This window comes from Gopherus flavomarginatus, chromosome 2 (assembly GCF_025201925.1).
Source record: "Gopherus flavomarginatus isolate rGopFla2 chromosome 2, rGopFla2.mat.asm, whole genome shotgun sequence".
NCBI classification, from domain to species: domain Eukaryota; kingdom Metazoa; phylum Chordata; order Testudines; family Testudinidae; genus Gopherus; species Gopherus flavomarginatus.
Genome location: NC_066618.1, coordinates 221,251,116 through 221,395,294, shown reverse-complemented (window position 1 = coordinate 221,395,294; position 144,179 = coordinate 221,251,116).

Sequence of the window (144,179 nt, the reverse complement as noted above, 5' to 3'; positions counted from 1 at the left end):
TGGTAATTGCTCCCCAAGATCCCATATACCTGCAGGCAGGGACACTCATTAGGTAGGTCCCCCTCACTACTCACCCATCAACCATTAAAGTTCCAAAGGGCTCCGTCCTTAGCTTCCTACCGTGCACTCTCTGTCTGAATGATCTCATCGGCTTATGTGGCACCAACTGGCATCAGTACACCAAAGACTCACAAAGCTATCTTTGCACTCCTTCCTGTTAATCAGAGACATAACCTGGGAGTCATCTTCAGCTTCTCTGTCTGTCAACCTACTCACCTAGTCTGTCTCAATATCTTGCAGATTTTTCCTCCATAACATGTCTTAGATATAGCTTCTTTTTTCCATCCAGACATCTTAAACTCCTGTCCAGGCTCTCATCATATACTGTTTTTATTACTGGAACCTCCTACTCTTTGGTCTATCTCTCACACACATTGTCCCCCTCCAATCAGAACAAAATACAGGCATGTCTCTCGCTCTGACCATATCATCTGCCTCTTTGAATCCATCCATTGCTTTCTCCTTTTACCACCAAATCACATACAACCTTCTATTCCTAATCTCCATGACCCTTCACAATGTCCGTTACAGCTATTCCCCTATTCCATTTTGTTTCCCCAGACTCCATTTTGTTTTCTGTTCTACTGTGGCCGCCCTTCCCTGGCTGTTAAGTTGTTTACCAGGGCCACTGCCCTTCTCAAAGGGAGGGCCCCTTAAGTTGTTTAACAAGAGCCATTGCCCTTCTCAAAGGGATGGCCACTTGTGCTGCATGCTAAGTGGGACACTGCCCTTTTCAGAGGGTTAGTCCTGTTATCACCTCGTTGAACCTGGGCTTGGTGTAGGGTAGGCAATGTCCAGAGCTGCAAGGCCTATTGTGGTTTTAAGATCCTGGGCATGAGTCATAGTCTCATGTGCTCTTGAGTCACCTATTGCACAGGACTATGTCCAGGCATGTCTCTGGGCTTACCTTCAGTTTTTTCCCTGTGCCCCCTCCCCTGTGACAGAGGGAGCCTATCAGGATTACTGGTGGGAAACTGCCCAAGTTTGCCTTTAAAACCAGACATTTTTGAAACACACCTCAGAAAGGTTCCTGCATTGCTGCCTGGTCTGATCAGCCAGGGGTTCTGGGGGGTCCTTTCTCCGCTCTCATTTTATTTTTGAGCGTACCCCCGTTTTTGAAACCCCCCCCACGAAGAATGAATTGCTACCTGAGAGATCTCCTGATTATTGAGACTGTACCGAACCCTCCTTGCCTCTTCTGATGTTGCTGCTGCTTCTGCCTTTGCTGCTGCCTTGGGGACTGGTAAGAATCCCTCTGTAAAACTTTCTATACTTTTATTTTATTTTTTTAGCTGCTGGCTCTGTTTCCCCAGCACACAGACTCAAGCTAAACCTTGGTCTGTGTCTTAAAACCTCTCTTAAACTACTGGGCTCTTTGCCACTGCTAAGCTCTGCTCCTGTGGGCTTTGCCTTGGGGCTCTCTGCTTTCAGCTGTATCCACCGCTGTAGCCACCATCCCTTGGCTTCCTTGGGAGCTGGGTCCTGGATACATACCACTCTGCCCTCTGTAACCTCCCCATAGCATAAGGTGCACCATAGGTCTTGTTTTTTTTTAATTTAATAAGTCATAGTTTGTTAAGATTGTAGAGCTTGTAAGTTTCTGTGATATTTGTTGTGTTGCCTAATTGTTGGTTAAGATAAGTTTAGAAAATCATTGCCTGGTTGTATTCTGTAGCTGCTTGTCATTTTATATAAGTTTGATTAAGTTAGGGGATAGATAAGGTTTTTACTATTTGAATTTGTCTTCCCACTGCCCCAATCCTCCCCCCCCCCGAGCTCCCCAGTCACTCATTGCAGTCTCTCTGCTGTTTAAACTTGCAGCCTGTCTGCTCTCTGTGTCTCCCTGAGTTTAAATCTCCCTCTGTAGCGCCTCTATCTTTGGTTTCTGCTCCACCACGTGCTCCTCTTCCCCCATCCCCTAACCTCATTCCTCTACCACTGCCTTTCTCTCTCTCTCTCTCTCTTTTAATCCCTTCCCCCACGTGTTCACCCCGCTCCTACTGCTGCCAAACCTCAATTGTATTACTGAAGTCTAGCATAAAACCCCATTGGTTACCCTTTTTCTCTCTCACACACCTCACATTTTATATTTACACCACTGTGACACATTTTTACCTAGAGTTGTTGGTTATTTAACACATTTTACCCATAACTGTTAGTTGGTTATATGCTGCTGTGACACACCCTTTACCTAGAAATTGTTAGCTACCTGTTACATTTATACTTCAGTGTTAGTTGGTTACCAACTGTATTGTACCCCACTGTATTGTACCCCACTATTGAAACCCCCTATACTATACTAAAAGAACTCCCTCCCCAATTGCCTACCTTAACAAACCCCATACCCCTCACTATTAAATTTTCCCTGTTTTTGCATTTTCTTAATAAAGTTTATTTTGCACCCCACCTGTGTGGTAATTGCTCCCCAAGATCGCATATACCTGCAGGCAGGGACACACAACACTTCTGTACCTGTCAACATGGACAACTATGATTTTATTTAAAGTAATCAACACACATGAAATTCCCTGTGGATTCAGTCCTGAAGGCCTCTGTGATGCTTTCCCAGGGTGTCCAAGGCCATAAGAACATAAGAATGGCCATACTGGGTTAGATCAATGGTCCATCTAGCCTAATATCCTGTCTTCTGGCAGTGGCCAATGCCAGGTGCTTCAGAGGGAATGAACACAACTAATCATCAAGTGATCCATCCCCTGTTTTTCTTCTGGCACTCAGAGGCTAGGGATACTGAGAGCATGGGGTTGCATCCCTGACCATCTTGGTTAATAGCCATTGATGGAGCTATCCTCCATGAACTCATTTAGTTCATTTTTGAACTCCATTATAGTTTTGGTCTTCACAACATCCCCTGCCAATAAGTTCCATAGAATGACTGTGTTGTGTGAAGTACTCTCCTTTTGTTTGTTTTAAATTTGATGCCAATTAATTTCATTGAGTGACCCCTGGTTTTTGTGTTATGTGAAGAAGTAAATAACACTTCCTTATTCACTTTCTCCACATTAATCATGATTTTACAGACCTCTATCATATTTGCCCTTGGTTGTCTCTTTTACAAGCTGAAAAGTTGCAATCTTTTTAATCTGTACTTATACGGCAGCTGTTCAATTCCCTAAATCATTTTTGTTGCCCTTTTCAGTACCTTTTCCAATTCTAATATATCTTTTTTGAGATGAGATGACCAGAACTGCATTCAGTGTATTCAAGAGGAGGAGGGATAACTCTGTTGTTTGAGGATTGGCCTTCTTAACCCAGGGTTGTGAGTTCAATCCTTGAGGGAACTGGGATAAAAATCTGTCTGGGGATCAGTCCTGCTTTGAGCAGGGGGCTGGACTAGATAACCTCCTGAGGTCCCTTCCAATTCTAATATTCATGGAAGTAGGTTTCTCTTGTGTTGCCTTACAATGCTTATTTTACATGTGAACCAAGGCAGACAGGGGAATATATATGCTTTGGTTGGGCAAAACTGGCTTGTCAACTCAGCTTTGGTTCTGATGTAAAACATATGTTCCAGTATATCAACCATATACAACTTACAGCTATTATGATCAGTATGAAATAAGCTTCTGTTAGATACCTTACTTGACCCTCTTTGTAGAAGAACTATGAAAACAATGTGTTGGGTGTAGTGTGTTTGTCAGGCCTGTTAGGAGTTACAGTTGCAGAACAGTGAACCCTTTGCCAGCTAGCACTAATGGGTCTCTGTGTCACATCCTCCTTCCTAGTCATCTTAATATCACAGTGAAACTAATTATATTAAAATTACTACTATCTATATTATTATTTATTCACCAACTACCCAAAGGTGTCCCAGATGTCATCAAGACATGTAAAACAGAGAAGCTTCAAAGAACTGGAGTTAATTCAAGACACAATGAGCGGGAACAAACAAACCAAGGGAAGAGAACAGGAGGAAGGATGGGAGTGTTACAAAAATTTCAGTCAGTCCTACACACATCTTGATCGCTTTGGGGGATATTTATATCAACGCAGAGCTAGATTCTCCATCCCACCTGAGCTCTACTTGAACCAATTTGGGAGGAGCAGGGTGGCAAGAAGGAAGTTGCAGCTCCCTAATCCTGTCCCATGCAGTCATGGTTCAAGTTAGAGCTGCCAAGGAACAACTCTAATTTATGCCACCAGTATAAGATTCCTCAGTGACTTTGCACCAGCGGAGGATGAGACTAGAGAAGTTCTGCCTAGCTATGCTGCTCCCTGCTCCCAATCAGTCCCCTACTGAAGGGCTGGAAGGCGCTTGGTACAGGAGGCAGAGTAGCCACCTCCACCAGCTTTCCACTAACAGAGAGGAAGTGGTACTTCTCTGCTGGCTATTTCTGGTCAGTTTACAAGCAATACAAAGTGGAATTACTAGACTTGAGAATCCTGCTCAATTATTTTTAAAATTAACTCATGGTTGCATTTAAAAAAATAGATCACTATATGGGAGTTTTGCCTGAGCAAGGACTTCAGGATTTATCCCCTTAAAGGCTCAATGCAGCTCCCATTAACATCATTGGAAAGACTCCCCTTAATCTCAGTGGATTTTGGAGTAGGGCCCTCGTGCACATTCCTTTTCTCCTCCCTTGCTCTTGGATTTGAGTGGCTGAACATTAGCATAAGTGAAACAATGTTCTTTGGTTTTTCGTTATTCCGTAAACTGTGCACCCTGAAATTAAATGATAAAGTTGAATGAATTTCAGTTTGTTACCAGAGCTTCATTTGATAATTTGGGACACATATTTTTAAATGATCCCCAAAGGATAGTAAGACAACCATTTATTAACCTGCAAGCTAGCAATACTGTGACAATTCATAATGTTATTTTTTTTCACAGCTGATGCCACCTACATGTCACCATTTATATTATTTATTGGTTTTGGTGGCTGGCTTACCATGAACAATTATTTCTAATCTCATGGATCATGAATTTCAATTGTTATTATGCACAGTTTTCATTTCAGGGCATTTGGGGATGTTTGACAAACTTCTTTTCATAATGAGTGAAATTCGCTCCATGCTGGGAACTCACACAAAGCTGCATGCAAGCTTTAACCACACGTTAAGGACATAACTGGAGACTGAGTAAGCAGGGCAGTGTGGTACAGTAGATAATGCATTGGACTGGGAGTCAGGAGATCTGAATGATAGTCTCATCTCTGCCAGCTAGCTGGTGTGGACCTCAACAAGTCACTTGACCTTTTTATGCCTCAGAATGCTCATTGATAAAATGGGGGTAATGATTCTTCCCTTCCTTTGTACAGCACTTTGAGATCCACGGAGGAGCAGAACTATATGAGAGTTTGCTAGTAATAAATGGGGCATCAGAGCTTTGTCCAGACCTTCTGTACTTGATTGTCTCAAAACAAGAAGAAGAGAGAGTTGTTTTGGATGTTACGGATAGCAACACCATAGAAAACCTATCAATATATAAAAGGGCACGTATCTGTATCTATAAACATTCGCCTTCTCACACACATATATAGAATGGTGTATTTCATGCACTGTGCATAAGTTGAGAGTTTTGACTTGAAACTTCCACTGAAATCAAGGTGACCAAATGAAGTCTGTAGTTGGTGCCTGCTTCCCAAATACTTCCCACAGGGCAACAACTAACCTTTTGAAGTGAAAAGAAAATTACCTGGTTTTGGAAAGAATTCTTTGTTCTGTCTACCAACTCAATTCAGAGTCCTTTTACAGAGGCCCTCAGTGCTCCTGGATTGCTTTCTCAAACACTTTCAAACACAGAAACCAGAAAACAAACAGTACATTGCCTTGGTTTGTAGTATTGACTCAGTCACCAATCAAGCCCTCAGGAAACAAAAAACAATTTCCTCTCAGAAGGGACACTTGCCACTCATATTTTTCTTTTCTGGAAATCTGGTCCAGCTCACTCCATTTCTTGCCTCCAATAAATGAAGTTTGGACCCACTGGCTCATGCATGGGTTTTCAGTTTCCTTTTGTAATGTAAATTGGAATATGGAGGCATTTGGGGTCCCAAGGCTGTGTACCATCCATCACGAAATCCCACAGAAAAAGGACTGCAGGATTGGGCCACAGTGTCTGTCAGTGATTATTAGGAAATATGTTATTTCCTGCAGAGGCTTTGAGAGAGAGCATATTTTGGAAATGTCTGAAGCCAGTAGGTTATAGCATTTCAGTACTGACCCTTCTTTACTCATAGCATAGATTCATTAGTGGGGAAGTACCCCATAAACTCTTTAGTTTGTCTGACATTTTCATGCACTGGCTTTACCCAAGTGTTAGTCAAAGCAGAGGGCTTGAACAGATAAGTATGATGGAAATGGGGTTGCTCTGTAATAATTTCTGAATACTGTATTGTTGAACTGGTTATTGGGATGTTTTCTTCAAGAATATATTGGGATGTTTATTGTTTGAATATGTTGGGTTAGTTTAATATCAGGCTTTTTGGAAAAACAAATGGGACAATGGCTTGAGACAGCTACCCCTCTGCTAAACATTTACAGGACGATTCAGGAGACATTTGTTTTGATACCCTAGAGATCACCAAACTGGTTTTGAGCAGCAGAGTCCACTCCTGGAGCAAATGAGGAGAACAAAGACCCTGACTAGTTTTAAAAGGACTTTTTGAAGTGTGGGGGAGAGGGATGCAGTGACTGGGAAGCTGTTTGGAGGGAATAGGCTGGCTCCCACAAACTAAAGTGTTTGAAGAAGGTAGACCTTCCTAGGTGTTTCATTCACTAAGAGTGAATCTACTAAGTGTGATCAGTTCATCCACAGGGTTCTGTAGCTCAGGACCCAGTTTAAAATTGGGAAAAATCACTTGATTCCACTCCAAGACAGGTAAAGGCACAATTCCAGATGTCTGATGCGGGTGCACTCAGAGAGACCAGAGAGGAGTCAGAAGTGCAGCTAGACCTTACCCAACAATAAGAGGTCTGATTATAAAGATCATGAGCTATAGCCTCCATTATTCTGTAAGTTACATAAACAAAAATGGATGCAACATTTTTTGACTAAAATAATTTTGGGCAAAAAATGCAGATTCGGGTCAACTGAAAGATTTCACAAATTCATGTGGATTTTGGCAAATTGTTTCAGTTGAACAAAACCCTACCTGCCCATCTCCCCGCTCCCCGCCCCTGCACCATGTCAAAATGTTTCACTTGGATACTTTCTAAACAAAACATTTCAACTTTTTGATTCAAAAATGACCTCTCATTTTGAAATTTAAAAAGAAACAAAGCTCAAAATATTTTGTTTAGCCTGAAATTATGTTTTTAACTTTTTGATTCACCAAATATTTTGAAAAAATTTCACTTTCATATCACTTAAAAATCTTTTTTTTGGAATTGCCTGTGAATAGAAAAATCAGTGAATTGCACAGCTCTTATGACTACATGAATAGCACAGTTTGTGGAAAAGTCTAATCTACAATATGGCTAGTAGTTGCAAGGAAAAAATATTGGGACTCTTTAAAAAAATGTGCCAGAAATACTGCACAACCAAAATTCACAACTGAAAATGAAAAACATATAATGCCTGATGGTTTTGGTCACTTTCATGCTGTTGCACCAAAACAGACTTACATGAAAGCATAGATGCTTTCTTCAAAGGTGTGGCATGCCTGCCTTTTTTCACCCTCCACTAACCTTGACAAACTCACTTATGGAAAACGCAAACAGAGTCCTACTCTCATTTAAGTCTTTGTTTTTCCAAATTACATTTATAGAGACCCGAAAGGTACTTCACAGGGTTAAAAGCTTCTACACAGGGCAGAGAAAAGTCCACAGTAAGTTACTATTGTTTTTACCAAAACAGAAAAAGCACAGAGAACTCCTGGCATGCCCCAAAGTAGGATGGCCCATCAGTAATATATTCTTCAGTAGGGTAGCAGCCTGACATTTCTGTAGAAGACAGTATGGTAATGGGGGTATGCACAGATAGTCATGATGGAAAGTCAGAAGGAGTATGAGAACCTGCTCTGTAACGAACATTCAGTTATTTGATTCCAAATGGATTTTCAGCACAGGTGAATGTTGGCCAAATTAGCAATACCGGTGTTAGCAACATTTAGCCAGTAACTTATAAGGACTGATCAACCACAGTTTGTGCCCCAGTAAATGCAGTCTATAGATTGGTTCACCAAAGCCAATAAGGGAGACCTCTGGCTGGTTCTGTCACCTTGAGGCAAGGATCACATGCTACTGTTCTTTGCACAACCAGATCTTCTGAGACAGCAAGGGCCTGATAATACAAGAATCACATGTAGATATACTCACTCAATCCCTTTGCTCTATACCCAAGGTTAGAAGGGACCTCAGGAGGTCATCTAGTCCACCCCCTTGCTCAAAGCAGGACCAATCCCCAGACAGATTTTTACCCCAGATCTTTACAGGGCCCCCTCAAGGACTGAACTCACAACACTGAGTTTAAGCAGGCAAATGCTCAAACCACTGAGCTAACCCTCTCCCTTCCATGGTTAGATGCCCGACTTCCTCTGACAACTTTTGATGTGTTATTGTTGAAGGCTATAATGGCACAATTTCAACATTTCTTTTCTTTCCCAGCATGTTGTGGGAATACAAAGTGTATTTAGGACTCAGTAACACAAGAAATAAAAAATATTTAAATTGATTCTTTATTTTGTTAACTTCACATTACACCATAAGGAGTAGCTATAATATCTCTTTCTTTAATTCCCTTATTTATTCCCTGTCGGGTCCTAAATCACACTGACATATACTGATTGAACTACTTGATATCCATTTAGAATTAGATTTGACATAGTTCCACTCTTAAAAAGGATACATACTGCAAGCAGTGATCTAGCTAGGAAGGGCAATACACAGAGTTCACATTTGTATATAAAACTGATGTTAGACTGATCAGGGAAATTAACATTTGAAAGTAACCACTTATATATCCATTTATTATATCACAGAGTTCTGACTGCAGCAAATTCTCTGAGTCATATAATCTTTCAGCCTCACAATCTGTCATATTTATGCCTGTTGGGGTTTTTTACGTCCTACTGAGAACTTCAGTTTTCTCTCTGTCCTGCAATATTTTTTTCAAGATTACCAGAGTACTTTATCACTAACTAAATCAAATTCAAAGCTGCGTTATCACTTCCGTAAGTTAGTAAGTTGGTTTTCAGCTGTTTAGAGACATTTCATTTACTTCTGTCTTGAAGGGGTGCATGATCCTCAGTTAGTTTCTGGCTGATGATCGATTTGGATTAGCGAAAGTGTCCTTTCTGTGCACGAAATAGAAATTTTAATCAGATACTTTTTTTCTTTAAAGAACTGAGCTCTAGTGCTATGTTTCTTTTCAATATATTGCTTGGATCTTCTGAGCTTTAATTTGATTCTGCGAGAAATCTGTTCATCGTTTATGCAATTATTTGCTATGAACAGCTGAGATCTTGAACATATTTCTCCATTTTAAAGGGATACTGACAAGGAGTCATACACTACAAGACTTAATATTAATAGAAATATTTTTATGGATTAAACTTTAATGGAAACAGAGAGTTGGGGATTTAAACAATCCTCTGAATCATTTATAACCCAAAATACAGCAGAATTATGCAAAAGCATGAGAAGCAAGATATGAAAATGGCTATCTATAGAGAAGTCTAGTTTCACTGTCCAAGCTCAGTGATGTGCAAAGAGTAAACAAAACAGTTTAAATTGATTTTAAAAGTTTTCAGTTTTATAATCTGTAGAACAAAAGAAAAGATTTATGTAAAAAAGTATGATTTAAAGTTTGACAGTATTTCTACAAAAAAAATCCACTAATAAACCTTGTTTGGGGAAATTTTGAAGTTATAGCTATGAACCACACAAATCATTTAGGGCTCAGTTGTGAGCTCTGCTGCGCACCCTTGCAGCTGAGTAAGGGGCCATAAGGAGCATCGTCTGATTTTGAATCCACATGGACACAATTCTGTAAAATGCAAATCTGATGCCCATCTCCCTGAAATTGATGTTCGAGAAGGTCAGCTGTCAGATTCCAGTTTAGGCCTGTCTGTAGAATGATTAGGTCTCTGGACAACATTTTTCATCTACCCTAGGTGAATAGGGATTACTGCTGTATCACATGGAAGATACATCCTGAATTCACCCATATTTCATTTCAGTGGCACTTTGTCACTAGCTGCAGTATATTGAGCTTTGGTCCTTGGATGTACTTCAGTGGAACTCTGCATGAGCTGCAGAGAATCATAGGAACATGAGACATATGACTGGAAGAGACCTGCTGAGTCATCAAGTCCCATCAGAGAATCCCATTTATAGATTTATCAAAGATAATCTTAAAATTAGTAGGTTGTTTTCCCCCACTACTCCTATTGGAACTGTCTCAGAACTTCACTGCTTTGATGGTCACGCTAGTGGATCTGACTGCAGGATTTAAGATGGCCATTCCCATTTGGATGACATCATTGCTGCTTTAATAACTGTTCTCAGAATTTGGGATTAGTTATATTTTTCCATTATTTACTCTTAGCTCACTTTTTCTATTAGGCTAAAAAAAAATCCAACCACTCTACAGTTAGAAAACATTCATGTAACACAGTCACATACTTGATAGAAGTCAAGGTTCTGACCTTTCTGGTGGAAATAATGTTTTTTGCAACAATAATTATAATTGGATAAAAGTGTCCCTCAAAACTTGCTTTGTCAGACTGTAAACAATGACGAGCTGACCACCAGCTCCAAAACAAAATGCAACACAAAAAAATGGAGGGGAAGGTTGTTACCACAGGTCATTGCAAAGTACCCTTTGTCTCCATGCACTAAATAATGAAGAATTTGTCATTTGAGCTCTAGAAGACTTAACACTATTGATGACACTGTTGATGATGATTGAACAGCTTCCATATGAGGAGAGATTAATAAAACTGGGACTTTTCAGCTTGGAAAAGAGATTAAGGGGGGATATGACAGAGGTCTATAAAATCATGTCTGGTGTGGAGAAACTAAATAAGGAAGTGTTATTGACTCCGCATAACATAATAGCATAATAAAATTAATAGGCAGCAGGTTTAAAACAAACAAAAAGAAGTATTTCTTCACATAATGCACAGTCAACCTGTGGAACTTTTTGCCAGAAGACTACAACAGCGTTCAAAAATGAACTAGATAAATTCCGTCAATGGCTATTAGCCAGGATGGGCAGGGATGGTGTCTCTAGCTCCTATTTGCCAGAAGCTGGGAATGGGCGACAGGGGATGGGTTACTTGATGATAACTTGTCTGTTCATTCCCTCAGGGGCATGTGGCATTGGCCACTGTCAAAGGATAGGATACTGGGCTAGATGGACTTTTTGTCTGACCCAGTATGGCCATTTTTATGTTCTCATGACATTTATTTAATAATTTCCACTAGTGTGAAAGTAGAGAAGGTTTTATCCATATATGCTGTAAAGAATGGATATGGCAACACCCGAGTCATAACTGATTTCTAATTTGGGCAAAGAAAGGAAGAAATGATCTTCATTGGCTTGAGGACAGAGCTTTGGGCTGGGGTGCAGAAGACCTAGGTTCTATTACTGGCTTTGCCACTGGCGTGCTGGGTGACCCTGTGGCCAGGGCTGCCCAGAGGGGGAGCAAGTGGGGCAAATTTCCCCAGGCCCCGGGACCCGCAGGGGCACCATGAGCCGCTCTGGGTTTTCTGCAGCACTTCAGCTGCGGGCCTTTCACTTGCTCTGGGCCTTCAGCGCTGGGTCCTTCAGTGCAGCGGAAGACTCAGAGCAAGTGAAGGACCCACTGTGGAAGTGCTGCAGAAGCCTTGGGGCACCGCCTGGTGAGTACAAGCACCACAAGCGGCAGGGGGAAAAAAAAAAGCCGTGATCAGTGGCACTTAGGCTGCTCTACCGCCGCCGCTTCATTCTTCGGCGGCAATTCGGTGGCAGGTCCTTTCCTCTGAGAGGGACTCACTGCCGATTTGCTGCATAAGACCCAGCCCTGCCCCAGGCCCCCTGAATCCTCTGGGAGGCCCTGCCTGTAGCTCAGTTTCCTAATCTCTAAAATGGGGCTACTGTCATTTATTCCTCCTTTGTCAAGTGCTTTGAGATCTACAGATGAAAAGATATAAGAGGTATTATTATGTATTATAATATTGGGCTAGATCCTGGTGAAAATTCTTGACCTCAACGGAAACAATGAAACTATTCCAATTTATATCAGCTGAGGATTTGGCCCACTATGGGCCAGATTTTGAAAAAAGTTCAGCACCCACAATGAGGCCCAGATTTTGAAGAAAGCTTAACTCCCATTTAGCTACCAAAGTAAATGGCCCAATTTTCAAAAGAGTTCTATTCACTGGGCCTGGGCTTCTTTAAAAAGCTGGCCATAAAAGTATCACAATGGGAGCTTCTGGGTATTCTGCCTCTTTGAAAGGCTGGATCTTACTTAGTCTGAACAGGAGCTAAGCTCTCTTCAAAACCTAGCTCCGTGTTCAAGCTCAGTAAAGTGAAAGTTAAGATGTACCAAAAGTAGAATTCATTCAGTTCACTTGGGTCTTGATCCTGTAACACTAATACATAATTAAAAGACATGACTCTAAGATTTAAAAGATGCTGTTTCAATCCATTTTAACCTTTGATTTATTAAGCCCAAACATAATCCATTAAGCAGCAAGATTCTCTTTTTTCCTTTGCAGTGAAATGTAGTTGTTTAGTGCTTGCAAAATTAGGGCTTTATTTTGTAAGCAGCAGCCATATAGTTTATTTCTTTCACTATCTTTCTGACACAAGATTTCTCCCTAGTGACCTAAATTGCATATCAACCTATCTTGGCCATACTCTTAGATTCATTAAGGATTCAGTACAATGCTATCCAATAATGTGCCCTTTACCCACCACAAAAGCAAATGTATTGTATGCTGAGGCAACCACAATCATTGAGTAGCAAAATGGTATTATTAGCAAGAGTATCATCTAAAGTAACGTCTGCTAAGACAGGGCTCTTGCATAATGCTGGTCAAACTTTGCCCAGATGCAAAATACTGCTGGGGAAACCTATTTTTTATGGAGATAATTATGATATAAAGCACATTTTGCATTTGAGGATTTTTACTATTAATATGTAGAGTGTAAAGCTAGTCCCCTCAAGTATGCATTCTATCACCCAATAACCAAACAGCCACAGATGTCAATTAATGTTTGTATATCTTGTCTATTAATTAGTGACAGACAGTACCCCTCATCAAGCCATGGTAAGTTTGTTCCAATGTGAAGATTCACACATAAACATAAAATAATTCTGGTTAGGTCCATGCTGAGGAGAAGATTGACGTGTGGCTGTTTGTATGCATAGATGTATCAGTCATAATAAAAGGAAATTTACTACAGATAACTAGTGTCTGCATCTTAACTGGAAATTGAGTTACTGAGTCTGAAAAACAAAATTCATTAATTATTGACATATGAATATTCCAGACTTTAGGGTTTTCTTAACAGAATTATTTCCTACTCATTAACATTATACAAAAGTCATTAATTTTAATGTGCATTTGGGTGACAGTATTTGAATTGTAAATAATTCTCCAGTCTCCACATTTTGCATATTCATGACACAATTTAGTCACAAGATGCAGCAGGTTATCTTCACATAGTGTAACTCTATGGTACAATGTTGCTTTAGGCTTCATCTCTTGCACTGAGCACCCAATAATGCAAGAGAGCCTATGCATCAATGTCTCCTGTAATGGAGCTGAACAGGCACCAATCAAAACTGTACAAGAACATATTCAAATAAATGTAGCTCACATATGCTAATATAAATTTTAAGCAAAAAAAAAATCATTCACTTATAAACATGAGTGAAAACATGACCAGTATTAATGTACATAAATAAGGGACATTTTAAATGTATGTCTTTGTATTTGTTTTTTAAATGTTCCTCTAGAGTAATAATTACTTCATGCTGGCCCTCCATGATGGATCAGATGGTACCTTTCTCATCATGGTATATACAGTAATTACCTGTGAAGGTGAAGGGACATTGCTATCCTTGTGGGCCTTTCTTAAATCAACCATCATCAGAGGGCTAGATCACCACTGCCTAAATATGCCCATGAAAGGGACTAAAGGACACACCCACCTATTCTCTTACAGAGTAGACTGATACCACGGGTTGCAATATGGGATGGGGTACGTGCACTGACCCCGTATACTTCCTCTCTGTAGCACTGGAGTGACCAGAAGGGTGATTGTGACCCTGAATTGCAATATGCTCCCTGACTCCTCTTCAGGCAACACAGCTACACACTGCCCTTGCTGAGGACAGATTGCAAAATTATGATTTTGCCCCAAAAGAGTAAGTCTTTGTTTTTATGATCAGACATTTGTTAAACTGGTGCCTTTATCATCAAGGTAGTACAATAGAGGTCTGTGTCTTGATATCTCAAACACATCACAAAATGTAGAAGAAAGAGTACACAGCCTCCCAAATAAAAAAGATGTTACAAGCAATGTATCATGCTGCCTGTGTGTATGCAGGAGTGGATAGACCTCTCAAGGGAAACAATAATCACAGAGCAGGAAAGCAATCATCCTTGAAAGGAGAAGTTACCAAGGCTAGAAAGTGACAGATTGGCAGGACAAAGAAAACTGAAATCCACAAGCATATGTGCAGAATAGATAGCAGGAGCCAGCTCAAAAGATGGACAAAATAACCTCTTAGGAAGTGGCAGTGCCCTGAAAAAGAATATACCTCCAGACTTGATCCAGAAGGCCCTGAAACAACACAGTGGACATGATGGTGCATCAGAAACTGTTGTTTGGTAATGTATAGTGCAAAAGTTGGGAACCCAGAGTCAGATCCTTCCATCCAATGTAAGCTAAGAGTCTTTGAATAATGGGTAGTAGTACTCCAGTTCTTTCTAATAGGACTGTGGACCCAAAATATCTGATAGAGGGAGAGCAACGTAAGAGTGACCTCAGTCTAGCATCCCTTCTTGCATTGGCAGTGCTAGCCAGAGGAGTCGTTGCCAGTGTGCCCACTGTTACCTGCATTTTCTAAAGAAGCGAGAGGTAGTTTTAAATTAAGCTGTTCTTGCACTCTCTGAAAATATGACTTATGATTAGGGCAGACAGTACAGTGATAATTCCTGCTGGCCGTGCCTTCTTTTCTGTTTCTTGGAGTTACACTTGTTTTGAGTGCAGGTGGTGTGCTGTGGTGCCTGGACTATGTTCTACCACAAGGGAAGGATGATGGTGGTGTTGAGAAGACAGAATGTAATGATGCTTACTTTGGTCTAAGTTACTCACCATTCTGAAAATTGGTTCTTTTCCATTTCCTTATTTGGTGCTCAAAGGATATAATGATCAGGCCCAGGAATATTTTTCTCAAAGCTGACCGAATCATTCCTTATTAGTTTAACCACTTTTTGGTTAGCAAATGGTTCATAAACCAATCCTGATTTTCTTCAAATGTACATATTCATTGAATATTTTGGAGCAATACTTCTCAGACTATGGGTTGTTCACAAATTGCTCACTTCGGTTTAGAGCTGGTTGGGAATTTTCCACTGGACTGTTTTTCCAATGGAAAATTCAGTGTCTGAAAAATCAAAAGCTTCATCAGGAAATATCAGTTTTGACAATTTTTAATTGAAATGAAATATTTTGTTTTGAGTTGGTTTATCCTAAATCAGAATATTTTGTTTTATTGAACTGACCCAAAATGTTTATGTTCGAATCAACTAAAAACAAATTAAATTGCATTTCCCTAACATATTGACTTATTGTAGTTGTAGTTTGGACCCACAATGACTTCTATGAGGTGGGTTCCCCGAAGGACTACATTTCCAACAATGCAGTGCAGATTCAGCTGAAGTAGGGCAAGGCAGTTGATGTTGATATGACTTGAAAAGAAGCCTTTGGGGTAAATTAAACAAAACATTTTTATTTCAAGAATGTCATAATGCATTTCAATCAAAACTATCCAACACGTGGACATTTCTGAATTTCCTGAAATGGGATGAAAACAAAAGTTGAAATGTTAGAATATCCCATGGAACAGAAACTGTGAATTTCACTCTGCTGTTATTTAGCCATTCATTGTTAGTGGTCTGCTATTGGACATCTATGTTAAATAGTTTCTGATCACATCTGAACATTTGTAAACCAGGGAACAGTGAATATTGAATAGTGAATCTCAGACAGAAATTTTAACACAAATAATGATTCAGGCTAAAATTTGCAAAACTCTTAAGATTTACAGTTATTTCCATGAATAGCCATCTGTTCCCTGAATAATTGTGAACAAATAATATGGGCACACAAGTCGCAGTGAAGAGTGTTCTTATTCACAAATCCACTTTTGCATTTAGCTTGACTTTCCTCTTAATTTTTAGTGTATAAAAAGAGCACTTCACCTAGGAAGAGAGGCTCAAATATTCTAAAGAGGATATAACAGAGAGAATGCTAAATTGTTTTTAAAAGGATTAGTTCACAGGACCTTCTTTACTCTGAAAATGAAGCTATCTTGCTTTTTGTAATGTAATTAATGATAATGTTTTTGCATACAAATCGGAAAGCAATTAAAATTCTGCTATTTTAACAATGGATGTTTGGAAATAACCAATAAAATAGCAAGCTGCTTCAAAAGTAAGAGGCTAATTTAGTGAGGGAACAGATTTGAGTTTACAGTTTCTAAGGAGTAATTAAAAAGAATAGAGTTGGGCAAATTCTATAAAAATGTCCTTGTGACTATTCACATTTTTGGATGTATTTGCATCCCTTTTGTGTTCACTTTCCCCACATGTTCATGAGATTGAGGTTTACTAGCATGCATGCAAATAGAAAGCAAATTTTTAGTTCACCCACTCAAATACTTGCAGAAAACAAGTTTTAAATTCATACTCTGTGAGTATGTATGCCAAAAAGCTGAGTATAATTACTTTAATTGCACCAAGAGACAGAAACAATGCCATGTGTTTCTGTGATCAATCACAACCAAACCATTTAATTTTGTTATTACATTACAGACCAGAGAATAAGCAACATGTATGGGGAAAAAATCCATTGAATAATTTGAAATTTTACCAACAGGGAAAAAACGTGAAATATGCCAAATACCATAGATTCATTCAGCTCCATTAACTAGTATTCAGTTAAAAGAGAATGAAATACTACTGTTTGTGTATCTATTACCTGATACCCAAAAGTTACTCTACTGACTTGTACTACTGTAATAGCATCTTCTCTCGGAGGCTAAACGCAAATAATTATGGCATCACATTGTATAAGCAAAGGGGTGAGAATATCTCTGCAATTTTTCATCACCGAGTGCGCTATGTTCAACAGGTACAGCTACAGAATGGTGAGTAAAGAATGAGAGTGATGAAGTACCAGTAACATCTTCAGCTTCACTCTAGTGACGTTTTAACATTTAATTAAGCTGCTCCTTTGAGTCTGGTTGGAAGGGGTTTGCCTCAGAAGTAAACTTTTAAAGTGTATCTTGAAATCAGCAAAAATGGTCTATTTTTACTCTAGTCTGAGCTGTTAGTCTGAACTAACTTTCTGTGCTACATAGATGCCATCATCATATTTTATTCATGTTGAATTAATTAGCAAATCGTTTAATGAATTATAGGATTTTCTTTTAGGCAGACACTTCTTATCTCGAGCCCTTGAGTTTGTTTTCATTCATTTTCTCAGAAATGCAGAGCTTCACACAAAGATCACATCAGACACATAAATGTATAATGGCACAGAAATCGTCCTATTCTGTATGTGCACCTGCAGTTCTGCAGTGTAAGGAGTTTTCCTCCTCCAACCCCCATTCAACCCTCAAAAGTTATTGTGAAGTAAGCAGTTCCTGGTTCTGAAGAAATTCTTCACCTCTAAACTTGACATTCAATGCATTCAGAATGGTGCAGACCTTTCAGTGTAATAAAAGCAAAATCTGGATTTAAAAAGAAAAGGCTGGAGAACTATATATTAATCTAAAAATGCTGTTATGTACTGTAGAAATTTCCAATCAAAATGTTTTCAGAGCTTCTTTTAATAATGGGCCTTAGAATAAACAGTAGCATCCCTCAGACCTTGACGTATATGGAATAATAAAATGTCCTTTCAATACAAAGATCCACTTATATAAAGCATTAATATTACATGTACAGCTCACAGATACAATTTACATCAAAGTACTTCACATCCTGCTAAGAAGTCTTAGGGGGAAGGTCTGACTTAAAAATGTAGAAAATTTATCTTAAATCAGAATCATTTCAAAGTAATAACTTGCTGAAGAATGACGGCTTTGTGTTGCTACATTTGGTATGCAGCAAGCAGTCATCCTGTGACAGTTGCCAATACTGACTGATAAATGTTCAAAAGAGTTTAGGAGAATATTGACAAACCCTCAACTTGTGTGTGTAATATGGAGATAAGGACATCAAAATTATATTTACTTATACTTCTAGCGCAGCATGAAGCTTCACAAAATGGTAAAGCTAGTTTTTCTACCTCTGTGTACATTTTGTTTATATACTACCATGCACTGGCAGTTTCAACTCTTGCTGAATGATCAGGGAAGTGATGAATGAAACGAATAATCTCTTCTGAAAAAAACAAAACAAAGTAAAAGCCATATCCCATACTATCATCCTCTGGAAAAAAATAAAGGATTAGGTGGAAAATGGTATGAGTTTGTAGCTGTTCTACTGGAATCCCAACAAGAATAAATTGACCAATTATGTATGCTGCAGCTATAGTATTTATCTAGAACATCAGTATAGATTAGCAGGCTTCTTTTCTCTTGATATATATGGAGAAAATCTAACTAATGATTCCTAATAATAAATTATAGCAGTTTTCATATTAAAGACCACATCCAGCTTTGTAATGAATCGCCCAGAAATTTGATGGACTTTCCATCCTAACATTGCAAATTAGGGGCTTTAGTCTCACCAGGTATATATTCCACAGAAATCTGAATGTTGTGTAATTTGAATGGAAATTACACTGGAGTACTGAACACAGCTCTTTCATCTAATGTATTTTAAACCTGATATTTTGCCTCCTATATACAGAGACAGGTAGGGTGACCAGGTGTCCCAATTAAATAGGAACAGTCCTGATATCTGGGGCTTTTTCTTACATGAGTGCCTATTACCCCCCACCCTCTGTCCCGATTTTTCACACTTGCTATCTGGTCACCCCAGAGACAGGGAAAGAACAGTTGCGTTAATTTACAGAGGCCAAAGTAACAACAATTTTCACATAGTAGAAAATTCCCAATTCTTTCTAATGACTGGTAGATCAATTGCAGAATAAGACTTGATCCAAAGTCCATGGAAGTACTTCCATTGATTTTCGTGGTGTTGGATTGAGTCATTAAGGCCAGCTCCAAAGCCTTTTGAAGTCAATGGAAGTCTTTAATCTGCTTTAGATCTTGCCCTTTGTGATTTAATCAAGCAAACAATAAAAGAAGCAAGGGAACTGCATCACAGCAATATACTTTAGTCACTTGGCAAGTGTGTGTTGGTTTTAATTAGCACAGAAAATACTTCATAGTATACATAGCATCCTGCTTAATAAAGTCTTAGTAATTCAAAAATTCGGTACCACTCTCTCCAGTTAAATTGTTGCTGAGAAGTGGAGAAAGAGGCCATTTGTGTGTGCAAAACATGAAGTGTGTGATTTAGCAAAGTGGGAATTATTGCGGGTCTGTTATACCAACCTTGTGGGGGAGGGGAGGAGAAGCTCTATGTCAGAAATCAGTGATGGAAAATCTTCAGAGTGACCACAAGTCCTGTTTTGGCCAGGACATTCCCTTTTTAAGCCTGATGCTGGCTATCCTGACTTTTGTTTCCAAAGGGAGGCATTTGTCCTATTTGCTCTTGATGATTTAATGAGATGGCTTCTGTGATCTTTTCTCTGATGAGGGATGAACCATTCCTGGGTGTGATTTACAGTAGTGTAACATCTACTATACAGCCACGTCTAGACTACAAACTTTGGTTGACACAAGTTACATTAGTGTAAAGCTGCCACAGTTAATATATCGCTTGTGTGTGCATACTTGACTGCTTGAGTTGGCACAGTGCATACTCACCAGTAGTTCTTGTGTTGATGCAAAGTGCAGTGCACCATGCATATGTGTGCCAGATGCTACCAACAGGCAAAATGTCTTTTGTGGGATTTTCACAATGCACTATGGGGAACATGAATCACGTGGGATTTGGAGGGGGTGTGTGGGAGCAAGTGGTGAAGTAATGTATCTTCTTCCATCCGGGATGCCACTCTTATCTCATAATTTTTGCGTCTGTTTTTAAAATCCCATAAAACTGTGCAACACTTGTAGCTATCTGCCATCTCTGACAGAAGTATGGCATCTGCACAGCTCTGCACTATTATTGTGAACATTGCAAACGTAGGAGAAACTATCCTTTGTTATTTGCAGAGTCACGAGAATACTACAATAATGGTAGACATGGTGATTTCTTTGAGGGCTGATCGCTAAGGGACATGGCAAAAAAGAATGCAGGGTTGTTGGTGGCAAGGAACAGTTGCAGATGGTGGAACATGACTTCTGGGACTGAGAAATGAGCACTGTCTGGTGGGATCACATTGTAATACATATTTGGGACAACCAATAATGGCTGCAGAATATTTGGAGGTGAAGGACCACAATCCTAGATCTATGTGCCAAGCTTGCTCAGCCCTTCAGCACATGGACACCAGAATGAGAGCTGCACTCAGGGCTGATGCAAGGATGTTTTGCTCACTAGGTGAAACTTCCACTTTGCCTCCCCCACTCCTCCTGCACAAAGTGGATCCAGACTGCTGACACTTTTAAACTAAGAAATGGGGGAAAGCCTATTGCTGCAGAGGAGCACATGGATCGGACAAAGACTTCTCTTAGAGGACAGTCTATTGATAGAGATTCTCTAGGTTTTAGTCAAGGGGAGAGGCTGGAAGAGGATAAAGTATGAACCAGATCAGATGAGAAACATTCACGTAAAAAAGAATCTGACACATCAGAAAAGGGCAGACAAATAAATAGTGACAAGCTTTTAATGTGCTTGTACACATATGCTAGAAGTCTAAATAATAAGATGGGTGAACTAGAGTTCCTCGTGTTAAAGGAGGATATTGATATAGTAGACATCACAGAAACCTGGTGGAGTGAGGACAGTCAATGAGATATAATCATTCCGGGGTACAAAATATATCGGAAGGACAGAACAAGTCGTGCGGGGTGGGAGTGGCACTATATATAAAAGAAAATGTAGAATCAAATGAAGTAAAAATCTTAAATGAATCCACATGTTCCATAGAATCTCTATGGATAGTAATTCCATGCTCTAATAAGAATATAACAGTAGGGATCTATTATCAACCACCTGATCAGAACAGTGATAGTGACTATGAAATGCTAAGGGAGATTAGAGAGGATATCAAAATAAAGACCTCAATAATAGTGGGGGATTTCAATTATCTCCATATTGACTGGGAACATGTCACCTCAGGACAAAATGCAGAGACAAAATTTCTCAATACTTTAAATGACAGCTTCTTGGAGCAGCTGGTACAGGAATCCACAAGAGGAAAGTCAATTCTCGATTTAGTCCTGAGTGGAGTGCATTATAACAGAACCACTTGGAAATAGTGACCATGATATAATAACATTTAACATTCCTGTGGCGGGAAGAACACCTCAGCAGCCCAACACTGTGGCATTTAATTTCAGAAAGAGGAACTATGCAAAAATGAGGAGTTTAGTTAAACAGAAATTAAAAGATACAATGACTAGAGTGAAATCCCTGCAAGCTGCATGGTCACTTTTCAAAGACACCATAATAGAGGCCCAACTTAAATGTATACCCAAAATTAAAAAACACAGTAAAAGAACTAAAAAAGAGCCACTGTGGTTTAACAACCATGGAAAAGAAGCAGTGAGATATAAAAAGACATCTTTTAAAAAGTGGAAGTCAAATCCTAGTGAGATAAAAAGAAAGGAGCATAAACACTGCCAAATTAAGTGTAAAAATGTAATAAGAAAAGCCAAAAAGGAGTTTGAAGAACAGCTGTCCAAAAATTCAAAAGGTAATAACGAAATGCTTTCTAAGTACATCAGAACCAGGAAGCTTGCTAAACAACCAGTGATAAAAAAGAAGCACTTAAAAATGATAGTCATTGCGGAGAAACTAAATGAATTCTTTGCTTCAGTCTTCACGGCTGAGAATGTTAGGGAGATTCCCAAAACTGAGCTGTCCTTTGTAGGTGACAAATCTGAGGAATTGTCACAGCTTGAAGTGTCATTAGAGGAGGTTTTGGAATTAATTGATAAACTTAACAGTAACAAGTCACCGGGACCAGACGGCATTCACCCAAGAGTTCTGAAAGAACTCAAATGTGAAATTACAGAACTATTAACTATGGTTTGTAACCTGTCCTTTAAATCAGCTTCTGTACCCAATGACTGGAAGATAGCTAATGTAACGCCAATATTTAAAAAGGGCTCTAGAGGTGATCCCAGCAATTACAGACCGGGAAGTCTAACGTCACTACCAGGCAAATTAGTGGAAACAATAGTAAAGAATAAAATTGTCAGACACATTGAAGAATATAAATTCTTGGGCAAAAGTCAACATGGTTTCTGTAAAGGGAAATCATGTCTTACTAATCTATTAGAGTTCTTTGAAGGGGTCAACAAACATGTGGACAAGGGGGAATCCAGTGGACATAGTGTACTTAGATTTCCAGAAAGCCTTTGACAAGGTCCCTCACCAAAGGCTCTTACATAAATTAAGATGTCATGGGATAAGAGGGAAGATACTTTCATGGATTGAGAACTGGTTAAAAGACAGGGAACAAAGGGTAGGAATAAATGGTAAATTTTCAGAATGGAGAGAGGTAACTAGTGGTGTTCCCCAAGGGTCACTCCTAGGACCAATCCTATCCATTATTCATAAATGATGTGGAGAAAAGGGTAAACAGTGAGGTGGCAAAGTTCACAGATGATACTAAACCGCTCAAGATTGTTAAGACCAAAGCAGACTGTGAAGAACTTCAAAAAGATCTCACAAAACTAAGTGATTGGGCAACAAAAAGGCAAATGAAATTTAATGTGGATAAATGTAAAGTAATGCACATTGGAAAAAATAACCCCAATTATACATGCTATATGATGGGGACTAATTTAGCTACAACTAATCAAGAAAGAGATCTTGGAGTCATCTTGGATAGTTCTCTGTGCAGTGGCAGTCAAACAAGCAAACAGGATGTTATGAATCATTAAAAAGGGATAGAAAATAAGATGGATAATATCTTATTGCCCTTATATAAATCCATAGTATGCTCACATCTTAAATACTGCATACAGATGTGTTATCCTCATCTTAAAAAAGATATACTGGCATTAGAAAAGGTTCAGAGAAGGGCAACTAAAATGATTAGGGGTTTGGAATGGGTCCCATATAAAGAGAGATTTAAAGAGGCTAGGAATTTTCAGCTTGGAAAAGAGGAGACTAAAGGGGGCTATGATAGAAGTATATAAAATCATGAGTGATATGGAGAAAGTGAATAAGGAGAAGTTATTTACTTGTTCCCATAATATAAGAACTAGGTGCTACCAAATGAAATTAATGGTCAGCAGGTTTAAAACAAATGAAAGGAAGTTCTTCTTCACACAATGCACATTCAACCTATGGAACTCCTTGCCTGAGGAGGTTGTGAAGGCTAGGACTATAACAGGGTTTAAAAGAGAACTATATAAATTCATGGAGGTTAAGTTCATTAATGGCTATTAGCCAAGATGGGTAAGGAATGGTGTCCCTAGTCTCTGTTTGTCAGAGGGTGGAGATGGATAGCAGGAGAGAGATCACTTGATCATTACCTGTTAGGTTCACTCCCTCTGGGGCACCTGGCATTGGCCGCTGTTGGCAGACAGGATACTGGGCTGGATGGACCTTTGATCTGACCCAGTATAGCCATTCTTATGTTCTTATGTTGATTACAGACAGTTGCACTGTAAAAATGATAAACAAAAGAAACAGTAGTTTTCAATTCACCTCATGCAAGTACTGCAGTGCTATCTCTTTTTTGTGAATGTGCAACTTACAAATGTAGATTTTTTTTGTTACATAACTGCAGTCAAAAACAAAACAATGTAAAACTTCAGAGCCCACAAGTCCACTCAGTCCTACTTCTTGTTCAGCCAATCGCTAAGACAAGCAAGTTTGTTTACATTTACAGGAGATAATGCTGCCCGCTTCTTATTTACAATTTGATCAGAAAGTGAGGACAGGTATTTGCATGGCACTTTTGTAGCTGGCATTGCAAGGTATTTATGTGCCAGGTATACTAAACATTTGTATACCCCTTCATGCTTTGGCCACCATTCCAGAGGACATGCTTTCATGCTGATGAGGTTCGTTCAAAAAATAATGTGTTAATTAAATTTGTGACTGAACTGCTTGGTGAATAACTGTATATATCCTGCTCTGTTTTACCTGCATTCTGCCATATATTTCTTGTTATAGCAGTCTCAGATGATGACCCACCACATGTTGTTCATTTTAAGAACACTTTCACTGCAGATTTCACAAAAGGCAAAGAAGATACCAATGTTAGATAGAAGATAACTACAGTACTTGACCTAAGCTTTGAGAATCTGAAGGGCCTTCCAAAATCTGAGAGGGATGAGGTATGGAGCATGCTTTCAAAGTCTTAAAAGAGCAATATTCCAATGCAGAAACAACAGAAACCAAACCACCAAAAAAGAAAATCAGCATTTTGCTTGTGGATCTGACTCAGATCCGCACTGCTTTGATTGTTATCGAGTAGAATCCGTCATCAGCGTGAATGCTTGTCCCCTAGTATGGTGGTTGAAGCATGAAGGGACATATGAATCTTTAGCGCATCTGGCATGTAAATATTTTGTGACCCCGGCTACAACAGTGCCATGAGAACACCAGTTCTCACTTTCAGGTGATATTGTAAACAAGAAGCAGGCAGCATTATCTCCTGCAAATGTAAGCAAACTTGTTTGACTGAGTGATTGGCTGAACACAAAGTAGGACTGAGTGGACTTGTAGGCTCTAAAGTTTTAAGTTGTTTTATTTTTGAATGCAGTTTTTTGTACATTATTCTACATTTGTAAGTTCAACTTTCATGATAAAGAGATTGCACTGTAATACTTGTATTAGGTGAATTAAAAATGCTATTTCTTTTGTTTTTTACAGTGCAAATACTTGTAATCAAAAATAAATATAAAGTTAGCAGTGTACACTTTGTATTCTGTGTTGTAACTGAAATAAATGTATTTGAAGATGTAGATAATATCCAAAAATATTTAAATAAATGGTATTCTATTATTAACAATGTGATTAATCATGATTAATTTTTTTAATCGCTTGACAGCCCTATCATTGACACTTTAGCTTTAGAGCTCCCCTATAAAGCATTGTTCTCCAGCTGCATCCAGGGGTGAGGGTGGGGCATGGGAGCAAATGAGGATGGACTTATTTGGTTGGGTAAAACAATACAGTTTTGGCCCTTATGTCCATGAGTATGTGTACAGTGTGGAGACACCGACTACTGGCACTATTTTCCACAGGTGGTAGTGATTTTAGCTGATATCTCACTCCTGATGGTAACAAAGACACAGAGAGTACAGCAGCTGCTGGCATCCCAAAGTCACCTGGGCCTGTATCCTGCTAGCCTGTTCACTGCAATGGTGCCTGCTGAAGTCATCACTGACTGGCATGGGAAAGTGTCCTATTGTGGAGGAAGAAATAAGGCTGCCATCCCTAGAAATTTCTGGAAAAGATTCAAGAGCACTTCCAGGAAAGTTTCATCAAGATCTCTCAGGAATATACAAGGGACATCCCTATGTACATAAACAAATTGCTCCATATAGCCCCACACTTTCCTTGTGTAACCCTGTATGGTAATCAAAAGCAGATGACAACTCTACCTCTAACTTTTCTTGTACCTCTATCTCTTCTTGTATGAGTGAAACAATGAAAAGCAGAAGCCTGTGTCCTACTAACCTGGAGCTGGGCTGAACACTGTTTTCATAACTAAACATTGTAAGGAAGAATGCATGCACACACTTACCCAAGGTTCCTTCCCCTGCATTGGGCTCATCTGTGCTCAGTTGGCAGGATGGGTTAGACAGGAGCAGAGTTTTGAAAAGATCCTGGCTTGTGGCACAGTAGGATTCTCCCCCCCCACCCCCCCACCATCTGTTGTGTGTCCCTCCTTCTCTCCATTGTTCACAGCAAGGGTCTCTATCTCTAGATCCACCGAGGTATCATGGAGGACTTCAGGGTGGTGATTGTGTCTCCTCCAAGTATGACATGCCGCTTTCTGTAAAAGTACCAGGTCTTAGACTTGGCCCCAGATCGACTGTTGGCCTCCCAAGCTTTATGGTATGCCTGCCGCAGTTCTTTCACTTTCATGTAGCACTGCTGCTGATCCCTGTCATGCCATTTTGCCTGTATCTCCTGTGTAATCATTTCTATGCCTGGTCCATAACTATGCTTGTATAATCTCTTCTTGCCACAGGCCAAGGAGATCCAATACTTCCTGTTTACTCCACACAGGAGCATTTCTAGAGCGTGTAGCTAGCATGGTCAGATAGGCAGTTGCATATAACATGGGAGAGCTGCTAGGTGTACTCACCAAACTGGGCAATCAAGAAAGTGCGTTTCAAAAATAAGCAGGGCTTTTAAAGGGAGTAGGAGTGTGGCTTCTGGTCTCTATGACCTTTAGGCAGGGGAGTTCACAATTGCTACCAGAGAGGTCATTGTCAGGCATTGTGGGACAGTTGCTGGAGCACTGTTAGGGTCAGCATAAGTCACTCAGGGGCTGTACTCATACTGAGTCGACCTCAGTATGTTGACCATGACTCAATGCCATTCCGGAGGTGGTGTTACTGTATCACCATAACAGGACTCTTACCTCAGTAGGAGACAAATTTAAGCATAGACATATGTACAAATAGGTCAACATGAGGCAACTTACACAGATCTAATTTTGTAGTATAGACCAGGCCTAAATTATGCTGGTTATAGTGATATGCTAGGGCACTCTCTGCTGATCAGGGATTGTCAAAATGCATCACCTTTTCCCAGCTGTTTTCATTCCCAATAGTCCCTGCCTGCTCAGGAATCCTACCTATATAGAAAGGGGTGAGGGGAGAGGGATTGAATAGCACAGAGCAAATTGTGCTGGCAGAACTCTATTTGAAGCTTCCTCCTCCAACAGGAGAATATCTGGTTGTACTGTTAGGGCAAGTCTCCACTTTCTTTGTACTGAACTGGTTATATTAATAAATATAGTTGGCCAGTACTTTGGTGTTAGCAATGTAAAGCTACATTTAGGTTCCTAGATAAAGGACTGTAAATTCATAGAAATCAGGCCCCTTCCTGGTGTCTTCAGAAAAGGAAGCATCAAAAATCACTAGTCATTTTTGATAATCTTCTCCATGCTCTCTCTATTTCCAGTGTTGTGCAGCACTAATAATCACTACATCTCTCTTCCATTATATAAGAGGCTATAACAGGTCAGAGAGTTATCTAAATGTAACAAAACCATAACTCCTCTCACACTGTGATAAGCTTACCTAACTAGGGGCTTGTCTGCATGATGTCATAGTGCAAATCAGAGGGATGTGAACTGTGGACCGCTTTAATGGGTTGTGCTTCAACTGCCCTAGGTAGACTTGCTGGCATAAACTAAACAGTATCTTGTTCAAGTTATCATAGTCCTTTTTGTTTCTTACAAAGAATCTTCTTCCTTACCCTTCTGTCTGAGGCTACATCTACCCCAGGGGTCGGCAACCTTTCAGAAGAGGTGTGCCGAATCTTCATTTATTCACTCTAATTTAAAGTGTCGCATGCCAGTAATACATTTAACGTTTTAGAAGGTCTCTTTCTATAAGTCTATAATATATAGCTAAACTATTGTTGTATATAAAGTAAATAAGGCTTTTAAAATGTTTAAGAAGCTTCGTTTAAAATTAAATTAAAATGCAGAGCTCCCCGGACTGGTGGCCAGAACCTAGGCAGTGTCAGTGCCACTGAAAATCAGCTTGCGTGCCGCCTTCGGCACCTGTGCCATGGGTTGCCTACCCTTGGTCTACCCTTAAAATGCTACAGCAGCACAGTTGCAGGCTGCAGTTGTATGGGTTTTAATGCTTCAGTGTAGACACTTACTACAGCAATGGAAGAGGTTCCCTTGTTGCTGTAGGTAATTCACTTCTCTGAAATCAATAGCTAGGTCAAAAGAAAAATTCTTCCATTGACCTAGTTCTGTCTACAGCAGGGGTTAGGTTGACTTAACTTCCTCTCTCAGAGGTGTGGATTTGTCACACTGTTGAGAGAAGTAGCTATGCCAATGTTGCTTTTCAGTGTAGACCAGCCCTGAGTAAACATCCTTTTTTTTTAAAGTATTTCTTGGGCTGTTAATTTCCTTCTTCCCCTTGAGATCTTAGTCAGATCTCCTTCTGAGAGCAAGGTATATTAAGATGTTAATGGTTCCCATGATCCTAGGAACTCTAACTGCTTTTTCATTCTAAATTGTCAGTTAGCATATCTTTTTTAGACAATCTTAAATTGCTATAATTTTAAAAACAAATACAGTTCACATCAAACTGTCAAGGCTTAGACAGTCTCAATGCTCTGTAATAGCTTTATAATTTTACAAAGTTGCATCCTTCTAATAGGTTAATAATCTGGGTAGATCTGAGTGCGTTGTATCTTTCCAAAAGTGTGAAGGAGACTTGATTACAAATGACAAGTTTTCCTTTGAAAAATGGTCTTTGAGGAGCTCCCTGACCAACAATCTCTTCTCAGATATGTACTACATAACAGTACTTGGAAAAGTCAGCAACCTTTGGTTAAGGAACTAGACTGTGACTCACAAGACCTGAATTCAGTTTCCAGTTTGCTACAGATTTCCTGTTGTGACCTTGGGCAAAACTCTTAATTTTTCTGTGGCCTGGTCTACACTAAGGGAGGGAGGGATCGTTCTAAGATATGCAAGTTCAGCTGTGAGAATAGTGTAGCTGAAGTTGATGTATCTTAGATCGACTTAGAATCACATACTTCGTGTCCTCGTGGAGCGGGATCGAAGGCCGTCGCTCCCCCATTGACTTTGCTTCTGCATCTCACCGAACTGGAGTTCAGCAGTTGATGGGAGAGCGATCCAGGATCAGTTTATCACATCTACACTACACGCGATAAATCGATCCCGACAGATTGATCGCTACCCGTCGATCCGGCTGGTAGTGTAAACGTACCCTGTGCCCCACTACCCCACCTATAAAATAGAATAATAGTTGTTTATTCTTTCACAGGGGTGTTGAGAGAACAAATCCATAAATACTATGATGCATTCATCTATTATCTTGATGGGGTCCTCCTAATACTTCTTAATGGCTTCAGCAAGCAAAAGAAAGGACATGCTCATAATATCTGTAAGGCAGCATTCATGGTATCCTAGATTACTTGTCACGTTATATTTTCAATAAATAATGGGAACAGGAAAATTATAAACATATCAGATTTGCTTTTGACCTTATCAGAACTCAAGGAGTAAACAGGTTTAAGCCTGTACAGTATTTTAACGAGAGAGCTTCAAGGAATTATCAGATAATGCAAAAAGCCATTTTGGTACTTTGATGAGTCAGTATTGCAACAGTGCCCCTGCAAGTGACAGCAGGTGCTGTCTATAGCTGGGCAAATAACACATTTTTCTGTTTGCTTGCAATTCTGAAAAAAACATTGAAAAAAAAATTGAGTTGAGCCACAAACAATATTTTTGAAAATGTTTGTGAATCAAAATACATACATAAAAATTGTTCAGATTGAATGAAACATTTTGTTTTGATGAAATAGAAATATATTATTTTAATTACTATCTTTTGAAATTATTTTGATTAAAAAAGAAAAGAACATTTGGAAGCAAAATGTTGTTTTGAAACCAAAACCAAAACCAAAAATGTTTCGTTCTGAAAATGTCAAAATGAAACCATAGCAGGATAGACCACTGCTCTGGCCCTGAAAGGGTTAAAACAGCCCTGGATAAGGGCTGGGGCTGGAGAAAACAGCCGTTTAGGCTGGGCTGATTGGGGGAAGTGGCGGCAGCTGGGGCCATGCCCCAAACTGAGCAACAGCCCCTTATATAAGGCAGAGAAGCCAGGAGCACAGATAGTCTCCCTCTGCCTGTAGAGGGAGAAGGGCCTGGTTGCAGGGAGCTAGTACTGGGGGTTGCAAGGTGCAGCCCAGGGGTAGGCCAAGGCAGCAGGTCCAAACTCTCCTTATCAGTGATGAGTTGGCTGATACTGCAGTCTGCCCCAGGGTGTGGGGCTAGACAATGACTGGCAGTAGCCATACACTGAGGCAAGGAGGGAATAGGGGGCGGGGGTTCCCTAGGGAGGGGAGACCCTGAGAACAAGGGGTCACTGCCAGGGGGCAGCACTCTATGTAAATGGGCACTGGGTCCAGGGAGGGACATGGGACCAGTAGCTGGAAGGCGGATCACCGACCTGCAGAGAGCGCTCTGGACACTGGACTGAGCTAATTCCCTAGGACGATCAGTAGGAGGCACCGCAGGGGTGAGTCCGACCGGGTTACAGAAACATTTAGATTTTTTTCCAGATTTTTTTTAACCTTAACAATTTGATGAAATCTATATGAATTCGGGAAATGTTTCAGTGTAATTGAATCTGCATTTTTGGCCAAAAAAAGTTTTGGTCAAAATTTTTCACCCATCGTTAGTACTATGTCGTTAAAAGGGTCATCATTAGGATGGGAGGTGCAACTATAACTGATTTTTTTTTCAGAGTGATAACGTTAAACATGGTATCTTCACCAAATTTTGGTTTTGGTTATATTATCAACATATTTATTATTAATTATTATTATTTATTTACTCATGACTCCCTATGTATTTTCCAATAGATGAGTTACAGTTAAAGCTGTGCAGTGGACAGGAATTTTGTTTTAGCAAGGGATTTTGAAATTTCAATGTTTGTGTTAAAAATAAATACATTCTTTTTCACTTTTATTTTATATTATAGTATAATATATGAATATAATGATAACTATAATAAAAATAATTTCTGAAACAAAAAGTCATTTTACAATGACAGATCAAAACATTTCATTCTAAAAATGTCAAAATGGGATGGAAAATGTTTCCATTAAAGTTTTCCTGACTAGCACGACTTACAAGAGTCTCCTTCATTTCCTATTGATCCCTGTTGCTGATGCTGTTTTAACAGCTGCTATCTCCCATCTCAGAAGTTGCTGCATTTCTTTGGTGGATAAATCAACCCATATGAATGTTGAAAAATGCTTGAAATCCTTCTAGATCAAAGACACCACTTCACAGCATTTAAGTGTAAGATATTAATATTACAACAAAGAGATCTGTCCACATCATCTGTCTCTGTTTGTAGGCATATTGTTTAATCACTGTGATGAGAATATCTGTTTAGCCAATACACTTCCAGTGATGTAACAGGTAAAAGAGATACTTCAATATTATTTCTCAGCCTAGAGTAATGCATTATAAATATAGAAAGTGTCTCAATTACTATGAAGAAAAAGTATCCAAAACCCAGCAATTGTAATCAAGCATAAATCTTACCTTATTGTGTGATCAATTTTTGTGTCTCCAGCCTTCACTGCTCATTAGTCCATCTCTCCCACAAGCACTTCCATACTTTCTTGTATGCCACCTTCTATATGTGGCACAACAACCTCTCAAAAAACTTGTAAATCCACTACCTTACCCTCTTTCAAATTCAAACCTCTCCTTAAAACTTACTCCTGTCATGATGCCTGCAGAACGCTGTCAGTTGATAACACAGCTAGGAAGGTGAGTCCAGCACCAGTCCAAACAACATAAGATAATAATGGCTGAAGGATAATTTGAAGTTCTGTGATATTCTTCTCAACCTTAATTATTCTTTACTCATCAGGCAGGCTATCTGCAGGAAGCTTTATCCAGTTCATTCATCATGCTAGTCTTATATATAGAGAGAGAGATACAATACAGTCAGGTTGCTCTGTCATTTACTACCATTTTGCAGGTGGTGAAAATGTCTTAAGCAAACAGACACAGTTAAGGAGGAACCAGCTAACTTTGCCACCTAGCACTATATCGAGATTCTCATTATGCGCTGCATGTTCCATAGCACTCCTGTCCAGAAAATATTTTCTCTGGTGACACGCTCTGAATAGACCGGGGAGACAGAACTTCTGCCACCAATTTCTTCACAAACTTAAATGATATGGGAAAGCAGGAAAAGTAGAGCCTAATTCTTCCCTGGTTTGCACCTGTGCAAGGTGGATGTAAGAGGCTATCTTTCTGATATAGATTCACTTTATATTAATTTTGCACAGCTGAAAATGACTACAAAATGTGCAAGTCTGTAAAGAACAGGCCCAGCCTCATGAAGAACTGTTTCTATATGCATCTGCTTTTTAAACACTTGCATTATTTTCTCCTATTTACTTGCCAGAATATTTTCAGCAGCTTGACTATATAATTGAAAACAGCATAGTCTCAAAATGCATTAACACATATTTACACCTTCAGGCAGGAGAGTCACAAATCAACGACTGCCATTTTTATGGTTGTTTTGTGCTTTAATTCCAGTGGAGGTGGTAAAGCTGACTGTGCTAGCTGTTCAGCTGACAGCCATTCTTCAGAGCATACTACAGTGGATTCAAAATTGTCTAAATTGTTTTCAGGATAATGCAGAAAAGGACAAGATTTCTTTTCTTTCCACTGAAGTTGTTATAGCAGAAGTTGCCTTTGCAACAGAAGAACAGAATTATTAAGGAAGAATTGCTTTTTATTGTTCCTCACACCTGGCACTTAAGTACATTTTTTCCAAGCAGTCTTCGAGATTATAAAGCCATGTCAGACCATTAGCCAGAGTGATAAATCCAAAATCACTGTCTCCATCTGTTACCCAAAAAGATCTAATACTAAAGACAGAGTGAGCATACTGACTCACCAAAGCACACATGACTCAGAATAGTAAATTCTACTCTTCTTTGAGCAGTCCGAAGGATCATATCTCTGTTGTTCATGAGTGACCTAGGTGGTTGGTGCAGGCATGAGTAAGGGTACGTCTACACTACGGGATTATTCCGATTTTATATAAACCAGTTTTGTAAAACAGGTTGTATAAAGTCGAGTGCACGCGGCCACACTAAGCACATTAATTCGGCGATGTGCATCCATGTACCAAGGCTAGTGTCGATTTCTGGAGCGTTGCACTGTGGGTAGCTATCCCTTAGCTATCCCATAGTTCCTGCAGTCTCCCCCGCCTCTTGGAATTCTGGGTTGAGATCCCAGTGCCTGATGGGGCAAAAAACATTGTCGCGGGTGATTCTGGGTACAGCCTCACCCCTCCCTCCGTGAAAGCAGCAGACAACCGTTTCGCTCCTTTTTTCCTGGGTGAACTGTGCAGACGCCATAGCACAGAAAGCATGGACCCTACTCAAATCAATACCGCAATCATGGACATTGTAAACACCTCACGCATTCTCGTGCAGTCTATGCTGAACCAGGACCTACAAAGCCAGGCGAGGAGGAGGCAGCTACGGCAGCGTGGCAATGAGAGAGATGAGGACATGGACACAGAATTATCTCAAACCACGGGCCCCTGCACTTTGGAGATCCTGCTGGTAATGGGGAAGGTTCTAGCCATTGAACACTGATTTTGGGCCCGGGAAACAAGCACACACTGGTGGGACTGCATAGTTTTGCAGGTTTGGGACTATTCGCAGTGGCTGTGAAACTTTCGCATGCATAAGGGCACTTTCATGGAACTTTGTGATTTGCTTTCCCCTGCCCTGAAACACCAGAATACCAAGATGGGAGCAGCCCTCACAGTGGAGAAGTGAGTGGCAATAGCCCTCTGGAAGCTTGCAACACCAGACAGCTACTGGTCAGTTGGGAATCAATTTGAAATGGGAAAATCTACTGTGGGGGCTACTGTGATGCAAGTAGCCAAAACAATCATTAAGCTGCTGCTACGAAAGGTTGTGACTCTGGGAAACGTGCAGGTCAAAGTGGATGGTTTTGCTGCAATAGGATTCCCTAACTGTGGGGGGGCGACAGATGGAACCCATATCCCTATCTTGGCACCGGAGCACCAGGGCACCTAGTACGTAAACCGCAAGGGGTACTTTTCAATGGTGCTGCAAGCACTGGTGGATCACAAGGGACGTTTCACCAACATCCACGTGGGATGGCCAGGAAGGTTTCATGATGCTCGCGTCTTCAGGAACACTACTCTGTTTAAACGGCTACAGCAAGGGAATTACTTCCCAGATCAGAAAATAACAGTTGGGGATGTTGAAATACCTATAGTTATCCTGGGTAACCCAGCCCTTGATGCCATGGCTCATGAAACCATACACAGGCAGCCTGGACAGTAGTCAGGAGCTGTTCAACTACAGGCTGAGTAAGTGCAGAATGGTGGTAGAATGTGCATTTGGCCATTTAAATGTGTGCTGTCGCACATTACTGACTCGCTCAGACCTCAGGCAAACCAATGTCCCCTTTGTTATTGCTACTTGCTGTGTGCTCCACAATCTCTGTGAGAGTAAGGGGGAGACCTTTATGGTGGGGTGGGAGGCTGAGGCTAATCACCTGGCCGCTGATTACACGCAGCCAGACACTAGGGCGATTAGAAGAGCACACCAGGAAGTGGTGCACATTACAGAAGCTTTGAAAACGAGTTTCATCATGGGCCAGGGTACGGTGTAACTGTTGTGTTTGTTTCCCCTTGATAAACCCTCCCCCCCAGCTTGATTGACTCATTCCCTATAAGCAACTCACCCTCCCCCTTCGATTACAGCTTGCTTAAGGAAATGATGTCACTATCGTTTAAAAATCATGTATTCTTTGTTAAAAAGTCATTATAAAAAGAGGGAGAGAACTGACAAGGTATCCCGAGTGTGGTTTGGGAGGAGGATAGGAGGGAAGAAAAAGGCCACTAAAAACATTTCAGTATAATGACAGCCTTTTGGTTGGGCTATCCACGGGGGTGGAGTGGGCGGGTGCAGGAAGCCTTCCCCCACGCGTTCTTACACGTCTGGGTGAGGAAGACATGGAACATGGTGAGTGGTGAGGGTGGTTACACAGGGGCTGCAGCGGCACTCTGTGACCCTGCTGCTCTTCCTGAAGCTCCACCAGACGTCAGAGGATATCAGTTTGATCACGCAGCAGCCCCAGCGTTGCATCCCGCCACCGCTGATCTTCCTGCCTACACCTCTGATCTTCCTGCCACCACCTCTCATCTCGAGTGTCTCTCCTATCCTAACATTCATCCCTCCTGTCCTCACGTTCATTGGCATCTTTCCTGTAATTTGATACCACGTCCTTCCACTCATTCAGATGAGGTCTTTCATTGCAGGTCACTTCCATGATTTCCGAGAACATTTCGTCTCGTGTCTTCTTTTTCCTCCGCCTTATCTGAGCTAGCCTTCGGGATGGAGTAGGGAGGCTTGAAAAATGTGCAGCTGCATGAGGGAGGGAAAAAAGGGAGAGAAGTATTTAAAAAGATACATTTTACAGATCAATGGTTATACTCTTTCACAGTGAACAACACTATTCAACTTACATAGCACATGTGATTTCACTACAAGGTTGCATTTTGCATCTTAATATTGAGTGCCTGCGGCTCTGGTGTTACAGATCTCACAGATGCAGGCCCGGGCATCAGAATTCAGCTTGCATGCGGCCATGGTAAGCCATTGTCTTTCGGCTTCTGCAGACTTCATATACACAGTTCCCTCCTTTCCCAAATACCAAGCAAATCCCGTTCAGTGATGTTTCTTTCCTGTTAACATGCAACAGCAGAAGTCACTCCCTCCCTCCAATTCTGTGGGATGATTGCTTTACCCCTCCCCCCACTGCATGGCTGGTATCATGGAAGATCACTGCTAATCACCCCCCTTCCTCTCCCCACCGCATGGCTGGTAGCAGGGAAGATCCCTGATAGCCAAATGTGAAAAAGCTCAGCGCTGTTTCCCTCCTCTCCTCCCCCCGCTTGGCTACGTGCAAGGAAGGATTTCTTTTAAGCAACAGGAAAACAGCCCAGTAGGAATGGCCATCTCTGTCCCCTTACTTAAATTCCTGAATTTCAGCCAGGTTACCATGAACAATATCACTCTCCTAAGGATAACAGAGCGAAATAAAGAACGGATGTTTCTTGAATGCCAGCAATCACCGGGACCATACGCAGCTATGCTTTGTCATGCAATGATACCCGATTACTTGCTACATGCATGGTGTGGTAAAGTGTTCTACCATGGTGGACGGAATAAGGCTGCCTTGCCCAGAAACCTTCTGCAAAGGCTTTTGGAGTACCTCCAGGAGTGCTTCATGGAGATGTCCCTGGAGGATTTCCTCTCCATCCCCAGACATGTTAACAAACTTTTCCAATAACTGTACTGGCCGCGAATGCATCCCAAATCCTCAGGGCAAATTAATCATTAAAAAATGCTTGCTTTTAAACCATGTTTTATATTTACAAAGGTACACTCACCAGAGGTTGCTTCCATGGCTTCACTGTCTGGGCTAGTGGCTTGGGAGGGCTGGGAGGGTAATTCCGTCTGGGTGAGAAAAAGCTCCTGGCTGTTGGGGCTAAATGAGTGCTGTGTGCTCTCTGCAAGCTCGTCCTCCTCTTCCTCCTCGTCATCTTCCCCGTCCACAGAATCCTCAGCCATGGCTGAGATTACCACCCCCACCTGGGAATCCAGGGACAGGGGAGGGGTAGTGGTGGCAGACCCCCCTAGAATTGCATGCAGCTCAGCGTAGAAGCGGCATGTTTTTGTCTCTGCCCCAGACCTTCCATTTGCTTCTTTGGTTTTCTGGTAGGCTTGTCTGAGGTTCTTAACTTTCACTCTGCACTGCACTGAGTCCCTGGTGTGGCCTTTCTCCATCATAGCCTTGGAAATTTTTTCAAGTATTTTTTCATTTCGTCTTTTGGAACGGAGTTCTGTTAGCACAGAATCCTCTCCCTATATAGCAGTCAGATCCAGTACCTCCCATGTGGTCCATGCTGGAGCTCTTTTTCGATTCTCAGGAGACTGCATTGTTACCTGTGCTGATAAGCTCTGCGTGGTCACCTGTGATGATCAGAGCTCCAAGCTGGCCAAACAGGAAATGAAATTCAAAAGTTCGCCGGGCTTTTCCTGTATACATGGCCAGTGCATCCTAGTTCAGATTGCTGTCCAGAGAGGTCGCAATGGTGCACTGTGGGATACCGCCCGGAGACCAATACCGTCGATTTGTGGCCACACTAACCCTAATCCGATATGGTAATACTGATTTCAGTGCTACTCCTCTCATTGGGGAGGAGTACAGAAGCTGATTTAAAGAGCCCTTTATATCGATATAAAGGGCCTCGTTGTGTGGACGGGTACAGCATTAAATCGGTTTAACACTGCTAAAATCGGTTTAAATGCATAGCGTAGACCAGGCCTAAGAATAATTTAGTTAGAGCATCTGCGTTTTTTTTTTATATACTCATGTTGAGACATTGTTTCTTGACTCAGATAAATATGGACCTGATCAATCAATGTAAAGACTCCTACTGACTTCAGTGGGCTTTGTATCAAGCCCTCTAAACATCATGAAAAATTAGGACCAATTCAGGTAAGCTTAATTTTAAATGTGTGCTTATGTCCTATTGACTTCAATAGAATTTATGAATGTGCTTTATGAATGCTCTTCCTGTATATGGACATGTTCCTGAACCAGAGCTGTAGTTGGGAGAGTAATGATTCTCATTATCCTGAAGACATTAACTAAAGCCCTGATCCTGCAAATATGTACATTTGTACTTAAGTTTATGCATGAGGAGTCTCTTTGACTACTAATGTGTAAAGCTAAGCATGTGCATAAGTGTCTGCAAGAACATATATTGTGGTGGAATAACAATGACCTGTAAAACTGATCAGTGACTTATGTTCATTTTATACACACAAGATTTAAAATTCTTTTAACAAGATGACTTGGACTAGTACGATATTTAAGGAAAAATCAGCGACTAGATTCTGTGCTTCACCATCTTTGTGCTTGTGAATTCTGGGAAGCTCCAAGGGCCACGCTGGCCCCCAGAGTTAGTCTAATTTATAATAACCTCCCAATGTCTACGTATTGGCTGCTCTGCAGCTCAAAATTGCAGGATTGCAGAGTACTCTGCCACTCCCCCTCTCACCCTTAGCCTGCTTCTATACAAGGAGAATTTCTCCATGGGTCATTGACGCTCCTTTATAGTAACTCCATATAATTTTCCAGGCTGCTCAAATGTATATAGTTCTCCTAATATTTAATTAGCTCTTATTCATGATACTGTGTAAAAATTTCTTACAAGGCACAATAATATAAGAACTGTAGGTCTGCAATAACACAAGGATCCACTTTTTTGTAATTATCCCATCACAGCTTCAGGTAACTGCACCTGCATTCCTTCTCCATAGTTCTTTGAGGGCACCACTTAAGAGTTCCAGCTTTGGAAAGAGATCTGTATCTCTCTCCCTCCTGACCCACGTTTTAAGGCTGCATAGCTCCCTGCCTTACACTATGATATCCCCAGTAAGCCAGTCTGCCTAGAGGCTTTCATTCCATGGCTATGAAAAGTGTATTGCCAGCAGTTACGGTATGTCTACGCTATGAAATTACTCCGCTTTTACAAAAGTCGATTTTTGGGAACAGATTGTATAAAGTCAAGTGCATGCATCCACACTAAGCACATTAATTTGGCGGTGTGCATCCATAGTACCGTGGCAGGCATCAACTTTTGGAGCGGTGCACTGTGGTAGCTATCCCACAGTCCCTGCTGCTCATTAGAATTCTGGGTTGAGCTCCCAATGCCTGATGGGACCAAAAATTTGTCGCAAGTGGTTATGGGTAAATGTCATCAGTCAACCCTCCCTCCATGAAAGCAACAACAGACAATCATTTCGTGCCCTTTTCCCTGGATTGCCTGAGCAGATGCCGTAGCATGGCAAGCATGGAGCCTGTTCAGCCTTTTTTCACTGTCACCATATGTCTACTGCATGCTGCTAACAGGTGTAGTACTCCAGTGCTACACAGTAGCAGCTCCTTGCCTTTGCAAGTTAGCAAAGACGGTTACCAGTCATACTGTACCATCTGCTGCTTTGCAAGTTGGCAAAGACAGTTACCAGTCATACTGTATCATCCGCTGCTGTCATGTGTGCTCCTGGCTGGCCTTGGTGAGGTCAGTTGGGGGCGCTTAGGCAGACATGGGTGCTCCTGGCCGGCCTCCATGAGGTCAGTCAGGGTGCCTGGACAAAAATGGGAATGACTCCCCAGGTCATTCTCTTCTTTTAAGTTTTGTCTAATGGAGATTCAGTGCTGCCTAGAATATCAGGCAAGCCTACCAAAGAACTAGAGATGCAAATGGCTGCTTTGTGTCAGAGCCCCAGACATCCCGCAGAAGTGATGAGCTGCATGCCATTCTAGGGGGTGCCCATACAACAACCCCACCCATTGCTTCCTTCCCCCCCCACCCCTGCCAGGCTAGGTTGGTAGTTATCCCCCCATTTGTGTGATAAAATAATAAAGAATGCATGAATTTGAAACAACACTGACTTTATTGCCTCTGCAAGCAGAGATCAAAGGTGGGGTGGGGAGGGCGGTTGGTTTACAGGGAAGCAGAGTGAACCACCATTTTTCACTTGCTCAGCCTATAGTTGAACTGCTCCTTACTACTGTCCAGGCTTCATGAGCCATGGAAGCAAGCAGGAGGCTAGGGTAGGTGCAACCACGTGGTGCTGCCAACTGGGAGAGCAGCCTGAGGCAGAAGCCTCCAGGTGGCATGATATTCCAGGCAGGACTGAATCTCCATTACACAAAGCTTAGATAGAATGACCTGAAGTCATTCTCTTTTTTTTCCAGGCACCCCCGACCGACCTCACTGAGGTCAGCCAGGGGCACCCACAGGATGACAATGACGGATACCAGTCATACTGCACCATCTGCCATCCGCAAGGCAAGGCAAGGGGATGCTGCTATGTAGTGCTGCAGTACCATGTTTGCCAGCAGCATCCAGGAGACATACGGTGACAGTGAAAAAAGGCGAGAAAAGATTTTTTCCTGTTGCTTATGCAGAACCAGAAGCTGAAAAACCAGGCGAGGAGGCGACAGCAGTGCAGTAAACGAGACCGATGAGGACATGGACACAGATTTCTGTCAAACCCTGGGCCCTGGCAATGAGGACATCATGGTGTTAATGGGCAGGTTCATGCCATGGAACACCGATTCTGGGCCCGGGAAACAAGCACAGACTGGTGGGACCGCATAATGTTACATGTCTGGGATGATTCCCAGTGACTCTGAAACTTTCGCATGTGTAAGGGCACTTTCATGGAACTTTGTGACTTGCTTTCCCCTGCCCTGAACCACAAAAATACTAAGATGAGAGCAGCCCTCACAGTTGAGAAGCGAGTGGCGATAGCCCTCTGGAAGCTTGCAACACCAGACAGCTACTGGTCAGTTGGGAATCAGTTTGGAGTGGGCAAATCTATTGTAGGGGTTGCTGTCATGCAAGTAGCCAACGCAATAACTGAGCTGCTGCTATCAAAGGTAGTGACTCTGGGAAATGTGCAGGCCATAATAGATGGTTTTGCTGCAATGGAATTCCCTAACTGTGGTGGGGAGATAGACGGAACGCATATCTCTGTCTTGGCACCGGACCACCAAGGCAGCCAGTACATAAACCGCAAGGGGTACTTTTCAATGGTGCTGCAAGCATTGGTGGATCACAAGGGACGTTTCACCAACATCAATGTGGGATGGCCGGGAAGGGTGCATGACGCTCGCATCTTCAGGAACTCTGGTCAGTTTAAATGGCTGCAGGAAGGGATTTACTTCCCAAACCATAAAATAACCATTGGGGATGTTGAAATGCCTATAGTTATCCTAGGGGACCCAGCCTACCCCTTAATGCCATGTCTCATGAAGCCATACACAGGCACCCTGGACAGTAGACAGGAGCTGTACAAGTGTAGGCTGAGCAAGTGCACAATGGTGATAGAATGTGCACTTGGACGTTTGAAGGGTCACTGGCACAGTTTACTGACTCGCTCAGACCTCAGTGAAACCGATATCCTCATTGTTATTGCTGTTTGCTGTGTGCTCCATAATCTCTATGAGGGTAAGGGGAAGAGAGTTATGGTGCGGTGCAAGGTTGAGGCAAATCGCCTGGCGACCGATTACGCCCAGCCAGACACAGGGGCAATTAGAAGAGCACATCAGGAAGCGCTGCACATCAGAGAAGCTTTGAAAATCAGTTTCATGACTGCCAGGGTACCATGTGACAGTTCCATTTGTTTCTCCTTGATGAAAACCCGCCCCCTTGGTTGACTCTAATTCCCTGTAAGCCAGTCGCCCTCCCTCCTTTGATCACGGCTTGGAAATAAAGTCACTATGTATTCTTTATTAATTGATTATAAAAATAGGTGGCCTGGGTGGGGTGTGGGAGGAGGGAAGGAAAAGGTCACTTCAATACTTGTTGAATGACAGCCTTTTGTTCACTGAGGTGGAGTGGTTGGGTGCCTGGAGCCCAACCCTGCGCGTTCTTGGGCATCTGGGTGAGGAGGTGGCTATGGAACATGGGGAGGAGGGAGGGCGGTTAAACAGGGGCTGCAGCGGCAGTCTCTGCAGCTGACATTCCTCAACTTCCCCCAGACTCTGGATCATGTCCGTTTGTTCCCGCAATAGCCCCAGCATTGCTTTGTGCATCCTCTGATCTTCCTGCCACCACCTCTCCTCATGTTCACTGGCCGCTTTCCTGTCCTGTGCTATTATGTCAGTCTACTCTTTCTGCTGAGCTCTTTCAGTGCGGGACGCCTGCATGAGCTCAGAGAACATTTAATCGCGCATCCATTTTTTTCGCTGCCTTATCTGAGATAGCTTTTGGATCAGAGGAGGAAGGCTTGAAACATTTGCAGTTGCAGGAGGAAAAAGAGGGAGAGAAGTATTTTAAAACATACTTTTTACAGAACAGTGGGTATACTCTTTCATGGTGAACAACACTATTCACATTACATAGCACATCTGATTTCTGTACAAGGTCATTTTTTGCATCTTATATTGAGTGCCTGCGGCTTTGGTGTTAGAGATCAAACACGCCAGGCAACAGAATTTGGCTTGCAGGTGGCCATGGTAAGCCATAGTCTTTCGGTTTCTGCAACCTTCATAACAGCAGCGCCCTCCTTTCCCATACCAAGCAAAACCCATTGAGTTGTCCATTTAGGACTGCAGTTTTCATGTTAACCTGCAGCAGCAGACACCAAACTAACCCCCCTCCCATCCTTTTCTCTGGGATGGCTGCTTTAACCCTCCCCCCACCACACCGCGTGGCTGGTATCAGGGAAGATCCCTGCTAGCCAAAAGCGAACAGCTCAATGCCAATGCCCCCCCTCCAACTCTTGGCTAACTGTGGGGAGTATTTCTTTTCAGCCACAGGCAAACAGCCCAGTAGGAACGGCCACCTATGAATGTACTCTTAATTAAATTCCCATATTTCATCCAAATTACCACGAACGATATCACTCTCCTGAGGATAACACAGCGAGATAAAGAACGGATGTTGCTTGAATTCGAGCAAACACTGGGACCCTACGCTGCCAGGCTTTTGTCATGCAATGATACTAGATTACTTGCTACTAGCATGGCGTGGTAAAGTGTCCTACCATGGAGGACGGAATAAGGCTGCCCTGCCCAGAAACCTTCTGCAAAGGCTTTTGGAGTACCTCCAGGAGAGCTTCATGGAGCTGTCCCTGGAGGATTTCCGCTCCATCCCCAGACACTTTAACAGACTTTTCCAGTAGCTGTACTGGCATGAATGCATCCGAAGTCCTCAGGGCAAATTAATCATTAAAAAATTATTGCTTTTAAACCATGTTTTATATTTACAAAGGTATACTCACCAGAGGTCCCTTCTACGGTTTTGTGGTCCGGGATACCACCTTAGGAGGGTATTTCAGTCAGGGTGAGAAAAGATCCTGGCTGTCAGGGAGAACAGTGCGCTGTGTGCTCTCCTCAACCTCATTGTTGTCGTCATCCTCCTCCTCTTTATCATCATCATCATAATCTTCCCCATCTGCAAAATCCTCAGGCATAGTGACTGAGAGTACCCCATCATGAGACAGGGATGGGGTAGTGGTGGCAGCCCCCCCTAGAATTGCCTGCAGCTCAGCGTAGAAGCGGCATGTCTGCGATTCTGTCCCGGAGTGTCCGTTTGATTCTTTGGCTTTCTGCTATGCTTGTCTCAGCGCCTCGGAGATTTTTTCAAATGTTTTGGCATTCCGTGTTTTGGAACGGAGTTCTGATAGCACGGATTCATCTCCCCATACAGCGATCAAATCCAGTACCTCCTGTACAGTCCATGCTGGAGCTCTTTTTCGATTCTGGGACTGCATGGTCACCTGTGCTGATGAGCTCTGCATGATCACCTGTGCTGATCAGCTCTCCTTGCTGGGCAAACAGGAAATGAAATTCAAAAGTTCATGGGGCTTTTCCTGTTTCCCTGGCCAGTGCATCTGAGTTCCGATTGCTGTCCAGAGCGGTCACAATGGTGTACTGTGGGATAGCTCCCGGAGGCCAATATCATCAAATTGCATCCACACTAGCCCTAATTCAAACCAGCAATGTCGATTTCAGCGCTACTCCCCTCGTCGGGGAGGAGTACAGAAATCGATTTTAGGAGCCCTTTATGTCAACAAAAATGGTTTTGTTGTGTGAACGGGTGCAAGGTTAATTTGATTTAATGCTGCTAAATTCGACCTAAACTCGTAATGTAGACCAGGCCTTAGTTACAAGTTGCCACACAGCTCTTTGTAAGCAATCACATTTATTCTTAAGGTAAAAGCATTACAGAGAACAGAGAAAACATGTAAAAAATATTAAAATTTCCTATACAAGTGCTAAAAGATTTCCAGGGGTTACCCATCAATCTCATGGGGCCCTACTGGGACAGTTTTTCCAACCCTTCTGCAAAGATGAAAATAAAAGATCCTGTCCATTTGCTGGATCAGAAAAAAGGTCCTGAGTCAGTTTAAACCAAGCCTTCTTCAGCCAAAATCCATTTCTTTGCCCATTGTTCTCTGGAAAATCCTGTTTGAATCAGTATATGCAATCTCTTGAGGTGGTGGTACCTCTCTGGAGATGTTTAAAACCCAAGTGATTCACCTTACTCTCTCCTTTCCCTACCATTTTAGTTTCTGAAGGAGCTGTGGTAACCCTCCCCCATGGAGTAGAACACAATCATACATGCAGTCTCTGACCCACAGTGATACATAAATATAATACAACATCTTCCCCCAAAGATACTGCACATGGTTGCAAGATCTATCACAATCCACAGCTGTGCTATACAGTCTATGGCTGCCTTTTACAGAGCCCACACGAAAAAGCAATATTTTAATATTTGATTTTATCAGTCACCAATATATTTCAACTTTAGTAAAGAGCCAAGCCATGCTGTAAATACGCAAAGTGGATGGCAGTAGGAGGGAAATCTAATTTAGAAGCCAACAAATCATTCCATTTGCACAAGGTAAGTACATTTTGCCAAGAAAAATACTTATTTACAAGGACAACCCCACAGAGGGCTTAGGACTACATTAGAAACCCCATAATTTTGTTATAAATCTATCAAGCTACAGTAGTTTTATAATAATTAATTTAACCACTTAAAAATCAAAGCAGAAAAATGACTATAACTAATGCTCACTAAACTCCAAAGGGACACAGGCTGGTTATGGTTCAGTTTTGCATCCAAAAGTATTAGTGATTATTATGAAATTATCTGAATTGTCAAAATGTTTTGAGGGTTCATGCACCTCTTCCTCATTCTTCTCAGTAAGTCTTGAATAGCTGGTTCCTCAACACAAATTCCTTCTCTGAGAAAGGCACCATGAATCTCTCCTGCCCTGCACACATAACTGCAGCTCTTTTCCCTACCTACTGAGACACTTTCTCAAGGTGTCCAGGACTTTGAATTACCTTGTTTCTCCCCCCACCCCCACCTCCCTTCTTTCTCTAATACAGTGTTTCCCAAACTTGGGACGCCTCTTGTGTCGGGAAATCCCCTGGCGGGCCAGGCCAGTTTGTTCATCTGCCCTGTCCTCAGGTCCGGCCGATCGCAGCTCCCACTGGCTGCGGTTCACTGCTCCAGGCTAATGGGAGCTGCTGGAAGTGGAGCAGGCCGAGGGACATACTGGCCGCTGCTTTCAGAATTTCTTAAATTTTAATCTTTGATAGTAAATGTATGATTATTTTCACTTTAAAATATCCCAGATCTCTGCTGTTATATAGGAACTGATCCTCAGTTGAATCAAAGAATCTAGTGTGAACACTGTCCCCTTGGGGATAGCAAATCTAGTATTTCTGTGAGTAGCCTGTGACAGGGGCTGGATATCACAAAAGAATGCTTTAAAAAGGTTTGGGGAATGGGGTGCTCTTATTATTAACCTGCAAAGCAGAATACGGTCTAGCATTGCCCTGAGGAGATTGATTGGGTGGCTATCAGGTAGTTGGTGTCAGGGAGCTGATACTTAGTAAAGCACAAGCAATTCTTCCTCTAGCTGGAGGCAGGGGGGTAATAAAGTGATTCACTTTCCTGGGCACCTCAAGAAAGTGTCACAGAAACTCATAGTCAACCCAAAACATTCAGAAGGAGGCTTACACCTGCATCTAACTACGGCAAAATCAGCTGGGGGTTGGCTTCTCCAAGACTAGTCTGGAGGCATTCTTGAGGACCTACTTTCTGAATCATAGAATATTAGGGTTGGAAGAGACCTCAGGAGGTCATCTAGTCCAATCCCCTGCTCAAAGCAGGACCAACACCAACCAAATCATCCAAGCCAGGGCTTTGTCAAGCCAGGCCTTAAAAACGTCTAAGGATGGGGATTCCACCACCTCCCTAAGTAACCCATTCTAGTGCTTCACCACCCTCCTAGTGAAATAGCTTCTTGTTTTTTCATTTGCCACCACTGAGAACAGCCTAGCTCCATCCTCTATGAAACCTCACTTTAGGTAGTTGAAGGTTGTGATCAAATGCCCCCTCACTCTTCTCTTCTGCAGACTAAATAACTCCAGTTCCCTCAGCCTCTCCTCGTAAGTCATGTGCCCCAGCCCCCTAATCATTTCCTTTGCCCTCCACTGGACTTTCTCCAATTTGTCCACATCCCTTCTGTAGTGGGGGACTAAAACTGGACACAATACTCCAGGTGTGGCCTCAGCAGTGTTGAATATAGGGAAATAATCACTTCCCTCGATCTGCTGGCAACGGTCCTACTAATGCAATGCCAATATGCCATTGGCCTTCCTGGCAACGAAGGCACACTGCTGACTCATATCCAGCTTCTCATCCACTGTAATCCCCAGGTCCTTTTCTGCAGAACTGCTGCTTAGCCAGTCGGTCCCCAGCCTGAAGCACGGATTCTTCCTTCCTAAGTGTAGGACTCTGCACTTGTCCTTGTTGAACCTCATCAGATTTCTTTTGGCCCAATCCTCCAATTTGTCTACATCACTCTGGACCCTTTCCTGACCCTCCAGCATATCTACCTCTCCTTCCCAGCTTAGTGTCATCTGTGAACTTGCTGAGGGTGCAATTAATGCCATCATCCAGATAATTAATTAAGATATTGAACAAAAACGGCCCCAGGACCAACCCCTGAGGCACTCGCCTTGATACCAGCTGACAACTAGACATTGAGCTGTTGATCACTGCCCACTGAGCCCGACAATCTAGCAAGCTTTCTATCCACTTATAGTTCATTCATCCAATCCATACTTTTTTAACTTGCTGGCAAGAATGCTGTGGGAGACGATATCAAAAGCTCTGCCAGTTATCTCATCATAGAAGGCAATCAGATTGGTCAAGCATGACTTGCCCTTGGTGAATCCATGTCGACTGTTCCTGATCACCTTCCTCTCCTCCAAGTGCTTCAAAGTGGATTCCTCCAGGACCTGCTCCATGATTTTGCTAAGGACTGAAGTGAGGCTGACAGGTTTGTAGTTCCCCGAGTTCTCTATCTTCCCTTTTTAAAATATGGGCACTATATTTGCTTTTTCCAATCATCTGGGATCTCCCGCCACGAGTTTTCAAAGATAATGGCCAATGGCTCTGCAATCACATCAGCCAGCTCCTTCAGCACCCTCAGATGCATTAGATCTGGACCCATGGACTTGTACATGTACAGCTTTTCTAAATAGTCTTTCACTGTGGAGGGCTGCTCACCTCCTCCCCATATTGTGTTGCCCAGTGCAGCAATCTGGGAGCTGACCTGTGAAGACCAGTGCAAAAAAAGCATTGAGTACTTCACAGCTTTTTCCACATCATCTGTCACTATGTTGCCTCCCCCATTCAGTAAGGGTCCCACACTTTCCTTGACCTTCTTGTTGTTGTTTGTTGTTGTTGAAGCTATTTCTCTTTGAGTGACCTTCAGCATCCCTCACTCATACAAGAGATGGCCATCATGAGCCCTGTAGCTCTATGCCTTATGAAAAGTGTCTGGCTCACCCTTGCCCTCCCAGTTTTTGCTTATTTATGGACAAAATGAGGGTCAGCTTCTCACTTCTCAGCCCCCTGTCCTCCACTCAACACAAGCCAATTTGGAGTAGAGAGAAAATATTGCAAACAATACTTTTTAGTGTGATGTTGACTTCTAGAAAAAGTGCAAACACATATATTTGTATTTATGAGAGTGAGGGTTTCTACCTTCCACAAAACCCTGGATGCTTTGTGGGACTAAGTCAGCTGTTTATAGTGTAATGAGCTTTCCCTCCTCTATTAGCTGTTTTGTAAGTGTGTGTGCTTTGACGCAGAGGGGAATGGGAATTGAAAATGTGAATTTTTGGATTGATCTGCAATGTGATCTTGCTTCATTCCTTTAGGTACCTCAATATTACAATATAGGAGGTCTCCATAATCCGACAAAGTAGGAAATTCCAAATCAACAAGAGACTTTTAAAGCAACATCAATAATATGCAAACATTATCCATGTGTGGTGATGAGAGCTGGGTGGATACAGAGAGAGAGAAACATATACGTTTCTGAATAAAACCCAACGGTTTGCTTTCTTTGCATTTCTACCTCTGTTTACACTATTAGGGTGACATCGCCAACCTGCGCAGAGGGATAGCACAAGCAGTCTTATGCCTCACTTAAACTCTCAGAATAGGTCTTAAGGGATACTTCAGTAGTGCCTATATGGTAATGTGACCGTATTTTCAAAATTTACAAATAGCTTTGTAATAACTTTTTTAGACTGGAGAAGGTTTGAGTGTTCCAAAATAGTAAGCATCAGGCAGACTGCCAAGAGCTACAAAAGAATCTCTCAAAACTAAGTGACTGGGCAAAAAAATGGCAGATGAAATTCAGTGTTGATAAATGCAAAGTAATGCACATTGGAAAACATAATCTCAATTATACAAATAAAACGATGGGGTCTAAATTAGCTGTTACCACTCAAGAAAGAGACCTTGGAGTCATTGTGGATAGTTCTTTGAAAACATTCACTCAATGTGCCACAACAGTCAAAAAAGCAAACAGAATGTTGGGAATCCTTAAGAAAGAGATAGATAGTAAGACAGAAAATATATGTTGCCTTTATATAAATCGATGGTATGCCCACATCTTGAATACAGTGTGCATCTCAAGAAAACATATATATATGAATTAGAAAAAGGCAATAAAAATGATTAGGGATATGGAATGGCTTTCATATGAGGAGAGATTAATAAGACTGGGACTCTTTCAGCTTGGAAAAGAGGCGACTAAGGAGAGATATGATTGAACTCTATAAAATCATGACTAGTGTGGAGAATGTAAATAAGGAAGTGTTATTTACTCCTTCTCATGTAACACAAGAACTAGGGGTCATCAAATGAAATTAATAGGCAGCCGGTTTAAAGCATACAAAAGTAAGCATTTTTTTACACAATGCATAGTCTGTGGAACTCTTTACTAGAGGATGTTGTGAAGGCCAAGGCTATAACAGGATTCAAAAAAGTACTAGATCAGTTCATGGAGGGTAGGTCCATCAATGGCTATTAGCCAGGATGGGCAGGGATGTTGTCCCTAGCCTCTGTTTCCCAGAAGATGGGAATGGGCAACAGGGGATGGATCACTTGATAATTACCTGTTCTGTTCATTCCCTCTGGGGCACCTGGCATTGGCCACTGTTGGAAGACAGGGTACTAAGCTAGATGGACCTTTGGTTTGACCCAGTATGGCTGCTCTTATGTTCCACATCCTGTCTGCTTGATCTGCTTGGCCTGCATCAGAAAGTTCCACCTAGAGCTGGCGAACAGACCAAAGGAAGGTTGAGGTTGTTGCCTTCCTGTGTTTTTAAATATTTGGTCTTCTTGGAGTCACAGGTTCAGGTTTACATATGGTTGCTTCAGCCCTCCTTCCTCAAGGTAGATAGACTGAGTTCCATACAGGGATTACATTGTAGATGATTCAGGCAAGCTCTTCTGTTCTTGTCTTCCTTCCTTTCTTTGGTTCTGATGACCATAGAGAGGAGGGAAGTGAGGAACAGAGGGATTGCCAAGAACAAAAACCCTACTTTCCCCCAAAAGGCCACAAGCTGGGGCTTTCCACTGACTAAACTTTGCCCTCAACTCATTGGACTCCTATTAATATGTTGTGGCCTGACAAGTTATAACAAGCTTGGACCCTGAATAATGGTTAGTGTGAAAAACAATCGTGTGATGAGAATGAAACTGGCATACAAAAACATTCTGTATTTGGTGTAGCAATACTTCAGCAACAAGCATTTCGTAGTTTTGAAAAGCCTGAATGATATGATAAAAGAAATGGTTTATCCAAGCAAACCAACAAAAGAAATGCACAAAGAACAAAGTTCTTAGAACACAGAGGCATCAGCCAAAGTCCCAGGACTGTCCTAGTGAAACCTTTATGTATGATTTGCTTATACCCAGGATTTTTGCGGACTATAGAGGGCTGAATATCACCCTATTCCCCTTACATTTGGGTGAGTAAGGTTTTATTCATAAGACTGTCAGACTCTAAAGGATGTAAAACACACTGAATTATAATATTCCTTTAATTTAACGGGGGAGGACAGATATTGTGAGGATTAATTAGTTCATATTTAGACCCTGCTTTGAATACATAAGGTGTTGCCTCTTTATCATCAAGAGGTGCTATAACTGCTCAGAACTTTTTCTTTTAAAATATTGTTTGAGGAAAAATTGAATGCATTATTCAACAAAACTGATCTGATGTGGTTATTTTTCTGTTTTCTGACCAGCTATAAAATTTTGTGGGAAAACTTTTAAATTAAAACTAGAAAAAAATCTTTCCATTATTAGAAGTTGTGGATTTTTTTAACCTGCTCTATTATGAGTAGATTGGAGCACAAAAATCCATCCCTGTATCCCAGTAGTAGTACCATTTACAGACCCCAGAGTTGGGTGGGATATGCTGTATCTATATTCTTTAAGAAAAAGTATTAAGAGATTATAGGAAAGGTATTTTCTAGAAAGAGAACAAACAGGAATAAAATGAGAGATAAGGCACAATATACAAGAGCACTGATGCCTTTAGACTCTAGTGGAAGGGTTAGCTTAGTGAACTAAGCATCAGGGTTTTTAAATATTTAGTCTCCTTAGAGTCACAAGTTCAGGTTTACACTTGGCTGCTTCAACTCTCCTTCCTCAAGGTAGATTCTCATAGACTCATAGACTCATAGGTCAGAAGGGACCAATCTGATCATCTAGTCTGACCTCCTGCACAAGGCAGGCCACAGAACCCCACCCATCCAATTTTATAACAACCCCTATCCCAGGACCGAGTTATTGAAATCCTCAAAAATGGTTTGAAGACCTCAAGCTGCAGAGACACCACCAGCAAGCGACCCGTGCCCCACGCTGCAGGGGAAGGCGAAAAACCTCCAGGGCACCTGCCAATCCGCCCTGGAGGAAAATTCCTTCCCGACCCCAAATATGGCGATCAGCTAAACCCTGAGCATGTGGGCAAGAGTCACCAGCTAGCACCCAAGAAGGAATTCTCCGCAGCAACTCAGCACCCATCGCATGCAACATCTCCCCGCAGACCATTGAGCAGACCTGTCTGGTGGTAATTCAAGATCAATTGCCCAAATTAACGATCCTATCATAACATCCCCTCCATATACTTATCAAGCTTTGTCTTAAAGCCAGGAAAGTCTTTTGCCTCTACTACTTCCCTCGGAAGGCTATTCCAGAACTTCACTCCCCTAATGGTCAGAAACCTTCGTCTAATTTCAAGTCTAAACTTCCTAATATCCAGTTTATACCCATTCGTCCTCGTGGCTACATTAGTACTAAACTTAAATAATTCCTCTCCCTCCCTAACGTTAACCCCCTTGATATATTTATATAGGGCGAGCATATCCCCATATAGATTGAGTTCCATGCAGGAGTTATGTTGTAGATTATTCAGACAAGATCTTAAACACTGAAAGTCCTTTCGCTCATGTGGAAAGCCCAGGATATATTTAATACGAGTAGTGGTTTGCCCTACAAAATTTTCTTTCCTCTCACTATCATGCAAAGATATGCATTGGCTATATGCTGCCATGCACCCTAGGGACTACTACATGTATGTAATTATCCGGCAATACCAAAAGAAAGACAGAAGACCCCTGATACGGTTTTAATCAGGCTAAAATTTTATTATTAGATGTCTGGGACTACCCAGCAGATAAAGCGGACAGTGCAGGTAACTCCATGTTCATTCAATAACTACCTGGGTGACTTCTGCCAGTCCCCCCTCTTTTTTCATCCAGGTCCCCAAGGCAACCCATTGCTGGGATCTTACCAAGATAGGAGGGTTAAGGTAGGCTATAAGAAAGGGGGGTTATCTGCCTGCCATATCATTCATAGGAGCCCTAAATCCTCCTCCCATTCCATTCCTTTATCTCCTCCTCCTCTTTAAGTCCTTTACCAGCCCATTTATGTGGTAACTCTATAGCTTCTCTATGGAGTACCTGCACTAGACATCCGCCCCACACTTACATAATGAGTTGCACATATAGCCTACCTCCCTTCACGCCTCACATCTACAAAGCCTCCCTGAACTTACTGTGGGGAAGGGGAAAAGCCACTCCTCCACCTAGGCCAATCTGGTGGTGAGGGAATAATTCCTTCCCAGCCCCTTTTAAAGTGGCCCCCTAGCACAATGCCCACAGCAGGTCCTGACCAAACCTGATATTTTGCCACCTAAAGGGGAGAGAGGATGGGAGCTGCCTTGCTAGCTCCATTGAAAGGGGTTTCTCCCACCCAGGGTTGTTCCTTCTCAACCCTTCTGTTCCCAGGGGATGAGTCAGCATCACTATATTGACCCATTCTCCACTTTTGCAGCAGCTTCTAACCTCTCTGCCCCGCTTTCCCCATGTAGAGCACTCTTCTCTTTCCCTTGGCCAACCAGTCAACATACCCCGTTTAAAGATGTGGTTCAGTCATTTGTATCATCATTAAAGGTTTTATGTAAAAATATTATTAAAGTATACACTATTTAATTGGGGCATGCTGTGTCAGTACAGCTGCTTTATTCAGCTGTCTCCTGGGAAACTGATTTAGCCTACTGATAGTGAATGGTAATATAGAAATAACCACTGCTTAATCAAGACAGTAATTAGCATAATTTCTGTTTAACTGAACTAAATTTGACTAGTGTCAAGTAGTAAAATACTGATTAACCTTTAAATTCTATTGACCACTGGTTCTCCAAAGACACAGAATAATTATATCAAGAAATGACAAATGTTTAGTTCTAAATTTTGTTTGATTGAGCAATTAAAGTACAACATAAATATGGCATATATCTCCTATTTTCCTATGCAATGTTAAATTGCATATAATATATATGTAACAATGTTTGCTTTTAAATTGCTTGACACAAGTTGACATGGGTGAAGATGTGATTTTAGCAATAGTTTTTACTAAATGTGGTGTTGTTGCACTATAGTGAAAGGGTATTGAAAGTTAGGATTGTGTCATTCTGGTATTCTCCACTCTTGAATTAATTCAACACTAGGATTAGAAACTTTAGGTTGTGACTATGGCTCACACAATGGTTCCTCTTGCTCCTTTTTATAACATTTATTATTAGCTAGTAAGTAGAAATAGCCCTATTAATAAGTGCTTTGATAAATCATGGAATCCCTATCCATGCAGAAACCTAATTGTATTAGAAATGATGGTAATGCTAAATATCTTAAACTGTTATTCATTTATTAAAAACCTGGAAGACATGAGATATTTATACACTAAATCCTCTTAATTTGTCATCTGATTAATGTAATTGCCTACCTCTGTCTCTGCATCAGCTTGGACCCCTCAGCAGTCGTTCAGGCACCCTCTCCACTCCCTGGAAATGAGTTTACACTGGAATCATGGTACCAGGTCTGCTTCTTGATTCCAACTGCTCACTGTTAGGTCACTCTGCCACTACAATAATATAGCCTCAGGCTGCCTGGTTTATTTTGGCAAATTCTCATTATGCCAGAAGGGAGATGATGCATACTCTCCCTTATCCTGTCCACTTCTCCTTCTGACTCACTGAGTGCAGACACAGGTTAGGTTAGGCCCATTTGTAAGTCTGTGTAATGCTGCTGACCTTGCAACTGCATGTATTGTACCTCTTTTGTGAATTAAAAAGAGCTTTGCAATCTCTAGAGCGGCCAATCCAGCATCTTTTACAAATGTTACATTTACTCAATCAATATCAGAAACACTTGCTGTGATAGATGTAAGAACTGGAGATATCACTCTGTCTACAAGTGATTGCTGTAAACTCCATACAACTGGAAATGGAACATAGAGAAAAATGTGGATGCACTTTGTATTTGTGTGTGCACTCAAAAGCACCATACTGGAATCACATACATAAAATTAAAAGGTAAAAATATGATACTTCAGTCTCTAAACTTTTATTCCCTGCAGGCTTTGAATGAAACACTCCTACAAATAGAAATTTACCCTCTTTTGATTAGGTTTACCCATTTTCATGTGCATTTGAAGAAAAGTTCTGTTGAATACTATAGGTGTGCAAATTTCTCCATGACCTTTTCAATCTACTTTTGTAAAACCTATTTCCTGTATATACTGAAGCCTTAGTCCTGTAAATGGATCATCACAAGTGGACACTTGAAGTAGAAGGGGCATAGATATAAAATCTAGAGAAACAGATTTTACTCCTCTGCATAGATTCATAGATTCTAGGACTGGAAAGGACCTCAAGAGGTCATTGAGTCCAGTCCCCAGCCCTCATGGCAGGATTAAATAGTGTCTAGACCATCCCAGATATACATTTATCTAACCTACTCTTAAATATCTCCAGAGATGGAGATTTCACAACCTCCCTAGGCAATTTATTCCAGTGTATATATGTATACACACAAACACTTTTTAACAGCTCTTGATAAAGTTCCTCCCAAAGAGTTATAGTAGTTATGGGAAGAAAGACAAAGTTTTGTCAAGAATTAGAAGCTGGCTGAGGGAGAAGACAAAAGGGAGGAAGAAATTGACTATTTTCAGCCCACAAAGTGGCTAACAGATTACTCCAGTGATACCTGCTAGGGATGGTATTATTTAGTATATTTATTAATGATCCGGAAGAGGAAAGTGAACAGTGAGGTAGAAGAATTTCTGGGTGATCTAACATAATTAAGGCTAGTCAAATCTGAAAAGGATTATAAGGATCCATCTGCTAGCAGAAATAACTACCCTATTGAGTAACTACAGTACCTCAGTTACTCAATGTAACTGAGGTGAAAATTAGGAACTTCACACATGAATGTATGCCTGTAGATTAAGAGTTTTCATCAAATTTTGTGAACATTTGAAATTTGTCTAAATTGTGTTGCAGAATAAAGTGTTTGCCTATGAAAATGAATGACAATATTTCAACTGAAATTGGAGAGAGAGGTACTTATGAGAAAAGAAAAGAATTTGTGAAGATACCATATCTTCTGGTTTTGATGAACTGTGCAGGGGAAAAAAGTCAACTTTGCACTGGTTCTGGTTGTGTAGTCACTTACAGCAATGTAAAATTTGCATCTGGTAGTGTTTTACATCCATTTTGCACTGGAATAAATGACTCTGTAAGGTGCTAGGCACTGGAGAATGAGACCCAGTATTTGTAACTGAAAAATAATATTCTGTACTGAATAATGAAAGGTGTCAATAATTCCAAGATGAAATGTTACTTGATTCTCATGCTCATCTAAAGGAATCCTCCAAAGCTAGAGCTCAGTGTCTTTTAATGGATTACTGAGTAGAAGTTACATTTCCCCCCATGATATTCTGAATTGCCTTTCATGTATGACTAATATATGAATCAACATCCAGGTTTCATCTATTCTCTCTCCTTTTGTGTGCACACTTTAGAGAGTGACCTTTGCAAACAGTGGTTCAGAATATATATGGGTACTGACTTTCAAAGCTTTCCACAAAGTTAGCACAGTCAGAGAATATGCTACTATGAAATTAACAGTTCTGCCAGATAGTTTGTCCCTGCAAGCTCTGCAATAATTACAATAACCTCATCCTATTTCTGGGCTTTCATCACCTTGAATATTTTTATTACAGTTGTGAAGACATCTTTAAACATTTCACCTCAAAGAATGAAACTTCCATTGGGGTGAGAAATTCTAAATTAAAAAACTGCAAATTGAAGAAATGAATCATATCAAATTAATTATATGTTTTAGTTTCCTTGCCACCAGTTAATCCATGCTGGTGGGACTGAAAATATATTGAATGGCTCAGGAGAAATTTTGACATCCCCAAATTTGGGACTTGCACTAGGTATACAGTACATTACAACCTTTTTAGTCTATTTGTGCTGTCATTACAGTCAGTGACAAAAGTCCCACTGACTACAATGGGAAAAGAATCAGAATTCCTGTTTTGTCAATCATCCGTCATACAAGCACTATCTCATAAGTAGGTTGCTGTCAGTCTAACAATGCAATATTTCATTATAATTATCACAGATGTGCCCTAAATAGGTAATACAAGTCATTGTTCATTCACCTTTTCAGTGTCACAAAACAAATATGTGAAGCAGGGATGATGATCATAATGTATCCATGTGATGAAGCACACACAGTATTGTACAAAGGAAGGAAGCCCCAGTGGTGATAACTGTAGCCTCTGATTCTGGAGGCCCAGGTTCTGTCACTGCTGTGTCACAGACCTCCTGTGTAACCCTGGACAAGTCACTTAGTCTCTCCGTGTCACACTTCCCCATCTGTAAAATATGGATGATAGCACTTCACTACCTCATAGGCTGTTGTGAATATAAATACTTTAAAGACTAGTCACATACTACAGTAAGGGGGACACATAAGTACCTTAGATAGATGATACAAAAAAGAGAATTAAAGAGATACTACAGTCTTGAAATCCTGTGGAACCTTATAGACTAACAGACGTTTTGGAGCATGAGCTTTCGTGGGTGAACACCCACTTCGTCAGATGCATGTAGTGAAAATTTCCAGGGGCAGGTATATATATGCAAGCAAGCTAGAGATAATGAGGTTAGTTCAATCAGGGAGGATGAGGCCCTGTTCTAGCAGTTGAGGTGTGAAAACCAAGGGAGGAGAAACCTATTCCTAGATCTGCTTGCTGGGTTTTTAAGTATTCAGAATTACATTTCCTATTTTTTAATTTTTTGTCTCCCCTGTTGCTTGTGTGAAAGACCGACACAACTATGTTGTGAAGCTAGAAAAGGGAATTTTCAACTCTTATTGAAATCAATGAGACTTTTTCCATTGACTTCTATGGCAGCTGGCTCAGGCCTTAACTGATTTTACAGGGAAAAAGGCAGAAATCAAACTGCTGTTAAAGAGCAAAGACAAAAAAAGCACCAAAATTGCAGACAAATGTTTTTTTCTAATCTCTTTTAGCTGTAGCAATTTAAAGCATTAATTCTAGCAAAAGCTAGTAAAAAAAAGTCAGAAAAAAGTAAAATTTTAAGTGAATGATGACTCTTTAAATATCACTATATTGCATGCACTCTTCCAAACACTACAGTTTGCCATTTAGCTGCAAAGTAGTTTAAAGCCATACGAACAGCTCATACAACCATCTCATAGATTCAGTTTTATACATCAGGCTGAATGTAACCATATGAAGAAAATTCAGGTTCATCCATCAGAAACCGTCAGATAATGTTTTAGGGACTTTTTGGCTTACTAAGCAACATAAACCTACATCAGTATTCTATGAAACAATGTTGCAATGGAATTCTCATCTCCCACTAGCTAGTTTGCAGGATAAACTAGACAAAGAACATCATGGTTAGCTGGTGACCTGGTGTGACGATGCTGCCAGTGGGAGCCAGCTGAGGTCACTCAATTAGGGTGAACTGCAAACAGAACGGAGCAGACAAACCCCAAAAGCTGGTGGATATTCCAATACTTAGATTTACCAAGCCAGCACAAAACAGCTTCTATAGTCCCTCACTGGTTACTCAGAAGTTCAAACAATGCAGTTCCCTTAAAGTGCCCAGCCTCAGACTTCCATCCAGACACACATGTCAGATATGATGATTACTGAAAAGCTTATCTCATCATATAAAAGAAAAGTTCTTCCAACTCCAAAGGATCAGCCACATACCCAGGTCCAATTATAACTTAGATCTTACCCAAAATACACTCTTAAAGCAAATTCTTATTAACTAAGCTAACATTTATTTAAAAAGAAAAGAGAGAGTGTTAGTTAAAAGATCAATATACATACAGACTTGAATTCAATTCTTGAAGTTCAGATACACAGCAGAGATATGTTTGTAGTTGCCAAAAGTCCTTTTAGACATAGTCCATAGGTTATAGTCCAATGCCCATATCAGGGTGAGTCCAGTCAGTGACTAGGGATCTCAATCCTTGTGGCTTAAGGTTTCCCCATCTTGAAACCCAAAGCAGATCTGAGATGAAGAAGGATCGTGTCCCAGGGTTCTTATACATTTCCAGCAGCCTTTTGGCTTGAGAAAACAATAGGCTAAACTCTCCTTCTCTCAAACATCCTGCCAATTAGCACAAGGCAATTTATCCATTAAAAAGTTCAGATACCGGTTACCACACCCTTCAAAGAGACACATAGACAATAATACTATTTCACTCAAGTATCTTCCTAAATCTTAATATTCCCTTTTTGATCTTTGAATCAAAGCTATAGCAATAGACAAGACTTGTTTGCTTACATCACAAGAGGTGAGCAAATATCACCCTTCTGTCTCTAACAATGCAGACTTGCATTTCAAAGCTCTACTCATTTACATATCTTCCTAACAAGTCTCTAAAGTTCTACCATGGGTTAGGTCAGTCTGTGATTTAATTAACTCTTTCTGGCCCTATGACACCTTTCAGTGAGATATTATATTACACTCTTAACATCACATCGGGCCATTCGGGGAAGCAAGCCCTCAGCTCCTCCCCTTATATCCAAGGCCCCACCCCTCCCCTTCTGCCCCCTTTCCCTGCAGGAGCCCAGAGCACCCCTACCATGGCTCCTGGCCCCAGCTCTGGGTGGCCGGGGAGAAAGATCCCAGCTCCAGTTCCCTAGAGGTGCAGCTGCAGCACCACCAGCCCCAGTGCATTGGGCAGCACAGCACCAGCTGCCCTGAGTCCCTGCAGGAGGCAGGCCAGCCAGCCTGAGCCAGCCAGAGCAGAACACTGGAAACTGCAGGACCGGGCCTAGCCTGGGGGCGGACCATGGGCAGGGCCACGCTAAGCTGTTTGGGGAGGCACAGCCTCCCCTGGCCTATGATACCCACTGCCCATGGAGGACATGAGAGAACACAAACTGGATGTGTCTGAATAGTCAGTTCTAGTGTAGGCAGGCACTTCTAGGAAGGCTTTGGTTGCATTTCAAAATTTCTTGAATTGCATAGAATCATAGAACTGGAAGGGACTTGACAGGTCATCTAGTCCAGTCCCCTGCACCCATGGCAGGACTAATTATTATCTAGACCATCCTTAACAGGTCTTTGTGTAACCTTATCTTAAAAATCTCCAAAGAAGGAGATTCCACAACTTCCCTAGGCAATTTTATTCCAGTGCTTAACCACCTTGACAGGAAGTCTTCCCTAATGTCCAACCTAAACTGCCCTTTCTCCAATTTAGGTCCATTGCTTCTTGTCCTAGACTCAGAGGCTAAGGAGAACAATTTTTTCCTCTCCTGCTTGTAACAACCTTTTATGAATTCAAAAACTATCATGTTCCCCTGCAACACCTTCCGCTCCGCAGGCATCTCTTCTCCAGACTAAACAAGCCCGGTTTTTTTCAATATTCCATTAGAGGTCATGTTTTCTAGATCTTTAATAATTTTTGTTGCTTTTCTCTGGACTTTCTCCAATTTGTCCACAATTTAAAGGGATACATTCAGTCAGATATCCTGATGCTTCCATGATGTTTTTGTTGCAGGATGGTGCTGAACTAAACTTTTTCCTGTGAAGATGAGCAGTATATATTGAGCAGTTGCCAAATCTATGAACAAAAACATCTGAGAGAGCGAAGGCTGCATCACAAGCAGGCTGTGAACTGAAAAGGTGTATGAAGAAAATGCTGGAGAACCCCCAACAACTGAGAGGGCTAAAGAATTAATTGGGAATTGGGATCAGGAAGATTTCACACTGAAGTACTAGGAGAAAGAGCCACTGATATCTAGAAACAAATAGGAAGCCACCAAAACCTGCCAAGTGCTGCTCTATAATGCTGTTTTTGAATATTGTCTATCAGTCCATTTGTCAACCACATACTACACTAGCTGAAGTTCCAAGTGACCTTTTAACCCCACACAGAGCTCATTTCACATATCCAGGGGTCACAAAGGTATTGAGAACTGTTTTGAAGTCTGAATTTGAAAATGGTATAGACATGTCGTTAGAGTTAGAAGGGAAATTGCACTTTTGATCACTGACATATCCAGAGAAACCATGAGGAGGGATCCAAAAGCATTCCAAAATGGAACCTCTCTGATTCTGTCTTAATTTTAGATGTAGTATCGTTGGGGTCCATTGTTTAAAAGGAATGGTTTATGTCTGACTGAGTTCTGCTACCACAGAGCTAGTACAGATCTTCTAAGAACTAAAAACAGTGGGTGATGATTAATGCAAATCAGCTAGGCTTTCTGAGGAGGCTTAGATATACTAGTTCAGATTAGATTCTCCAGGGATCAACAGACTTAGAAAGGACCTTTGGATAAATAGGCTGAGTTTAAACTGATTCAAGGCCTTCTTTCTGATCCAGCCAACAGACAGGACCTTCTGTCCAAAAGGGTCCCCAATCCTTGCATGAGGGCCCATAAGGCTGATAGGTATCTTCTGGCAAGCTGTTAGCATGTATGTAGGATTTCTTATTGTTTTAATATGTTTTCGCTGTAATTCTTTCATCTTAAGATTAAATGTTCTTGCTTACAAAGACAATTACATTGTTCACAGCATTCAAAGAGAACAGACATTGGCCTATTTTGGCAGTCTGATTTGCTGGGGATAGCATAGTGTAGGCAGGGAACCATACAGCCTAGAAAAAAAACAGTCAGGAGGGAGTGAGGAGAGGGTTCTCCCCCATGCTGGTGAGAGAAGATGGCTGAGAGCTGCAAACCTAGTAAACCACAGAAGGGGAATACAGGTGTAGCTGCTTGACGTATGACTGTACAGTTGAACTTCCCTGACAGAGGTCAGCTATATATATTAATCATCAGGCACTGGAAGAAACACAACTCTGCGTACAAGTGGCAGAGCTGCTGAAATTGTGGTGGTAATGGGCTAATCAAATTCATTAGTTGTATCTACTCTCTAAAAATTATTTATTTTTAGAACTCATGTCCCAGCATCCCCCAACAATGCAGATATCATTTACATTTTAACTATTGACAATCTCTTCTAGATGCCATGGAAAACCAATTTATGATCTGTCCTAAGTGTTAATATACATCTGAGCATGTTAGTAAAACAAATTTAAGAATCTCATGATGGAAATACCTTATCCTAAGCAGCTGATGGACATTTGTGATGTACTTATGACAAACCTGAGTATTAGCATTCATTACTGTTAGAACTTAGGACTTAAAAAAAAAAGGGAGCATTTTAGATGCTTGACAGCAGTTTACAGTACTGCAAAATATGAGAGCCATAAGTCAAAACTGAGAGATTTTTTTTTCATCAAACCTGGACCTTAACAGATTACTTAACTGGAAATTTAAGTTTTGGGGCAATAAGAATACCTTTTCAGATAATTAGAAGCATCCTAAAGAGTGACATTTCAATACAATAACTTGAATATAGATTTATTTGTTTTAATCTATGCATTTAAATGAATTCTTAGCAAAAACTGTATATATTATGCTATATTTCCTATTCTCTTTCTCAGAAGACCTAGGGTAATGAATATTTTTACACAGTACAAAAATAGTTCCCATAGAAATTTGGAATCCTTTTTAAACCAGGATTTCTACGGTCAGTCACCTTTCTGAATCACTTGATTGCCTGATAGTATATTTTCTATAAATCCTTTCTAATAGGGCATCAGGGACCACAGTTTACTAGAGAGACTGTCTCATAGTTCACTTCTTCAGTCCTTGATTGCACGGATCACATCTTGTCCTAGACGCAATTGTATAACATACATGTAGCAAATACAACAAATTCTTAAATAGAAAAGTAGAAGTATAAAATGCATTTTAAGCCATGTTCTAATTAATTATAACAGCTAGAAATAAGAAGCCAGCTCCATGTGATCAGCCAGCTTTCTACAGTTCACCACCGAGTGCTCTTGTCAGGATCTCAGTATCAAACTTAGAACCCTAGACAGCACCCCTAGCCTTTGTACCACATTAGTAACACTGAAGTACCAGACCTGACCAGTACTAAGGGTCTACAGCTTAACAGCAGCTATGCCCCAAGCCCCTGATTGGCTGGATAGACAGCCTTCCCATTGGATACCTGGAACATATAAAGACCCCAACAGCAAGAGGAAGTTGTCTGAGCAACAGGACGTTGCCCACTGGTTGCTACCTAGACTGCCTTGTCTTACCACCCTGCTGTCTTTCCTGATCTTATCTTGCCACCTCACTTGGTATTATCTACTTATCCCATCAAGCTGCCCCCTTAGATTGGATCTTCCAGCTATTGACCCCTGTGAGAACTCCAACCAATGCTCCTGACTGCCTCTAATTGACCTCCTGTCTAGCATACCTCCTGCACACCACTTGACTACGACTCTGGACTGCCCCTAGCCCTCTTCAACCACTGGACATTTACCTCCCTGGCCACACAAAAGCAGATCTTAAGGTGGCCATCTTGCAGGAAAAAAACTTCAGGACTAGACTTGAAAGAGAAACTGCTGAGCTTCAGTTCATCTGCAAATTTGGCACCATCAGTTTAGGATTAAACAAAGACTGTGAATGGCTTGCCAACTACAAAACCAGTTTCTGCTCCCTTGGTTTTCACACCTCAACTGCTAGTTCATCCTCCCTGATTGAACTAACATGGTTATCTCTACCTTGCTTCTTGCTTGCATATATATACCTGCCCCTGGAAATTTCCACTACATGTATCTGACGAAGTGGGTATTCACCCACGAAAGCTCATGCTCCAAAACGTCTGTTAGTCTATCAGGTGCCACAGAATTCTTTGCTGCTTTTACAGATCCAGACTAACATGGCTACCTCTCTGATACTGGACATTTCAGTTTTCTCAGACTTCTTAGGTCTCCTCCTATGCTTGTTTTACCTCAAAAGGGCATGAAACCCACTCATATGGCATTACAGGCACCCCATGGGATACTGAGCCCTGGCAGCAGATAACTTGCCTAACAGGCAGAAAATCAAGCCTTACGGACTGCAGTGGACAAGCCTTACGGACTGCAGTGGACCAGCTTTGGGTGGAAAACCATGCCCTTCAGGAACAGCTCACAGAACTGCAAGCAGGAACACATTCCCCGGCCCCACATCTCACGTTACCTACTAAACCCAACCCAAACACACAGTACCTTTATCAGAATGCTATGACAGGACCAGTGGTGAGTTTTGAGGTTTTGTGGAGGGAGCAGTGCTCTATTTCCTGTTAGGCCTAATGCCTACAGGATGGACCAGGCAAATAGAACTAGCCATCAGCCTTTTAACGAGTGTGACCCTGGCCCTGGTGCCACCTATGCTAGAGCAGGATCATCCCATACTAGTTAGCAGGGACATCTTTGTAATGACCTTTGTGACAATTTTCAATGACCTTCACTGCAGAGGCTGCCCTACAAACACTTCCTCAGGCCTCAGAGTCAGCTACAATATATGAAGCCCATTTCTGATTCCTGGCAGTGGATATGGCTTGGAGCGAGCCAGCTCAGCTACACCAATTCCATCTTGATCTCAGTGAGGAACTAAAAGATGAACTTGCCCTCATGGAGCCTCCCATGGGACTAGACACATTTATTCAGCTTTGCATCCAAATCAACATCATACTTAGTGAGTGGTGACTTGAGAGAAGAGGCATTCCACCCCACATCTAAGCCTTGCCAGCAACCCCTGCAAAGGTCGCTTTGTGCAAGCCCATGCAGTCCAACTGGACCTTTCCAAATGGGAATGCTGACATCAAGAAAACGTGTGCTTTCAATGTGGTAGCATGGGCCACAGGATGTGTCTGTCCTGCCAAGTCCCTGAACTACATGACTCTGGTAAAACAACCGCACCCGGACTCCATAACAGGGTTGAGCCTGGGCAATACTGTGAAATGCCCCCCCTCCTCCATGAAGATCCCCTCAGCAACTCATGCCAGGTGCCTGGCCCCACACCTCAGAGTTGTCCCATACCTACAACTCACTGACTCTGGGGCAGGTGATAACTTCATGGGTGCCCCCATGGCTCAAGTACTTGGCCTACCCATGCACCCAATGGCCTCTTCTAGTTTAGTTGAGATAGGTGATGGCTGGCTGCTCACCTCTGTCCCATGAAGAAAGAAACTATAGTTTTGGAGGTGAGGGTTGGGGAGCACCGTGAGCTCCTCCAATTCAGCCTGATCTGGTCTCCTCATTTCCCTTTGGTACTTGGAATTCCCTGGTTGGCAAAACATGACCCACATATCTTCTGGCAACAACACACCATGACATTTAACTCTGAGTTTTGCTGGGAAAACTGCCTCCTGACTTTCAAACTCAAACCCTCAGGTGAAAGGCCTTGACCAAGCTCTGGAAACAGGGAGAGATGCTCAGGCAACAGCGCAGGCTTCCCTGCTACAAGGATCAGCCATTACTCTTCCCACAAATTACCAGAGGTATTTAAAAACAAAACACAGACACATTGGCTCCACACTGGGAATACAACTGCCTGATCAACTTAAAACTTGGAACCCAAATTACATGATCTTAAGGACTACAACCATGAAAATCTGGAGAAAGGAAAGTGGAACACCAGATAGAACCTAGCTGGGACCATGTTCTCTTTGTGAAAAGGATAGGTGTCTCTTTGAGACTACGTATGGACTATCATGCCCTAAATAAAATTGCAGTACAGACTTGATACTTACTACCTTGATCCCAGAGTTCCTGGTTGAGGTAAGAAGATCCCAAGTGTTCACCAAGTTAGATCTTAGAGGTTCATACAACTTAATTAAAATCTGGTCAGGGGACAAGTGAAAAATCACAAAGGATGGGAGGCATGATGTCAAGACCCCAGCATCAAACCCAGGCCCATAAGGTCTCTAGATAGCATCCCTAGCTTCCACACCATGGCAGAAATACTGACCTAGTCCACTTGACCAGTGGCCTTAGTGTTAAGGATCTATACCTTCACAACACACACACTCCAAGAGCCTGATTGACTGGACAGAGAGCCTTCTCATTAGATACCAGAAGAATATATAAATCCTAACAGGAAGAGGAAGCTGTCTGAACAATATGCCATTGCCAACTGACTGTCCCCTTACCTGACCTCACTTACCTATCTCGTCAACCTGCCCCCTCAGATTGGATGTACCAGCTATCAACCACTGTGAGAACTCTGACCATTGCCCCAGACTGCTTCTAATAGTGATTGATTTCCTGGTTATCATACCACCTGCATACCATTTGACCATGGCTCTGCACTGTAGCCTGCTTCAGCCACTGGCCCTGACTGCTCTGTAGACCGTCATAAATGGTCCACAGGCCACAGTTTGGAGAGCTGTGCCTTGAAGTGTTCATGAAAAAGTAGGTGAGCCCTCCCTCCATATTAAATTATAGGCAGAAATAATGTCTTATCACATTTTTCAAAGAAATAAACCTCTGCATATGTTCAAGTTTCTTTTTGATGGAATCAATAAAGCAGGGTTAGTTTTTCCTCCTGTAAAGTCTTTATACAAGTGATCACTAAAACTTTTATAGAAAGAGAGGTAGAATAAAGAGCAAATGCTTTACAGAACTGGGGACAGGGCCTGATACCGAAAATTAGGGGGGAATGACATAATGTATGGAAAGTACAAAAGAAAATGTGCTGAAATTTAAAAGCACTGAAGATGCAAGTATTTTTCTGCAGACTAAAGTGAGGGTAGAAAGGAAGGCTGCCATACTGAATGGAGAATTGATTCAATTGTAGGCTAAAGTGAGAAAGGAAGGTTATGGGGTGAAATATATTGACAGGAACTAACTAGTGGGAAGACGACTTATAGAGTAATGGGGCAGCACAAGTGCATGTGTGACCCTCAACTGAGGAGACTTCTAGGGAAAAGAGAGAGAGGAAGCTAAGACCTGGGGTGGGGAGGGGGAGAGGGATACAGTGTGGGAGTTAGGTGACTAGAAGGGCTATATTCTAATCTCATTTATTCTACTGTGAATCTACTGGATCAGGTTTTAATCTCTCAGCTGTTGTACAGAGGTAACACTTTCATGGAATTACACTTGTGAAAACCAAGAGTAAAGTAAGAGGAGAATTAGGCCCTTTGTCTTCAGTAGAGTTACTGTTGAGGTATACTGGAATAAGTACTTGATATTCAAAATTTGAAATTTAAGCTGTTTTGATTAGACATGTATCAGTGAATCCTGATGGGATGAATACCAAGTCGATTCAGGTTTTCAGTGCTTGTGACTGTAATTTAGAAACTCACTTTCTGAAAGTGAGCTGTTTCCGTAAACTAGTTTGCCAGAGCACACCTGGAAAACAAACCCAAAAGGGAATATTTTTGACAGGCAGTACAGTCTAAACAATTCATTAAATAATTCAAATGAATATGCATGGATGTTGTGGTGTATAAATATATACTGCCCCTCCATGGTTATTTACAGGATGACTCAATACCAGAGACTTTATTTTCCTGTTATAGATTGTGAAGCATGGCCAGAAAGAGTTAAGCATCCTGCAGGATAAATGACTCAAATTCAACCCTTAAAAACATATGAGGAGATAATGTTTTTATTTTTGTGTATTTACATATATATCCGTAGAGGTCAACGATGTAATCAAACAGTTCTTGTCTATGCTGTATTCTGTTAATTCAAAGATCAAAAGAACATCTTAACATTAAATAAACTGTGAACAAAGGATATCCCTGTATTCATCTCTCTTTGAAATGTACAGCAAATCATCTGTGAATGGCGGAAAAACAGGCAATTGCCTTATGTTAATCTGTGTGATTAATTACCTGCAATGCTTAGGAAATGGGTGTCTATTGTACACTAAGGGACTCTGAGCTGTCACAAGAAGGCCTGAAACTGTATGAAAAATGGCTTGGGTCCTGATCCTATCATATCAGATCTGCTAGAGGTTTCATGCAGGGAAAGCCTAAGCCATAAGGACAGAGATCCCAGTTTTCACTGTACTACCTTGAATATAAACACTGGACTATAATCTATGGACTATTTCTGAAAGAACTCTTTGCATGTACAAAGCTCTCCATCCCTGCTATGAATCTGAATTTTAAGATTGACTCCTGTCTGTTCTTTTAACCAATTCTCTCTCTCTCTCTCTCTCTTTTCTTTTTTTAATAAATTTTAATTTAGTTAATGCTTTTTGTCTGTAAGAATGTATTTGGGTAAGATCGGGAATATTCATTAATCTGGGAGGTAATGTGTCCAATCCTTTGGGACTGGTAGAACCTTTTTTATATGATGAATAAGATTTTTAGTAATCCTCACCATTTTTCTCTTGGGTGTCTAGGTAGAGGTTTGTAGCTGGGTTATTTTAAGGGCATTGTGTTGTTGACTTCTGAGTAACCAGTGAGGTATAATAGGAGTGGTTTTGTGCTGGCTTGCTAAATCTAAATATTGAAATATCCACCAGCTTTGGGGATTGTCTGCACCATTCTTTGCAGTTCACCCTAGTTGAGTAACCTCAGTTGGCTCAGCTGGGATTCTGGTCACATAGATTTCGGTCAACTGGTCATCATGCTTAAGTGCGGCTACATGACTGGCTCCAATACCCAGGGCCGGCTCCAGGCCACAGCTCGCCAAGAGTGTGCTTGGGGCAGCATGCAGCGGGGGGTGCTCTGCCGGTTGCTGGCAGGGCGGCAGGCAGCTCCGGTGGATCTGCCGCAGACACGCCTGCGGCAGATCCACCAGAGCCGCGGGACCAGCTGACCATCCGCAGAAACGCCTGCGGGAGGTCCACCGGAGCCGCGGGACCAGCGAGTGGCAGAGCGCTCCCGCGGCGTGCCGCCGTGCTTGGGGCGGTGAAATTGCTAGAGCTGGCTCTGCCAATACCTGTGACTGTGGCAAAGAGCCCCAAAATATGAAACATCTCCTGCAATGCTTGAGTGTGAATGCTCTTCCAGGAAGCCGGCATAGTGCAATAATGGGGCAATTACATGTGCAAGGATGTGGCAGGAAGCTTTATGAGGATACAATGAGAAGATGACAACCCAAGTTATAAAGCTGCTCAGAAATTAAAGGTATGTCAAGTTAGCTTCATCAACATTTTTTACATAACACTTTGCAGCAGTAAATATGTTAGAAATAGCCCAAAATTAACGAGATGTCATGTGAGTTTTTGGCCCAGAATTGCATAAATTTCTGGGAGCTACTGATCTCATGAGATTTCTGTCATCTTAAACATATAAAAAACACAAGAAAGTTTTTTTTCTTATGAAATTTACTTAATGTTTACAGTAAAATAGACCTTCCTTATTTTTGAATCCAACCAAGGACAACAAGAACAGATGTGGTTCCTGAATTTTCAGTCTGAATTTTTTTCAATTTCAAAAGGGTTTGGATTCAAGATTTTGGTTTTTGCCCTTTTCTAAATTATACAATAGTAGCATAACTGATATTAATTAAAATATTTTTGCCCTCAAAATGTTTTAATTTAGAGTATAAGTATCCTACAATGTAGTTACACTGACTTTAACAGTTACCAGATAGTTAAGTGGAGATTTTCAAGTGTTTGAGGTATATAGAAGCACAAGTCCTTGAAAGCCAGTAGGACTTGTATCCCTCAGTCACTGTGATGCTTTGAAGAATCTCCCTCTTATTTATTATTTCCATTTATTATTTTTGCATAATTGTCACCAGAACTAACTGATTATTTGGTAGCTAAAGTCCCATAAATTATGTTGGATGTAATCATGCTGCTTTTATTCAGGCAGAACTCCCACTAACATCTATCTGTCCAGATTCTTGTATGATCAAGTAGTATCTGAGTTGTTTCTTTTTAAATGTATATAGCAACAAATTTCACTCTGTCTTTCCCTTCTCATCCTGTAACAATAATTAGTGTAATTCACTCTGTGTGTGTGAGGGGAAGGGGCGGAGGGAGGAAATGAGTTTTAAATTTAGTTCTAAACTCAGTGAGACCTGTGGTCATTTTTCCATCTTGTAATAGTTTGTTCCATATTCTAAGGCCAGCTAATAGGTAAGTTCTGCCTGCTGCAGTCATTGTGCCAATGAAATATTGCTTCCATAGGAGTTCATGTTTGCAGAGGAAGAGATGGTATTTCAGGTAACTATTGTAAGTCCCTTGGAGGGTTTTTGGTGTCAGGGCAGACACCTTGAACCAGACTTTGTATTCAATGAGAAGTGTGTATAAAGAACAGATTATTGGGGTGCTGTAACTACATCAATGTGTGTTGCTCAGCAGAGGAGCTGCTGCATTCTGTTCTAAATGTAGCTGTTCCAGGTTGTGTGGCTTTATTCCTAGGCATAAGGCGTTGCAATAATGGTACATGCAGGTCATGAAAGGGTGGATTACCATTGCTTGGTCTGAGTCCAAGAAGAAGAGGAGAATTTTGCCTAAGTAAGGACTTCAGTGTTTGGCCCTTTGTAATTACACCATTTTTTCCCCCATTACATTAGGCATGCCATGGTTTTTTGCATTGTAATTAAATGGTTACTAGCTAACATGGAAGTGCCAAAAATTCACTTGACATACGAGCACCGTGAAATACAATATTACCGGTAATGCTAAGATGACTTTCAGGAATTATATGTCTTTATGGATTTTCCAGAGGTTTTGCTGACAAAATGAAGCTGTATACATTCTTGCTTACTGAGGGAAAACAATTTCAGTGTAAACATGTAATCATTGTTCTGAAGTTGACTTTATTCACTGGTATTGGGATACAGTGGTGACATTTTCTGACAGATTATGTAGACAGAAAAAGCTTGTAGGAGTGAGCATTTAAAGACTGTCTTGAACATGCTGAAAAAAGACCGATTAGCTGATGACAACAGCTGTTTTTTTTCAGTATCATGAACGTGGTTTACCAGATACTATTCTGTGACAGATCATTTGGTTTGCTAAGATATGTGGATTTATATCTTCCTTCAAGTATGCCCCTTTGTCCTTATTTAGATATGCCAGCAGTAACCCCATATTACCTCTTCAGCAAGAGGTCTGTTTCCTCAACAGTACAGCTGGTGAAGTTATTTAATTAGATAACTTACAATAATGTAAACCATACTTTTTCCTTGTGAAACATTCATCAAACAATCCAGATTTCTATGGGCCAGACAGTGAACCTGTTATAGCTTGGGAGTTTATAGTAGTTACTCAGATGAGTTGTCTTACTAAATGTGCATGAGAAGCACACATTAATATCTTTCTGCTTTCTTGGATCTCTGTGGAGAAACACTGATAAAGATGATCTGTAACTGTATAATATGGCCCAATATTTTTTTTTCCTTTTACATACTGTGATAGACTCAGACCAGTTGGTAACAGCAGAGTAGTGGAAGGGAGATCTACTGGCCACTGGAGAAGCAGTTTTCTGTTCCCTGAGTGACCAGAGCAGGGGCTGCTCCAGGCTAATGAGCACACCTGACTCCAATTAACCTGCTAAGAGTCAGGTGAGGTTGTTAAGCACCTGACTCTAATTAAGACCCCTCTGATGCTATAAAAGGGCTCACTCTAGTCAGGCCAAAGGGAGCCAGGAAGCATGGCTGAAGGGCTGGGTAATGAAGACACCCTGAAATCACTGGAAAGGAAGCCCTAAGGTAAGGCTGAAGAAGGTGTTAAGAGAGAGAATTGTGGGAGTTGTGGGGAAGTGGCTTAGGGAAATGTGGCAACTCTGGCAGTGAAAGGTCAGCTGCCATTAGGATCCCTGGGCCGGAACCCAGAGGAGAGAGAGGGCTTAGGTTCCCCCCAACCTGCCACTATAGAAACACCTCCTGGGAAGGGAAGACTGGTTCCTTTCAGGACAGGAGACTCAACTGTTCTTGAATAAGCCTGTAGGGACAACAGAGACTGTGGGAGTTCTCTCACCAACCTCCTTGCTGGTTTATGATGAAAAGGGCTCAGTAGACTGCATCCTGGCCCTAGAGAGAGAAGGGCTATGTGGAGTGTTGCAGTGAGCCTCTGAGGCTAGCATAAACCTCCTGGAAGCACGGAACCCATGGGGACAAGATCAGAGCTTTGCCACAACTGGCATCAGGACTGAGATTGTGATTGTTCACAGCGTGGTGGAACAAAGAAGTTTTTTTTAAACAAACAAAAAAACTGCACTGGGGATTTTGGTTTTGGGTTTTTGTTTGTACCACAATGGAGGAGGTGGTAAGAGTGCTGGTGCAAGCCATGGTGGCCCAGCAGGAGGCAACCTGGGCTCAGGCAATGGTGCAACAGGTGTCCATGAAGTTACAGCAGGAAACTAACCAATTGTTAATGAGACAGGCAACCCAAGATCGAGCCCTCCTGCATGAGGTAGTGGACCAGCTGATATCCTCACCACCCAGGCCCGGGGGTCCAATGGAACAAGAACCCTGAGGGGCTCCAGTTGTCTACCAAAGATGATGGGAGAGGATGACGTAGAGGCATATTTCCTCTCATTTGAAAGGACTGCTCAGTGTGAGGGGCATGGCCCCAGGAGCAGTGGGCCAGCATTCTTTCCCCTTTTTTGTGTGGAGAGGCCCACGGGCTACGTGGAGGGTCACAGTGAGCCTCTGAGGCTAGCATAAACCACCTGGAAGCACGGGACCCACGGGGACAAGGTCGGAGCTCTGCCACAGTACCCTATTGTACACCTAGAGTAATACTTTTGAGTTGGATGGAGTTACTCCATGTCTGAATTGGTGTAATTTGAGATTAGAATTTGACCCCATGTGTTCCATTCTTGAACTTCGTAAACACTTCTGTTCATCACATTAATTTCCCAAGCTTGAAGAATAAAGTTATGTCAAAGTTAAACTATTACTTTAAAATATGAAAACTCCTGCAACAATGTTGCAGGTAGTGAAACTTCCACTGTGATGCACCCTCAAGCTTTTTAGATCTCCTCAGAGCAGGTTTTGAAGAAGGAAAATATATTGAATAGAGTGATTGCAACCAAACATTTTAGGATTTGGTCTAGTCTTCAAAATAATAAGCTCATTCACACTATTGAGGCTGTGATAGAAATTATACCTGTCACTTTAAGCTATGCCCCGCTCTTGTTTTGTTACATGTTTGAGATGTGTCTATTCTGATAGTATATTGAAACAAAATTATATCAGAAGCAGGTACAATACAAGTGCCAGATCTCAAGGGTATACTGCAACCTGATTATCTCCAATGATTTTTTTCCCCCGAAGTACCAAATTCTAGCTTTTAAAATAGGCACAAGGATGAAAATTGTGAAATAGCAGGGTAAGAAAAAGCCCCAGTGAATGGAAGAACTAGCTCATGTATTTTATCAAACCTAGAGTTTCCCCTTTGGAGTTTGAATCACTGGTTAGCCACTTACTGGAGCACCCTAAATGATGATATTCTCCTTTTAATTTAAACACATTTTGTTTCTTACGGTTTTTTATTGTTGTCAATTCTAAGCTTTTCTAAGGGAAGGGGAAACTGTGCTCCATACCACCATCAGTGGAGATGAACAATTTCCCTAAGAGCTAGACTGGCACAGATGACTACCCTGAATACCATCTATGCAACAGTCACACACTAAAGCTAGCAATTTGGCCAAATGACTAAAACTTCCAGGCATTTGGCCAAACAATTGGAAAAAAGACCCTGTGGTATGGCTGCTTTGTGCTGCTCTGGTGGGCCAAGAATTCTTAAAGCAGCTTAACTGGCTACATGGAGATTCCCCAAATACAGGGGACTCCCCAGATGGTGCAGGGCTAGTCTCACCCCACCATTCCCAGCCTCAGTGCAGGAGGCATGGTGTGGGGAAGATGAATGGATAGAGCACAGTTACAGACAGGCCAACTCTCATGGATTGATGATGAGAGTTGTGATTTCTGAGTAGAATTAAGCCTCACTCCTGATCTCCCAATAAAGCTCTCAAATGTCAGGACTGATTTAGTTTTCTCAGCCTTACCACATTCTAATGTGTTTCCAGTCAAACAAGAGTTACCTCACACTAAACGGAGGAATGTGACTTCTGCACCAGGCAGTTAATTCCAAAGTACTTAGAAAAACACTGATAATTCATTTACATTTCAGATAAACAAAACTATCAAGCTAACAAGTGGCTACACCCCAGCAGGAAAACCTCAAGTAAGCAACTGAATCAACTGAAAGAAAAGAAAAAAGAAAAAATCCTGACATTTGAGAGCTCTGAAAGTGCGGCTTCATTTTACTGTCAGAAATCCTGTCAGTCCCAGGGCTGCTCCCCTGCCAGCCTGGGAAGTGGGAGACAGGGCTCCACTGCAGTTGCCCACAAACCTGGAGAGGGTAAAGAAACGTAAGGAGCAGAGGTGAGTCTGGGGGCTGCAGGGGGACTGAAGCATAGGTGCCGACTCTGTGGGTGCTCCGGGGCTGGCGCACCCACAGGGAAAAATTGGTGGATGCTGCCTTGTCCCGCCCCAGCTCAACTCTGCCCCTGCTCTGCCTCCTTCCCTGAGTGCGCCGCCGCGTCCTGCTTCTTCCCCCTCACTCCCAGCTGTTTCATGAGGCTAGCCTGGGAGGGAGCTGGAGCAAGGGGAATGCGCTGCACCTAGGGGAGGAGGTGGGGCCAGTGTGGGGATTTGGGGAGGGGTCCAACAGAGGCAGGGAGTGGCAGAGGTAGGGAGGGGACTTTGGGGCAGGGGTGGAGTCGGGGCAGGGCCGGGGGCAGGAGCACCCACCGGCGCAGAAAAAAATTGATGCCTGGGGGTTGAAGTGATGAGAGTGAGGGCTGATGGAGTAGGATGGTCTTATATTGACAGTGGATTCTGAGCAGACGGGGTGAGTGCTGGGAGGGTGAAATGAGGGTGATGGGAATTGATGGGGTTGGAGGGGCTGAACTGCTGGGGTGGGGATGATGGAGGCTGGGGACTGAATTGAGGGGGGTTGGGTGGGAACAGAGCTGATTAGGGACTTGAGGACAGGATTAATTGCTGGGCAGGAGGTGGGCAGATGTGAGGGCAGCAAGGGCCGAAATCACCTTATCCAATACGTGTGGGAGAGAGGATAACACTAATTATCACATGCACACACCCTGGGGATGGGCAGGGGGCATTCAAAAATCAAGACACTGACCTAAGAAACAGAATATAATCTTTTGTTAAAATGTCATGATTTTGAGGCCATTCTCGTGATGGAGGGGGGTCTGACTCATGATTTTTGATTTCTTGAAGTTGGCAATACTGCAGTTATCTGGCTGATGGGAAAATTTCTATTGAAACTTTTCTTTGATGGAGAATTTTCAGGGTTTGTCTAACAAATTTTAGTTTTCAATAGTTTTTGGCCCAAAAACTTGGCTCTCAGGTTTCTGACAAAAAAGTTATTTTCCCCCCCCCATTTTCTGTGGCATAAACTCTAATTTTTTGTCCAGCACTAGTCTCAACTTTGAACAGAAAGGGCCATCACCAGGGATGAGAGAACAGATCAGTCTTTATCCCTATTCAGTCCTTTGTCTTTTCTAATGGCTAATGAAGGACCTGCTTCAACACTTACTGAAATCAATGGCAGTCTTTCCTTTGCTTTCAATGGGAGCTAGATGAGCAGCCAGGCTACTGATTTAGGCTCTGATCACCACAGGTTCAGCTTTGAGTGTATTGAACTCAGTGAAACTGCTCATATGTTTCAGTGCTTTGCTGCATTGGTGCTTTAGTGCCAATTGTGAAGGTAGGTTTTTTTCTGATGTGGTAGTTTCATCCGATTGAAAACAAAGCTAAGCGGTGCTCAAATTCTTCATGTCAAACACCACTCCATTAATATAGGACTAACTTGGTAGCATGTTTGTACTGTGCAGAACAATTGCTTCACTGTAATATGATTACAACAGACCTGCAGTTTATATTTAATTTTTTTTGCATTATCCCGACAAACATTCCCTTTTAATAAAACCAAAAGCTTTCAGCTTACCAAGAGCAGCAGACAATTAGCAGTTCTGAAAAAGGTATATCCAAGGCAGATTTACCTTTGGAATAGAAGGATTTCAGATTAATCAGTGAAAAAGGCACATCAGCAGCCTGGTTACCACTTACAATCTTCTAGGTATGTAGATACACAATTCAACAAAGCAAGGATTAACCTGGTCTGACTGTATTAGACTTTATTATATTGATTCAGTCGTCTGCTATTAAAATAAGCCATTTACTGATAATGAGAAATGTCAATCTTTAGCTATGTGAACATATCGGAAGTGAATATTACTACAGTGATATGATATTAATCAGGACTTCTTCCCAGACTCTTAAAATGTGTCAGTTTATCACAGGGAAAAACATCTCGTAGATTTGAATGGGCACCTTCCTTTCAAAATATCAGAAAGAACAATCTTCAGCATCCTTATTTTAACAGGTTTCAGAGTGGTAGCCGTGTTAGTCTGTATCAGCAAAAAGAATGAGGAGTACTTGTGTCACCTTAGAGACTAACAAATTTATTTGAGCATAAGCTTTTGTGGGCTAAAACCCACTTCATCGGATGCACACAGTGGAAAATACAGTAGGAAGGTATACATATATATACAGAGAGAACACGAAACAATGGGTGTTGCCATACCAACTCTAATGAGACTAATCAAATATATTGATTGAATGATATATATTGATAATTGATTAGTCTCGTTAGAGTTGGTATGGCAACACCCATTGTTTCACGTTCTCTGTGTATGTGTGTGTGTGTGTGTGTGTGTGTGTGTGTGTATATATATATATATATCTTCCTACTGTATTTTCCACTGAATGCATCTGATGAAGTGGGTTTTAGCCCATGAAAGCTTATGCTCAAATAAATTTTGTTAGTCTCTAAGGTGCCACAAGTACTCCTCATTCTTTATCTTTATTTTGTTATTGACATTTTCAAAAGGACAGTTTTCTGACATTGAAACAATTATGGAGAGTGGATCCGATGCTAGCTGGCTTTAAAAAAAGGTCACCACAGCCTTTAAAAAAAAAATCTTTGCTTTAGGAAAGAACTCTGGTTTTTGAGTGTCTTTGTATTGCAGCATCATCTCTTACTACATCAACCAGTCACATCTGAACAATAGGACATGACATTCCATGTGTTGTAATGAGTCCTGAGGCCATGCTCCCTCAGGTACATTATCAGGCATGAGGTAAAGTGAAGTGCTTAAAGCACATGACCTGGAGTGTCTTACTATGATGATTAAACATGTTTTATACTGATGGAAATCTTTTCTAAGAGTCAGAACAAAAGATATAAAGACTATTTCACGGTATGGTGCCCTTCTATGAGTATGCAGAAACAGATGGTTCAGGGATGGAGAAGTCCAGGTTCCCTAAAACAATTCCTTACAAATAGTGCTTTGACAATATCAGTTAATAATAACTACAATGTACACAAGCTCTAATGGACACTTCACCGGCATGTGTGACTACTTGTAGGTCATGGACCATATTTTGCCTTTCTTACATTCTATCCAACTTCAGTGGAGCTACATCAAGTCTAATTGGTTACATGAAGAATATAAGGTGGAGAAAGCATAAATAAGAGAAAAGAAATAGCTGCATTTGATGTGAAGAAAAACACAAAGCAATCACATGTGTAGTTATCAGAAAAGTTTTTTTTTAATACTTCTGTGTGAGATGATAGGAGTATAAGCAATTTATATAGATAAGCACGGTAATATGTTCTTAGATGCTTGTATTACTTTTGAGTTTTTTCATGTAAACCACTTTTTTGAATTAATTCAAAGTATTCAAAAATGTATGCTTTATCTCTTAGAGAAAGTTAAAAGTATTTACCCATTCTGTTTAACTAGATTTCTATCTTTAAAAAATTCAGTTAGATATATCTTTGTGTGTTTTATCTTTAAACACATCTTTGATGGAGCCTCAAGGTAAGAGAAAATAATTGTCTCTTTAAAAAAAAAAATTAGAAACCAAAAATAAGAAACAATTGAAGTCACAGAAATGCTATTAAAACCTGTGGTCAAGCTAATGCAGTCACAATGGCAGGGGGAAAGGTCAACTTTGAAGTATTGTGGAGTAAAGACATCAGTGTAGTCATGGCTTTTACTATCACCTTGCTTGCTACACACCATTTTTTTTTTAAATTAAGAATGGAACACCTCACAATTTAGTCATTTGAAGAAAAAGTGAACATATGAAAGTACCATGGTTGAAAACACACCACTCAAAAATAATGTGTCAGCTAGCAATACAACTCCTCACCAGGGGCCAGATCCAAAGCACATTAACATCAATGGGAATCTTTTTTATTGATTTCAACAGGTTTTGGATCAGATCCTAGCTGGTTTAGAACAAATTGAAATGTGTGGCTAAATCACTCTGTACAAAGGATACTAGTGATCATATGAAGCAATTGGTCAGACAAGCCATGAGATCTTGTACTTTTGGATATACAGAGTTTAAGATTAGTACTTAGGAAATCTGCACAGTAGAAAACAGTAAAATGAGAAGTAATGGGACTTTTGCTTGAATAAGAACGGAATTAAAGACCTGTAGGATTTGGCCCCTTTTTAATTGCCTCCACCTGACATAATGTAGGAAGAATACATAACAATATGTTCTATAGTTGCATATCTAATATATCCTGTTTCCTTTCCCTGAACATAATCAAAGGTTATAGTAGCTCAGGCACAATATAGAAACAGCAACATATTATGTTGTTTGTCATGGGAAATTAATTATGAGAAACATAAAATTAATATTCTTTATTTTATAATAGACTGTTTAAAATCCAGTGCAGTTTTAAACCCATATGCCACTACATCAGACGTATAGGGCCAGATCTTCAGTTGGTGGAGATTAAAGTCATTCCACTGATACCAAACCCTCGTCTTCACTACGAGTTTAGGTCAAAGTTAGCAGCATTAGATCGATTTAACCTTGCACCTGTCCACACGACAAAGCCATTTTTGTTAACTTAAAGGGCTCTTAAAATGGATTTCAGTACTCCTTCCCAATGAGGGGATTAGTGCTGAAATTGACCTTGCTGGGTCAAATTTGAGGTAGTGTGGATGCAATTTGATGGTATTGGCCTCCAGGAGCTATCCCAGAGTGCTCCTTTGTGACAGCTCTGGACAGCACTCTCATCTCAGATGCACTGGCCAGGTAGAGAGGAAAAGCCCCACGAACTTTTGAATTTCATTTCCTGTTTGGCCAGCATGGTGAACTCAGAGGTGACCATGCAGATCTCGTCAGCACAAGTGACCATGCAGTTCCAGAATCGCAAAAGAGCTTGAAGAGACAAATCTGTGCTATCCGAACTCCATTCCAAAAGATGAAATGCTGGAATATTTGAAAAAATCTCCAAGGGCATGAAGTATAGATGTTACAACAGGGACAGCAACAGTGCTGTGTGAAACTTAAGGAGCTGAGGCAGGCCTACAAAAAAAACAGAGAGTCAAATGGCTGCTCTGGCTCAGAGCCCCAGACATGCCACTTCTATTATGAGCAGCATGACATTCTAGGGGGTGCCCCTACAACTACTCCAGCCCTGTGCATGGACTCCATCACTGGATTCTCATGCAACAGGGATGTGGATTTTGGGGACAAGGAAGATGAAGATGATGAGGAGGAGGAGGACGTTGAAGATGTCGCAGAGCATGCAAGCGGAGAAAACGTTTTCCCTGACAGCCAGGAACTGTTTATCACCCTGGAGCCAGTACCCTCCCAACCCACCCAATGCGGGCTCATGGACCTTGAAGGCAGAGAAGGGACCTCTGGTGAGTGTACCTTTGTAAATATAAAACATGGTTTAAAAGCAAGAGTGTTTAATGATTGATTTGCACTGAAGACTTGGGATGTATTCACGGCCTGTACAGCTACTGGAAAAGTCTGTTAACGTGTATGGGGATGGAGCATAAGTCCTCTAGGGACATCTCAGTGAAACTCTCCTGGATGTATTGCCAAAGCCTTTGCAAAAGGTTTCTGGGGAGGGCAGCCTTATTCCATCCTCCACGGTAGGACACTTTACCACGCCAGGCCAGTAGCACGTAGTCTGGAATCACTGCACAACAGAGCATAGCAGCATATGGTCCTGGTGTTTGCTGGCATTCAAGCAACATCCATTCTTTATCTCTCTGTGTTATCCTCAGGAGAGTGATATCCTTCATGGTCACCTGGTTGAAATAGGGGAATTTTATTAAGGGGACATTCAGAGGTGGCCATTCCTGCTGGGCTATTTGTGGCTGAACAGAAATCATCCCTGGTGTGCGCCACACAGTGGCGGGTGGGGTGGGATAAAACAATCATCCCAGAGAATAGGATGTGGGGGAGAGTAGGGGATTAGTTGGATTTGTGCTGCATGTTAACCCGAAAACCACAGCCCCTCCTTTTAAATGACCAACCCATTTTAAATGGCCAACCCGACAGGTGGTTGGTATGGGAAATAAGTGCACTGCTGTTTGAAACCATGTAATGTTAAAAGCTTGGTTCACCGTGAAAGTCTATCCATTGTTCTCTAAAATGTGTCTTTTTAAATACTACTCTTTCTTTTTTTCCTCCTGCAGCTGCAAATGTTTCAATGCTCCCTGTATCATCTCCGAAGATTAGAAAGCAAAAAAAACGCACTCACGATGAAATGTTTTCTGAGCTCATGCAGTCCTCCCACACTGAAAGAGCTCAGCAGACTGTGTGAAGATAGACACTGTCAGAGAGCAGGAAAACACAAAATGAATGCGAGGACAGGAGGGACGCGTGAGAGGACAGGTGTCAGGATGAAGATAATAGGTGATGTCAGTGTGATGAAAGGAAGCAGGAAGCAGTGGAGAATCAAACTGATATTCCCCAGCATATTGTTGAGGTGCAGGACAGACAGCAGGAGCACAGACCACTGCTGCAGCCCCTGTGTAACCAACCACCCTCCTCCCAAAGTTCCATAGCCACCTCACCTAGATGCCTCCGGGCACCCAACCACTCCACCCCAGAGGACTGCCCAAGCAATAGAAAGCTGACATTCAATAAGTTTTGAAGGGCAGTGAGGCCTTGTCCTTCCCTCATCCTCTCCTCCACCACCCCACACTTCCCAGGCTACCTTGGCAGTTATCCCTCCATTTGTGTGATGAAGTAATAAAGAATGCATGAATGTGAAGCAACAATGACTTTATTGCCTCTTCAAGTGGTGATCAAAGGTGGGAGGGGAGGGCGGTTGGCTTACAGGGAAGTAGAGTGTACCAAGGGGGCAGGTTTTCATCAAGGAGAAACAAACAGAACTTTCACACCATAGCCTGGCCAGTCATGAAACCGGTTTTCAAAGCTTCGCTGATGCTCAGCATGTCCTGCTGTGCTCTTCTAACTGCCCTGGTGTCTGGCTGTGTGTAATCAGCGGCCAGGTGATTTGCTTCAACCTCCTACCCCACCATAAACGTCTCCCCTTATTCTCACAGATATTGTGGAGTGCACAGCAAGCAGTAATAACGATGGGAATATTGGTTTCACTGAGGTCTAACTGAGTCAGTAAACTGCACCAGCGAACTTTTAAATGTCCAAAGGCACATTCTACCACCATTCTGCACTTGCTCAGCCTATAGTTGAACAGCTCCTGTCTGCTATCCAGGGTGCCTGTGTATGCCTTCATGAGCCATGGCATTAAGGGGTAGGCTAGGTCCCCAAGGATAACTATAGGCATTTCAACATCCCCAATGATTATTTTCTGGTCTGGAAAGTAAGTCCCTTTCTCCAGCTGCTCAAACAGACCAGAGTTCCTGAAGATGCGAGTGTCATGTACCTTTCCCGACCATCCCATGTTAATGTTGGTGAAACATCCCCTGTGATCCACCAATGCTTGCAGCACCATTGAAAAGTACCCCTTGTGGTTGGTTTATGTACTGGCTGCCTTGGTGGTCCAGTCCCAAGACAGGGATTTGCTTTCCGTCTACTGCCCCACCAGAGTTAGGGAATCCCATTGCAGCAAAGCCATCCACTATGACCTGCGCTATTCACTATGACCAGAGTTACTACCCTTGATATCAGCAGCTTCGATCGCAGCAGCCCCCACAGTAGATTTGCCCACTCCAAACTGATTCCCAACTGACTGGTTGCTGTCTGACATTGCAAGCTTCCAGAGGGTTGTCGCCACTCACTTTTCAACTGTGAGGGCTCCTCTCATCTTCGTATTCTTGAGGTTCAGGGCAGGGGAAAGCAAGTCACAAAGTTCCATGAAAGTGCCCTTACGCATGTGAAAGTTTCAGAGCCACTGGGAATCATCCCAGACCTGCAACACTATTCAGTCCCACCAGTCTGCGGTTGTTTCCCGGGCCCAGAATTGATGTTCCATGGCATGAGCCTGCCCCATTGCCACCAGGATGGCCAAATTGCTTGGGCTCGTGCTTTGAGAGAAGTCTGTGTTCATGTCCTCATCATTCTTGCCACCGCATTGCCATCACCTCCTCACCTGCTTTTGTAGGTTCTGGTGCTGCATACACTGCAAGATAATGTGCATGGTGTTTACAGAGCTCATAACTGCCGTGGCAATCTCAGCGGGCTCCATGCTTGCCATGGTATGGTGTTTGCATGGAAAAAAGGTGCGAAATGATTCTCAGCCATTGCTCTCACTGAGGGAGAGGCAACTGACAACATGGCTTACAGGGCTGACTTATGGTACTGTTCCCACAGTCTCGCCCCATTGGAATTCTGGGTTGTGGTCCCAATGCCTGATGGGGCAAAAACATTGTTGTGGGTGGTTCTGAATACATGTCATCAGGCACCCCTCCCTCACTCCGTGAAAGCAATGGCAAAAAATCATTTCTCGCTTTTTTCTTGGATTACCAGTGCAGACGACATACCACAGCAAGCATGGAGCCCACTCAGCTCACTGTCACCATATGTCTCCTGGGTGTTGCTGGCAGATGCGGTACTGCAGTATGACAGCAGCATCCCCTTGCCTTGCCCTGCGGACGTCAGATGGTACAATACGATAGCTAACTGTCATCATCGTCCTGTGGGTGCTCCTGGCCAACCTCAGTTAGGTTGGTCGGGGGCGCCTGGGGACACATGGAGTCATTCCCATTGTTATCCAGGCGCCCCTGATTGACCTCATCAAGGTCAGCCATGAGCACCCATGTATGCTCAGGCACCCATGACTGACCTCACCAAGGCCGGGCAGGCGGAACCAGGAGACATCAGCAGGTGGTACAATACGGCTGCTAACCGTTTTTGCTAACTTGCAAAGGCAAGGAGCTGCTGCTGTGTAACAATGCAGTACCGCGTCTGTCAGCAGCACCCAGGAGACATATGGCGACAGTAAGCTGAGCGGGCTCCATGCTTGCCATGGTATGTCGTCTGCACGGGTAACCCAGGAAAAAAGGTGAGAAACAATTTTTTGCCGTTGCTTTCAGGGAGGGAGGAGGGGCCGGATGACATGTACCCAGAACCACCCATGACAATGTTTTTGCCCCATCAGGCACTGGGAGCACAACCCAGAATTCCAGGGAGTGGTGGAGACTGCGGGAACTGTGGGATAGCTACCACAGTGCAATGCTCCAAAAGTCAATGCTAGCCTCGGTACTGTGAATGCACACTGCTGCCTTAATGCACTTAGTGAGGACACACACAATCAACTGTATCAAATCGATTTTTAAAAAATTGACCTCTATTAAAGGTGACCTAATTTCATAGTGTAGACATACCCCAAGTTACACCAGATATACCAATTGATATCATCAGCTGAGATTTTGACCGACAGAGAGACTAACCATAGAGGAGCATAATTTCAGTAGTGTGTAGCCAGAATGACAAAGACCCTCGCATCTTTGGTGAGAATTTATAATGTAACATGTTTTTTGGGTTTTTTTTTTTTTGCATGGTGAGTCACAGCCAAAACAAACATAAATAATGGCACCGCCATTCTTTACAGAGCATGGTGTATGTGTCGAGTTCTTTGATTGCTGTTGAGTCTGATGCGTGAGTGACAGACCCATCCATGGGTAGGGCACACCCACACACTAGCAGTGCTCCAGATCTGAGCAGCAGATTCTTTCCTCCTCTGACACCAGCCATCACAAAGCTTGATCCAGTCCTTCTTACAACGCCTCATTCCATCTACGAACTGGCTCTATCAACCAGAACAGCATTCTGCACTCCTTTCCTAATCATCCATAGAAATTCCAAAGGATACTAAGTCATCCTTGCAAGAATCCTGAAATCTATGCAGTGGTCTGCCTTTCTTTCTAGACCCTTTGTGAGATTAAGAATACAGCACACTCTTCAGGATCCTGAAAACTGGCATTTGCTTCACATGTCCAAGCCACCTGTGTTTTTTCTTACTAATCAACATTCTGATGAATGACATATCAACACAAATTAACACTTCCACATTTGTCACCCTATCTTGCCATCTTATTTGAAGAATTTTGCACAAGCATCTGATATGAAAACTCTTTCATCTTTTGGTAGATTTGGTGTAAGTCATCCATGTTTCCGAACCATGTAGAAGAGCAGATAAAACATCTCTCATAAATATGGATTTTCACGTCAGTTGACAATTTGCATTGTATGTAAGAGTTGCATTGTAGGTAAGAGAGCAGATCTCCAGTATGAAATTTCAGAAAAACCTGAGAATCTCTGGATTAAGTTTAGAAATGTGAGCAACAAGGGTGATATTGTGGTGGGAGTCTGCTATAAACCACCAGACCAGGGGGATGAGGTGGACGAGGCTTTCTTCTGGCAATTAATAGAAGTTACTAATCACAGGCCCTGGTTCTCATAGGGGACTTTAAAGTAAGCTTTGTGAGGCATTTGGTCAGTTTCTTTAGGAAGGAATTCACAAGGTTAAGTATCGGATCAGGAAGCACTTGGGGAACAATGCATCTTGGAATCATAGAATCATAGACTTTAAGGTCAGAAGGGACCATTATGATCATCTAGTCTGACCTCCTGCACAATGCAGGCCACAGAATCTCACCCACCCACTCCTGTATCAATCCTGTCTGAGCCACTGAAGTCCTCAAATCAAGGTGCAGAGAACCTTCCTGCAAGTGACCCATGTCCCATGCTGCAGAGGAAGGTGAAAAACCCTCAGGGCTTCTGCCAATCTGCCCAGGAGGAAAATGACTTCCTGACCCCAAATATGGTGATGAGCTAAACCCTTAGCATGTGGGCAAGACTAAGCAGCCAGAAACCCAGGAAAGAATTCTCCGTAGTAACTCAGATCCCACCCCATCTAACATCCGATCACAAGCCATTGGGCATATTTACCACTAGTAGTCAAAGACGAATTAATTGCCCAAATTAGGCTATCCCATTTTACTATCCCTTCCATAAACTTATCAAGCTTAGTCTTGAAGCCAGATATGTCTTTTGCCCCCACTACTCCCCTTGCAAGGCTGTTCCAGAACTTCACTCCTCTGATGGTTAGAAACCTTCGTCTAATTTCAAGTCTAAACTTCCTGATAGCCAGTTTATATCCATTTGTTCTTGTGTCCACACTGGTACTGAGCTTAAATTATTCCTCTCCTTCCCTGGTATTTATTCCTCTGATATATTTCTAGAGAGCAATCATATCTCCCCTCAGCCTTCCTTTGGATAGGCTAAACAAGCCAAGCTCTTTGAGTCTCCATTCATAAGACAGGTTTTCCTTTCCTCGAACCATCCTAGTAGCCCTTCTCTGAACCTGTTCCAGTTTGAATTCATCCTTAAACATGAGAGACCAGAACTGCACACAGTATTCCAGATGAGGTCTCACCAGTGCCTTGTATAATGGTAGTAACACCTCCTTATCTCCACCGAAAATACCTTGTCTGATGCATCCCAAGACCGCATTAGCTTTTTTCACAGCCATATCACACTGGCAGCTCATAATCATCCTGTGATCAACCAATATTCCGAGGTCCTGCTCCTCCTCTATTACTTCCAACTGATGCGGCCCCAGCTTATAACAAAAAGTCTTATTAATCCCTAAATGCATGACCTTGCACTTTTTACTATTACATTTCATCCTATTACTATTACTTCAGTTTACAAGATCATCCAGATCTTCCTGTATGATATTCCAGTCCTTCTCTGTATTGGCAATACCTCCCAGCTTTGTGTCATCTTAAAACTTTATTAGCACATTCCCACTTTTTGTGCCAAGGTCAGTAACAAAAAGATTATTTTAGATTGGTCCCAAAACCGATCCTTGAGGAACTCCACTAGTAACCTCCCTCCAGCCTGACAATTCACCTTTCAGTACAACCCGTTGTAGTCTCCCCTTTAACCAGTTCCTTATCCACCTTTCAATTTTCATATTGATCCCCATCTTTTCCAATTTAGCTAATAATTCCCCATGAGGCACCGTATCAAATGCCTTACTGAAATTGAGGTAAATTAGATCCACTGCATTTCCTTTGTCTAAAATATCTGTTGCCTTCTCAAAGATTGAAGGAGGTTGGTTTGGCACGATCTACCTTTTGTAAAACTATGTTGTATTTTGTCCCAATTACCACTGACCTCAATATCCTTGACTACTTTTTCCTTCAATTATTTTTTCCAAGACCTTGCATGCTCCAGATGTCAAACTGACAGGCCTATCGTTGCCCGGATAATGTTTTTTCCCCGTTTCTTAAAGATAGGAACTATGTTAGCAATTCTCCAGTCATACGGTACAACTCCTGAGTTTACAGATGCATTATAAATTCTTGCTAATGTGCTTGCAATTTCATGTGTCAGTTCCTTTAATATTGTTGGATGAAGATTATCTGGGCCCCCCAATTTAGTCCCATTAAGCTGTCCAAGTTTGGCTTCTACCTCAGATGTGGTAATATCGACATCCATATCCTCATTCCTATTTGTCATCCTGCCATTATCCCTAAGCTCCTCATTAGCCTCATTAGAGACTGAGACAAAGTATTTCTTTAGATATTGGGCCATGCCTAGATTATCCTTAACCTCCACTCCATCCTCAGTGTTTAGCGGTCCCACTTCTTCTTTCTTTTTTTCTTATTTATATGGCTATAGAACCTTTTACTATTTTTTTAAATTCCCTTTGCAAGGGAAAACTCTGCATGGCTTTTGGCCTTTCTAACGTTATCCCTACATGTTCTGAGCTCAATAAGGTAGCTTTCTTTGCTGATCCCTCCCATCTTCCATTCCTTGTAGGCTTTCTGCCTTTTCTTAATCACTCCTCTGAGATGCTTGCTCATCCAGCCTGGTCTACAATTCCTGCCTATGAAGTTTTTCCCTTCTTGGGATGCAGGCTTCTGATAGTTTCTGCAACTTTAACATGAAGTAATTCCAGGCTTCCTCCACCTTTAGATCCACAAGTTCTTCAGTCCAATCCACTTCCCTAACTAATTTCCTAATTCTTTAAAGTTAGCCCTTTTGAAATCAAAAAGCCTAGTCACAGATCTAGTTTCGTTGAGCCTTCCATTTAGTTTAAACTGAATTAGCTCATGATCGCTCTAAACAAGATTGTCCCCTACAACCATTTCTTCTATGACGTCTTCACTAGTCACCAAAACCAAATCTAAAGTGGCATCCCCTTGTGTCGTTTCAGCAACTAGTTGGTGAAGGAATCCATCAGCTATCACATCCAGGAAAATCCAAACCCTATTATATTATTACTAGCACTTGTCCTCCAGTCTATATCTGGAAAGTTAAAGTCTCCCACGATCACACGATTCCCATTAGTGTTTACTCCATTAAAAAATTAAAGAGGTCTCTATCCATATCTAAATCAGATCCCAGCAGTCTATAGCACACCCCAAGCACTATCTCAGGGGAGGCTCTAATAGCTTTCTTCCCCAATGTAATTTTTGCCCAGACAGACTCTGTCTTATCCATTCCATCCCTTCTTATTTCTTTACAGCCTACCTCATCATTGATATACAATGCTACTCCACCACCTTTGCCTTTATTTCTATCTTTCCTAAACAGTACATACCCTTCAATACCTGTACTCCAGTCATGACTACTATTCCACCATGTTTCTCTTATCCCTATAATATCCGGTTTCACTTCTTGGCACCAGTAAGTTCCTAGTTCCTCCATTTTGTTACCTAGGCTCCTCGCATTGGTGTACAAACATCTTAATTCTTGCTATTTGGCTTCACTCATATTCTTTACCCAATTAGGCCCAGATGTTCTACCACCAGTATCACCTATTAGACTGGTATCTACAGTACCCTTCCTTCTTCTATCCATTCTCCTACTCACGAAAGTATCCTATCTTGCTTAGTTTTCTTCCCTCTCAATGTTAAAATCCGGCATGGAGATTACATGGACATCTCCCAACCATATCCCCCCAATTCCTAGTTTAAAGCTTTCTTAATCAGTTGTGCCAGCCTCCATTATAGAAGTCTATTTCCCTCCCTACTCAGATGAAGTCCATCCCGAGAGAACAGTCCTCTGTCCATGAATGCCTCCCGGTGGCCATACATCCCAAAGCCCTCCTTAGAGCACCACTGCCTGAGCCATCTGTTGATCGTCATAATTTTGTCACACCTTTGTTGCCCTCCTCTAGGAACAGGCAGAATCCCACTGAAGATCACTTGAGCCTCGATTTCCTTAAGTGTCTTCCCCAGCCTGGCATAACCTCCCTTGATATGTTCCAGCGAGAATCTAGCCGTATCATTCGTTCCCATATGAAGGACAATCACTGGATTCTTTCCCGCTCCTGTTAGGATCCTCTTTAGCCACAGGTCCACATCCCATATCTTAGCACCTGGCAGACACCACACTATTCTGTTCTCTGGGTCAGCTCTGGTTACAGGCCTGTCTATTCTTCTCAGTAAGGAGTCCCTAGTCACGTAGACTTGCCTTTTCCTGGTGATGGTGGATTCTCCGGTCTATTCTCTGTTCTCTCTGGCTGCAGGTCCTCTAGATTCTTATTCACCCTTGCAATCCTCTGCAACCCATCCCGTATCCTTCTGGGCTCATGTTTGGTGTCATCTCCATTGACTCATCCCCTCTCCTGAATGCTACCATCCACATATGAAGTCTTCCTGGAGACATACAAGATACCATGTGGACAATGGCTTCTGCCTGTAAAGACTGTGAGTCATGCATGGACATGTGACTTGCCCAGGTGACTCCAGAACTCCATCTTGGAGCTGGACTTTGCATAGGAGTGAGGAGGGGGTCTCCACTCACAAGAGAAAGTCTATTTAAACCCCTGGGAGACCCCTCTATTTTGTCTTCAGCTGGCTAAAGAGAGAGCATCTCCACCCCACAGGCTACTTGGAAGAAACTGAAACAAAAGGCAGTGACTGCAAAGGGTGTGAGTGATTGCTGGACCCAGGCTAAAAGGAGATTAGTCTGTAAAAGGGAGCATTCTGGAACTGGTGAGGATTTTATCTGTATTCAGTTTGATTAGATATAGATTTGCACATTTTATTCTATTTTGCTTGGTGACTTACTTTGTTCTGTTTGTTACTACTTGGAACCACTTAAATCCTACTTTCTGTATTTAATAAAATCACTCTTTACTTATTAATTAACTCAGAGTATGTGTTAATACCTGGGTGGGCAAACAGCTCTTCATATCTCTGTATCAGTGTTATAGAGGGCAAACAATTTATGAGTTTACCCTGTACAGGGTAAAATGGATTTATTTGGGTAAAGACCCCATTGGGAGTTGGGTATCTGAGTGTTAAAGACAGAAACACTTCTGTCAGCTGCCTTCAGGTAAACCTGCAGATTTGGGGCAAGTAATTCAGACCCTGGGTCTGTGTTGGAGCAGACAGGAGTGTCTGGCTCAGCAAGACCGGGTGCTGGGGCCCCAATCTGGCAGGGAAGGCAGGGGTAGAAGTAGTCTTGGCAAGTAGGGTGGCAGCTCCCAAGAGGGTTTCTGTGATCCAACCCATCACAAGCACCTTTTCTGTCGGGGTGAGATCCCTTAGTCTTTCTTCAACCAAGAAGTGTCCACAAGGCAGTGGAGGATGCAGTTTAACATCATGCCCAAGACAAACGTACAACCTTTATATTATTATGATGATATATTATGGGCCTGATTCTGCTGGTCCGTGCACAAGTTCACAGTATGGAGGGGGCGAGGGGATAACATAAAAAGAATATTCCCCTCTTTGTGCAGCCATCAAAAAGGTCAGGAAGAACTGCAGCCCTTGGACTCTAGAGAGTGCAAGGACTAATCTGTACCTACTTGACCAAATGGGGTGAGATGGAGGTGGGAATGTAAACTTGCTTTCCCTGACTTGGCACTGGCTTGCAGAGCAGGACTGGAATTTAGGACAGGATAGGCACTCTCTAAAGGGGTGTTTAGCAAGTGTTTTCCTTTCTGTTTCATGAAACAGAATGCCTCCCTGCGGGTTTTACTGCTCTCCAAACCTCACTATCTAGTACACCTCTACCTCGATATAACGTGACCCGATATAACATGAATTCGGATATAACGCGGTAAAGCAGCACTCCGGGTGGGCGGGGCTGTGCACTCCAGTGGATCAAATCAAGTTCAATATAACGCGGTTTCACCTATAACGCAGTAAGATTTTTTGGCTCCCGAGGACAGAGTTATATCGAGGTAGAGGTGTACTATACTGGTAGATGTACCTGAAACATTGGAGTAGTAGAACATATGCATCAAAGCCTACTTTGTGACATTAAGTCACAGGCTACTTTTGGGGCCAGTGCAGAGGAGCAATGCCTCAGCCTCTCTCACCCTCATGCCAACCAGACTCTTTTCCTCTCCAGTCCAGCTGCAGTCACGTGCTTATGCCACATCCTGGCCTCCCCACATTTCCCGAGGGCTGCTGTCTGGAGCCCTTCTGCTATCCCAGCCCCCACTAGCCTTATCATAGTCTAACAGCTTCACCTCTTGGCTTCAAGCTCAAAAGTACTCGCACCGCGCTTTGTTGCCCAGATGCCAGCCCATACACATTCCTGTCCCTCCCTGCCCTGTCTCTGCTAATTGGCTCAATTGGGGCAGGGAGGGAGAGGAATGTGTATGGGCTGGCATGTTTTTTGTGGGGAACAGCACTGCCAATGGCTCAGGCCAGCCCCATGCATCTTGTTTTCAGTTTAAGGAAATAAGGTCACATAACTGTCCAGGCAGGGCAGGCGGAGAGCTGGCAGGCAGCCAGGGAGCTTGCAGGGAGTAATGGGGTGGGTGGGTGGAGGGGACCTGGGTGTGGGTCTGGACCTTAACTATACCTTGACCAAGAAATTTGGATCTTGACAAAAAATAATTGACTACCCTTGGTGAGAATGTGCTGCCTGTTCTTCCCCACCCCATCCAGGGAGACTAGCACCATTTCCAGCAATAGCCAGCAGTCAGCTATTAAGCTTTATGCTCCAGGGAGTACTACTGTGCTCAGCCTGGATGGGCACACAAGGTTTCCTCTCTCTCCACAACCCTCTTGTTCACCTGTACCGAGCTGACAAAATGAGCCCTGAACAGGTAGAGTTAAAATTGCCATAGAAATATCAACTCTGAATTTTATGGCTTACTTTTGTTTAAAATCTCTAGAATTACTATTGTATTAGCATGGTTTTTATTACTGTTATATGAGCAGATAAAACTGGTTGTGAGGGTGATGATAACAGTTTTGTGCACATTATAGGTTTATCTCAAGGTGTACTTGTCTGTTGATTATATATTTTGGTATTTTTGTTGCAGTAGTTTTAGAGATATTTAAACTGGTATGCATCTACGCCTGATACCGTAGAAGATCAAAGTTAACACAGGGCTAAAATGTGACACAACTAGAATACTATTTACTAGGAGCAAAAGTGGTAAATATCATAAAGGAGGGATAGTATAAATGGATTTCATGATTATTAAACAGCTGTCTCTCACACTCTCTTACACACACATACTGTCTATGTACCTCCCTAATGGAAAGATCAAATAGCTTCTGATCAGGATGAAAAATGGGATTCTACAGAAATTTAGTATGGTACTATGGAAGTTACTCCAGAAATCTATAGAATTCCAGAAAAAATACTGCATTTCTCTGATTAATTAAATAAATAGAAACACCTATGCAATTCAAGAGAAAATTATATTCCTTCTATAGAATTCTATTAGACAATCTGGTTTATATAGCCTGTATTGTCTCTTAAATTCAATTTCTGAAAACTAATTTTTAAAAGACTGGTACAAATGTTACAGCAGATATTGGGCAGCTTTAACTTGCATAGCTAGTACAAGTGCATCAACTATCCTAAGATCTCATTGACTTTAGCAGGATTACAGATGTAATCTTTATGTAAGGATCAACTTTCCTTGGGTAGAAGCTCTACTATATCAGTACAAACAATCTTTTCTTCAGCTTCAAGTATACATATTTTCTGTATCCTAGTGATGGCTTCTTTTTATAAGCAACAAATGTGTAAGGAATAGCACAATATATTGCATTTTTATCAATGACATACATACTGTGGTATTTCTAGAAGTAAACATCTTTTTAATTAGATGGTTAATATTGGCTGATAATCTTGACAATAAATATAAATATTTTTATAGACTCAATACAGTGAAATTGACTTAAACCAACAGGTGAGAACAATCAGTTTTCTTCCTGTAAAACATGCAATGGAATCCAAAATGAAAGAATGTTGCATTTAAAATCTGCAGCGTAGCCATGGTGCTCATGAGTTTTTCTGGCACTGGTAAGCCAAGTCATATATTAAATTGTTGTACCAAAGAATAATTGCTTTACCTAAAAGTGATTGAAAATAGAACTTTTACAAGGTGTTGAGAAGCCTTTGTCTTATCAAGCTTGTTTCAGACAGAGAGGATGCAAGAGTCCATAGTATATCAGCTTGCATAGTAAATCCTTACAAATGAGTTAATTAAAAAGAAGATGCCATGGATATTTATAGAGACTTATATTGAAGTAAAGAATGTCTCCAAAAGCACCTTTGACTGAGCCAGATAATTATGTCAAGAGTTGGTGAAGGCCAATCAAAAGCTTCATGCATCTTGTGGCATCATAGCAGAAGGTCCCTAATTTGGTTAAAGGAATTATGTCACTTTAGATACCAGAGAGTTTGTAGAGAGAGTCTACAAATTATTTAGACTTCAAGGGGTCTCTGAGCCTGGGAAAATGAAACTTTAATATTTTAAATTAAACCCTAAGCCTTCAAGACTTGGTGGGAACAAAGACAAATTTTGAAAATCTTTTAACTAGCTTGAAAAAAAGCTACAAATTATTGAAAAAAAAAAGCTTTTAATAGCTTTAAAGGATATTCTTAATTCTTACTACATAAGCTTCTGAGTGAATTTAAAAACTCAGTCCTAAACCAGGAGTTTTTTAAACCAAGAGAGATGGACCAAAACAGTTCAGAAAGTTTTAGTATTACAAAGCATGAAGATAGCTGCATCATTGGAATTATACAAACAGTGATGTACCAGCTGCCTAACGTTAGATCAAGTATTCCAGGCATGCTTTAATCAACAATACAGGAACTCAGCATCAATGAAATTTGTTAATATCATCAGTGGAGTTTGAGTCTCCTTGGCTTAGAAACTACTGCTTGTGTGTTCTGATCTCTTTTGCCTTCCAAGTACTATTGTCAGCTGTAATTCACTGAAAGAGTTTTTAAGATGGCCTCTCTGTTTAGATAAGAGTGTCAACTATTGTGCTTTATTGCTGAAAATGTCAGCCCTGAATTTTTTCATTATTATACATCCTGAGGCACCCCATGCAAACTGAAATATTATGCATAATACTATGAACTTAAAACTCATCTGTAGGATTATAAATAGATTTTGTATCAATCTCTATATTTTATTATTAATTCCAATCTTTCAGATTGAAAATATAGATTATGGGGGTATAGAGTTATCTGCTTAGGTTTTGATACAATACTCCTTACCATGCTATCTTCTTAATGAGAATCCTAAGTGATAGCAGATTTTGTGAACAGATATGAAGGGCCTGATTCTGATCTTGCTTGCAGTTGTTGTACACTAAGGTAACTCTGAGTCCTGTGGCACCTTATAGACTAACAGACGTTTTGGAGCATGAGCTTTCGTGAGTGAATACCCACTTCGTCAGATGCATGTAGTGGAAATTTCCAGGGGCAGGTATCTGTATGCAGGCAAGCTAGAGATAATGAGGTAGTTCAATCAGGGAGGATGAAGCCCTGTTCTAGCAATTGAGGTGTGAAAAGCAAGGGAGGAGAAACTGGTTCTGTAATTGGGAAGCCATTCACAGTCTTTGTTTAATCCTGAGCTGATGATGTCAAATTTGCAGATGAACTGAAGCTCAGCAGTTTCTCTTTGAAGTCTGATCCTGAAATTTTTTTGCTGCAGGATGGCCACCTTAAGGTCTGCTATAGTGTGGCCAGGGAGGTTGAAGTGTTCTCCTACAGGTTTTTGTATATTGCCATTCCTAATATCTGATTTGTGTCTGTTTATCCTTTTCCGTAGCGACTGTCCAGTTTGCCCGATGTACATAGCAGAGGGGCATTACTGGCATATGATGGCGTATATTACATTGGTGGACGTGCAGGTGAATGAACCGGTGATGGTGTGGCTGATCTGGTTAGGTCCTGTGATGGTGTCGCTGGTGTAGATATGTGGGCAGAGTTGGCATCGAGGTTTGTTGCATGGATTGGTTCCTGAGCTAGAGTTACTATGGGGTGGTGTGCAGTTACTGGTGAGAATATGTTTCAGGTTGGCAGGTTGCCTGTGGGCGAGGACTGGCCTGCCACCCAAGGCCTGTGTAAGTGTGGGATCATTGTCCAGGATGGGTTGTAGGTCCCTGATGATGCGTTGGAGAGGTTTTAGCTGGGGACTGTATGTGATGGCCAGTGGAGTCCTGTTGGTTTCTTTCTTGGGTTTGTCTTGCAGTAGGAGACTTCTGGGTACACATCTGGCTCTGTTGATCTGTTTCCTTATTTCCTCATGCGGGTATTGTAGCTTTGAGAATGCTTGGTGGAGATTTTGTAGGTGTTGGTCTCTGTCTGTGGGGTTAGAGGAGATGTGGTTGTACCTACAGCACAACTGGCTCAGCCCAGAAGAAAAGTCTGTCCTACCTCGGGGACTCTCTTTCTGCCCTGCCACCCCCACCAACATGATACAGTTCTGCGGCGACCTGGAAGCCTACTTCCACCGTCTCCGACTAAAAGAATACTTTCTGGACAACACTGAACAGCGCACTGATACACAGGTACCCTCCCACCAACAGCACAAGAAGAAGAACTCCACATTGACCCCTCCTGAGGGTCGAAATGACAGTCTGGACCTCTACATTGAATGCTTCCGCCGACATGCACAAGCAGAAATTGTGGAAAAACAACATCACTTGCCTCATAACCTAAGTCGTGCAGAACGCAATGCCATCCACAGCCTCAGAAACCACCCAGACATTATCATCAAAGAGGCTGATAAAGGAGGTGCTGTTGTCATCATGAACAGGTCTGACTACCAAAAGGAGGCTGCCAGACAACTCTCCAACACCAAATTCTACAGGCCACTTCCCTCAGATCCCACTGAGGAATATACTAAGAAACTGCAACATCTATTCAGGACACTCCCTACACTAACACTGGAACAAATCAACATACCCTTAGAGCCCCGACCAGGGTTATTCTATCTACTACCCAAGATCCACAAACCCGGAAATCCTGGACACCCCATCATCTCCGGCATTGGCAGTCTCACTGAAGGACTGTCTGGATATGTGGACTCTCTACTCAGACCCTATTTCACCAGCATTCCCAGCTATCTCCGTGACACCACTGATTTCCTGAGGAAACTACAATGCATTGATGACCTTCCAGAAAACACCATCCTAGCCACCATGGATGTAGAGGCTCTCTACACGAACATCCCCCACACAGATGGAATACAAGCTGTCAGGAACAGTATCCCTGATGATGCTACAGCACAACTGGCTGCTGAGCTCTGTGCCTTTATCCTCACACACAACTATTTCAAATTTAATGACAATATATATCTCCAGATCAGTGGCACAGCTATGGGCACCCGCATGGCCCCACAATATGCCAATATTTTTATGGCCGACCTGGAACAACGCTTCCTCAGCACTCGTCCACTCATGCCCCTTCTCTGCCTACGCTACATTGATGACATCTTCATCATCTGGACCCATGGGAAGGAGTCTCTGGAAAAATTCCACCATGATTTCAACAGCTTCCACCCCACCATCAACCTCAGCCTGGACCAATCTACACGGGAGGTCCACTTCCTAGACACCACGGTGCAAATAAGTGATGGTCACATTACCACCACCCTATACCGAAAACCTACCGACCTCTATGCCTACCTTCGTGCCTCCAGCTTCCATCCCGGGCACATCACACGATCCATTGTCTACAGCCAAGCACTGAGGTACAACCGCATCTGCTCTAACCCCACAGACAGAGACCAACACCTACAAAATCTCCACCAAGCATTCTCAAAACTACAATACTCGCATGAGGAAATAAGGAAACAGATCAACAGAGCCAGACGTGTACCCAGAAGTCTCCTACTGCAAGACAAATGCAAGAAAGAAACCAACAGGACTCCACTGGCCATCACATACAGTTCCCAGCTAAAACCTCTCCAACGCATCATCAGGGACCTACAACCCATCCTGGAAAATGATCCCACACTTTCACAGGCCTTGGGTGGCAGGCCAGTCCTCGCCCACAGGCAGCCTGCCAACCTGAAACATATTCTCATCAGTAACTGCACACCGCCCCATAGTAACTCTAGCTCAGGAACCAATCCATGCAACAAACCTCCTTGCCAACTCTGCCCACATATCTACACCAGCAACACCATCACAGGACCTAACCAGATCAGCCACACCATCACCAGTTCATTCACCTGCACGTCCACCAATGTAATATACGCCATCATATGCCAGCTATGCCCCTCTGGACAGTCGCTACGGAAAAGGATAAACAGACACAAATCAGATATTAGGAATGGCAATATACAAAAACCTGTAGGAGAACACTTCAACCTCCCTGGCCACACTATAGCAGACCTTAAGGTGGCCATCCTGCAGCAAAAAAATTTCAGGATCAGACTTCAAAGAGAAACTGCTGAGCTTCAGTTCATCTGCAAATTTGACACCATTAGCTCAAGATTAAACAAAGACTGTGAATGGCTTCCCAATTACAGAACCAGTTTCTCCTCCCTTGCTTTTCACACCTCAATTGCTAGAACAGGGCCTCATCCTCCCTGATTGAACTACCTCATTATCTCTAGCTTGCCTGCATACAGATACCTGCCCCTGGAAATTTCCACTACATGCATCTGACGAAGTGGGTATTCACCCACGAAAGCTCATGCTCCAAAACGTCTGTTAGTCTATAAGGTGCCACAGGACTCTTTGCTGCTTTTACAGATCCAGACTAACATGGCTACCCCTCTGATACCTAAGGTAACTCTACTGACTTCAGTGAAGTTACACTTGGTTTGCACAAGTGTAAGGGAGCAGATAATCAGGACATATCATCTTGCACTTTTGAATTTCTACCTACTGAAAGGGAAAAAAAACACTTCACTATGGCAACAGAAAAACTGTTACAAAGTCATATGCAAAACATTGCAAAGCCCTTATTAAACCATTATTGCAGATACATTTATTTCAGTACTTCCTGTCACACACAATGGTGATTCATAATCTAACGCTGTGGTGAACTATCTTGCTTGCCAACTATAGCTGACAGTTAAGAAGCAGGTTGTGTGTGTGTGTGTGTGTGTAACGGTAGGAACTGTATCAGAGAGGTAGCCGTGTTAGGCTGGATCTGTAAAAGCAGCAAAGAGTCCTGTGGCACCTTATAGACTAACAGATGTATTTGAGCATGGGCTTTTGTGGGTGAATACCCACTTGGTCAGATGCATGTAGTGGAAATTTCCGGAGGCAGGTATATGTATGCAAGCAAGAATCAGGCTAGAGTTAATGAGGTTAGTTCAATCAGGGAGGATGAGGCCCTCTTCTAGCAGTTGAGGTATGAAAACCAAGGGAGTAGGAACTGCTTTTGTAGTTGGCAAGCCATTCACAGTCTTTGCTTAATCCTGAGCTGATGGTGTCAAATTTGCAGATGAACTGAAGCTCAGTAGTTTCTCTTTGAGGTCTGGTTCTGAAGTTGTTTTTGCTGCAGGATGGCTACCTTTAAATCTGCTATTGTGTGTCGAGGGAGACTGAAGTGTTCTCCTATAGGTTTTGTATATTGCCATTCCTAATATCTGATTTGTGTCCATTTATCCTTTTATGTAGGGACTGTCCAGTTTGGTCAATGTACATAGCAGAGGGGAATTGTTGGCATATGGCGGCATATATTACATTGGTGGACGTGCAGGTGAATGAACTGGTGATGGTGTGGCTGATCTGGTTAGATCCTGTGATGGTGTCGCTGGTGTGGATATGTGGGCAGAATTGGCATCGAGGTTTGTAGCATGGATTGGTTCCTAAGTTAGTGTTACTATGGTGCGGTGTGCAGTTACTGGTGAGAATATGCTTCAAGCTGGTGGGTTGTCTGTGGGTGAGGACTCGCCTGCCACCCAAGGCCTGTGAAAGTGAGCGATCATTGTCCAGGATGGGTTGTAGATCCCTGATGATGCGTTGGAGGGGTTTTAGCTGGGGACTGCATGTGATGGCCAGTGGAGTTCTGTTGGTTTCTTTCTTGGGTTTGTCTTGCAGTAGGAGGCTTCTGGGTACATGTCTGGCTCTGTAGGAACTGGTATCAGTGCATATTGAGCCTTGTCACATGACTGGGCTATAGCCCTTGTAACCCTGACCTATGTCATGTAAATAGGGCCAGAAAACAAACTCCAGTCTCTTACCAGCACTGAGTTGTGTCAGACCTTTATTACAAGGGTCAAATTGCCATTCTGCAATTACACTGGGCCTTATGTAGAAGAACGTCAGGTTCACCTACACAGGGAAATATGGGATATGGAGAGATTGCTCAAGGAAGTACAATGCCTCCTTGCTGACTCTTTCCTGTGAAGACTAACCAGCTGTCCCTACATTCGCACTTGGGAAAATTTTTAAAGATGTGGCCATGATTTTGTCCACTGGATGGCAGAAGTTTATACCAGTGAAATCTTTTATTTTTGGCAGGTTTCAGAAAGGATTTCTGAAATCCAGCTCACCTCCTTGTTTTCTTTAAGTGAGCCTGGCAGTTCCTGGTTAATTAATGTGTGTTAGTCTTTAATTTCAGTTTAACGCTCTGGTTTCTTAAAATAAAAAGATAAAATTACTTCTTCCTGATGACGTTGTCAGTCATGTTATCAGAATATTTCTCTTTACTCTTTGACAAGAAAAGTGTATACATTCTGTTGTATTACATGTTTTAGAGAGTCACAGCATACCAGACTTACATTTTCACATATTCCCTGATACATTTTGTACATGACTATCATTTTAAAGAATAGCTTGGCCAATAAAAAGTATTAAAAAAAGAACTTCCTGCTGCTATCTACCAGCCGAATCCTGCAAGCTGTTGAGTGCCCTCAATAAGAATAGAAAGCACTCAGAAACTTGCAGCTTAAGCTTTTAGTGCACTTGTTTTCTTCCTCCATTTTATTACAGACTTATTCTGTCTTCCTCAGAGCTAAATTATGCACTAGCAATTTTAGCATATTCAAAAGGATTCTGAAGGAAGAAAAGAGCCTTCTCCTAAACTGTCATTGTTACTGACAATGGGTTACTTAAACTACAAAAGTTAGATTGAAAGACTTTTAAATGATCACATGCCTCTTTTCCAAAAGTGCATTACTAAGAGAAATAGGGAGAAGCTGCAAAATGTGAATCTGAAGTTTGAATACCTCGAAGTTTGACAGTTTTCACATGCAGGGTTTTGGTTCAGACTTACGGAGAGAGTAGCTAGCTGTAAAGTTCAGATCTGACTTCAAACTTCAACCCCTCCACTTTCCAGGGGTGTTTGGATCCAAAGTTTTGTTTGGGGACCAGAGTAACAAAAATGGAAGGAAAATGTTTTGTTTAAAATGTTTCCTTTTGATAGACACAAATCTAATGTTACACACCCACCATTCATAAGGATGGTGAAGTCTTTCTTAAAAGATCAACCAACAGATCAGCAAAAATTCGTCACCTAGTAATGGTGTCCTTTAATTAAAGATCAAATATGATTATACTAGAAAATGAGCAACTTGCATGTGTAGGATAATCTGCCACTGAGAGTTACTAAATGTGCATGTCTATTGCTAGCGAAAGAAAAGAAACTGGGTCTAACCAGTTGACAAGAGTAGAGACTCTAATTGTGTCTCAAAGTCAAAGGGGGAAAGTTGAAGTATTGGCTCAGCCAACTGAAGGAAGATGGAAGAAATATTGATGGAATGATTTGATTCAGAATTACTGTGGCAAGAAGGCAAGAAACAAAATACCAGAGGGAAAGATTGGCTCTGGAGTCACCCTGGGAACATAAAGAAAATTTTAGTTACAGCTTTTATTTTAAGGAATGTCTTCTTCATAACTAGCCATTGATGCCACATAGAGTAATGTCACAGAATTCTAATCTGGCAGGTATTTTATCATTGATCGAGTGGCAAAAAGGTCACTGAAAAAGAGCTTGCATTGTCAATATACTGAGATAAACAGGAGGAGCTCTAACTAGTCCTGTTCAACAACCTAAATCATCTGATATAATCCCCTGAGACTGAGAAAAATACTGAGAAACATACAAATGACACCAGAATACTTGACAGCTCAAGTGTAAATATCTCTGGTTCATAGTATTGTAAAACAATGAATCACCAATCTGCCCTGGTTTGAAATAAGTACATTTCAGTGCTCAAATGTGAACTAATATTACCATTACAAGTAGTTTCTAGCACATTTTTAACAGCAACACAACAATTTTATGAAGCCAATTGCAAAATAATTCATCACAGCGTGTGGATGAAACAGCAGCCTCCTGCAGAATTCCTGCTAATTTATGCTTATGCCTGAATTGCAACAGGATCTTTAGATTGGAGGGAATATTTCTATAAGTATACACTGGTGTGCTAGCCTTTTACAGGAATATATTTAGTTTGCTAGAAATTAATCAATGTGCCTCTCCTTGCAAAAAACAGAAGCTTTGAAAGCTTGTACTGCATGACAGCATGCAGCAAAGACTTTGTACTTCCTCCACTGTTGCGTGTAAAACAGCATTTTTTGCAAATGGCATTCAGGATGGTATACTGAAAGCGCTATTTGGGAGAATCAAGCCAGAGCTAGGGAAATTTCAGACAGTCTTCAATATACTAAGGGTCATTATAAAGAGGACTGATCTACTAAAGGTAGGACAAGAAGTAATGGGCTTAATCTGCAGCAAGGGAGATTTAGGTTAGATATTAGGAAAAACTTTCTAACTATGAGGGTAGGTAAGTTCTAGAACAGGCTTCCAAGGGAGGTTGCAGAATCCCCCTAATTGGAGTTTAAGAACCGATTGAACAGACACTTGTCAGGGATGATCTATGTTTACTTGGTGTTGTCACAGTGCCGTGCTGAACTTTATTACTTTTCAATTTCCCTTCCACCCCTAGATTTCTATGATTCTATGAATTAAGTGATTCCCTTTGATGTTCACGCTGTATGAGGATAGGTGAATGGTATGCCTAAACAAAAAGCCTTCAAACATATAGCTACAAGCTGAGAGTTTGATCCCGCAAGTGTCCTCTGACTACAGTCAGATTACTCATGTTAAGCACTTCACCCACTTTTAACTATTTGTTTTTAGTTCTTAGTCAATAAAAGATGTTCTTTTCTTTGTAGGTAGCACCACATACACCCAGTCTCATTGGGAACTACAAACACTTTCATGATCAAGAAAGGCTTATCAGAAATTGGAACATTTGATATTTTGTTGGTTCTTCCAACCATATGCCTGATCATTTACAATGAAGTACTGGATTTCTTATAAGTACTTTCCTATAAGCTTGGCAATGAAAACAACACAGCATATGAGTGGAGAAATATTCTTGAAGAGCCTGTTCCTACATAATCCTGAGTACCAGGTAATATTCATGTGTACTTCTGACTAGACCCAATGGAATTTTGAGGGCAAATAGTTTATTCATAAATAAAAATGCAGTTTCAGGCAATACAAAACTATCTGTGAATTAGCCAATTAAAAAAAAGGGGTGCCACATTCACTGAAAAATGGCTTCCTTTCTTTGTTGGTTATTCCTGGTAACCTGATTGTCCTCTACTTGCTTACAAATTCATAGCTGAATAATTTGTTTGAGTATAATTCCTCAGGTCTTCTTTGTTCCCCTTTTGAAGATAAGTACTGTGTTTGCCCTTCTCCAGTCCTGTGGAACTTCATCCATCCTTCATAAATTCTTGAAGATAATTGCTAATGGTTCAGAAATTCCTTCAACTAGTTCCTTAAGTATCCTCCTGTGAAATTCATTGGCCTTGCTGACTTGAATACATCTAACTTACCTAAATATTCTTTAATCTGTTCTTTCCTTATTTTGGCTTTCATTCCTCCCCCTATGTTAATATTAATTGAGTTGAGTATCTGATCACCAATAACATTTTTAGTGAAGAGTGAAGCAAAAGAGGCATTAAAAACCTGATTTGTCTTGATGTGGTCTGTTATTAGATCTACTTCTCCATTAAGGAGTGGACCTGCACTAATCTTCTCTTTCTGCTAATGTTATAAAGAATCTTTTCTTACTGCCTTCCAAAGTCCCTTCCAAAGTGTTACAATATGTGCCTTAGCCCTTCTGATTTTGTCTCTACGTGGTGGCTCTATTCTTTTGTTCTCCTCTGTAGCAATTTCTCCAGGTTTCCACTTTCTGCATTATTCCTTTTTGATTTTCAGGTAATTAAAGAGCCCCTGATGGAGCCATATTGGACTCTTACTATTTTTCCTATCTTTCCTACTCATCTGAGTAATTTGCATGTTTGCTTTTAACAGTGTTTCCTTGATAAACTGCCAGCTCTTGAACTCCTTTATCCCTTAGATTTTCTTATCATCAGATCTTATCAGTTCTCTGAATTTTATGAAACTTTTCTTTTTTGAAGTCCATTGTCCTTATTCTATTGCTCTCACCCCTTCCTTTCCTTAGAACAATTAAATCATCATTTCATGATCACTTTAATCCAAATTGCCTTTCACCTTCGCATTTGCAACCTGTTGGCCAGAATCAAGTTTAAAATGGCTGTCCTTTAGTTACTTCCTCTACTTTCTGAAACAAAAACTTGTTCTCAATACACTCCAAAAATTTACTGGAATGTTTTTGTTTGTTTGTTTCACGGTATTGCTTTTCCAACAGATGTCTGCCCATTGCTACCAGGTCTTGTGTTTGGGATATTTCTGCTATTTGTTCTAGAAATACCTCGTCCTCCTTTTTTATTTGGTGATCTTTATAGACCCCTACCATTATGTCACCTCAATATTTCCCCTTTTATCTTTACCCAGAGACTTTCAGCATGTCTGTCTCTCACCTCCCTACAAACCTCAGAACAGAGTACTGTCAATGTATAAGACACCACTTTTCTCTTTCCCCGCTATCTTTCATGAACAAGCTATACCCTACTATGCCTATATTCATATTTATCTCACCAAGTCTCTGTGACACTAATTATGTTATAATTTAGCTAATGTACTAATACTTCCAGTTATTGCTGTTCATTTCACATACTCCTTGAATTTGTGTATAGATATCTAAGATATAGAACAGATTCCACCACTGATTTCCCTCTTGTTGCTCCTACAACCCTATTGTAATTTTCCATGCCCTCACCCCAACAGCTAGCCTTCTGTTAAGGTCGCCTTTTTATGCTTAGTTGTGGGATTTGTGCTTTTGAGCTTAGTTTAAAACCCTCTTCAGTAGTTTGGTGAGTCTTTGTGGGAAAATGCTCTTCCCCTTCTTGATCAAGTGACCCCCATCTCATCCCAGCAGATCTCCTTCCTGATATACCATCCTCTAGGTGAGGGGGGAGGGATAGCTCAGTGGTTTGAGCATTGGCCTGCTAAATCCAACATTGTGAGTTCAATCCTTGAGGGGGTCATTTAGGGATCTGTGGCAAAAATCTGTCTGGGGATTGGTCCTGCTTTGGGCAGGGGGTTGGACTAGATGACCTCCTGAGGTCCCTTCCAACTTTGATATTCTAGGAAGATGAAGGCCTCCTGTCAACACCATCTGCAAAGCCATGTATTCATTTCCAAGATGCATGTGTTCCCTCCTCAGCCTTTACCCTCAAACAAGAGTATGGACAAGAACCCGACCCCCTGAGTCCTTCACTCTCCCTCCCAGAGCCCCATGTAGTCAGTGCTGATCTGCTTATCACCATATCTGGCAGTATCATTGATGCCCAACTAAACAGATAGCCTGGGGTAGTTGTCAGAGGGATGGATGAGCCTCTGTAACATCTCAGGTGTGGGTTTCAGGCAGACAGCACACCTCTAAGGACATCATGTTAGGTTGGCAGATGGATTCCTCCATCCCCCTCAGAATGGACTCCCTGACCACCAGCACTTTATGACTCCTATACCTGGGTACAGTGGCTGTGAGCCTCCCAGCCATGGAGGCAGGAGGCGCCTCCTTCTCAGCCATTGGGTCTGCTCCTCACCTACTGTTGCTAGTAGAGCATACTTGTTTTTGACTGCGATGGGCAGAGAAGCTGGGTGGTAAATGGAGCACCATCTACTGCTTGAGGTGGCCAGCAGCCACTCTTCTCCCCATAGGGCAACCGGTATTCCTTCCTTTCTTGATGCTGCTGTCACTGGCTAGCAATCTCTGTCCCAGATGCTTCCATGTCCATCTTGTCTCTGAAGTTCTTGTGTTCCCAGATGCTATGCCAACAAGCACCTTCTTTTGCAGATCTCTTACCTGCTTCTCTTACCTGAGGGACTCCACCAACAGAAACCTCTCCTGTTGAGTGTTTCTCCCTGCCCGGCTTTCATCAGCAGGGACATGCAGGCCGTATTCTCAGCAAATCAAAACCTGGGCCTGGATGGAAGTCTCCAGTGTTAGGATGATTGTCTAGCTGGGGTACCCACAGATGCAGTCAGAGGAAGAGCTAGGAATGTTGTTGGTGACATGCCATTTTCCTCTCATTGTGGGTTCTTCTTTGTAGAGTACCTGCAAGATAAGGAAAGGGGAAAACAAAACAACCCCCCTCACATGCCCACCTCCTGCCTTCCTCCATTGGCAAACTCAGCTGGTTTACTCCTTTAGTCTCCTAGCTGCCTTTACATCACCTGGCATGTGTCTTACCAGCCACAGGGAGCCTGCATGCTTTTTGGATCCTGTGCCCCACACACCTGAAATGATGTGTCAAATGATGAATCCTCACCCCACGTAACACTAAATATATAATGGTCTTATAACAAATTATAATTAAAAGTGCCATGCTATTTGTTATGCGTTTGTCATACTCTGTTTCAATAAGATATATTGATGGCATGAATCTTATAATTTATACTTCTAGCCATGTTAACTGTAAGGATAAAGTGCATAAAGTTACACACTGTAACTGCTTAGAAATGTTCATGTACAGGCTACTTAGTGATAAAGTAAGTAATACATTCAGCATAGTTGTATGTTAATTATAGGGGGATGCTTAATTTAAGTAAACCCTTAGTGGATTGAATGTATTGTGTTCTGATCAAATGATCTTGATATAGTACAAGTCCATAATTACCTACTGTTAAGAAAAGACCATAAAGAAGTAAATTCCAAGAAGTTTCTTTACAGATTTCCATTGATACCTGTTTATTAAAATGAAGAGCCCACCACTGAAAAATGTCCTGCTCAGGGCCCGCACATTACTGCATCAAGAGAATATGGGCCTGATCCAACCAAATTTTCGTCTCCACCACCTCTTATGGCAGCAAATCCTACAGTCTGACAACAGGCTGCATAAGGAAATATATACAAAATCAGGTCACAAAAAGCAATGCTTTTCAATGGATGAAAATCATCAAAACAGTTGTAGGGTTTTTTTTCTCTGTTTATTCATTTCCAGCTCATTAGCAACAAATTGCAAAGAGTGGTTAACTATTTTTTAAAATACAAGAACGCAGTGTGTTCTAATAAAATCCACTCTGCAAGGTCAAATATCCTTGGCAGTATGTGTGGAGTTTTAAATCCCTAAGAATGTATTTACATTTTTGAACATAGGAATAGATCAAAAATATCTAAACATTAAAATGTGAAGGGAAGCGCTCAGAAGAGCAGAATTTTACTTCTTGCTGTTGAATCAGAGTGAAACCAGAAAATGTAGGCACATCTCTCACTATGTAACTATTGACTACATGTACACGACATTACTAGAGGCATTCATGAATAGTTTACATCAGAAGGAAAGTAGAAAGCAAAGATTTTTGTTTAACCAAAGCTATTGCAAAGTTTATGTTCAAGTAGCATGAAGTCTCTTCATAATTAAAACTCTTGAGGGTAGGCTTTGTTAAGTTGATATGAGAAGTCCAACAGAATCAAAGCTTTGCTTTTTCAGTCTTAAAATAATGCTATTCAGCTTACTAAGACGTTATTATAAAATGCTTATATCGGAAATTCAAAAATGTAACTAATGCCGACATCATAAGGAGAAAAAAGACAATTATGGTGCTGACATGGCTCTGTGGCCATCAGTTCTGTTGAATTCTCTAAAGAGGAAAACAACTAAACAGAGCATAATAGAAGATTGACTTCATATAGGACTTTGTTCTAAACAACCTAAAACATTATGCCCCAGATGACTTAATTACGCTATGGTATTTGAACACAAGCTTCCCTGCATGTTACAGAGCTCCCGTGGAGTTTCTCTGTAACTCCTTTTCTTAGAAGTTCAGCTAAATTCCTCAGAAACTGCTTCACCTCAGCTATGCTTCTAATAGAACCAGTAGCTCCCACTGGCAGCTAGAGCAACTGGGTTTTCTGGCCAGAAGTATTTGCAGTAGAGTATCTGAGCACATCTACAGTAAGTCTTGCACTTCCTTACTACTTAGAGCTATTCTGCACCCTCCTTTCCATCTGCCCTGTGCTGGGGAGAGTTAAGTTGGAAAGTTCCTAAGTACTGCAGGGTAGAAGCTAAGATTCTAAGTTTTGAAGGTATGAAACTTCAGAGAAGAGCTTCGCTAAAGCCCTATGGAACATGAGTTCTCCAGGGCTTATGTTCTCACTTATTCAAACTCCCTGTACTATTGCTTTTGTACATCAGTTTTCTAAAAAAAAGTTTAACGGTTCACTATTGACCAAATGGTATATGATATATAATGCATGGCCAGGACACCTATGTGGTTTGTAGCTATTACACCCATCTTTCAGAAGATCCAGGTCCAGGTGAGCCTTGAAAATTCTCTCTTCTTGGCTGGCAGATGGTAGGGTGCAATTCCAGGGAAACATATCCTTTTAGGAATGAAGAAATTCTCAGCTCTTAAGCTTCCATTTGCATAATGTTAAGTCTGAAATCTAGAGCAGAAAGTATTTGTTTGTGTATTAAAATAATTGGACCAAACCATTTCCGGAAAGCTTTACAAAACAAGAGGATACCACCTTTATTATGACTACAGAAGATATCTAGGTAGCAACTTTCTGTCCTCTCAAGGCCAAGTAGAAATCTATCAATCTTCCCTCCCCAGTTCACTATCATTAGTGGTTATATAGCTAGCCCAAATATTTCAACGGCACCTGCTCCTCCTTGCTGTCTGCTGAAAGATTAAAATACAGTGTTAGGGTGTCATAAACGGATAGTTAAGAGTTAATGGAACAGAACTACTTCATATCTCTTTTGCCTGTAAAGGGTTAACAAGATCAGTAAGCCAGGCTATCACCTGACCAGAGGACCAATCAGGGGACAGGATACTTTCAAATCTTGAGGGAGGGAAGTTTTGTGTGTGCTGTTAGTTTTTTGGTTGTTGTTCACTCTGGGGGCTCAGAGGGATCAGACGTGCAACCAGATTTCTCTGCAATCTCTCCGATACAGGCTCTTATAAGTTCAGAATAGTGAGTACTAGGTAGATAAAGCGAGTTAGGCTTATGGTTGTTTTCTTTATTTGCAAATGTGTATTTGGCTGGAAGGAGTTCAAATTTATATTTTGCTGAAAGGATTTTAATTTGTACTTGAATACTTAGGCTGGGAGGGTATTCCCAGTGTCTATAGCTGAAAGACCCTGTAACATATTCCATTTTAAATTTACAAAGATAATTTTTATTGTTTTTTCTTTCTTTAATTAAAAGCTTTTCTTGTTTAAGAGCCTGATTTTTTTTTATTCTGGTGAGACCCCAGGGGACTGGGTCTGGATTCACCAGGGAATTGGTGGGGAGAAAGGAGGGAAGGGGGAGAGAGAGGCTAATTTCTCTCTGTGTTAGGATTACTGTCTCTCTCAGGGAGAATCTGGGAGTGGAAGAGAGAAGGAGGGGGGAAGGTGCATTTTCCTCTCTGTTTTAAGATTCAAGGAGTTTGAATCACAGTGATCTTCCAGGGTAACCCAGGGAGGGGAAGGCTGGGAGAGGCAACAGTGAGGGAAAGGGTTTACTTTCCTTGTATTAAGATCCAGAGGGTCTGGGTCTTGGGGGTCCCCGGGCAAGGTTTGGGGGGGACCAGAATGTACCAGGCACTGGAATTCCTGGTTGGTGGCAGCACTACAGGTTCTAAGCTGGTAATTGAGCTTAGAGGAATTCATGCTGGTACCCCATCTTTTGGACGCTAAGGTTCAGAGTGGGGAATTGTACCATGACATAGGGATAGGTGACAGCAGAGAGAGAGAGAGATGAGTGAAATCCTTCAGGTTTCCCACCTTAAATCAGTTTATCTAGGAATATATGGGCAGCCTTGGAATAATTCCTGTTCCTATGGTCTGATGGGGGGACAATGCCTAGGGTGACCCACCTCTCCAAACCTGTACATAGCAAACATGTAAAGTAAAAAAGAAAATTCCATCTCTCCTTCCCTTTTCCTTGCACAGCCCTACTTGTAACGTTTTCTTTTCCATATTCCATACTAAGGAGCAAGTTATTTTAGAAATGTAGGACTAGAAGGAATCTCAAGAGATCATGTAGTCCAACTCCCATTGCTGAGGCAGGATTAATTATACCTAAACCATCCTTGACAAGTGTTTTTACAATCTGTTCTTAAAATCCTCCAACACTGGGGATTCCACAACATTCCTGGGTAACTTATTCCAGAACTTAACTATCCTTATAGCTGGAAAGTTTTTCCTAATTTATAACCCAAATCTCCCTTGCTGCAGATTAGCCCCATTACTACTTCTCCTACCTTCAGTGGACATGGAGAACAATTGATCACCACCCTCTTGATAACAGCCTTTAACATATTTGAAAACTGTTATCAAGACCCCCTTCAGACTTCTTTTCTCAATACTAAACATACCCAGATCTTTAAGAAAGATATGGAAAATTGGAAAGAGTCTAGAGGACAGTAACAAAAGTTTAAAGTGTGACACCCAAAACTGGACACAATGCTCAGCTGAGAACTCACCAGTGCTGAGTAAACCAGGACAATTACCTTCCATTTTTTAAATATGACACTCCTATTAATATAGCCCCCAAATGACATTACCTTTTTCACAACTGCATCCCATTGTTAGTTCATATTCATTTTGTGACCCACTATAACTCCCAGATTTTTTTTCAGCAGTAATGTTGCATAGCCATATATTCCTCATTTTGTATTTGTACATTTATTTTTTCCTTCCTAAATGAAATACTTTGCATTTGTCTCCATTATGTTTCATCTTTTTTATTTCAGATCACTACTCCAATTTTTCAAAGTCATTTTGAATTCTAATCCTCTCCTCCAAAGTGCTTGCAACCCCTCCCAGTTTGGTATTATCTGCAAACTTGATAAGCATAATCTCCACCCCATTATACAAGACATGAATTAAAATTTTGAAAGGTACTGAACCTAGAATAGACCCTTGCAAGACCCCACTAGATATATTCTCCCACTTTGATACCATTGATAAGTCCTCTTTTGAGTATAGCTTTTCAACCAGCTGGGCACCCACTTTATATGAATTTCATCTAGACCATATTTTCCAAGTTTGCTTCTGGGAATGTTATGTAGGATCTTGTCAAAAGTCTTATTAAAATCAAGATAAATTATCTGCACCTTTCCCCCCACCCACTAACCCAGTAACCCTGTCAAAGAAGGAAATTAGGTTGATCTGGCTTGATTTGTTCATGACAAATCCATGTTAGCGATTACTTATCATTCTGTTATCCTCTTGATGTTTACAAACTGACTGTTTCACAATTAGTTCCAGTATCCTTCCAAGTGCTGAAGTTAGGCTGACTTTTCTATAATTCCCCAGGTCCTGTTTGTTCCCCTTTTTAAAGATAGGTACTATATATCCCCTTATCCAGTCCCCTGGGACTTCTCCAAAATAATTGTTGTGCTGGGTACTTTAAAATATGCAATGGACACTTTTACAATTTTGCCAGTGTATATTCAGAGCTTTACTGTGGTATTTTTAATATTCCCTATACTTAGTATAAGGGATACTTTGGTAAATGATAGTTACTTGCAAAGACAATTATAAAGAGTTTAGTGGTGATCACCCAATAGGGCAAAATTTAAAAACAACAGTAAGTCAAAAGGGTCACCTATATGAAGTGTTAGTAAACAAAGCAGTGGTCTTGTATGCCACAAGTTCATTGCCTCAGCTTCAGTCACTGCTGAGGTTCAAAATGTCTGGTGGGTCAAGTTTATAAAAGTTGCATCAAAGCAATTAGAGGATTATAAAGGGTTTTAGCACTTTAACTCTCTGACAAATGCTCTTATAACAACAATTGGTCAATTTATCTCCTTTTCTGTCAAGCATTCACCTTCAGCAGAAGCTTTGCATGCATTTTAATTTATCTTAAATTTATGCATAACTAGATTAGCAGTTCCTGGCAATCATTTGTTTTGCTTCTCTGCTTTCAGCCATCTCCTCTTTTTTACCACCTGCTGTATTTGCCTTCTGCTCAAAGTATGCTGTTGACAGTTACTAATAATACAGATTAAATTTACTTACTATGACAGGCAAAACACTATGTTAAAACAAAACAATAGAATCCCACATTCTTTTCTCTGTTTAAGCAATGGCTTAAAAGCACAAACCAGATTTGTAAGAGCATTAATTCATTAACAATACAGGATTCTAACTGGACTTAAAATATAGACAACATGCAGACCTGATTATAATAGCACAATTTTTCAAGCAGAGCTCTGCTTTTTAAAAGGCATAAGCACATGCAGTGTGAAAAATATCTACAGGTCACTTTCAATTTTTTCAGAGTTCAATAGCATTCACAACTAATCAAATATAAATGTTATTAATAAATGAAAATGTTCATGCTTCAAATAACTCATTTAGGTTAAGTTCAAATTCTTGCCATATATTTCCCTTGTCTCACATACCTCTTCTAGCTTATTGCTCATGATTTAGACCAAAGCTAAAATCAAGTACTTATAGCCTTTAAAATATAGTGATTAAGTCCAGCCAGAGGCTGTATTTATTATACATTTGAGACATGTGGTTAGATAGTGGCAGAAATGATGGATATAGTAAATGACTGTCCTCTGAACCAATGTACCACTGACCTAGAGTATCCTCCATGAAACAGCCTGGCAAACCTCGTGTTTGAATTACAGCAGTCCATGCCTTTTCCATTTATTTGATTTGGAAAACACATGAATCACAAGGATCATGCAGTGTAACTTGTTGTAGTCTATGCTGCATTATAATAAGATTGTTCCATAACTGGCATTGCTAATTGTAAAAGTTTTTGTCTAAATCTAGGCCAAGACTATATAACAAAATTAGATATAGTTTATCCCCCAGCTATCAATATGAGAACAATGATCCCATTTGGGAATCAGAATACTTTAGGGCTAAGCTCCGGACAAGAGCAAGAAGGCATTTAGGCATACGAAGCTCAACGTGAAAATAAAATATTATAGAATACGTATATACTAATGAGTGATGTATACTCAGTTATCTAGTGCTCTAAATTAGCTTCATTAACTGCAGTGTTTTTAATTTATACTTTTATCCGGAATTTCTGATCTAATTTCGTTTGTGCATTTTTGTAGTCCATGAGAGTTGATTTTAAATATATCTGGGGATATAAAGCCATTCAATAGGACCCACAGGCTTCAAGACACAATACTCCATCTGCAACCTTGGCAAGCAGTACCCTGAACTCCTAATCATAGAATCATGATTAAGGTCAGAAGGGACCATTATTATCACCTAGTCTGACTTCCTGCACAGCACAGGCCACAGAATCTTATCCACCCACTCCTGTATAAAACCTATATCTGAGCCTTTGAAGTCCTCAAATCATGGTTTAAAGACTTCAAGGTGCAGAGAACCTTCTAGCAAGTGACCTGTGCCCCACGCTGCAGAGGAAGGCGAAAAAACCCCAGGGCCTCTGCCAATCTGCCGTAGAGGAAAATTCCTTCCTTCCTTCCAAATATGACTATCAGCTAAACTCTGAGCATGTGGGCAAGACTCATCAGCCAGACACCAGGAAATAATTCTCTGAAGTAACTCGGATCCCACTCCATTCAACATCCCATCACAGACCATTGGGCATATTTACAGCTAATAGTCAAAGACCAATCAATTGCCAAAATTAGGCTACCCATCATACCATCCCCTCCATAAACTTGTCAAGCTTAGTCTTGAAGCCAGATATGTCTTTTGCCCCCACTGCTCCCTTTGGAAGGCTGTTCCAGAACTTCACTCCTCTGATGGTTAGAAACCTTTGTATAATTTCAATTCTAAACTTCCTGATGGCCAGTTTATATCAATTTGTTCTTGTGTCCACATTGGTACTGAGCTTAAATAATTCCTCTTTCTCCCTGGTATTTATTCCTCTGATATATTTATAAAGAGCAATCATATCTCCCCTCAGCCTTCTTTTGGTTAGGCTAAACAAGCCAAGTTCTTTGAGTCTCCTTTCGTAAGACACATTTTCCATTCCTCGGATCATCCTAGTAGCCCTCCTCTGTAACTGTTCCAGTTTGAATTCATCCTTCTTAAATTTGGGAGACCAGAACTGCACACAGTATTCCAGATGATGTCTCACCAGTGCCTTGTATAACAGTACTAACACCTCCTTATCTCTACTGAAAATACCTCACTTCATGCATCCCAAGACCGCATTAGCTGTAAGCAGAGTCAGGATAAGCTCTACCCTGACATCTGGTGGAAAGAATGTCAGAGAGTGTATTTGCATAGGCACGCCTACCCTATCCCAGACTGCCGAGCTGTGGGACTGCTTGGTGACAAATGACTCACCCTCAGTTGGGTGGTACTTGCTAGACAAGGGACATGGGTTCCAAAACCCAGTGAATTGAGATAGGCTGGGGACAGGTATTTGTGCCTGGTGGTGCAGTCTCCTTGTGGAGCCGGACGCACCAGTTCCACCCCCTCCTCTCTCCACTGTGGAATGTCAGAGTTGATTTTTTTATTCCCTCAAGAATCTAAATACAGGTTACTGAGCTGAACTCACTTTGGGCTAATGGTGTACTAGCACTGGGGCTCCCCCACTAAGAGCTGAGATCACTAAGAGTTGAAATCACTAAAGAGCTGAAATAACTGAGCTGAGAGCACTGAGCACTGTGCTAACTAGTGGGGGAGCCTGAAGATATACTGTGGAACAGAGCAGCTGGTGGAGTGGAGCAGTTGTGGGGACAGCTGGAGCGGATCACGGGACAGCTGGTGGCAGCAGAGCGGCTGGCAGAGCGGAGTAGCTGTGGGACGGGTGGAGCGGCCCACAGAGCAAGCGGAGCCGAGCAGTTTGCAGAGAGAACTGGAGCAGCTCATGGAGCAGAGCAGCTGGTGGAGCGGAGCAGTTTCTGAGGACGGCTGGAGGAGCAGCGTGGAGTGGCTGGTAAAGTGGAGCAGTTCGTGGAGAAGGCGGAAGCAGAACCCACGGAGAGGCAGGGCAGTTGGCCCCGGACCACGTAAGGTGCCCCTTTCTACCCAGGCTGGGGGGAGGGACCTCTACAGATAAACTCTCGAACTCTGGGGTGGCATTGACCAGAGACTTTTGGGTTGTTGGACTTCGGGGTGATTGGACTTAAAACCCTAAGGGGAAAAAGGACAGTGCCAAACGTACTTGGAGGTGGGTTTTTGTTTATGGTTTGTGTTATAACCCTGTTTGTGGTGTTTCTCCAATGGGATGCCGCATTAATTCCTTCCTTTATTAAAAAGATTTTGCTACACTCAGACTCCATGCTTGCGAGAGGAGAGGTATTGCCTCCTAGAGGCACCGAGGGGGGTGTGGTATGTGAGTGTCCCAGGTCACTGGGTGGGGGCTCGAGCCGGTTGTGCATTGTGTTACTGAAACGGAACCCCTGGATACTGAACCCGGCCCTTGTTGCTGCCAACTCAGAGGGGCAGAAGGGTTACATAGCTTTTTTCACAGCCATATCACATTGGCGGCTCATAGTCATGCTGTGATCAACCAATACTCCAAGATCCTTCTCCTCCTCTATTACTTCCAACTGATGCATCCTCAGTTTATAACAAAAAGTCTTGTTATTAATCCCTAAATGTATGACCTTGCACTTTTCACCATTAAATTTCATCCCATTACTATTACTCCAGTTTACAAGGTAATCCAGATCTTCCTGTATGATACCCCAGTCCTTCTCCGTATTGGCAATACCTCCCAGCTTTGTGTCATCCGCAAATTTTATTAGCACATTCCCACTTTTTGTCCTAAGGTCAGTAATAAAAAGATTAAATAAGATTGGTCCCAAAATCGGTCCCTGAGGAACTCCACTAGTAACCTCCCTCCAGCCTGACAGTTCATCTTTCAGTACGACCTGTTGTAGTCTCCCCTTTAACCAGTTCCTTATCCAACTTTAAATTTTCATATTGATCCCCATCTTTTCCAATTTAGCTAATAATTCCCCATGAGGAACCGTATCAATTGCCTTACTGAAATTGAAGTAGATTAGATGCACTGCATATCCTTTTTCTAAAAAATCTGTTACCTTCTTAAAGAAGGAGATCATGTTGGTTTAGCACGATCTACCTTTTGTAAAGCCATCTTGTATTTTGTCCCAATTACCATTGACCTCAATGTCCTTAACTACTTTCTCCTTCAAAATTTTTTCCAAGACGTTGCATACTACAGATGTCAAATTAACAGACCTGTGGTTACCCAGATCACCCTTTTTCCCTTTCTTAAAAATAGGAACTATGTTAGCAATTCTCCAGTCACACGCTACAACCCCTGAGTTTACAGATTCATTATAAATTCTTGCTAATGGTCTTGCAATTTCATGTGCCAGTTCCTTTAATAATTTTGGATGAAGATTATCTGGGCTCCCCGATTTAGTTCCATTAAATGGTCCGAGTTTGGCTTCTACCTCAGATGTGGTAATATCTACCTCCATATCCTCATTGCCCTTTGTTATCCTCCCAGTATCCCTAAGCTCCTCATTAGCCTCATTAAAGACTGAGGCAAAATATTTGTTTAGATATTGGACGATGCCTAGATTATCCTTAACCTCCACTCCATCCTCAGTGTTTAGTGGTCCCACTTCTTTCTTTGTTTTCTTCTTATTTATATGGCTGTAGAACCTTTTACTATTGGTTTTAATTCCCTTTGCAAGGGAAAACTCTACATGGCTTTTGGCCTATCTAACTTTATCCCTACATGTTCTGACCTCAATAGGGTAGCTTTCTTTGCTGATTACTCCCATCTTCCATTCCTTGCAGGCTTTTTGCCTTTTCTTAATCACCCCTCTGAGATGCTTGCTCATCCAGCCTGGTCTACAATTCCTGCCTATGAATTTTTTCCCCTTTCTTGGAATGCAGGCTTCTGATAGTTTCTGCAGCTTTGACTTGAAATAACTCCAGGCTTCCTCCACCTTTAGATCCACAAGTTCTTCAGTCCAATCCACTTCCCTAACTAATTTCCTTAAATGTTTAAAGTTAGCCCTTTTGAAATAAAAAATCCTAATCACAGATCTATTTTTGTTTATCCTTCCATTTAGTTTAAACTGAATTAGCTCATGATCGCTAGAAACAAAGTGGTCCCCTACAACCATTTCTTCTATGAGGTCCTCACTACTCGCCAAAACCAAATCTAAAATGGCATCCCCTCTTGTTGTTTCAGCAACTACTTAGTGAAGGAATCCATCAGCTATTGCCTCCAGGAAAATCTGAGCCCTATTATTGTTACTAGCACTTGTCCTCCAGTCTATACCTGGGAAGCTAAAGTTTCCCATGATCACACAATTCCCATTAGTATTTACTTCATTAAAAACACTGAAGAAGTCTCTATCCATATCCAAATCAGATCCTGGTGGTCTATAGTGCACCCCAGGCACTATCCCAGGGGAGGCTCTAGTAGCTTTCTTCCCCAATGTAATTTTTGCCCAGACAGACTCTGTCTTATCCATTCCATCCCTTCTTATTTCTTTACAGTCTACCTCATCATTCATATACAATGCTACTCCACAACATCTTCCTTCCTTCCTTCCTTCCTTCCTAAACAGCACATACCCTTCAATACCTGTACTCCAGTCATGACTAATATTCCACCATGTTTCTCTTATCCCTATAATATCCGGTTTCACTTCTTGGCACCAGTAAGTTCCTAGTTCCTCCATTTTGTTACCTAGGCTCCTTGCATTGGTGTACAAACATCTTAATTCTTGCTGTTTGGCTTCACTCATATTCTTTACCCGATTAGGCCCAGACGTTCTACCACCAGTATCACCTGTTAGAATTGTATCTACAGTACCCTTCCTTCTTCTGTCCATTCTCCTACTCACGAAAGTATCTTTTCTTGCTTAGTTTTCTTCTCTCTCAATGTTAAAATCCGGCATGGAGATTACATGGACATCTCCCAACCATATCCCCCCAATTCCTAGTTTAAAGCTCTTTTAATCAGTTGTGCCAGCCTCCATCCTAGAAGTCTATTTCCATCCATACTCAGGTGAAGTCCATCCCAAGAGAACAGTCCTCTGTCCATGAATGTCTCCCAGTAGCCATACATCCCAATATATTCCTTAGAGCCCCACTGCCTGAGCCATCTGTTCATCATCATAATCTTGTCACACCTTTGTTGCCCTTCTGTAGGAACAGGCAGAATCCCACTGAAGATCACCTGAGCCTCAATTTCCTTAAGTGTCTTCCCCAGCCTGGCATAGTCTCCCTTGATATGTTCCAGGAAGAATCTAGCTGTATCATTCATTCCCATATGAAGGACAATCAGTAGATCCTTTCCCGCTCCTGTTAGGATCCTCTTTAGCCTCAGGTCCACATCCTGTATCTTAGCACTGGGCAGACAGCACACTCTTCTGTTCTCTGGATCCGCTCTGGTTACAGGCCTGTCTATTCTTCTCAGTAAGGAGTCCCCAATCACGTAGACCTGCCTTTTCCGGATGACAGTACGATTCTCCGTTCTATCCCCTGTTCCCCCTTGCTGCAAGTCCTCTCAATTCCTATTCTCCCTTGCAATCCTTCACAACCCATCCCGTATCCTCCTGGGGCTCATAATAGGTGTTGTTGTCTCATTGACTCTTCCTCTCTTCCAATAGGACTAGCTGCTCTTCTTTTCTTCTTTTCCCTCTCACCTTCAGTGACCACCTGCTGTGCCCCTTCTTCATTTTCCAACTCCGCAAACCTGTTCCTGAGCTCTATTTCTCCTTCACTAGCCTGTCTTTTCATCTGCCTGGTTCTCTTAGTCACATGCTTCCACTGTCCACTTTCCTCACCCAGCAGCCTCCCCTCAGAATTGTTTGGTCCTGCTTCCATCTGCAAGTCTGAGCTTTTCCCTTCAGCCTCCTCATGTCTTTGCTCCATCATCTGCTTGAATCCCCTTTTAAACTCAACTGGAGTTTCCATCTGCATCTCCAATCCTCAGCTCTTTTCTTCCATCAGCTCTATCAGGCGGCACTTCATGCAGACAAAACTCTTTTCAGGTACCCCCACCAGGATCATGTACATGCTGCAGCTTCCACATTCAGTCATCTTCATTGTGTTTTTCACTGGTTGGTCTTCACTACCACTGCTGCCTCTGTATCTGTTATAGGCTTCCCACCTAAGTCCTGTAAATCCGGGAATGTAGAAGTGCTGGCCAGGGCTCTACCTTTTCCAAGGTGGTGGGGAGTCACAGCAGCTCACTGCACACTGCTGAGGTTTGGGGAATTAGTCCAGCCGCAAGAGTCTTTCCTGGCGGTCCTGGTGGTAACTGGAATAAGCCCTGGGTCAGGGTGGGCAACAATGTGTCAGGTACTCAGGCCCTCAGGCAGGGCTGAGCAACCACAGTACAATAGAAATAAACCCAGCCCCTGGTCAGGGCGGGGCAACAGTGAGTCAGGTGCTCAGGCCCTCAGGCAGGGGCTGAGCAGTGACAGTACAGTATGAGCAACAAGCCCAGGCCCAGAGTCAGGGCGGGGCAGTGATAAGTCAGACACTCAGGCAGGGATGCTCAGAGGATTCAGGGGCCTGGATCAAAGCAATTTCGGGGGCCCCTTCCATAAAAAAAAGTTGCAATACTATAGAATACTATATTCTTGTGGGGGACCCTGCAGGGCCCGAGGCCTGGTGCAAATTGCCCTACTTGCGCGCCCCCTCTGAGTGGCCCTGCATTCAGGCCCCTCCAGCAGGAGCTGAGCACTGAGCTAAACAGTAACAAGAAGCCCAGGCCCTGGGTCAGGGTGGGGAAGTAATGAGTCAGGGGCTCAGGCCCTCAGGCAGGGCTGAGCAGTAACAGTACAAATAGTAGCAAGCCCAGACCCTGGGTCAGGGTGGGGCAATAATGAGTCAGGAGCTCAGGCCCTCAGGCCGGGTTGAGCAACAACAGTAGGCCCAAGCCTCCAAGGCCTGGGAGAGGGGGAGACTGCCACCCACGAGTTGGGTGGCAGGGGGAACGCAGGACCTCCCACTCCACTGCGTCCCAGCCTGGGACCCTAGCAACAGCAGAAGATCCACTGCTGAATCAGTGGGGATCCTGGCCGCAACACACTGACAAGGGCTCTGGCAGTAGTGCAGCTAGACTGGGGTCAGCTGGCCCCGGGCTAATTCCACACTCCCCCTCGGGTAGTACCTGAGTCATGGTGGTGTCCTCTGGGGGGTCCAGCACCATGGGTTCCTTGGGGCAGTACTCCAGTGGCCTGCCCAGCAGCTCCACCAGGTAGCGAGCACAGGGTAGGTCTGGCACCTCCTCCGGGTAGCGGGCGCTAGGCAGGTCGAGCACCTCCTCTGGGTAGCAGGTGCTGGGCAGATCCAGCACCTCCTCCGGGTAGCAGGCGCTGGGCAGGTCCGGCACCTCCTCCTGGTAGTGGGCACTGGGCAAGTCTGGCAAGTCCTGGCAGCCACCTTGAGCCACGGGAGTTTCTCAGTCGCGGACTAGGCTGAAGGTGTCTGGCCTCCCTGGAGGCTGGTGCCTTACTGAGCTCTGAGGGCGAGCCTTTATACTTCTGGGTCGCCACCTGGCCCTCTGAGGGGCGGGCTCAGAGCTCCCTAGCTCCACCCACTCCAGCCTCCGGATGGGCTCGTCCTGCTCCAGGGCAATGGGGAGCCACATCGCCTCACTACAGAGAAACACAAACCAAACTACATCACCACCACCCACAATAAAACAAACCCCCAACGAGCATCAAAACACTGTCAGAACACCACACACTCCCTTCACTAGACAGTCTCTTCCTCTACCTGCCTCTTAGTCTTCCCACCAAACTCCCCTTGCAAACTCTCACTCAAACTCCCCTGTTTACAGCTCTGTTTGCTGGCTCCTGGGCCACTGCAGGTGTCTGCATATGAGGCCAGTTTGAGGTTTCAGGCCTCTGAGAAGATGGGCAGGATGGCTAATATTTTGAACAGATAGATGTGTGCATGTGAAGAGAGAGAGAGAGAGCGGAAAAGTGGATGGAGTTTTCCTAGACCACAGGTGTGAGGAAACTGATTAAGTGTCCCACTAAAGCCAGCAGTCAGAGAAGAAATGTGCAGGTTCCTCAGGGAGCTCAAGCTTCTGTCACCACAGAGCTCTCAACTAACACAACTCTGCTTTTTCTCCATATGATGTAGCATTGGAACATGAGCAGTACATATCACCAGGACCAGCTCCAGGCACCAACGCAGCAAGCTGGTGCTTGGGGCAGCCCGTGGAAGGGGGCAGCACGTCTGGGTCTTCGGCAGCAATTTGGCGGTGGGTCTCTCAGTCCCTCTCGGAGGGAAGGACCGGCCGCCAAATTGCTGCCAAAAAATGAAGCGGCGCAGTAGAGCAGCTGCCAAAGTGCCACCGATAGCGGTTTTTCTTTCCCCCTCTTCGCCACTTGGGGCAGCAAAAAACCTGGAGCCAGCCCTGCATATCACACCTAGACTGCAACTGCTCCTTGGTGACATGGTCCCTATGACCCACGGACCTCCAGAAGCTGCAGGTTAGGCATATTGTCTGAAACCATCCTGCAATCCATCACTTCACACTGTGGAGTAATAATACCACAATTGGACATGGAACGGAATCTCAGATGGGGATGATTCATATCACAAAAACTGTTGTGAAATTTCATTTAGATTTTTCATCAGAATGGCATCCAGCTAGCATTAGTCATGGCATGAGAAATGTGGTTGATTCTTCTTTTTCAAAGAATAAATTGTACACAATCACTTTTTGATAGATATCAAATTTGGACCCTTGTAGTTGTTTATGGAGAGTGACTGAGCATTGCATGGAGGCAATGGTGCCAGAACATTGGTAGAGGACTTGGCTCTGCAGTAAGAGGGACCAACAAGTAGATTCGGACCAAGGTTAAAGAGGTGGGAGGGAACCAAGCAGTGGAAGCGAAGTAGAGACTTGAGCATTGAGAAGAAGTTGGAAGGTGATTGCCAGGCAGTGGGAGGGATGGTGCTTGGGAATGGAGCACTAGGTGTAAACCACAGGAAAAGGAAGGAGTTTGGGGACTCAGGAATGAGAGTCAGGTTATGAGAAAGGACTAGCTGGTTTAGGAATACCTATTGAGAAGTAAAGTGATTCAGTTTGTGCATAAAATAACCTACACAATGTGGTAGTGGCTATTATAAATGTCCAAAGTTTGTAAGCAGTGTAGTTGCATTTGTGTTAGTCCCAGGATATTAGAGAGACAAGGTGGGTGAGGGACTATAAAATATATTTTATACCTTATATCTACAAAATTTGTAAACAATTTGATATTAGAATTTCTATTTAAAAAGATTGGGCAAAAAGGTGAGGGGATGATCACATTCATACGTGACACAGTATAATATTATGACACCACTCAACAATTATAGTCCTAGATATCATGCTAGAACACACTAGTTATGAAATCCACATGGATGTAGCTTCTACAATTCTGTGTATGCTTTTTAAAAACAAATAGCTCAATGTGCTAACCATGAAGCAACTAAAATGAGTGGAAGGAAGAATGTAGCAAAGGAAACCAACAAGTATGCATGAACATATATGAGAAAAATAACACTCTAGAGAATATGAAGTATCGCCTGAAAAATAAACAAAGACATCAGGAATGTTGTTTTTTTTTAAATAGACCTGATATATTTAGAGATAACATGTATTTAAAGAGTGCCAAAAAGGTTTCGGAGATAACAGAGCGATCGGATGGAAAGGGGAATAAAAGCATAAAGGAGAAAAACAAAATATGTCTCCTGACAAAATCATATCCACAAAGCTAGGCCTAGTCAACCAAAATAAACCATAACATTAATATGTACTTTACCAGTTAGGTATTGGGGGTAGCCGTGTTAGTCTGTTTCCACAAAAACAACAAGGAGTGCTGTGGCACCTTAAAGACTAACAGATTTATTTGGGCATGAGCTTTCGTGGGTAAAAAACCAACTTCTTCAGATGCATGGAGTGAAAATTACAGATGCGGGCATTATTATACTGGCACATGAAGAGAAGGGAGTTACTTCACAAGCGGAGAAACAGTGTTGTCAGGGCCAATTCAACCAGGGTGGATGTAATCCACTCCCAATAATTGATGAGGAGGTGTCAATTCTAGGAGAGGGAAAGTTGCTTTTGTAGTGAGCCACCCACTCCCAGTCTCTATTCAAGCCCAAATTAATGGTGTTAAATTTGCAAATAAATTTTAGTTCTGCAGTTTCTCTTTGAAGTCTATTTCTGAAGTTTTTTTTGTTCAAGTATGTCTACTTTTAAATCTGCTATAGAATGTCCAGAAAGACTGAAATATTTTCCTAGTGGCTTTTCTATGTTATCATTCCTGATGTCTGATTTGTGTCCATTTATTCTTTTTACAGAGACTGTCCAGTTTGGCCAATGTACATGGCAGAGGGGCATTGCTGGCACATAATGGCATATATCACATTAGTAGATGTGCAAGTGAATGAGTCCCTGATGGTGTGGCTAGGAGATAGGAGAAAGCCAACTGCTGCAGAGGAGCATGTGGATTGGACACAGACTTCTCTTAGGGGAGAGTCTAATGATAGAGAATCTCCAGGTTATAGTCAGGAGCAGAGGATGGAAGAGGATAATGTAAGGGCCAGATCAAATGATAAACAGTCACATAAAAAAGAATCTGACACATCAGAAAAGGGCAGACAAATAAACAGGGACAAGTTTTTAAAGTGCTGGTACACAAATGCTAGAAGTCCAGATAATAAGATGGGTGAACTAGAGTGCCTTGTGATAAAGGAGGATATTGATATAATAGGCATCACAGAAACCTGGTGGACTGAGAGCAATCAATGGGATACAATCGTTCCGGGGTACAAAATATATTGGAAGGACAGAACAGGTTGTGCAGGAGGGGGGAGTGGCACTATATATGAAAGAAAATGTAGATTCAAATGAAGTAAAAGTCTTAAGCGAATCCACATGTTCCATAGAATCTCTATGGATAGAAATTTCATGCTCTAATAAAAATATAACATTACGGATCTATTACACTGGTCTACAATTTTTGAGAAGTCATCTGCTTCAGAGATAAAATGTGCTATTTATTATGTATTTTGATGTGCTGAATTCAAATATGACAATTAAAACAACTGATTGGCTACCGTTTCTAAGATATTTTAGTTTTTACATTTTATGTCTATCTATATTGTGTAGATAGTAGAGTTTTAATCATAAATTGTAAACCTAGGTCTTTTCATGTGTTTATGCTTGCTTTACATGATAATATTTCACCTGTCCTGTTTATGTAACACTTTAAAAATCAGCAAAAGGGTTATATAAATAAAATTGATTATGAAACAAAAGGCAAAAAGCTATTCTGTACATAGTTTAGTCCTATTCAGTGTCTACTCGGCACTTCTTGGCTTGTCTCTTGTATTCATTAAATGGAGCATCTCTTGTCACTGTCCAGCAATATCTGCAAGCATTGATGGGCTCCATTTTCCCTGATAGCCTGCCAGGAGATTCCACTGCTGTAGTCTGGAGCCCAACAGCTCTGCCTTACTCTTGAGTAGTTCCAAATCCCTGACAAGGTCATTCAGTTCACCTTGTGTTATGAGGTATGGTTCAGAGGAGGAGGATGGGAGAAAATGTGGGTCCTGTGACATTGAGGGTTCAGGACCAGAAGTTTCATCCTCTTCCTCTTCCTCATCTGACTCAAGTGAGAATAATTCTGGTGCATCAAGAGCCGGCAGTCCTTCTCCGTGGGGTACTGGGCGTATAGCTGATGGAATGTCTGGATAATGCACAGTCCACTTTTTCTTCTTGGACACACCTTTCCCAACTGGAGGCACCATGCAGAAGTAACAATTGCTGGTATGATCTGTTGCCTCTCTCCAAATCATTGGCACTGCAAAAGGCATAGATTTCCTTTTCCTGTTTAACCACTGGCAAAGATTTGTTGCACAAGTGTTGCAGCATATGTGTGGGGCCCACCTCTTGTCCTGATCTCCAATTTGGCAGCCAAAATAAAGGTGATAGGCTTTCTTAACCATAGTGGTTATACTGCGCTTTTGTGATGCAAAAGTCACTTCACCACAAACATAGCAGAAGTTATCTGCACTGTTCACACAAGTACGAGGCATCTCTGCTCACTTTGGCTAAACAGAAATGTGTCCCTTTGCAAAATCAAACACTGACAAAGAAGAGAGCACGACACTGTATGATTTCTAGAGCTGATATAGGGCAATTTGTTCAGCAGAGTGATGTAAGCTTCATTACGATTGCATCATCCATGACTTCTAGGAAGAACGTGATGCAATTCATATCGTGTATGATGCAATACCAGCTTCAGATTGCATCATTCATTGTTTTGCCTAAAAAGCAAGTACTGTCCAAAGCCAGTCATAGATTTATTCATAGATCCAGTCACAGATGTATTTTAGTCATTTCTGGTTTAAATTGAGATCCCTCCCCTTTATAACTCACTTATCCTCTGCCATTCCCAAGTCACGGGTCGTATATACTGACCCAATAGCATACCTTGAAAACTAGAGCCAATCAACAATTTTAAGCATCATTTTCGTTCTCAGTGACCCAGAATTAGTAAAGTTGGACTACATTTATTTCAGAAGCATTTTGGCTTTAGAGCAGTGTTATCGACCACCTGACGAGGACAGTAATAGTGATGATGAAATGCTAAGAGAAATTAGAGAGGATATCAAAATTAAGAACCCAGTAATAGTGGGGGATTTCAATTATCCCCAGATTGAGTGGGAACATTTCACTTCAGGACTAAATGCAGAGATAAAATTTCTCAATACTTTAAATGACTGCTTCATGGAGCAGCTGGTACGGGAACCCACAAGGGGAGAGGCAACTCTAGATTTAATCCTGAGTGGGGCGCAGGAGCTGGTCCAAGAGGTAACTATAGCAGGACTGCTTGGAAATAGTGACCATAATACAATAGCATTCAACATCCCTGTGGTGGGAAGAACATCTCAACAGCCCAACACTGTGGCATTTAATTTCAAAAGGGAGAACAATGCAAAAATGAGGGGGTTAGTTAAACAGAAGTTAAAAGGTACAGTGACTAAAATGAAATCCCTGCAAGCTGCATGGGTGCTTTTTAAAGACACCATAATAGAGGCCCAACTTCAATGTATACCCCAAATTAAGAAACACAGTAAAAGAACTAAAAAAGAGCCACCGTGGCTTAACAACCATGTAAAAGAAGCAGTGAGAGGTAAAAAGACTTCCTTTAAAAAGTGGAAGTCAAATCCTAGTGAGGGAAATAGAAAGGAGCATAAACACTGCCAAATTAAGTGCAAGAGTATAATAAGAAAAGCCAAAGAGGAGTTTGAAGAATGGCTAGCCCAAAACTCCAAAGGTAATAACAAAATGTTTTTTAAGTACATCAGAAGCATGAAGCCTGCTAAACAACCAGTGAGGCCCCTGGATGATGGAGATACAAAAGGAGCACTTAAAGATGATAAAGTCATTGCGGAGAAACTAAATGGATTCTTTGCTTCAGTCTTCACGGCTGAGGATGTTAGGGAGATTCCCAAACCTGCGCTGGCTTTTGGAGGTGACAAATCTGAGGAACTGTCACAGATTAAAGTGTCACTAGAGGAAGTTTTGGAATTAATTGATAAACTCAATATTAACAAGTCACCAGGACCAGATGGCATTCACCCAAGAGTTCTGAAAGAACTCAAATGTGAAGTTGCAGAACTATTAATTAAGATTTGGAACCTGTCCTTTAAATTGGCTTTGGTACCCAATGACTGGAAGTTAGCTAATGTAACGCCAATATTTAAAAAGGGCTCTAGAGGTGATCCTGTCAGTTACAGACTGGGAAGTCTAATGTCAGTACAGGGCAAATTAGTTGAAACAATGGTTAAGAATAAAATTGTCAGACACATAGAAAAACAAACTGTTGAGTAACAGTCAACATGGTTTCTGTAAAGGGAAATCGTGTGTTATTATTCTATTAGAGTTCTTTGAAAGGGGTCAACTAACATGTGAACCAGGGGGATCCAGTGGACACAGTGTACTTAGATTTTCAGAAAGCCTTTGACAAGGTCCCTCACCAAAGGCTCTTATGTAAATTAAGCTGTCATGGGATAAAAGGGAAGGTCCTTTCATGGATTGAAAACTGGTTAAAAGACAGGGAACAAAGGGTAGGAATTAATGGTAAATTCTCAGAATGGAGAGGGGTAACTAGTGTTGTTCCCCAAGGGTCAGTCCTAGGACCAATCCTATTCAATTTATTCATAAATGATCTGGAGAAACGAGTAAACAGTGAGGTGACAAAGTTTGCAGATGATACTAAACTGCTCAAGATAGTTAAGACTAAAGCAGACTGTGAAGAACTTCAAAAAGATCTCATAAACCTAAGTGACTGGGCAACAAAATGGCAAATGAAATTTAATGTGGATAAATGTAAAGTAATTCACATTGCAAAAAATAACCCCAATTATACATACAATATGATGGGGGCTAATTTAGCTACAATGAGTCAGGAAAAAGATCTTGGTGTCATCGTGGATAGTTCTCTGAAGATGTCCATGCAGTGTGCAGAGGTGGTCAAAAAAGCAAACAGGATGTTAGGAATCATTAAATAGGGGATAGAGAATAAGACTGAGAATATATTATTGCCCTTATATAAATCCATGGTATGCCCACTCTCGAATACTGCGTACAGATGTGGTCTCCTCACCTCAAAAAAGATATACTGGCACTAGAAAAGGTTTAGGAAAGGGCAACTAAAATGATTAGGGATTTGGAGAGGGTCCCATATGAGGAAAGATTAAAGAGGCTAGGACTCTTCATCTTGGAAAAGAGGAGACTAAGGGGAGGATATGATAGAGGTAAATAAAATCATAAGTGATGTGGAGAAAGTGGATAAGGAAAAGTTATTTACTTATTCCCATAATATAAGAACTAGGGGTCACCAAATGTAATTAATAGGCAGCAGGTATAAAACAAATAAAAGGAAGTTCTTCTTCACGCAGTCAACTTGTGGAACTCCTTACCTGAGGAGGTTGTGAAGGCTAGGACTATAACAGCATTTAAAAGAGAACTGGATAAATTCATGGTGGTGAAGTCCATAAATGGCTATTAGCCATGATGGGTAAGGAATGGTGTCCCTAGCCTCTGTTTGTCAGAGGATGGAGATGGATGGCAGGAGAGAGATCACTTGATCATTGCCTGTTAAGTTCACTCCCTCTGGGGCACCTAGCATTGACCACTGTCAGTAGACAGATACTGGGCTAGATGGACTTTTGGTCTGACCCGATACGGCCGTTCTTATGTTCTGATTTTCTTATGGCTGATATGGTTAGGTCCTCTGATAGTGTCCTAGAGTAGATATGGGGACAGAGAGGCAATGATGTTTGTTACAGGGATTGGTTCCTGGGTTAGTGCTTGAATAGGGACTGGGAGTGGCTGGCTCACTACAAAAGCAACTTTCTCTCTTCTGGAATTGATACCTTCTCATCAGTTATTGGGAGTGGACTACATCCACCTTGGATTGAATTGGCCCTGTCAACACTGGTTCTCCACTTGTGAGGTAACTCCCTTCTCTTCATGTGTCAGTATAATAATGCCTGCATCTGTAATTTTCACTCCATGTATCTGAAGAAGTGGGTTGGTTTTTTTTACACACGAAAGCCTATGCCCAAATAAATCTGTTAGTGTTTAAGGTGCCACCATAATCCTTATTGTTTTTACCAGTTGGAAATATTTGATGACTGATAGCTGCATAGCGTTCTACTGTGAGAGGTTGTTTTATATGATGAGGACATTTCGGCATGTTGCAGTTCAGTATCAGGACATACTTTGTGAGCTGGATGGGGGGCAAACTATCAGTTTTCAGTATCAGAGGGTAGCCGTGTTAGTCTGGATCTGTAAAAGCAGCAAAGAGTCCTGTGGCACCTTATAGACTAACAGACGTTTTGGAGCATGAGCTTTCGTGGGTGAATACCCACTTCCTCAGATGCATGTAATGGAAATATCCAGGGGCAGTTGTATATATGTGTGCTAGCAAGCAAGCTAGAGATAACGAGGTCAGTTCAATCAGGGAGGATGAGGCCCTGTTCTAGCAGTTGAGGTGTGAAAACCAAGAGAGGAGAAACTGGTTCTGTAATTGGCAAGCCATTCACAGTCTTTGTTCAATCCTGAGCTGATGGTGTCAAATTTGCAGATGAACTGAAGCTCAGCAGTTTCTCTTTGAAGTCTGGTCCTGAAGTTTTTTTGCTGCAGGATGGCCACCTTAAGGTCTGCTATAGTGTGGCCAGGGAGGTTGAAGTGCTCTCCTACAGGTTTTTGTATATTGCCATTCCTAATGTCTGATTTGTGTCCATTTATCCTTTTCCGTAGAGACTGTCCAGTTTGGCCGATGTACATAGCAGAGGGGCATTGTTGGCATATGATGGCGTATATTATATTGGTGGATGTGCAGGTGAATGAACCAGTGATGGTGTGGCTGATCTGGTTAGGTCCTGTGATGGTGTCGCTGGTGTAGATATGTGGGCAGAGTTGGCATCGAGGTTTGTTGCATGGATTGGTTCCTGAGCTAGAGTTATTATGGTGTGGTGTGCAGTTACCGGTGAGAATATGTTTCAGGTTGGCAGGTTGTCTGTGGGCAAGGATCGGCCTGCCACCCAAGGCCTGTGAAAGTGTGGGATCATTGTCCAGGATGGGTTGTAGATCCTTGATGATGCGTTGGAGGGGTTTTAGCTGGGGGCTGTATGTGATGGCCAGTGGAGTCCTGTTGGTTTCTCTCTTGGGTTTGTCTTGCAGTAGGAGGCTTCTGGGTACACGTCTGGCTCTGTTGATCTGTTTCCTTATTTCCTCGTGCGGGTATTGTAGTTTTGAGAATGCTTGGTGGAGATTTTGTAGGTGTTGGTCTCTGTCTGAGGGGTCAGAGCAGATGCGGTTGTACCTCAGTGCTTGGCTGTAGACAATGGATCGTGTGATGTGCCCGGGATGGAAGCTGGAGGCATGAAGGTAGGCATAGCGGTCGGTGGGTTTTCGATATAGGGTGGTGTTAATGTGACCATCACTTATTTGCACCGTGGTGTCAAGAAAGTGGACCTCCCGTGTAGATTGGTCCAGGCTGAGGTTGATGGTGGGGTGGAAGCTGTTGAAATCATGGTGGAATTTTTCCAGAGTCTCCTTCCCATGGGTCCAGATGATGAAGATGTCATCAATGTAGCGTAGATAGAGAAGGGGTGTGAGTGGACGAGAGCTGAGGAAGCGTTGTTCCAGGTCGGCCATGAAGATATTGGCATATTGTGGAGCCATGCGGGTGCCCATAGCAGTGCCACTGATTCCATGCAACAAACCTCGATGCCAACTCTGCCCACATATCTACACCAGCGACACCATCACAGGACCTAACCAGATCAGCCACACCATCACTGGTTCATTCACCTGCACATCCACCAATATAATATACGCCATCATATGCCAACAATGCCCCTCTGCTATGTACATCGGCCAAACTGGACAGTCTCTACGGAAAAGGATAAATGGACACAAATCAGACATTAGGAATGGCAATATACAAAAACCTGTAGGAGAGCACTTCAACCTCCCTGGCCACACTATAGCAGACCTTAAGGTGGCCATCCTGCAGCAAAAAAACTTCAGGACCAGACTTCAAAGAGAAACTGCTGAGCTTCAGTTCATCTGCAAATTTGACACCATCAGCTCAGGATTGAACAAAGACTGTGAATGGCTTGCCAATTACAGAACCAGTTTCTCCTCTCTTGGTTTTCACACCTCAACTGCTAGAACAGGGCCTCATCCTCCCTGATTGAACTGACCTCGTTATCTCTAGCTTGCTTGCTAGCACACATATATACAACTGCCCCTGGATATTTCCATTACATGCATCTGAGGAAGTGGGTATTCACCCACGAAAGCTCATGCTCCAAAACGTCTGTTAGTCTATAAGGTGCCACAGGACTCTTTGCTGCTTTTATCAGTTTTCAGGTACATTTACCCTTTCTCTTCAGATTTAATTAAAACTTAATTATGTATTAAACAAGTGTAAAACGACCACCTTTCCATTGTATCATCTGGGGTGTACTTACAGTATCGTAGAGTATGTGTACTCTGCATTACCTCACACTATCCAACCAAATGCCTCTTTCATCCCACTCAAATAAAACAAAACTGGGAGTATACCAAATGAGCGGCTTTTGAGTTTAAATTCTGGAAGCTTATCCACATTGAAGGACTCAAACAAAGCAGCTTCTGAATGAAACACAAGTGCATCCATCACATGGGCTGCGTCTTCTGCCTCATCACTCTTGGTTCCCAACAGAAATCTATGAGTCACCTTGTCTGACCTAGGCCATGCTTATTCTGGATCATAACTTGGTTTTTTAACCTCTCTCGCCAGCTACAAACTCCCTTTCCCCATTTGTCCCTTCCCAAACTGTTGGGATATAAACATTGCACTTACATTTCAGTGTATAATATATAGAGCAGTATAAACAAGTCATTGTCTGTGTGAAATTTTAGTTTGTACTGACTTTGCTAGTGCTTTTTATGTGGCCTGTTCTAAAACCAAGCAAATATCTTGATGAGTTGATGTACCTCCTGGAAGACCTCTGCATATCCCTAGGGGTATGTGTACCCCTGGTTGAGGCACTCAACCAAGATATGGGTGAGACTGGTTCAATTCTCCCCGCTGCTCGATGTGGATAAGAGATATGAACTAAGCTTTCCCCTGCTCTTAGCAAACTGCCCTAACCACTGGGATATGGAGTATTCTAGGGCAGAGCTCTCCATCTCTCCTGTTGAAGCTGTTCTACTTTTTGTTAAATGTTAATTAGCAAAGGGATTTGAACTTGTGGCTACCCACTCGCAGATGAGTACCTGAACCACTAGGTTATAGAGGTTATCATAGGGCAAGGCACACTCAGTCTCCCCTGTTGAAGGTATTCCACTTTGTATAAATAAATAACTAAACATTCTGTAAAATGGTCCCCCCAAAATATGGAGAAATACTAGATCTCACAGAGGTGGGATTTTGTTACATAATGTAGCTTGTGGTCAAAGCCACTTTTGAAATATGAGAGTAGTTAGGACATTTTCCAAAAATCAGCAAGTACATTTGTCAAACTTTTATATCGCCCCAAATCCATGGCCAATTAACTTTAAAAAGCAAAGCATCACACATGAGAAATATTAGCCAGGAATATATATATTTTTAATCCAGTTAGCTGGATCTATAAGAGATCTATTAGAAAAAGTTAATTACAACTTTGAGTACAAAGGTGCTCATTACAGAGCTGCAGTGGCATCACAGAAGTGAGAGCAGCATCTACACGACTAAGGTACGTTCCTAAAATAAAATCTTTGGGCCCACTTGTGTAATATATATAAGTCAGTTCTGACTATGTGTGACTATTTACACATGCACTACACCTATATCATCGTTCCTCTCACCTTCCATATTTCACATTATTCACACCACCTCCTCAGGAACAGCCTGCACAAGCAGATCAACTGTGCAACATATCCTCAAGGATAGCACATTTTGAGTCTGTCTGACCAAGTGAGGGAGACAAATTCCAAAGGTGAGAAATACCTGCCTCCAACTCTCAAACATACAAAGGAAGGGACATCTGAATTGGTTACATGGACAATTTCAAAATTGTGACATTGTCCTATTTGAAACTCTCTGTATAGTAAAAGGGGTGGAATCCCTTCTCCTTTCCTCCCCCAAATCCCTGTTGTATTGGGGATTCCCCTATTGTGACCCAATCACTGGTTGGGGGTTAGTCCAGTTGGCCAACAATAGGTGACAACAAGGGACATTAGGTACTGAGATAAGATGTCCCTGGTCAGATGGATATAAGGAGTTCTCTTTATCCCTTTCCATGCACTTGTGCCATCCCTGAGTTACATAGGTTCCCTCAGCAAGGATCTTTGGATGGAGAGTTCTGGACCTGATCAGAAAACAGGCTTTCTATTCTGCAGGAAATTCCAACATTTTAAAATCTGCTTTTATTCCAAATCAGAACAAAGTCACAATTTTAAAATTGTCTATGTACCAGTTCAGAAAAGATTTGATTTTGAATCATCAAAGTGTTTTGTTTTGATAAGGTAAAAACATAACATATATTGTATATAATAGATCTTTTTTTCAACCAGCTCTAGAGGTATCCCTCTTCTAACACACCAGATTCTGGAAAAAAAAAAAAACCTGAATGTGCTGCCTCAGGTAACTTATTTTCCATCTTTCAGCCTGGGGCATGGAGCAATTTATGTTTTATTTTTTTCTCTTGGAACATCAGACTCCAAGCCCAGGACAACCCCTTAGTACCTCAGAGAGTTCTGGTGCTAGTGGGGAGAGAAATGGGGAGCGAAGTGATAAGAGAGATCCCATAGGGTTCCCAAGTGGGTAAAGTTTGTGGCGGGGACAAGATATTCCAGAAGCCACCACAATGGGGAGCATATTTGGAATCCATACCCAAAACAACATGAAATCAAGAAGGTTTCCTCTGTGTTCCTATGCAAATTAGGACACTGTTGAAAGGTGGGAATGCCCTGCTGAGTAATGGAGCAATGTTGATCCTGTGTTTTGCTTATTTTTCAGTTTTATTTTTCATATAGTCCTACAATCAGGGAAATAATTCAAGGTGAGGAAGATTATTAATTATTATTATTATAGCAGCATAATTCCACAAACATGCAAGGGCAACTTGCAAAAGTATAAAAATCTGTATTCCTAGACCATGCAAATCTAAAACAAAAAGCAAAACCCTGACTGGGTGGGTTGTGTCCTTGTACCATAGAGATATAGTCAGAACAGCCTCTTGAACCCGTCTCCACCAATATGTGAGACTTAAGAGTTCAGATAATCAGATAAACATCCACTCTCATGTTGCAAATCCGAACAGAACATTTTGAGATTTGCTTCCTCTAATAAAAACACTTATTTCAATTATTTCTTACTGACAAATTCAAAGCAAGCTTATTACTTCCCTGGCTGCATGTCACAGTGTTAGCTATGCTAATATAATGCTTTGGAATCATAACCCCCTACTGATGCAACAAATTTCAAAATGTTAAGAAAATATCCTCTGAGCATTATAGAAAATGTAAAATAAAAGGTTGTTGTTTTCCAAATATGCTCTTCTTGAAACCAAGCTGTGGAATTCTCAGTGTGTGTATTCTTCTCATATCAACTTATTTTCAAGATAATGATGCAATTTAATAACCTCTGCAGGAATACGATGAATTGCTGTTCCTCTTCTTGTATGGTAACAATTAGAAGTGGCTTTTGTTTTCTTAAACAGCTTAGGTTTTCAGAGTTTGTTATACTTAAATCTTTGAATGGTTCATGTTCAAATTGAGAGGGATTCATAGCCATTTTAACACCTACTTCTTCGGAAAATGGAAATACTATTGATGCAAGGCACCAAATAACGCCAATCCTTCCCACAATGCACATAATTCCTACCTGGGAATCCAATTACATAGAATTATTCTTCATAAAAAAGACCACACAGCATTTTTAAACAAAACCAGTTTCCAATAAGTGTGATATAATATATTGAAATTCAGTGAAACAGTGTAATTCAGAAACATAGCTCACTCCTTTCAATCCCCTACCTCCAATGGAATAATATATATCTGAGTGTAAAAGAAAAAGACAGTCAGCTGAACATCAAAAGATAATTTCAACCCCCTCTAATTGTTTCAGCAATGGATTATCCTTATGTTAAAAAAAAAAGAGAAAAAAACTCTAAAAATGAAGATGTGAGTGCTGATGAACATGTTTTTCCTCTTTCAGGATTCATTTTTTTTTTAAATTACACAGAGTTTTAGGAAGCAAAGTGAAAAGTGGTTTTAAGTGACAAGTGCAGTGTTTCATTTTCTGTGTAAAATTGTACATTTGTTTTTTTCCTCATCTAATACAGTAAAGGCTTTTAGGGAAGAAATAAACAGATAAATGGAGGGGCAATCCAAAGGGAATTGCAAAAGAAGCAATTTTATTTTGTCTGTATGGTTCTTTTTGCTCTGTGTTGTTTATTATTGTCTTGATGTTGTTCATTACTTGCACTTTCCTCGCTCTTATCTTCTAATTGATATCAAGATCTCTTTATATTGTTTCTAAAAGTTTTTAAAAATGATAGATCAACAAAAGGGATTTATACACTTGGATTTCACAATGATAACCTTTCATGATTCACTAATAAAAGTTAAAGTAAATTTGTTATTTAATTATGAAATATGTAACCTCATTTTATCTTTCAGTAGCATGAAACCATTGAAGCTGACACTTCAATTGCATCTACTCATGTGTTGATGAGCTCTGAGAATTAAGCACAAGCAACTATTAAAGCGTAGGCATCTTCCCAGGTTTCCCATACCTAATTACTACAAGTAAAAGTTTCCTCCTGAGGGGGACCACTTTCATTCTCTATCTGACAGGTAGAAATTAGTTGCCTAATAGAATGGAATAGTTTTGCAAATTGAAGGAATTAAGTGATCTTTTTTAATTTAGCCTCTTTCTAAATTTGATTTTAATTTGGATTTAAATGTGAAGAGGTTGATGGTGTGAAGCAGCTTTGTTTGGCACATTTCCAATAATTTTATATTGCCCTTTTCCAGATTCCATGTGTCTCTTATTTCCACTGGTCTCTACGTAGTAGTGAAAGCTATCATGCCTAAATCAAGGAACAATTATTCAACTAGCTGATTGCATCATTGTGGAATAAGGCTAAAAGTATTCCCTTTTCCCCCACCAAGGAATATTAGAGTCAAAAGAGACATCAGAGCTGGAACACAAATAACAGAACAGCTGACATTTTCCCTTTGGTTTTCTAAAGCTATGAGACAGGAACTGAGTGTGGACATAAAATCATCTAGAATGTGCACATTTTATTTGGACATGCAAATAATAAGAGTGTACATGTGTGACTGCACATGTTTTACATGAACAGTTCAATGTCCACTTTGAAAGTTTAAATTTTGAATCTCTCTTGCTCCTGGGCAGCTGTGATTTCCAGAAATCCCTTTGCAGACAGTTTAGTAACCTGATGAAAGAGCCACTGAAAAAAAACAGGCTTTCCTTGGGAGAAGGGACAAGAAGGAGAAAAACAGAAAAAAATTGTTCTAGTATTTTCAAACACATGATCTGATATGGACTTGATCAAGTGTGATAGATGGTGTGTCCTTGAGACAGGGGAAAGAACAATCTTTGACTTTCCAAACAGAGCAAATGAGAGAGGTGTTTCTCCTGAATCTTTAAGGAAAAAAAAATCAGGAAATTGGAATGCTGAGTCAGAGTTTGCTATCCAGCAATACCTTTTGTAATTCTGAGGACATGCTTTTAAGTAAGGAACTAATCTACAAATGAAGTGCAACTTTGATGACTTCTGAATCCAAAAAATGTGGAAATAGAACATTTTACCATGGAGGGTTCTAAAAGAAACAGTACAATTCCATAACACTGGGAGAAAGGGAGTGTGTGTTGGGGGGAGAGACAATCTCACATATAAGACTAAAACACTTGAGATTAAGCAAATAAAAGCTGTAAAGTGCCCTGAGGAGGTTTATACTCAAATAAAAAACACATCCATGAAAGGAGAAAATGAGGTCAGGCAAAAAAGATATTTGATCTCATGGTTCATGATTTAAGGCTCACTGACATAAAAGAACAGACACTAAAGGGACATTGCCGTCAGAAGAAATTTTAATTCTAACTCAGACAAGAGAGACAAAATATTGCAACCTCTCCAGACAACACCCAAATCTGCTAATAAATTATTGTCAGCTCTGTGACTCACTGCACTGCAACAAATGCCATATATAATCTACTGTGTCAACTGGGGAGGGCCTAAAACAGGTGAGTCATCTGTCTTTTCCCTTTCACCCAGCATGAGAAAAATCCTTCACCTCATCTCAAATCGTAGAAAAATCTAACTGGAGGAGAAAAATACAGCTTAAAATGATGATTTTGCTGGGGTATGGGAAAGGGAAAATAGGAGATTGCTTTTGGGGGTACTAATGAATATATATATTTCTGGCAGGAGGGAAGAAGTTTTTAGGAGCCAAACAGATTTAACTTGTTATAAGAAGGCTGTTAATTTATTAATAACTGTCTCTGGTCACAGCAATAAAACCACAATGGTGACACTTGAAGGCTTTATGAATTCTCCGGAAAACTGAGCTTAGATGACAGCTTTTCAGTGTTCACTTTGCATAGAAGTTATTTCAGAATAACACTTGGAATAATCAAAAAGAAAGAGACTTGCTGCTTCAGACCTTCTGCTCCTTCTGCTGGGGAAGCACAGCGAGCCTGTCACAGATATTATGACATCAAAGTATTATAGAGTAACTGAAATTCTTTTGAAAAATGAAGTGGTTTGGATGTGATTTCTTATATTTTTCAGCAGGGACATTGCGAATGAAATGCCATACAAGAGTAAAATTTTGGAGTTTGTAATACTCAAATCTGCCTCTTCCCTATATCTATGCATATGCATGCATGTGTATAATATGGAATGAAAGAATATAAAGTTTTTGTCAGCACAACAACAAGTGCCAATGTAAACCTTTTGCCACTTCACACATTTTATTACACAAAATGTACTCGTGGAACTTTTAGTATTTTGTTGTTGTTGTTCTTTTCGTTCCTCCACCCATAAAACAATATGCTAGTTACCGAAAGTCTCTCAGAAGGAACCGTAAAAGACCTCTAAAAAGGTCTTAAAATAGCTTGTCTATACATAATGTCACACTTTTCAGTTCCAGTATCTTGGGATCTCACAGCAAGCGCAGTGTGGTCTACGGCAAAGGAAAGCTCCCTTTCCCAGTGATATGAAGCTTCAGTTTCTAGCCTTGCTGGGTCAAATACTGCTGCCACTGATCTACATCTGAATATTGCCTATGCTAGGCCTTCATATAGTAATGGAGTGAATGGGTGGGACAGAAGAACTGATTTGGAGAAGCAAGATGGGAATATTTTGGTGACAGGTTGACTTAGAACAGTGGTTTTCAACTTTTTAGGCTGTGTACTCTTTTCCAAATAATGTAGTCTACTGCATACCCCCGTCTGAGATATGGTCATACTATACCTATGAAAACAAAAAGTAGCCCTGTAAGCCCTGTAATGCATTGTCTGCCATTGCAGTATTTTTCTCGCATATCACTTGACGAGAACTCGTGTACCCCTAGGTGTACACGTATCCCAGTTTGAAAACCACTGACTTAAAAGAAAACAACTGCTATTTGAAGCTGCTTAGAGATTTGGAATATTGGAGTATGTTTCAGTGAGGGTTTATTAGTAGAGCTGTGGGGGGACTTTTCATTTTGGTGAGGGTTTCATCATTTTGAAATTTCTTCTGTTTTGGAATTAAATGAAAAAAACAACAAAAAGACATTTTCCATGAACCAAAATTCTGAACAAATTGCATTTCAGGTCAGTTGAAATGTATAGTTTTGACAAAAATTTAAATTGTTAAAGTTTTGATTGTCATGTTATATGTATTTTATAACAAAATACAATTGAAATGGAAAATCAGTGTCCAATTCTGAAACAATCAAAATGGATGTTTTTACCTCATTAGAATCTTTTTTCAATTTTCCTTTTGAAAATAATTTTTATCAGAGGCTATACATTTTGGTGAAACGTTTCACTTTTGACAGATCAGCATTTTCTGATGGAAAAAAGATATTTGGTCAGAAAGTCTACAACCAGCTCTATTTACACTCTATTCTATTTCACAGAAGTGCTGGAAAGCGCCTGATCAACAAATGTAGCACATGGCCAAAATTTTCAAATTTGGGTACCTAATGATAGGTTGCTAAATCCATATTTTGGTGCCTTAATTTTTTAAAGTGTCTAAATATAATTTAAGGAGCCTAATTTTAGGCTTGAAATTTATTGCATATATGCACACACATTTCTTTCTGCCTCTAGAAACAAGAACCAGAAACATTTTAAATATATAACTGATTTGTCATCTTAACTGTTCCTTTAGAGAAAGCCTTACATTTCTCCATGAATAATTATTATTTTATGGATCCATATCATTCTCTATGATCCTGGATTTGTTTTGCTTTCCTTTTCTTTAAAAAAATGTATGAGTTAATAGTGAAATATGATTTTTTTAAAGCGTAAAGAAACTACACAATAACTTTTAACTAAAAGGGTATCAGAATACAGCCCAAAGGACCTAAAGTTATTGGTATGATTATTTCTGAGTTACTTCTTGTGTTTCCATCCCACCATTCATCAAGCTGCTATTGAGCTAATAACTGTCATGAAATTGTATTGAATTTAACCACTGAAACACCTTCTCCTTTTTCTGTTTGCTTTTTCAAACAAACACATTTAACCAAAATATACAGAAAGGAGGATTTAGGGCAAAGACTGCTTTATTACAATATTGCAAAATCATGCAAATCCATAAAGCACAGCACAGGAAAAATGTGCATAAAGCTATGCATTCTAATTGTACTCAATCTATTATTAGAGTTCAGTGTTGTTTATACTAATGATCCTGCTATTCTGGAACTATTCAAACACTTACATAAAAATGCCATCAAGAGATAATTTTACTTCATAAGTCACATCATGAGAATGTCTCCATTTCTTTTCTCCACAGAATCCTAACATGCTCAATGGCTCTATATTTTCTGTTCTTCAAATGGTGACACAATCAGGGTTGGGTGTGGTAGGGGATTCCAGTATACACACAATGTCTGACAGCAGCTGGTTAAACCCATTTCCTCTTCACAGACTCTTCAGCGAGTGGATGGCAGACCTGTTCTTCCTATTCTGAACAAGGGGTTTGCAAGACAGAGTTGCTTCTCACCAAGTCCCTTTGGGGACAAGAAGCCAGTTTATCCTGCCATCCTCTAGCAACGTGTATGGAATGACTCATGTTCCATCTGTTTCTGCTGCTCAACGTATCATTTGTCTCTGGGTCTGAGATGCCCAGAGTGCTTTGGGGCCAGAGGAAATTCTCTTTCTCTGACATGAAAATGGGGATTTCCTAAGAGCAAATACCCTTTTCTAATGTGTATGTGACCCAAAATTAAAACTCTAGCTGAGCAGCTGCAATAACAAAGGCAGGAGGGTACCACTCCTAATATTCCCAGTCAGGGGTCAAGATACCTCATTGCAGAAGACACCCTGTGGTAGAGGGGGAGAGATTCAAGACAGGAAGAATAGATCTTCTAGTCAAGAATCAGAAAATGACACATGCAGTTGCTACTACAGATATTGGAAGAAAAAGACAGAAACTGAAACCCACAGGCTACCTATCCTCAGAGCACTGTATACAGGGGTCAGTGGTCTGGGGAGCCTGTGTAATATAAAGGTCCTGTATTTTGTTGTCAGGAAAGAGATTTTAAGAACATCTTGTGGGTAAACTGCTGCACCTACACAGAGTCCCTCTGATGTCAAAGGACATAGCTCAGTATAGGATGGAGAAATGTTTGAGTTCAAGACTGGACATCATTGTCTTCATTGAGATACTGTAGTATTAAAGTTTGTGACTGATCGTAAAATCTCAAGACTACACACTTGTACTCTTACTACAGAATATAATTGTAGGTCTCTCATCTCATGACAATATCAAGTAGTGAGATTTATTTTTTAAGTGAGCATTTAAACGTCTCATTAAAATAATCTGCAAAACCCTTCATTACAAGAGTGAAATACTTGTGTGAAGAGTGAGACGTGTTTTTAAATGCCTCTAAAATGAGTGAGTTTCTTGTCTTTGCAGCTGGTCTGGAGGTGGATGAATTACATAATTTGGGGGTGGAGAAGATTGTATAGTACAAAGTAAGATTTTTTTTAATACTATTCTAAAGACATTTATTGAAAGCATTATAAACTTTCAGATATTTACACCTGATGGATAGGTTAGCAACTTAGGTAGCAGGTTTACAACAACAATGGCCTTTTAAAAAAAAATCTCCTTACCCCGTTCTCCTAATCAGTTTCACCCATGTAGCCTGATACCCATAATATTCTTCTGCAAGATAATGCTATGCATCTCTCTCCTCATGTGCTCCTCCTATGGCAAAACAGTTTTATTTGGGACCCCTCCATAGACAGATGTGCAACCAAAGACTGTTATAGTTGGCAGTGTTGAACAGATACATATACCAGAGAGCAAGCTGAATTCTATTAATAGAATCATAGAAGATTAGGGTTGCAAGAGACCTAAAGAGGTCATCTAGTCCAACCTCCTGCTCAAAGCCAGACCAACATCAACTAAATCATCCCAGCCAGGACTTTGTCAAGCCGGACCTTAAAAACCTCTAAGGATGGAAATTCCACTACCTTCCTAAATAACCCATTCAAGTGCTTCACTACCCTCCTAGTGAAATAGTGTTTCCTAATATCCAACCTAGACCTCCCCCACTGCAACTTGAGACCATTGCTTCATGTTCTCTCATCTGTCACCACTGAGAACAGCGTAGCTCCATCCTCTTTGGAACCCCCTACAAGTAGTTGAAGGCTGTGATCAAATCCCCCCTCACTCTTCTCTTCTGCAGACTAAATAATCCCAGTTCCCTTAGCCTCTCCTCATAAATCATGTGCCCCAGCTCCCTAATCATTTCCATTGCCCTTCACTGGACTTTCTCCAGATGTGGCCTCACCAGTGCCGAATAGAGGGGATAATCATTTCCCTTAATCTGCTGGCAATGCTCCTACTACTGCAGCCCAATATGCCATTAGCCTTCTTGGCAATAAGGGCACACTGTTGACTCATATCCAATTTCTCATCCACTGTAATCCCCAGGTCCTTTCCTGCAGAATTGCTGCTTAGTCAGTTGGTTCTCCAGCCTGTAGCAGTGAATGGGATTCTTCCAACCTTGTTGAACCTCATCAGATTTCGTTTGGCTCAATCTTCCAATTTGTCTTGGTCACAGGTCTAGGTCTAGGTCACTCTGGACCCTTTCCCTACCCTCCAGCATATCTACCTCTCCCCCTAGCTTAGTGTCATTCATGTCTTGTGGGTCATGTACTCCCAAAATAATTGTTATGTTCTCTATATTCCAGTAACAGAGTCTGTCATTGGTGAGTATGTAACTTAGAAAGAGCCAAGCTCGAGTCTCAGATCTCAGGCTGGGTTTGCATAGATGGCAGTTACAAAACACTTTTTCGTCTTTTCTTTTTCTTAATTTACTTCCAAACAGATAAATTTTTATCTGGAAGCTGCTACAAAAAATTTACCACTGCTTCTACTTAATGCCATTTTTATAGTTATTGAAGAATAAAAGAAGAGGGAAAGATATTTTGTATATTGAGGGGGGGAGATATTTCTGATCTTTTATAGATTCATAGATTCTAGGGTCAGAAGGGACCAATGTGATCATCTAGTCCGACCCCCTTTTACTTGTTGATATCATATCCTTCCTTGTAACCTAAATCTTGTAGCCTTTTATGTCCAGTTTTGACCTTTTCTTGGGGAGGGGGCGAGAGAGGGGCAGGCTGTAACCATTCACAGCCTGTTTAACTCTCTTAAATAATCTATTTTTGACAACTTTAAAAAAAGTAATATTTTATACTCCAGGATTTTTTTCTTAAATGCCCGTGTATTTAAGCAGTTCTTTAAAAAATATGTTTTGCAGCTGACGTTTTGGGACATCATCGCAGTAACGTTTATGAATGCCACTGTAATTATTAACTGAAGAGGTGTACTATCTGTTGAAAAAATTCTCATGAAAACTCAGAATAAACTTACAGAGCACACCATTGAGACGTTTTAAGCTACTCAACTTCAAATGATTTTATTTTTCAAGTACTAAAAGTGATTAGTGAAAAATATTATGGAAAAATTATTTCTACATTTTTTCCATTGCTAGCACTTTCAGATTAAGAGTTCAAAAGCAAAACCAGTGAACTTCATATTTTATACATCTTAAAATGGGTAAGGGTATTGCTAACAAAAATTAATTCCTATCTAGGGGCCTGATTTTGCAAACACTTATCCAATTTAGTGCCATTGATTTAAATGTACTACATACAGATAAGTGATTGCAAGGTTGGCCCTAGATCTAGACTAAGCTTGTCTACAAGGAGAAATTGATTGGCTATTCCAGAATAACTGGAATAATATTCTACTACAGCTATTCTGGAATAACTCCCTGTGTGGACACACACTGTTATTTCAAAATGGATTTTATTCTGGAATAAATTACTCTGCTTTGGAAGTGGACTAATTATTATCGAATTGAACAATTTATTTGGGAATAGAGTGTCCACACAGAGGAGTTATCCCAGAAAAGCATTGTGATGGTTACCCAGAAGAATAGGGGCACTGTTAATGCTTTGAAGACAATTTGAAAAGCTTATTGTATTATTCACACTATGGATTCTCCTTTATAAAGCTTAGGGAATGCAAACAGGAAGCAGTAACTGTGCAAATAAAAAAAAGGTATATCAAATACTCAAAGTAACCACTTCACAAAGACACTACAAGTTGAATTTGTTTGAAGAAAGTGTTCATCCAAAAGTTGCAAATAATCCACAAATTAATAAAAGTCATTACTTCTTTGTTGCATGAGCTTTCGTGGGTGAATACATGTATCTGAGGAAGTGGGTATTCACCCTCGAAAGCTCATGCTCCAAAACGTCTGTTAGTCTATAAGGTGCCACAGGATTCTTTGCTGCTTTTACAGATCCAGACTAACACGGCTACCCCTCTGATACTTCTTTGTTGTGAATTTGCAAAGAGAAAAAAAAGATTAAATGTAATAAAAATGTCTTGGTTAGGAACAATTTGATCAACTCTCATCCTGACATTGCTAGCTGAGTTCCTGCCCAGAGTAAAATTTTACGGCCAAGTTAAACACCTGAAAATAAGGGTTTATACATGGTAGCATTATCAGAGCCTTCACTCTAGTAGTGTAAAGAGCTTTGCTATAATACATTTTATGGACTTTAAGTGAAACAGGTACTGTATTACATCATGCTATTATATTACCAGATGGCTGTCCATAGAGCTGTACAACTGCAAGCAGATGGTGGTGGGTGGGGGAACAGAATTCTATGTCTAGCCAAAAATGCTTACCTGCTTACTTAAAACTAGTATGTGTTTTGAATATAAACATACTTTCTTCTCATATATGATAAACCTGATTCAGATCAAAATTCAATCATATTCAATTAAAGCTCAAAATTCTCCAATAATTATGCTGAAGGCAGCCCCCACATACAGTCATAAAGGAACTGTGGATTAAGCTGTGCATAAATTCACTAATAAGAGAAAAGGTCACAAGCTGATATTACTGTAATTTGATTATACTCAGGATCTATGTGCTAGAAATCAATATTTTCTTGGCTTTGGCATTTCTGCTCTGGAGTCAGCCAATCTCTAGGGGCTCTGCATCTAATCGCAGAATGTACCAGTGTTACATCCTCTCCTGAGCACAAAGACAGCAAGAAATTAGAAAGGATTTACAGGTCAGAACAGACAGACTTTGCAATTTCTACAACTGAGTGGCTTGGGAAGCTGGAGAGGAAAAGCTGCAGCTGTGACTGTGAAGCTGAAGTAACTGTCATGTTGGTCAATGCCCACAGGAAAGGTAAGCCCAATGCTGGGGATTTTACAGCTCTTTCATAGCTTCCAAGAGCAATCTAGTCAAACTAGGACAAGTCCACAAAGGGTTCTGCACATAAACATTGCTGCAAAGTGGTTACAAAAATGGGAGTTACAACAGTAATTTAATCCCACAAATAAAAAATAAAAAAGGCCCCCAAAGCAAGATTTAAATATACGCTGTGTCTATAATGTGGAACCTGACAGATAAGGGGAAATAATGAAAGTTTCCTAACTCTCTGTTGATCCATATGTTGTTCTCGGCTTGAACGTTAGGCTGAACTCCTGCTGCATGATTTGGTTTGCCTCTGCATGTACACCAAGCAATTAAACAGACTGTCAAACATAAAATATTGCAGTAGCAGTTTTTCATGAGGAAGAAGAAGACAAACAATGATTTCTGAAACTAATAAAAATATAGAGAAAAGAAATATAGGGCTTGATTCTCCTCCCTCACTGGCATAAAACAGGAGTAACTCCACTGGCATCAGTAGATTTAGACTGGTGTAAATGAGAGGAGAATCAGACCCACGAGCCAAAATAAAAATGATCAGTAACAGAACAATAGCTAACAACAATCTAATGTAAATGGTTACCCACAGATCAAGATACCATCTGCCCCAGCAATGCTGGCCATTAGAAAGGTGGATGGTCTTATTGACTAAATCAAATGGAAGCCCCAAAGCTAGAAGGCTTATAGGGAAAAAAATCAACAACCAGCCCTCTTCTTCTCCTATAGGAAAAACAAAACAACACAAGAGCTAGATCTGCCTGCTTAATAAACATCAGCTATAATTCTATGCCACTTTGTAAAGTGTTTTATGTTGTATTGTTTGGAGTCTGTACTCTGGATTTGGAAAGGATACTAGATAATGCAATTAAATGTATTTAAGAAATGGGGGAGAAACTGAAAAGTTATTATGGGGGAGAGACAGTGCTAACTCAGGTTGGATGGAGAGCTCAAACTCAACAAAGGGAAAGGACAAGCTCTCTCCAGATGTCTTGTTTTGTATTGGGTTTCTTTCCAGAGATTCTGAACCCTGTACAGAGCTCACTTTGTGAAACTGGACCAAGCATCTGCTCAATCTGGTGGAGATGACTTTATGGAACCCACTATGGAATTGGACTGAAAAAGTGCAGACTGGAGATGGACCTTGTGGTATGATATCTGGTGGACTGGAGCAGATAGGATAAGAAAGCTGCCTCCTGATGACCATGTGACCATCACTGAGTCTAAATGGATTTGAGAGTGAGATTGGAGGTGGATGGGGATTATTTGTGAATCAGAGTCCATTGTCTTCAACAAGAAGGACAATTAATATAAGGAGATATACCTATCTCATAGAACTGGAAGGGACTTGAAAGGTCATTGAGTCCAGCCCCCTGCCTTCACTAGCAGGACCAAGTACTGATTTTGGCCCCAATCCCTAAATAGTCCCCTCAAGGACTGAACTCACAACCCTGGGTTTAGGAGGCTAATGCTCAAACCAATGAGCTATTCCCCCTCCCTCCATTATTCACTAGGACTCTCATATACTGCTTCAGTTTTGGTGGTTTCACTTCTTTATATGGTTATGTTTTTCCCAAATAAAAGATATTGGCGATTTTGTATTGCTAAGGAGTCTTGGGTGCTTGTGATTGGGGAAGAAAGCCTGTACAGTTGACCAAAGGGGCTAAAACCTGGGAGTGGATGAAGTTTTATAAGACGCCTGAGTCAAGCATTTATAAAAGGACTCATCAATAGCATTGAACCTGTCTTTTACTGCTGCTAATGCCATCAGGCAATAGGGTTCCGCAAAACAAAGAGAATTAAGCATAAATGAATTATACCCCAAATAATGCAAACCCTCACTGTGCTTCAGAGACCACTTTTCTTCCATATTATATCTATAGCATCATGAAAACCATTTAATTTCTCTTGATCTTCTTATCCAGACAACACTGTGCCTGTGGCCTCAATATTTCTAGTGATATGAGATACTCAGACCAGCTGGAGATGTGATTAAGATAGGGATGGTCACCCCACTGTAGTAGGGGAATTATGCATGGGATGCTTTTA